Here is a 144,179-nt window from a genome sequence, read left to right as displayed (position 1 = left end):
AGAGAGAGAGAGAGAGGGAATCGACCTATTGGTGCATGCCCCCCATATTTGCTCTCTTTGTTTTCTGCTTTCTCTCTTATCTTTTTTCTTTCCCTTTTTTTTTTTTTTTTTTTTTTACTTTCTTTTATATTTTCTTCGTGATCCTCCCCTGTATTTTGATCCCCTGTTCTGGGCACGGCAATGGTCTTCTTATAGTGCCTGCCATGACCAGATTTTACCACTTTGTCCCTTAACCGCCTTTGTCTGGTCTAGGCATACTTGCCGACCACCAAAGGGTTCGTCTATGTGCCACTCACCCTCGCCAGACAAAGGTAGGTTTGTTTCATTTGTTAGTTTGCTGTGGCACCCTTTCTTGGCACGATGTAAGTGCTTTCTCTCTCTATCCCTCATGGCATGCACCTAACGGTTCCTCCCTCAACCTTACCTCTTTTGTGTGGTCTGTCATACCAACAGGACGTACCCCCCAAAAAAGCTTAGGCAAGAGCCACAGAATAGATCTTTTCCCCTCTCCCCACCACCAAACCATACCCCTTACCTCTGATTCATGACCCCACCACGTCCCATATTGGCTGGGTACAGGCTGGTGGTGCCTAGGTCTTGCGCGTACTTGCCTTTCATGTATGTCCAAAATCTGCCTGCTGCTTATGCATTTGCTACGGTCTGGAGCTTTCTTTGCACAGTCTGCCACTCTTCTCCGTCCTTTTATGTGGGCCGTTTTATAATTTACTATTCCCCTTAGGGGCTGGGCTTCATTTGACATTGGACTTCACATTTCTTCTAGCCTATTTCTTGATTGCCATCATGTCCTGCCATATTACTTTGTCATTCTTGCTTGTATTGACTTGATCTTGTCAGGCCCTTTTTAGGCCTACCGTGTGTTCTTTCCCATGACTATGGGTTTTCTTACTTATGGGCTCCTGTGTCCCTTTTATTTTCTCTTGGACATCCTTGGCCCATTTGCTTGCCATGGGCTTCCTTGGCCCTATTTCCTAACTTTGTGTTCCCATAGGCTTTTACTAACTTCATTGGGCTTCCACGGCCCAATTACCTCATACTCATCTTTGGGGTTTGTGGGCCTGCCATTAATCCCCTACTCTCTTTGTTTACATTGCTTTAGGCCTGCCGTGGCCCATTCTTACTTTTCCACATCGTATACTGCCCATGGGTTTGCTATTCGCTATTTCTCTCTCTTTTCGGGCTCTTTTGAGCCCATTTGCTTTCTCAAGGCCCATTTATTTATTTTATGGACTTATGATCCATTATTCTTGCCACTTGGACTTAATGGTTCTTGTTTTCTATCCTTTTGCCAGTTTCTTTTCGGTCTGTGTTGTTAGACTTCTTTCTTTCTTTATGATTCTTCAAAAATGGCCCTCAACAAAGACTTAAAAGCTTGAGGAAAAGCTATTCCAAGTCAAAGTTCAATTGGAAAAGACTTCAAGTGCAAAGCTTAACAAGATGCTCAGCCTTCAGAAATTTACTTCTGATCGAACCGGTTTAGGGTATGATTTCTCTTTTCCTAGTATTGCTTCTTCTAATACTACTGTTTTTGTTTGACCTGCTAATAATGTTGAATCTAAGAATAATAATGTGAAAACTGCTTTAGCTAATGTGAACATAGACAAGGGTAAATCTATTTTAGGAGCACCCCCTAAGCTTGATAAGAAAGAAACTAAAAGCCCTAGGGCTAAGAAGGGCAATACTCAAAAGTCTAAATAGAAGAGCAACATCTCTGTCATCACTGTGGAATAGCTAGACATTCTCGACCAAATTGCTATAAGTGGTTAGCCACTCAACAGAGCAACAATATGATCTTATCGAGAAATCAAAATCAGTTTCCATCCTCTTTTGCTCCTTTAGGAGATTTACTTAAAGCCCTCATGTTCCTTTCAAACTTGAACGGTTTCAATTCTTCCCCCTTACTGTCGAATCAAAGGTTTACCAAACGGAAAGGTTCTTCCAAGGTGTGGAATGAAAAAGGATCTAAGTGATTTTGTCACTTTTCTTTCTCTCTTTTTTTGAGTATGCATTACTTGTGTATTTTGCTTTCTTGTTTTGAGTCAATCTAATTTTATGCTTTACTTTGTTTAACATGTTTTTGTTTGTTTATTTTCAGTTTCGCTTAATTTTTTTTCATAAAAATAAATATAAAAATTGAAAAATAAAAAAAAAATACAAAAATAATGTGTTTTGTGTACATTGGTACTTGTGTACCTTGGATGACCATTGAAACGAAATTTTTCAAACTTTGTGTCATTTGTAGCTTAGATGAGCATCTCTATACACAACTAAGCAAGTGAGTTTTGTGGCTCATGTTTGTGATGAGTAAAATTAAGTAATCTCTTGTGCTTAACACTCGTATCACTCTTTTTTATGGGAATGACTAGAAAATCCTAAGAGAAAAGCATAAATAACCATCTCACCACTGTTGTCCACTAATTATGAAATGACATCTGTATGTTTCGGCATAGCAAAAGTGCAATGTCAAAAGCTTAACATCATTAGGCACTTCTTTTCTCTCTCCTATATGCCCATGCATGGTTTACTTAAAAGGAAAATATGCAAAGAAAAATAAAAGCAAAAAGAATAAAAAAAATGCTCTGTACATGATTGCAAGCATGTCTTCTAGGAGATGTGGGAGTTATAGGATGTACCTTGAAGTTGATAGTTGTAGGGGCCTTTTCGTTGTGCGTTGGGCTGGGCTGCCTCTCGCGGTAGTGGGCCTAAGTATTCTGAGTAAGGGAGTTGAGACCAGTCCAACTGCAACCCAATTTGGTCTGGCTTGTGTGCAAACGTTGAGTCAAGTCCAAGGGAAGATGCAGCAAAGTGGGCTTATCCTCTGTTTCTGTCGTAGAAGACTTTTCTCCAGTTTCTGCCACTGCCAGTTTTTGCTGTAGGATTGATGTTTTCGCTGTGCGGCAAAACTTTCTGCCGTGGAGTTAAACCGTCTGTCGTGCAGTAAAACTTTCTGCTATGCAGTGAAGCTGTCTACTATGTAATAAAGCTTCCTGCCGCAAAACCTTCTGTTATGCAATAAAGTTGTCTGCTATGCATTAAAGCTTTCTGCTATGCTTTAAAGCTGTCTGCTGTGCTTTAAAGCCTTCTATCCTGTGAATGACTACTCTTTTACTGTAGAAATACTTCCTGCGCATAAATAAATCTAAAACCCAAAGAAAATACCCATCAAACAAATGTTAGTTTAAATGGGTTAGCATATTCTCAAATATGTACACATGTTCGTAAATAAAGATATATGTATATATATACTTATGGCAGGATAATGATTAGTTTGTGTCAACAGTAAAACACGTAATAACAAATAAAGAAGAAAGTTTCGGCGGGAAAGGTTTAGCTTGTATGATAATTAACTCGGTAAATATAATAAAAATGTACTACAGTAGTATAATTAGTACAACAAGAAAAGACACCACAGCAGGACAACTGATGCGGCAGACGTGATAAAAATGTGTTACAGCAAGATCACTAAATACAACAGATATAATTTATAATGAGAGAAATCAAATATATTTGCAATCGAAATCAAGTATTGAATCTGCCCATAAAATAAGTAAACCAGAAAAGAACCCAAACTCCAACTTGAACAACTTTGTCATAGGCTCCTGCCATAAAAGTTGTACTTTTTTGGAGAATAGGCCTAAATGGCTACTAGCTATTACTTTTGGAGACTTCAAAGAGTGGGTTTGCTAAGAGCGAGGGAAAAGATGGTCTATTGATGCATGCCCCTATTCCTGCCACGTTTTCTCTCTTCTTTTTCTTTCTTTCTCCCTATTCTTTTTTCTTTACTCTTAGTTTCTAATTACTATCTTGCCGTAAGTTGTTTTTCTCACTTGAGTCTTTCTTTTTTCTCGGTCTCTCTATCTAGGTGCTTCCCTATTTTGATCCCCCACTTTCATCTATGGCTAGCTCCTCCTTTTATAGTGAATTGATTTAATGGGATTTCTCCCTTTTGCCCCTAGGACTTCACCAATTGTTTTTGGTTTGTTATGGGCATCCATTCAAGACTACCCACCAACCCATTGGTTGCCTCGACCACTACCATTGCTCAGTACATGTTTGCTGCACGACAAAATTCCTTTTTGCTTGTTCTTGCCGTATACCTCTACCTCTAGGTTCAAAGATAAGGATTTGGCTACCTTACTACCTAGCTCTATGGCATGCATCAGATGGTCCCAACCATTTATTACTTCTTTTGAGTAAGAAACCATCCCAGCAGGATATATTTCCAAAAGAAGTCATGACAGAAAACCAAATATAGACCCCTTTTTCCACCCACAACCAAACCATGCCCTCTAAATTCCTTTGACCGTGGGCCCACCTCCCTTTTATTGGTTGGGTACAAGTTGGTGGTGCTCCGGTTCTTCCGTTTTTGTATTCTTTCGTTCCCATGCCATTTCTGCTGTAGCAGACTTATTTTGTTATACTACATGGCTCTGTCTTATTTCTTCACATGTTTCCTACTGTGTTTGTCATTTCCTTTAATTTGGCTTTTCTTTTCTTCACGCGTTTCCTGTTGCTGACACTTCCTGCCATTCCTTGTTTCTTTTCATCGTGCTCTTTCATATCAGCTTTCACGCCTATCTTTTTTTTATAGAAAAGGATTTCGGCATTTGTGGGCCAAATAATATTGACTGGATCAAAAGGGTCTTGGGCCTAATTTATCTTTATCTACCGAAGTCATTCTGCCAAAGAACTATATTTTACAGCAGATCTATATTCTGCGGCAGATTTGTATTCTACTGCAAATTTGCGGGCTGAATAATGTTGACTGGATCAAAAGGGTCTTGGGCCCAATTTATCTTCATCTGCTGAAGCCATTCTGTCAGAGAACTGAATTCTGCAGTAAATTTGTATTCTACGGCAGATTTGTATTCTGCAGCAGATTTGTGTTTTACTGTAGATTGCTTTTACTTGCACTTCTTTCTTTGGACTTTTCTTGCTCTTTGATCTTCTTGGTGGGTCTTTGGACCCAATTTATCTTCATTTGCCAAAGTCATTCTGCCAAAGAACTGTATTCTGCAGTAAGGCTGTATTCTGCGGCAGATTTGCGTTTTGCAACTTACTGGGCTTTCTTACTTATGGGCTTTTGGATATGGATTCACAAAATTGGGCATCAACAATAGTCCCCATCAAGCAGTTATGATTGTGTGAGTTAAAGCGATTTTCTCATATCTCAAATCGTCATAACATGTAGACACTCATACAATCTTGCGATGTTCTTCACAGATAACATGCAATATTCTTTGCTACTCTTGATACATGTGCAGGTACAATGTGATTTGGCCATCATAAGGAATACATGTGTTAATGTATACTCATTAAAATTGGTTAGACTTGTTTTTTGTGTGTGTGTGTGTGTGTTTTGGATCTAAATGCTTGACATTTTTTTGTTGAGAGATGTTTTTGAGAGCTTAAAATGTTGTTTGGATCTTTTGTTGAGTAGCATGAATGATTGCATTCATGTCTGTATTTTTTCTCTTCTTTGAAAAACTGTTTTTGAGCAATCTCGACAGCTTCTCGATACCTCTCGACAGCTAGGCTATCTATCGAGCCTCTTGATCTTTCTTTTCAATAGTTGTTATCGCAATTTTGATTAATCGAAGTTTTTGAGAATTTGTCTCAATAGCTTCTCGACAGCTTCTCAATCCATCGAGGAAGTTTCTGTATGCTCGATAGATGCTCGATAACTTCTCGATCCATCTAGGTCACTTTGTTATGGAAACCTCTCCATAGCTCCATCTAGTGAGATTTAAGGCTAGACACCTCTCAATACCTCTCGATCCATTGAGTTTCATGTTTTTCTATATATAGCATCAATGCAATTTTTTCCCATTTCTCACCGATCTCTCTTGATACTTTCTGGCTCCTCACCTCCCCAAACTCACTTCTCTTACTCCAAACCTCTTCCCCATTTTATTTTTATTTTTTGCCTAGATTGCTTTTCCTTCCCTGGTAAGATCTTTTTTTCCTCCTTTTCATGCATTTCATTTATATAGATCTAGGTTTGTAGTTTTTTTTTTTTTTGAAAATTTTGGGGTTTCTCAAAATTGATGAGGTTTTTGCAAAATTTTTGAGGTGGGTTTTTTTTTTTTTAAATGATCTTAAATGGTCATGCATTGTATCACATTTGTATTTTTAACAATGATCCATGCATTTTAGATGTGTGCTTGCTTTGTTAAAATGATATGTGCTAGTAGGATTGAATTGGGCTGAGCCCATGATGTTTTTACTTTTGCATGTCACATGTTCATGCATTTTTCATGCATACGTATCATTTTTTTTTACCTTTTTTATATTAAATGTGTTGGTACTTTTCTATTTATCCCTCTCTCTCTTTCTCTCTTTTTGGTTAGTTGCTCTATGGCACCTAAACATAAGTCCACTCCATCTCGGAACCCTTTTCATTCCAAGGCTTCTTCTTCTTTTCCCTCTATTGATTCTACACCATCTCACATTAGGTTCCATGATGATAAAGCTCGTAAGGACTTTTCAGAGAACTTTTCCTGACGCAACATTCATTTGGAACGCGAAGTCTTTCTATCAAACTTTTCCAATATTGACCTTCCCAATGTCATCTACAGTAAGGGTTGGGAGTCACTGTGTTGCATCCCAATCACTTGTCCCTCCATGATTATACAGTTGTTTTACTCCAATATGCACAGATTTGATTATTCTGTACCTTATTTTATCACTTGCATTCGAGGTATGCACATTGTAGTCACTCCGGATCTTATATTTGAGGTGCTACATGTATCGAGGGTAGAGTTTGCTGACTACCCCAACTGTGATCGTCTTAGGACTATCTCCAAAGACGAACTTTTGTCTCGCTTCTGTAAGACACCTTTATCTTGGGGTGACCGTCAAAACACCCCTTGCTCGGGCTTTGCAAAAAGTCCGAGGTTCCTTAATATGGTGATGACATTTGTTCTTCATCCTTTATCTCACTATAACTCTATTATTGAGCCTCGTGCTTGATTTTTTTTTTATTCCTTCTTGAGGGACTTACCATTGACTTTTCCTCTCACTTCATACTCTCCCTTACAGATGTCTATAGGGATACGGCGACCCGTGATAAGCTCATTTCCCTTTGACTATCACGCAGATTCTCCGCCATTTTTCTATCTCCTATCCTAAGTCTACATACTTTTCTGCTATATGTGCTATAGACACTGCTACCGTTAGATGGAGCAAGGCCCAACTTCGATCGAAGTGGCCATAGATTGAGATAAAGACTCCTTTAGCTTCTTTCGCTCCATCTACATTTGCTCCTTCTTCATCGGCAAGTAGTGTGACCCTTGAGGCGGTCATGGCGCAGCTTCAATGCATGGATGCTCACCTTGACACACTCATGATGAGTTGTGTCAGGTGAACACCCGTGTCAGCCATATTGCACGACGACAAGCTCACCTTGATGGCTTCATGGCATCTCCCTCTCCTTCTCCAGAGGAATCTGAGGATGAGGACGATGATGGTGACTCCAACGATGATAATGATGATAAGGATGAGGATGCTAGCTCTTTTGGTGATGACAAGATGACTGCTTGAGTTACTTGCCCTTTGTCATTTGTAACAAAAAGGGGAAGTAATAGCAAACCTTGTACTCATTTTTTATGTTTATATATATTGAGGTTATTATTACAATTTTAACTATCTCTTCATGTGTTGTTTCTTTTCTCTCTTTATGCATATGCTTCTTATTTATTGTATGCAATCTTTTATTTCTGGTTCACACTAAGATGCTGTGATGAGTTTTGTTTAAAGTATTTCAGAAATATAGGTTGTCAAAGTCTTTCTTGCCATGAACTCTCTTCTTGCAAAATTTTTTAAAAGTTTTTGTTAAGATAGATTTTATTGTATTCAACAAATGAGTATGAGTTCAGTAATTTATGACTTCTCTCATGTGTTCATTTGTTTATTGTGATTTTGTCACGAATTGCCAAAGGGAGAGATTGTTAAGACATATGTGAATCATGTTAGGAACATATGTCATCTAGAATTGGCTAATTCTTTAACAAAATGCACTTTACTTGTAATTGGGTAGATCTAGAATGTGTTTAATACTTCAAGGAACAAGAGTTCAAGTCCAAGTGTTAAAGCCATGCAAGTTTGTCTAAGAAACAAGTGAAGAAGTGTTGGATTTTAAAGCTCGACAGCTAACTTGACAAACAGCATCTATCAAGGTTTAAAAGGAAGCTTTTGCCCGATGCTCGATAGCTACTCAATAGATAACCTATATATTGAGATTTACAAAAATCAGTTTTTCAGATCTGATTTCACATTAATCCATGTATACATGTTTAGGCTTTCTTTTCTCACAACCCTAAACATATATAAGGATTATTTTAAAGGCCATCACAGCTAATGCAAGTGAGTGTAGCTTGATGCAAAGGTTTTTTACAAGCATATTGTGACCGAAGACATATACCCTAGTTCATCTTCCTCTTCAAGAAGTTGCTATGTTTATACGTCGTAGGGTTTTGTAACTAAGGAGTTTCGTGATCTTCATCATGTTGATGAACTGAAGAACTTTGCAGCTAACATCTTTCTCAAGTTGGTGGTTAGTCACGTACTTAGATCCGTGCATCGATTAGTTAGTCACATACTAGGAGCCGTGCATCGAAATGAGAGATTTTTACTACAAATAAGTCCAATTGGGTATTGGGATAAGAGTTCAATTGTAGGTTGGTATAAGGTACTGAGATTCCTTAACTTGTAACTGCTTGTTATGATAATAGTGGATTCTCAAGAGTGGTGATCTTAAAATCACCTGGTGGAGTTTTGCTTTGAAGGTTTTCCCCATTTGTAAATAAATCACCGTGTCAACTTTATTTTATGTTGTATATTAACTTAGTTGGTAATTTGTTTGTGCTACCACAAGTATTGCATGTTAATCTGATTAATTAATTAACTTGGCTAATTAGTTGATTAATTCATCATAAGGGGTCAATATATTCTTGGTCTATCATACTAGTTGCTGTTTTCATATTCTATATTCTGTTTTAACCTATTTTGAATATATCTATTTTGCTGTTTTCTTCTTTATCATCTATTTTATCATTGTTTATGCTTTCATATTGTAAAATTTTTATTTACAACTATGTATTTTGTTGACTTTTATTTCGTGCCAAATTTGATTATAATTGTTATCAATCGTTTATACCCTGTATCTATTGTGGGATTTGTTGTAAGAGCTGTGTGATAGAGAGAGAGTGTGAAGACTTAAGCATTTGGAGGTTAAAGAATTCTCGTGGGTATGTCGCGACCTAGATTCCTGCGAAGTGAAACATGTGCCATACACATGCTGGAATGCGAAGAGTCAGGCCACGTGGAGACAGCTGTGTCTTGCGGGTGTCTTGCGGGAAGGAGTATCTCGCAGGTAAGGCTTTCCCGCGAGACACCCGTAGGGCAATCTATTCTGCCAGCCTGTACTGAATGACTCACACTTTCTGTGTCTATCTTATATATATCCTAATTACCCACAAATGTAGAGGAATGCTTCAGAGAGAAAAATCCTAGCCAAACACATTGAGAATTAGAGATTGTCATCCCCACCTTTCTCTATACACTTACTTGTGGTATCTCCTCAACCCTTCCCTCTCCATTTTCCATACCTTTGAGAGGTTGATAGTCCAAACACTTACCACACCCTTTGAGAGTATTGAGTGACGTTTTGGTGCTGCTAGGAAGCATTGGAAGAAGCCAATGATGGCAGATGCAACATGGAGTTTGTTACGGGATCCGGAGAGCTAGACAAGACACGGTTCCGAGAAGTCTTGTTGGAGTAGGAGTTTAGAGGGTTTAGGTACATCAGGTAGATTAGGCTTGGAGTGTCTCTTGCTAACCCATGTATCCCAACTGATTGTCTAGTGGATCGATTTTCGCTTAGAGGGCGGCGGAGAGGTTTTTCGCTGAGTTCTTCGGTTTCCTCTTCGAAAACACGTCTCGGTGTTTTCTGTGTTTGCATCCTTCTTCCCTACTCTTTTATATTCCATTATACTGCTATGTTGCATAATTTATGGATTAGAGTAGCTTATTTGTTCATCCGCTTGCATTTACACTATTTCGCACTTAGTATTAAATTAGTGTAAAATCTATCGAGCCGTAATTTTAATTGGGGGTCTAAATTGCTCTTGTGTTTTCAACACATTTTCGAGCTTTCAATTAGTATCAAAGCAGGTACACTCGCTGTGGTTTAAATATCTAAGTGTGATCCTTGACCCTATTTTGAGATAGACCGGTCTCAATCGCTCAATGTTCCACCATTTTTTGATGGGAACAATTATGCTTTCTAGAAAGTCAAAATGAAAGCATTTTTATGCTCTATAGCGTTTGGGATACAGTTGAGTTAGGTTGGACTAAGCTGGAGGATCCTAAGTCCATTTGGGATAAGGTAGCTCTTGCAGCAGCCAATGCTAATAGTAAAGCTTTAAATGCTATTTTTTATGGTGTGTCTCTGATGAATTTCACAGGATCTCTCATATGACAGTAGCCAAAGAAGCTTGGGAGATTTTGGAGACTACCTATGAGGGTACAAAGAAAGTTAAGGACACAAAGCTTCAGATGCTTACCACCAAATTTGAAGAGCTCAAGATGGGTGATGATGAACCATTTGATTCATTCTATGGGAAGCTCAATGAAATTGTAATTGCTAAACTCAATCTTAGGGAGAAGATTGAAGATACTAAGGTGGTGAGAAAAATATTGAGGTCCTTGCCTGAAAGTTTTAGAGCAAAAGTTACAGCCATAGAAGAAAGTAAAGACTTGGGTGAGATCAAAATCCAAGAACTAATTGGGTCTCTCTAAACATATGAGCTAGGACTGCCTTCCCATAAGACAAGTAAATCGCTTGCTCTTAAAACCATCACTGAAAGAATAGATGATTCCTTTGAAGAAGATGGAGTGGAGAAGGAAGTAGCATTTCTTGCGAAAAACTTCTGCAAATTTCTGAAGATGAAGAACAATGGGAAACCTTTCAACAGAGGGAAGTTTTCATCTTCTAGAGGTGATAGGAAAGAGTTTAAGAGGAAAGAAGGAAAGGATTCTCAATCCTCTTCAGGCATTGTGTGCTATGAGTGCAATGGCCATGGACATCTAAAGAAAGACTATCCAAATTTTCTGAGGGGAAAAGGCAAGGCTTATGCCACAACACTCAGTAATTCAAACTCTTCTGATTCTGACTCGGAAGAGAGCTGTGATGGAGAGGGAAACTACTTCGCCTTCATGACCATTGCTCATGTGGATTCCTCGGATGATTTGGGGGCACTTGTGAAAGAGCTTGGTGAGCACTCTGATCTGGAATTAGTTGGAATAGTTGAGGAATCTGAAGATGAGGTAGATGGAGAAGAAATGGGTCTGCAAGAGACTTATAATTCCCTCCTTGAAAAGACCGGTGAATATGCAAAGGTGGCTAACGCAGCCATTAAAAAGATGAAGAGGGTTGAGGAAGATTACAAAAGCCTTATGGTGCGATATAAAGAGGCGAAGTGTGAGATTGAAACACTAAATGACGAGTTGTGGGAAGCCTATACGAAGGTGAGGTTTTTTAGCAAGAGGTAGTACAAGCTCATGCCAAGGTAGAGAGAGTCTCCTCCTAGAAGTTAAATGATGTTATCTCATCTCAAAAACCTTCCTCAGACAAGTCCGGGTTGGGATATACCGGAGGGAGCAACTCATCAACCAAAGTCACCAAAGAAGTGAAATTCGTGAAGACCAAAGATACGGCTGAAGAGCCGACTCTTGAGAAAGTTAAGGCTGAAAAGAAGAAGAATGTAGCTGATCAACGGGTGGTAAATAAGCCCCGAAATCAATCTGTGTTCAAACATGAAACCAAAGAAAGATCTCTCCCAAGATCACAACGGGGTCCTAGAATGGATTATGTGTGTCACTATTGCGGATTGCAAGGACATACCAGACCCAACTGTCAAAAGCGAAGATCAGACAACAATGCAAGCACACCACGGTCACGAGAAAAGAGATATGACATGAGGTCTTGGGGTGATGAGCAACCAAGAAGTCAAAACCATGATCCAAGAATGATGGACGTGATGAAGATGATCGGTGCCTTCACCAATAGCTTAGAAAGTTTCACCAGAAGGTTTGAAAGTCCAAACTCTCGTACCCAATCCGTCAAGGATATCACTCTAAACGCACGTGACGTGTGGGTGAAGAGGGGTACTCATGCATAAGCAGTATAACATGTTCATACATAAATTCTTCCCATGCTTAGGGACATTTGCCGTTGCATCTTATCATGCATTGCCTTCATTTTATAGCATGTTTCTCTTATTTGTTTTGGTTTGTACCAGTTTTTTTCTGTTGATCTTGCTTTTCTAGTTCTGTTTTGGGGGTGTTCAAAAAATTCAAAAACCCATAAAAATTGAAAATCTCAAAAGTTTGATCACTTGTTTTGTGTATGTCACATGTGAGTTTGGCCTAGTACCTTCGTACTAATGGCATAGTGCATTTACGATCTTGGCTTGTTATGTATGCACTCATTTCTTTGTGGAAGAAATCTTGAACACTATGCGTGACTGTTGTAAATAGATCTTCAAGCTTGTCATGAATGATTGGTCAATAGTCTTGTTGGTCTTGATACTTGCATAGACTTGTGTCTATATCTCTTCCCACTTTACTTTTATGTTTTTGCTACAAGAGCTCACCAAATGTAAATCTCCAAATGAAAAGAGATATTGAACTGCAAAAGCCTGTCGCACACACTAGTATTCGACTAGGAAAAAAGGAAAGTGACTCTTTTTAATATGTTTTGTATGGTGCTCAAAAAGCCAAAGGCTAATCATCAATGTTGAAATATCATAAATTTCAAGCACCAATCTCAAAATGAGATGTTTTTGTCCAAACAAAATAAAATGGACCAATTGTTATGCCTTATGCAGAAGCCAAATGAAAAGTTGTTTTTGTTTTTGCTTTGTTGATCTTTCTTTATTTCAATTTGTTTTTGAGTATGTTCAAAAATTCAAAAACCCATAAAAATTGAAAAATCTCAAAAGTTTGATCACTTGTTTTGTGTATGTCACATGTGAGTTTGGCCTAGTACCTTCGTACTAATGGTATAGTGCATTTACGATCTTGGCTTGTTATGTATGCACTCATTTCTTTGTGGAAGAAATCTTGAACACTATGTGTGACTGTTGTAAATAGATCTTCAAGCTTGTCATGAATGATTGGTCAATAGTCTTGTTGGTCTTGATACTTGCATAGACTTGTGTCTATATCTCTTCCCACTTTACTTTTATGTTTTTGCTACAAGAGCTCACCAAATGTAAATCTCCAAATGAAAAGAGATATTGAACTGCAAAAGCCTGTCGCACACACTAGTATTCGACTAGGAAAAAAGGAAAGTGACTCTTTTTAATATGTTTTGTATGGTGCTCAAAAAGCCAAAGGCTAATCATCAATGTTGAAATATCATAAATTTCAAGCACCAATCTCAAAATGAGATGTTTTTGTCCAAACAAAATAAAATGGACCAATTGTTATGCCTTATGCAGAAGCCAAATGAAAAGCTTCTAAGTTATGTATTCATTGTGTGGGAGGTCATATATACTCATTTTTATAATGGAGATAGTCCACTTGATTTCGTATCAGTTGTGTATGACTTAATTGAATTGATCCTTGAAGATTCGCTCTGGTCTAAGGATTATTTCACATTTGATACTTACACACAACACACAAGACTTTGATTCAATCAATGCCTATCTCATTTGTGTGATTGTATATGTTCAAATGTGATGTGTATGCTCAAGAACTTGTTGATCAAACCCAAAAAGATTTTTAAGTGTTTTATTTATTTTTTTAAGTAATTTTATACTTTCATTTCCTTTGTTTTTGTTCAAAATGCATTTTTGTGTTTTTCTTCAAAAAACTGGTTCAGGGGTTGTTTCGCGTGGGTAAGGCCTTTCCGTGAGACACCCGCAAGGCAATCTGTTCTGCCAACCTGTACTGAATGACTCACACTTTCTATGTCTATCCTATATATACCCTCATTACCCACAAATGTTGAGGAATGCTTCAGAGAGAAAAACCCTAGCCTAACACATTGAGAATTAGAGATTGTCATCCCCACATTTCTCCATACACTTGCTTGTGGTATCTCCTCAACCCTTCCCTCTCCATTTTCCATACCTTTGAGTGGTTGATAGCCTAAACACTTACCACACCCTTTCAGAGTGTTAAGTGACGTTTTGGTACTGCTGGGAAGTATTGGAAGAAGCCAAGGATGGCAGATGCAACATGGAGCTTGTTGCGGAATCCGGAGAGTTAGACAAGACATGGTTCCGAGAAGCCTTGTTGGAGTAGGAGCTTGGAGGGCTTAGGTACATCGGGTAGATTAGGCTTGGAAGGTCTCTTGCTAACCCATGTATCCCATCTGATTGTCTAATGGATCGATTTCCACTTGGAGGGTGGCGGAGAGGTTTTTCGCCGAGTTCTTCGGTTTTCTCTTCGAAAACACGTCTCGGTGTTTTCTGTGTTTGCATCCTTCTTCCCTACTCTTTTATATTCCATTATACTGCTGTGTTGCTTAGTTTATGGACTAGAGTAGCTTATTTGTTCATCTGCTCGCATTTACACTATTCCGCACTTAGTATTAAGTCAGTGTAAAATCTATCGAGCCGTAATTTTAATTGAGGGTCTAAATTGCTCTTGTGTTTTCAACACATTTTCGAGCTTTCACATATTACTGTTGTGCTCTCTCCTGAGTAGTTTTATTTATGGTATCAGAACCATGGATGGTAGATGTATGAGTTTTATTTCTTTGCAATTAAGAAGTTTCTAGGAACTTATATTACTGCGTAGCCACTACTTGCTCCTTGATAGTGTTGGTCAGCCTCATGACTTGGTCGTAAACCATAGTTTCGCGTTGGTCAGCCTGTTTTTCGTTAGCTGACAGACAGGCATTGTTTGGGTGGTCCCACAATGGAGTTTCTAGAGGAGTTGGCCCCGATAGCAAGGATACCAGTGGTTAGTAATAGTTTTGTCAGTAATTATTAATTGCTTGGAAATAGAATAAATACGTTTATCAATTCATCATCTGTTTGCTTGCTCACACTTAGGCTAGGCACACACTAAGAAGAAACATAGACTATGATGATATAGATTATGATGAAGGTTATAGCATAAGAGATATAGACAATAACTAATTAAATAGTAATATGGATTATGATGAAACAAATTCTGATTCTGACAATGATATAGATAATTATAACTATAATAATAACACAAATAATTGGAGTACATTCACAGGAGATAAAATCAACTGACAGACTAATAGACACAATAATAGTTTGTTAGACATGATTAATAAAAAATTAGAATCTTTAGAAACTATTAAAAGATCCACTCGATGTACTAAAGTAGAAAGAAAAAATGATAGTTTTTTGGACCTCCTTGAAAGAATGAAAACTTTAAATTCACCTTTAGAAAAGAAAGAGAATTTGGACCCCATTATAGATCACCTTTAGCAAAAACCATGATAGATAATTGGCATAATAAAAGAAATAGTGTAATCGAAAACTGGCATATAAATTGATAAATGTAATTTTTACATGATTTTTATTATCTTTTTATTTATTAAAATTGTTAGTTTTCCTTTGTTTCTTTTGATTTGATTTGATTTTTATTTATACTTATCTATTCATTTGTGCTTTGAAGGAATGAGAAGATTTTAGATTTATCTACATCTTAAACTTTCAAACTAAAAGAAATGGTGCAAGTTTATATCTGAAGAGCCCAATGCCTAGCCGAAGCTCTCAATCTGAAAGAAAACCCAACAGTTGTGAAGACTGAAACAGAGGAGACATTGAAGTTGACTTGAAGAGTGTTTTAAATCAATGGGCCACAATTTGCACTTTAACCTGGGGGATTCCTTGATGTTTGACTCCTTTATTTAGCAGCCCATTTATTTCATAGGTAGCCCAACAATAGACCGGCCTGGCCCACAAAAGCACTTGAAATCAAAAGGGCAAAAAAATAAGGACGCACAAGAGGAGTTTAAGGAGGGCACAAAAATTGGATTTGGAGGTGGTTGGGAAATCTGGAAGGTTCTTATAAATAGAGAGATTAGAAACCTATGAAAGGGTCGCTGCATAAAAGAATTTTTCTGTGAAGGGGGCTGTCGCATAGAATAATTTGCTTTTGGAAGTCTTTCTTAAGAGGAGGATTTGAGGACAGAGGCAAGAGCTTCATGTTGATCAACCAGTTCAAATGAAAGACATAAGTTTTATTTATTTTCTTTTCAATTTTATTATGAACTAAATTTTATTTTCTAGAGCAGTGATGTAGTCTAGCAATGAACACACAATTTATTTTCTGAGTTATTTTATTTTTAATATTTCCATGATTGAGTGTTTAATTCTTATTCTTAATGCTTACTATTTTGTTTTATGAATTCTTGTTTGATAAATTGAATTACAATGAGATCGAGAGGTGATTTGTTATTTTAGTTCTAGAATTAAACACCATTGGTTGAGTGAAAGTAGAGATGCTTTACCACAATTAATGTGATTTTTCAGAAAATTCAAAGTACGTAATGAGTCTCCAGTTAATTAAATTCGCATAGAGATATGAAATTGTTAGCTAAAGATATTTTTGATATTATTCAAAAGAAGATATTGAATAGTTAAGGAATTTTTAATCATCAATGGGAGATTATTAGAATATAATAATTAGGAAGAATAAATTGTATGGGATTTGTTAGGTGAAATCAATTGCTTTAGATCCGTTCTTATCATATTTTTACACTGTTAGAGTTTTATGCTTTGTTAATTCTTTTTATTCATAGATTTATTTTTATTAAATAGTTTAACTTAATTTAGATAGTAAAACGTCCCTTTTTATTTTCAATTTTCCAAATAGTAATTAATTTAGTGAATTTCGGTATTCAATAACATAGATAATCCCTATGGGTTCGACATTCGTTTTCTAAAAACATTTTACTACTTGTTACGATTCTGTGCGCTTGCAGATTATTTTACGCGAACATAAGTAGTAGAAAAGATGATAGAGAACTAAAAGCAACCGACAAACCTATAGCTATAACATATAAAGACAATAAAAAAGACTTTGGAAAAGATGACTTGAAGAAAGAAGGTTTAAAAATAATTCTGACAAAAAAGAAACAAAATAGCTCTATAGAAATAATGCAATATAAAGATGACACAAAAAGAACAACACGTATAGAAGATAAAGGAGTGTTAAAGAAAGGAATCGTAAAAGAAATGATAGAAAGAATGGAAAGACAAAGCAAAAAAGAAACTAGTTCAATACACACTATATGTAAGAAGATAGACATAGGAAAAGATATAGAAAAGGACATGATAGAGAGAGAGAAAGAAAGTAAGAGTTTGGTAAACTTAGTCACCAAAGAAGACAAGAATAATTCCAAGAAAAGTAATAGTTTCAAAGAAGAAATTGATGAAAGACTAAAATCAATTGAAAGGTCTATGACAAATACCCAAGACACTAGTTTGACAGAATTACCTAAAAAGATAGAAATTTTAAATTCACCTTTAGATATGGACAGAGAAAGAGACCATAACAGTTTTAAATATTACTGAGTCATCAAACAATGAGGAAAATGACAGACATATTAGAAATACTATTTGTCATAAATGTAAACAATATGAACATACTAAAAAACAATGTGATAAACATTATAAAATTGTTAAACAAATTAGTAAATTGGAGTTTGAGAAGAATGTAATAAATGAATTAATGGAAATGTTTAAGATTAAGCAGAAAAAGATAGACCAAGTAAAGAAAAAGGAAGAACTAAAATCAACAAACCCACTCAAAGTCAATAAAAGAAAAAGGAAACAAAAAGACATAATAATGAAATTGATAGATAATCTACCTAATCACCTAAAAGATAAAAAAGACTATTTACTAAAATTGAAAGATTCTATAGACATACCTATTACTTGTATTAAGTGTAGAAAATATGGACACCATGTTTCGGAATGTGGAAAGAAAGAAAAAGCTAAGAAAGAAAAGACAAGAAAGAAATAAGATGGAGTAGATATAAAACCAGTAACTCTACAAGACTTAATGATAGAAGTAAAAATGATAACAAGAAATCAAAGAAATTAAAGAGGACAATTTAATAGATATAAATGAACAAAATATTGCAGAAATAATAAATTTGAAAGAAATTTCTAAACCCATGATAGACCCCCTTCATTAGAAAAAAACAATGACAACAATAGACAAAATTTCTTGAGTTTAATTGACAGAGTAATTTTTCAAAAATGGAATACATAAATCACTTTAGTAATTAATAAAGAGTTTTCTTTGACAGAAGTTGCTTTAATAGACTCAGGTGCTGATATGAATTGTATACAAAAAGGATTAATACCTTTAAAGTATTATGAAAAATCATCTGAAAGATTAACTCAAGCTAATAGAGAAAAGCTGATAATTAATTATAAAATACCTAATGTCCACATATGTAATGATGGGATATACTTTGAAACAGTTTTTGTTTTAATTAAAGACCTTTCTACTAAAATTATCCTAGGAAATCCCTTTATGGCTTTACTTTACCACTTTCTAATGACAGAGGAAGGAATACCAATGTGTTAGGAAAAGACATACTTTTTAAATTCATTCTACCACCTATCCCGAAAGAAATCTATTCACTCAATAACATTTCCATAATAAGGGATATTGATAAAGAAAGAATTGACAAGAAAAATAGACACTTGGAATCTTTAAAGTCAGAAATAACATACAAAAGAATTGCTAATCAATTAACAAACCCAATACTAAATCATAAAATAAAATTATTCAAACAACAAATTGAGGCAAAAATTTGTTCTAATCTCCCTACTGCTTTTTGGCACAGGCATTGACACATAGTACAGTTACCTTATGAAAAAGATTTTAATGAAAGACAAATACCTGCTAAAGCTAGATCAATACAAATGAATAATGAATTATTAGATTACTGTAAGAAAGAGATAGAAGATCTTTTAAATAAAGGGTTGATCAGAAAAAGCAAGTCTCCTTGGAGTTGTGCTGCTTTTTATGTTAATAAATAGGCAGAATTGGAACGAGGAGTTCCAAGATTAGTTATAAATTACAAACCTTTAAATACAGCTTTACAACGGTTAAGATATCCCATCCCCAACAAGAAAAACTTACTTGACAGACTTCATGAAGCCACCATATTTTCCAACTTTGATATGAAAAATGGATTTTGGCAGATACAGATAGATGAGAATGACAGATACAAAGCTGCTTTTACAGTTCCTTTTGGCCATTATGAATGGAATGTCATGTCTTTTGGTTTAAAAAATGCACCCAGTGAATTTCAAAATATAATGAATGACATATTTACACATTTCACAGATTTTTCAGTTGTTTATATAGATGATGTCTTAATTTTTTCCAAATCCATCGATGACCATTGGAAACATTTAGATATATTTGTCAAAGTAATCAAACAAAATGGATTAGTTGTCTCAACCACTAAAATAAATTTGTTTCAAGACAAAATCCGATTTTTAGGTCATAATATTTATAAGGGAACCTTAAGCCCCATTGACAGAGCCATTCAATTTGCAGATAAATTCCTAGATGAAATAAAAGATAAAAATCAGTTACAAATATTTCTTGGCAGCCTAAACTATGTTTCAGATTACTTTCAAGGATTAAGAAAAATATGCAAACCCCTATGTAAAAGGCTAGAAAAGAATCCTCCTCCATGGACAGACATACATACTATGATAATTAGACAGATTAAAAAAATATGTTAAGCAACTTCCCTATATTGTTATTCCTTCCCCCGATACTTTTAAAATTATTGAGACAGATGCTTCTAACATAGGTTATGGTGGAATTCTAAAACAAACAGCAAAAAATGATGCCAAAGAATAAATTGTTAGATTCCATTTTGACTCCTTGTCTACTACCCAACAAAATTACAGTACTATTAAGAAAGAAATTTTATCTATTATATTATGTATTTCAAAATTTCAAAATGATCTCTTTAATCAAAAGTTTTTAATCCGAGTTGATTGTAAAAGTGCTAAAGAAGTTTTACAGAAAGGTGTTCAAAATCTTGTTTCCAAATAGAGTTTTGCTGGATTGCAGACTATTTTAAGTGTTTTTGACTTTGATATTGAATATATTAAAGGAGAATTTAATTTAATTATTCCTGATTTCTTAACCCGTGAATTTCTACAGGGAAGATGGGTTCCCCTGTAGATAAGAGCAAATCTCCAAAACCCAGAACCAAACAGTCTTATGCTACTCCTCCAATTCCCCCCTAGCAGATTTCTCCCTTATCCCTCTTTTGCCTCACCTACTTTATCTTCGAACAGATCCCATGATAGATCCCCATTAAAATGTAGCCTAAACCCCTTTGAACCACTCTCCCCAAGCCCCACTCCAACAACCAAACAGACATATGCTTCACCTTCAAACCCCTCAACTCCTCCCTTTAAAAAACCATTTAATATAGTTGCATCCTTTTTTCCCCATTTATCCTCTCCCTTTAACCAACCAAAGTATAGATCCTCTACCTCTCAAGAAGCCCAAGCACCAAAAGAAAACCATAGTATTGAACTCCCAAAAGATTCTTGGAACTTTATTCTATGGCTTGAACTAGAATCCCAACACATAACAAATACCCTTTCACTCGTCAGATAGCTCATAACCCCAAGATAGGAACACCCTAAGATAGAAACTTTAAAGACCCAAAAATTTTATAAGTTTATTTTAGTTGATGTAGACTCAATCCTAGTAACACATATGCCATGTTCCCAAGACCCAAAAAGAGTTGGCTACTCTAAGGTAGTCATAAAACAGATCCTCACCCCCTCCCAATGGAATGTAGCACCCCGAATTACTAGAAACTTTTCTCAACCCTTTGACAATTATTACGAATTTGTAGAAGCCTGGGATAGATTCCTTCTATTCCAAAATAACATTTACAGAATAGAAAGAAAGACATGATGGTTCATTGACTAGTGGAATTCCCATGGTCCTGAAGCTATGATTCTCCCTCCTAATCTCTTAAAAGCTTATGAGACTTTCAAGAAAGAACCAAACATAAAGCATCTTAAGAATTTCCCACATCTTTTGCAGTTTTATTACAGGTTTTCAAATCTCCCCTAGATTATTAGATGGGAATACAAGATAGAAAGACATCCCCAGTATCCTTTTCCCTTGCTCACCAGAAAGTTTAAATTAAAATGGTGGAATAAATTTAATTTTGATTATATTTGCCAGGAATTACAGAAAAAATCTTCTCCCTCCCAGAAAAAAAGTTCTAATTTCCTTCTAGAAAAGAGTCAAGTCTAGTGCCAACTTGCCTCCGTCTCAAACAGAAGGCAGCTTAAGAAGCAACTGCTTGAAGCTGCATCACAAATTTCAAACGATGAAGATGACACAATAATGGAATCTTCCTCCCCAAATTACAGGACTCACACAGAAGCATTTCAAGATTCTCAAGATCCTTATGAAATATGACAATAATTCACAAACATGAATGAATAGCTTTCAGACAGATCTGATACAGAATAGCTTTCAAAAAGATCAAACATGGAATAGTTTTCAGACAAATCCATACAATCTAGGTAGAGACAAACAAATTAAAAGTCACTTTATGACAAACTACTATTCACCAGCACACGACAAATTTTCAGACAGACTATTGTTATGAATAGTAAAAGTTATTTCTACATGGTTCCACAAGTTTCCACTGACAGGCTAACTTGAGTTCACTTTACTTAACTCAAGTTACTTTTGAAAACTTACCATGGTTTCTTTCATCTATAAAAGGGCAAACTTCGAAGACAAAAGACAGGTTCCAATTCTCAAGCTCAAAATTAAGGTCCAAACTCCAAATAGAAGATAGCTCTCTCCCTCTCCTTTAAAAAGACTCTTGTAATCCTTCCTCTCTTGTAATCTTGTAACCCTTCCCTTTAGACAGATATAATCTTGTAACCTTTCAGTTTCAAAGACAGATTTTACTTTGTAATCTTGTAACTCTTCAAACAGTTTTATTTTCAAAGCTTGTATCAAAGACAGACGTTTTCAGTTTTAATCAAAGACAAAAGTTTTTATTCAAGTAAGATTTTACTAGTTTCTGTTTACATATTCTATATTCCGTTTTAACTTATTTTGAATATATCTATTTTGCTATTTTCTTCTTTATCATCTATTTTATCATTGTTTATGCTTTCCTATTACTGCTGTGCTCTCTCCTGAGTAGTTTATGGTGACCTTGTATTCTGAAGGGATGTTGCCTCTATTGAGACGCCTTCATGCTTTATCTGAAATATTCATTGAAGATTTATGTTCTAGCGAAATTTGGTTTGAGATTTTAGCCTTAGGATGGCTATCTTGCTTGCCAGGCAATTGACCATTAATTTTAAAATTGACAAATTAATATAGTGCAAGTACGCCTTAGCTGAAGGACTTCATGCAACTGACAATCAAATTTGGGCAGTGTAGCTTCAAATGCTGTTAAGGGAGTTTATTCAAAGGGTTCTTTATGAAGGCTATCTATTTCTGAGAGAGACTTAAATATTTTAGAGAAGATTTGAGAAGGACTTAAATTGAGCAGAATCTTAACGTAAAATATTTCTGAAAACAAACTTTAAATAAACTTTTTGAAAAGAGATATATAATTATCTTTGAAAATAATATGTATATACTTAAGTGCTATTGGGTAGAGATTATAGTATCAACTACCTTTGGATTTGTAGTAATCTCATCATTGTCTATTATTGGCTCATCATTACTCATGTCCTTAAATATGGAGATTTCTTTCAGCAAATGAGTCATTAAATCTTAAATGTCTGTCATCTCTTAAACAAAGTAAACACTTATGTTTAAAGCTTTTCTTGTTAATGGTTTTATAGCTACTTGAACTAAACCAACATGTAAAAAGGCATATTTTTCTCCATGTCGGTTAATTGAGTCTGCTGAAAATAACTGAATTGTTTCATATTCATTAAATAAAGAGTAAGTTCTTTCAACAGTTCACAAAAAGTTCCTAACTCCTTTTTAGCATATCTTTTTTCTTTCTCTATCTGATTTTTTAGTCTTAGGTCATTACACATCCATAGACCTATTTTATTGATTGAGGATATTATGTCACCATATGTTAAGCTAGAATAGTTTATGGTTCCGTCATTGTTTGCTACATCAAGTCTAACTTTTTAAGCAAAGAAATAAGGTAAACCAGCAATAAATTTTTCTTTCCAGTAGGATTGTTTACAATCATTTTTACTTAAAACTTTTGAAATAAAAACGTCTTTATACCAACTAAAGTTTGAAAGTTGTGGACATCTTAAATTAATTAAAACATCTGAAGCTCTTTCTTTATATTGATTATGATCTCCAACAAAATTTTTAGTTATGGTAAAGATTAAAGTATTAACTGCATCTTGTGAAGCTGTTCATTTGTTATTATAACACTTCCATCTGTTTCTCTTTTAATAGCTATCAATATCTTAATTCTATCATCATTATTTAAATAGTGATCCCACCAACCTTTTAATTGCCCAGTAACTACCCAGGAGAGAAAACAACAGTAATATGAAAGCATAAACAATGATAAAATAGATGATAAAGAAGAAAATAGCAAAATAGATATATTCAAAATAAGTTAAAACGGAATATAGAATATGAAAACAAAAACTAGTAAAATCTTACTTGAATAAAAACTTATGTCTTTGATACAAGCTTTGAAAATAAAACTGTCTGAAGAGTTACAAGATTACAAAGTAAAATCTGTCTTTGAAACTAAAAGGTTAGAAGATTATATATGTCTGAAGGGAAGGGTTACAAGATTACAAGAGAGGAAGGATTACAAGAGTCTTTCTAAGGGAGAGGGAGAGAGCTATCTTCTTTCTGGAGTTTGGACCTTAATTTTGAGCTTGAGAATTGGAACCTGAAATTTGAACCTTAAACTTAAGAACTAGAACCTGTCTTCTGTGTTTGGAGTTTGTCCTATTATAGATGAAATAAATCATGGTATGTCTTCGAAAGTAACATGAGTAGGTAAAGTTAACTCAAGTTAATTTGTCGGTGGAAGCTTGTAGAATTCTCATTTGGAAAAGTGCAGTAAAAGTTTTACTATCATGAACAGTAGTCTGTCCGGGAATCTGTCGAGGAGCGCATGCTAGTGAACAGTAATAAAAATCTGTTTGTATCTTTCTAGACTGTCTAAATCTATTTGGAAGCAATTCACGCGTGCTGGTGAATAGTGGAGAGCATTCTGTCTTGCTTGGCCTATCTGTTTGTCGATCTGTATTCGCGTAGTTATCATAATTTAACGAATCAGAGTCAGAGTTGGCTTCATGCTCATGGAGTGCTCCATAATTTTTACGTAGGGTACAGTATACTATAGGAAGAAAGGTAGGAGCACGATTCTTTGTCATTATTCTGTGGTCTTTAGTGATCTTTCTTTTCCCAATGAGCCTTCTTGTTGAAGGTCTTGGTCCATATACAGCTATCCTGTTGGTGTAGCCATATAAATGGAAGTCATTATCTAACTCTTTCTATACATCATAAATCTTGTTGCTCATAAAATTAGACCATTCTTGTGCCAAATCATGTGGATCATCAAGTGATAGATAAGTCTCCTTAGTGTACTAGTAGAAATTGGGGCAACAACTGAAATCACTTATGAGAACCAAAATGTGTGCTGGCCGGGCTTCCATACAGTAACTAGTGTCCCAAGCTAGGAGAGTACTCTAGATAGTAAGCTTCATACAATTAAGTCCTCCAATCTGTGTAGCTGCTTCTTGGATGACTTTAGGAAATAAACTAATCTGAGTGGCAGAAGTTAGGATTAACTTGTTGATAAACCTTGCTTCTAGCATTTCAGATAACCATGAAGGATCACAAATTACTGGATCCTCTGTCTCAATATTGATAAGCAATCCCAGGTAGGGATGTTGCATAAACTCTTTCTATATCTCCAAAGCTTTCATACCATCTGGCTTTATGAGATAGACATGCATCGTCTGCCATGTCTGTCCTAATAAATGCTATAGAGACTAAAACTTAAAAGAGATACATCCATCTGTCATAAGAACTTGTTAGGGCTCTATGAGTTAGTATATTCTGTTGGATTTTAGGGGGTAAGGTTCAATGGCAAGTCTCATTTTTTGCTGAATCTTAGGATGGAGCTTTGAAAAGCTTGTTCCCATAAGATATCTTTTTAGAGACTGTGATTCTGTCTTTGGGGAGCTTGAATCTCCATCTTCCTTGCCAGGGAGTTGACAACCAAGTGCTTCAATAAATGCACTAGTGCTAACAAGATGTAATTCCAAAGCCTTAAGGGTCTTTTGGAATAAGGGTTTTTGTCTAAGGGTGAAGGCAGCTATAAATTATGAAGAAGTAATTTAATATGAAAATGAAGGTCTATAAATTCTTCGTCCTGAAAAGTGAGATCAGTGCGGAGCACTTCTTGCAAATTTTCACTTTTTCCACCACATGAATACATTGCCTCTGCTAGCAACATATCCTGAAGGGATATTCTCTCTATCAAGACGCCTTCATGCTTATCTGAAGTCTTCACTAAAGCCTTTACTTGAATCTTTTGATCACTGGCAATTTCCCATTTTTGAATGTAGATTGGATCATCTGTTAGCCCTATTGATCCAGATTTTAAAATTATGTCTTCTATTTCCATTCATTAAAGAATCCGTTAGGTTATGAAATGTTCTTTAAAAAATAAAATTATACTATCCATTGGATTTAACAAACTTAAGCTTCAATAAAATGTGAATTGAAATGATGTATTTCTCCTCTTAATACAAAAAAACAAGATGATATGGAATTTTTTCCCATTTCTATGTAGAATTTATTGGGTTTCTTTTGGTGCTAGATTTACTTAATTTTTTATTAACATTGTTTTTGATAAGAGAGCATCTATGTTGGTGGAGCCATAAATTTAGCAATATAAATCCACAAAATGCTACTTTATCTATTTTACTTTCTTACTTTACAATACACTCAACATAAATAAATCTATATTTTTAGTTATTTGATTAAAATAATATAAAAAAATTCATTAAAAAGTAGTGTGAACATAACCAAAAGAGATTTTTTTTTTTTTTTTTTATTAAAAAGCAAGGTGAACACAACAATTTAAAAATATTTTTTTTATACATATGAGCTACCGTGCACAACCAAAAATAGTAGTGCACTGTAGCTATGGAAATAAAAAAAATATGGCTTTTGCTCTATCAATATAGCCATATTTTAATATTCGGTGGTGCTAAAAATAACAATATAATTTTTTAGCACTAAGGTCCAATACTAGCGCTAACATTGAAAGTGAAGCAAAATAAGTAAAGAAAAAAAAAAGTTTGTTTTCCAATGAAATGACAGATATGAAAGCCGTAGGATATTTTGCGGAATAGTGTACCGGCACAACTCTAATTTTTGTAGCAAAATAAAAACCTCAATAAAGACAAAATCAGCATAATTCAATATTCAATTTCAATAAAAAGTTTTAATCAGTCACAATGGGTTGTACTTGTACTGTAGTAATCGAAAAAAGAAAGAAACAAGAAAACATTAATTCAAAATTTTGTAGTTGTGTGTTTGTGGATTAGGATCACGTAAGCCTCGTGATGACTCAAATAAAAGTCCAACGCTTCAGAACAAACAGCACCGTCTAAGCCGAAGCCCAAGTTCATCCCCAAGCTGCAGCTCAACTCCAAGCCTGGTCGGAATCTAAAGTACACTTTTTTCCTTTTTATTTTTTATTTATTTTTATATTGGCTTTATTTTGGCTTTTCATTTGGGTCCTTTATGATTCAACTTTTATAAGGGTTCCATTTGTCCAATTTCGTTAGTAATATGACTAATGTTGAGTGTACCTCTTTATATATCTTTTTATATATATATATATATATATTGTTCAAGAAGTTTGTAACTTAGGGGGTGTTTGGACATGTTGTTTTAGTAACGTTATTTGTATTTTTTGAAAATATGTATGGGTGAAAAAGTGTATGAAAATATATGTAATGTTGTTTAAATACTAAAAATTGTTGTTTGAAATATACTACCAAACAACCCTAGCTTTTGTAAAACATCTAAAGTTTAAATCTTCAATTACAAATTAAGAAAGGGGGGGGGGGGATTCACCATAAAACCAAGTTGAGTAATTGTTTTTTTTTTTAATTCATTATGCGGCAATTTGTAAAATCATTCGCGTGTATTTTTAGTAGCATAACATATTTAAAGAATCATATGTCTTATTTAACTAGTGTCTAAGGACTATTTTATTAATCATTGCATAATGGTGTTGATGCCCACTTTTGACAAAGGGCCCAACAATAGAAGAAACTCAACAATATAGAAAATGTGAGAAAAGGAAAATAGTAAGGGAATAAGCCCAGCAAGCTAAAATGGTAGAATTGATGGCTAGCAAGCTCACGACAATAAAAAAGAGGTAAAGATTATGTAAACAGGCCGAGGAAGCCCAAAGAATGAAGTAGCCCATGGGAATAAAAAAAGTAAAGAAGGGGTAAATGAGCTGAGGAAGTTCAAAAAATAAATTAGTAAACTCAATGGGTCAGCCTAAAGGCCAATAAGCTCAAGAAGTAATAAGAGGTAAGGATATGGTAATTGAGTCGAGGAAGCCCAAAGGATCTAGCAAACAGCCTATGGGAGTAAAAGAGGTAAAGAGAAAGTAACGGGTCAAGGAGGCTTGAGGAATGAAATAATGAAATGGGCTAGCACAGTAAGAATGTTGGCTAACAAAACCCAAAAGAGGTAAAGATGTAAAAAGTAGGCTTAGGAAGCCCTGAACAAAAGATTGACAAAGAAGTAGGTTGGCATGATAGGAACGTCAGTGGACAAGTTCACGGGATAACACAAAGTAAAAAGGAGGGTAAAGCTATAACAGGCATGATGAAGTGATATGGCAAGATCAATAGCCAAGAGGCCCACAGACATAAGAAAGAAAAACATGGGCTCGTTAGGAAGATGAAGACCTTTGCCCAAGCAACGCCTAGTCTAAAGAAGGGATAAAAGGGGAACACGAGCCCAAAAGCCCACACTTCCTTTACACCACAAAAGATAAACACCAACCAGAACGTACAGCAGAATCAAACAAACATAGAGGCATCAGAAATGGTGTGAAGGACAGAAAGAAACAAATTTAGATGGAGTGGAATATACACATAGGACCAAGACACCATCTACTTGTATCCAGCCAATACATGAGAGGTGGGCCACGGGTCAATGTATTCAGAGAGTGTGGTTTGGTGGTGGAGGGAAAGAAGGGGTTTATTTTGAGGTTCCCACTCAAACTTCTTTGGGGAGAGATGTCCTGCTGAGATGACATCTTACCCAAAACAAGCAATTTTGTCTAGGAATGGAGAGTGGTGCAACCAGCACATTTAAAGTAATGGTAGTGGTTGAGCAGCCGGTAGGCCAATGGGCAATTTTGGAAGGATACCCGTAAGGAGGCAAATGCAGTTAATGGGTAAAAATGGTAAATCCCACCATGATAGATAGTATAAAAAGCGGTAGTTGTGAACAATAAAGGGGGACAGAAGGAACAAAAAGAAGAAGAGGTAGAACAAGAAAGAAAAGAGAGAAAAGAAAAGAAAATACAAAAACTAGAGAGACATGAGTGGTAGGAATAGAGGCATGTATTAATATACTACCTTTTTTCTCTTTCTCTTGATAGACCCATTTTCTGAGAGATTGAGGATTGGAACTTAAACCATTTAGGCCATTTTTCCAAAGTGCGTAACTTCTGTGATAGAAGCCTTCTTTGAGGTTACTCACATTGGGGATCGGTTCCCTTCTTGGGCTTCCATTTGCTAAGAAGCTAAGCTTACTTTTCTAGCAGATAAGTTTTTCTTTTATGCTTGTTGGGTGATTAATTTACCATTCAGTTATTAAACTATCTGCTATAGCTTTATGTTTACTGTTGTACTATTCTACCATAACTTTATTAGGCCACTTTCCCTTATTTAGGTGTTAATGTTATTTGTTTAGTATCATAGTTATTTTGCCATATCGTATTCTTGCTATAACATTTATAATAGTTATTTCTATTGTGGGCACGCTGTACACTTAATACCTTTGCCAGGACATGTCCATATTGAGATGGCTTGACTTGTGCACTAAGTTTCATTTAGGCCAGCCCTAACTCTCTTACCTTAGGAGGGACCAAAGCCCAACAGTACAAAAAGGCCCACCACAAATGGATTAAATGAGATTCCTTCAAACTAGCTTAGGGCAAAAAAATTGTTCCACAAAACTAAAAAAACTGTCATTGATATTTAACTATTTTATGAAATATTAGCTCTAAAATGAGATTTCATTGATTTAGGTAGAAAAAAATATTATGGAAAGTCAGTAAAAGAATTTACATCAGTTTATGAAAAGTGCTATCTATTTTAACATAAGAACTTACTCTTTTTATTTTACCCAACTACTTTTCAAAACATTCATATAAAATTATTTATTCTAAACTCTATTTAAAAAAAATAAAAAATAATTAATTTTTAAAATTGTTTCTTTCTCTGCACATAACTATCATCCACTCTCTACATTTATCTCGGGAAATGCAAAGAAAGAAAAAAGAAGAAGAAGAAATTCGCAACAATGATACTTATATATATTTGCACAAATATTGTAGCAAAAATGCATTTTGGGGTTGGATTTGGCCTTGATGCCATTTTACAATACTTGATGCCAATGAGATAAAAATAAACGGGTATGGTCAATATAAAAATAAAACCAAAATATACAGGGTCAAAATAAAAATTTTAAAACTTAAAAGGACGAAAATTAAATTAAAGCAAAAGCCAACTTTTAGTTTTAGATTTTAGATTGAACTGTGTGGAAAGTATAAAAGCTAAGCAAAAGTCTATCCCAGTTTGGTGAGATTTTTTTCTCTACTCTTTCATTCCCTCTCTGCTTCACTTTCACAGTTTCTCTCTCTCTCTCTCTCCCCTCAAACTTTCACTAATTTCACAGCAACCCTCGCAACAAATTCAGTTTTCTCAGAAGAACTATGATATACCTTAGTGCATTTAAGGTTCAATGGAGCCTTTTGTTAAGCACTACTACTTGAACTCTCAGTTAAAACTATATGCTTTGAGTTCCAAGTTGTCCTCCTTTGTAAATTATCGGAGCTTTTATTTTTTGGTTACTTGTTATTCTTTTGAATATTCAGCTGGGTTCCTATAATTTGTCGAAATTAAGGTAATATTTGCAAGATCTTTATTTATTTTTGTTTTACTTTCTTGCCCTTTAGTTTTCAGTTCTGTTTAGGCAGTTTGAGTTTATATATCTGTGGTATTTAATACTCTTAATTAGTTACTTAATTGATTTAATAAGTATGTTTCATTGTTATGCAAGTGTGTGATATGTAAATAGTAAAATTTTCATGGAGATCTGGTTGATTTTTCATTTTTATGATTTTTATTTTCTTGTTTGTGGTTGAGATGTACAAAATTACAGTTTTGATATTTGAACTAAAAACATAATGATGTAGGGACTAAGGAAATTCTTAGGTAACATTTAACTTGATTATAGAAGTAAAATGGGGAAGGCATTTTTCTAGGTGAAGTTTGGATTTATTTTTATTTTTATTCTTCCATTTTCTGTTTGTTGGATTAGAAAAACTAAATTTTCCTGAAGAGACTTATTTGGATGTTCTTTGCTTAACAATTTGCAGAGCATTAATGTTGATTAGAGTTACTGTGTTAGTGAGGGTAGAAATCTACTGGGAACTATGTGCTTGTTAGCGTGACAATAAATTTTAGCATAATGGGGCATTGCCATGAAAGTGGTGCCAATGTTGGTCCAATGGAGATAACTAACCTTTTATTTTTATTTTTAAAATTTTGAGTTAATTTCTGAATATCAGAGCATTGCATGGTTAGCAGAGTTGTTTGAGTTTATTACTAAATTATACGTTTTCTATTTGACCTGATTTATGTGTATGCATGTTTTTGAGTGGCAGAAAAATGTTTTACACCTTTTCAGCTGACCAGATAGTAAATAAAAGACATCATAATTTTCAAGTTTATCATTGTTAATCATACCCATAGAACCTATAATCTAAAATAGGACGACGGCTAAGAGATTGGAGAACTATACGAAATGATTGCACCATGTACAATCTACATGGGTAAAATCATGATAATTTCTATTTTCACTGCGAAGTGTGTTCACCATCACTTGTGATTCTGTAACGAATCTTCTTGTTCCAGGTGAAAACTGCCTTATATCCAAAATTTAAGTATATGTGCCAACATTTTGACCTCAGTATAGTCAAACCTTATCTTCGGTCGGCGAATACCTGAGCTATCTGAGAAGATATGGTCAGCTTGCATTCAGCTGATATGAAGACTATACAGGTTCTGTTGATAGACTACTTCACAATTTTCCTCTTTGGAACTAGCATGCAAATCTCTTTCTTATTTTTTCTTTAGAGTTTCTTCTTTTGTCTAGTTTTGATTTGTCAATTTGCCATGCAATCATATTGCTAAAACCTGAACTTCACCACACAACATTCCAAACCCCAACCTCAAATCATCACCCCCCCCCCCCCCCCTTTCTTTTTGTACTGCATTCCCAAATGTAAGATTCACTACATGTTTGTTCAGATCATGTTTTAAAATTATGTTAGTACCATTTCACTTCTAACAAGTGATGCACACATTTTTAACCACAGATAGACATCCATGAGACTTATTTATGATACATTGTAGCGAAGGATTTGATGTTGCTATAGAATTGATTTTTTTTATTTTTATGTATCGTGTATCATACAATACATGAATGCTCTATCTATCAAATTCATAAAAAATTATAAAGGAAAATAACAACTACCTCCCTTGAGGTTTCAAGAAATGACACTCACCCTCAACCTTTTATAAAAAAGACACCACCCCCCCCCCCCCCCCCCCCCGCGGGCCCCTCCCTTTGCAGTTTGTGATAAACCAAAACCAAAGAGATTAGTCCTGACCTTCTATTGTCAACAAAAAAATTCCTTTTTTTTTACTATAAAGATTATAACCATTGACCACAGAGAGCTTCCAATGATTGAAAGCCTTTGCCACCCTGAATCTTTTCTGCTCCTTTGGAAACTTCACCACATTAGAATTAGCTTCCACCTCTTCCTCTTCAATTGAATTGTAATTCATGTGGATCCTGATGTGACTACCTAAGGCCTTCCCATATTGGTACCTCTTATTGCAGAACTTGCACACATATTGCTTCTTTTGCTCTTTTCATTCGATTAGTTTGACCAGTCAAATAAAAAAGAACTTGATATAAAAAAAAAAAAAAAGAAAACATAAAAAGGAAACTAAGTCTTACCTCAAATCTGCAAGAATGCTACATTCCACGATATTGTTCCACCAAGAACACCAAAATGACGAAGCATAGGAAGTGAGAAGCCCAACCAGATGGGGAAGTTCAGCAACATATCAAACCCACATAAAGGAACTTATAAAAAAAAAAAAAAAAAATCAAACCCACATAAAGGGTCCTTTAAAATCCATTTTCATTCCATGTACTCTCTCCCCCTCTTGAATGTTAATGATTTAATGCATTTGAAAAGATAGTTCAAAATGGGTTGCTAATGATGGTTTGGCCAACTCCCTTCCCTTTTGCTTTGTTCAAAATGACTTTTTATGTGTTTCTGATGAAATATAAATTTAGTTCCACAATAACTCAATCTACACTTCAAATTTCAAAGTCTCTCTTAGAGTTAAAAAAAAAAAGGTATTAATAAGCGAAAGAAAAGGTTCTTTATCCTCTCCCATTCATCCACATCTGAAGAGAAGAAATTGGTGGATTGCCAAGTTCATTTTGCGTTATTGAACATACACAAAGTGATGTAGGACAAGGGGGAACAACAAAATCTGATTTAGAACACCAGGGGCAGATCCGGTATAGCTTGGGTTTTGAAGAATTAGAGTTAGGTTTTGGTGGGGAATAGACTAGAAATAATAGGGAATATAGGTTTTAAAAAGGGGACAAGGATTAGTAGGGTTTGGGAATGAAAACAAAGGCGAAAATCAAGATTTGGGTTGATGTAAACAGTGATGTGAACAGTAATTGTGAATAGTAAAATTAAAGAAAATAGATAAATTCTAGGCACCACACATAGGCTTCCTAAGCATCACACCTAGGGTTCCTTGGCATCACACTTCGGAGAAGGTTGCATCACACAAACCATAAAAGAAAGCTTCATAGGTCTTAAATTTAGAAAACATTAATCATTAACCAACTCAATAGAAAGTACTACAACTCTTTAAATGGAAAACTAATACCTAATCCTAGTTGAACTAAGATTTCTTAAAACCCTAATAAGACTAGGACTTGGACTCCTTAGGCTTCTACTACTAAGCCTGACTTAATAACCAAACTTAAAATAAAACTAAAGTTAGGCCCAGTGGACTATAGCACAACCCATTCCTGAATATTAGGAAATTACAGAATTTCCCTTCATACATAAAATAAAATAAAATATAATAAATCCTTCTCATTGCCTCCTGCATCACAAAGGCTAGAGCCATACCCTGATCTATGACTAGATATTAATATACATTGTTATGAAAACATTATATTCAATTAATAATTTATTTTATAATCATTTATGCAATTATATATAACAAATCTTACTAAATAAGGTAATTGGAAATATATATATATATATATATATATAAAACATCTACATTCAAATTATTTACACTTTAAAAGTAATAATATATAATGTAGAATGATATTCTTTTTCTTTCTCATTAGATTCAACATTGTGTCCAATAATCTTCATCTCCATAATCCAAATCAATGTTAGCATCGTTTTTGTAATATTTAAACATCATCTCCATCATTGATAGCCTATTCTCCTTAGAAACAAATTAAAAGCTATATTATTTAGTTGGTGGGCTCCACAATCTGGTTCAATCTCATAATTTTGCATGCATATTAGAAGATTCATATATTGTGTATTAAAAGCTATATTATTTAGTTGGTGGGCTTCACAATCTGGTTCAATCTCATAATTTTGCATGCATATTAGAAGATTCATATATCGTGTATCATCTAATATTAATTACCATGGGTGCTACCATATTTGTGTTATATTCCAAAATGACTTGCGTTTCTAGGTTGGTTTTGATAACATTTGTTGGCTCTAATACCATTTGTCACTTGGGAAAGTGGCAACTACATTTGTGCCATACCTTAAAAGGGCTAGCCACAATTGAAGCTATCTGTAATTGCGTATATAACCCAAATCAACCTAGTATATGCTTGGAGTAAGACTCATTACATTGCACAATTTATTGCAAATCCACACAATCTGGGTGCTTCAATAACCATGTGGAGCACACGCATGATTTGGTGCTCCTTTTGTTACTAGATGTGGTTGATATAAAATTATTTTCAAACCTTAGTTTGTTGTTTTGCTCTTGTATACTAGGGCTTTCTCCTTTTATGTTCGATAGAACTTTATTACATACAAAAGAAAATATATGGTAAATGGACTACATAATAACTTAGATGAGTTGGATATTAATCATAAGGTTTTATTAATATATTTGCAAAATTCAATTAAGGCGGATGCTTTTTGCGCATACTTATAATGGTTGGTCAGAAATTATGGCAAGCAGTTTTTACTTACTAATTCTGGGAAAGTAAACGCAATAAACTTCATCTTGCAAAAATCAAAATAGAGAACTTTGCTTTTCAACCCCAATAGTGGTGCGTGTCTGTTCCTTAGGTTTTATTAGTAGTAGCACTCGAGATATCTTGTCACTAAAATGAAAAGTACTTCTATGGATCCACAGAGCACGCAAGAAATACAAGCTTCAACGCAAGTCTCTCACGAGTCCCAAGTTGACCAACTGAATCACACAACTGAGGCTCCTGTAACAGATTCAGGTTCAGTATCTGCTTCAAGCAATGATAGCAAAAAAGTTTCTCGCCAAGATATTGAACTTGTAAGACAATTCATTCCCAGTTACATATATCTGTTTTTTTCTTTTCATATTTTTGTCTATTCAAATTATCTTTGAAATGGATCTCAACTAATCTATTTCTCATCTTTGTGTTGATAAATTCTGCAAATGGCCGTTGTAGGTTCAGAATCTAATAGAGCGGTGTCTACAATTATATATGAACAGAGATGAGGTGGTTAAAACCCTTTTGAATCGTGCAAGGATAGATCCTGGATTTACAACTCTGGGTAGGCAGCATGAATCCTCTCTACAAGTCTGTGACTTGTTTTTTATATGTTATATTAATAATTTGTTATTATAGCAGTATTTGGTTATAAAAAATTATCATAATCAAGGATTTTCGATTTGTTATCTTCAGTGGAAGAGCTATAATTTTTTTTTGGGTTGCTCCTACATTTAAAAAATAATAATAATAATAATAATAATAATTATTATTATTATTATTATAAAAATTATTATTATTATTATTATTATAAAAATAAGTGGGGTGTGAGTTAATGAATTGGAAAATTGGTAATATTGTTATGACAAAAAATTAGAAATTTTGTTCTCACTTTATGGCTTTATTTTTTGAAATAAGAATCTGACCTACAAAGTAATTAAAAAGTATTATCATTATTTTTACATCTTAAGCAGCACCATAGTCACTTCAGTACTATGTCAATTCACTTAAGAAACACCTTTATGTCAATTTTTATCGCTTTATGTCAGATTTTTTACCAATTTTATAGGGTGTAACTGTAAATCCAATAAAGCTAACTTTTTGAATTTCACTTGTCACTTCAGTACTATTTTCAGTCATCTTATCAATTCATACAAATTTTTTATTAGGTGGACCCCACAATAAATCATCATCCCTTTAATCATTATCTATTTCATTCAGTATGGCAGAAGTTGGAAGAAGAAAATGCTGATTTCTTCAGGGCCTATTACATACGGCTAAAATTGAAAAAACAAATTCTCCTCTTCAACCATCTGCTTGAGCATCAGTATCACCTGATGAAGTATCCTGTACCTCCAAAGGTTCCTTTGGCCCCTATACAGAATGGGATACATCCCATGCCCGGTAAGTTCTTACCTTACAGTGATATGGTTGTTTAAGAGCACAAATTACCTTGTTATATTAATGCAAGAGTAAACAGTGATTTTTCAGAAGCTATTTCTGCATTTCCACTTACTAATGGAATCTAAGTTGATGACTATCTAATGACATTTCCTTAAATAAGTTTGTTGTAAGATGCTTTTGTTAATTCTTATCCTCTGCATGCTATTTTTGAAAACATAATTCCTGTCAGGAAACATTGTATTGTAGTGTCTGCTTTCCTTTATTTTTTCCCCTTGAATCTCTGGTTGATAAACAGGAATTGCTATTGGGGTTTCTTTTTGCTTCAATAGAGTTTTGGGTAAAAACTTACTTTGCCCTTGAAAATGTGGTTCCTTGACAGTGGTGGCTAAAGGTTCTGATCAAGACCAAGAGTCAACTGTAATATGTTATGTGGTATTCTTGTATTATTGTTGTCATAGTTATTCAACACCACTTGTTTGCAGTGCAGTTAATAACTTGCCTATGGGATACCCCGTACTACAGCAACCTTCATTTCCAGCAGCTGCTCAACCCCATCTGGATCCAATGGGTTGTGGAATATCAAGCTGTCATGTGGTTAATGGAGTCCCTGCACCGAGCAATTTTCATCCCATTCGGATGAATTCTGGGAATGAGTGAGAACTTCGAGCTTCATGACAATTCATCATTGATTACCTATTCAATTAACAGTACTTTTTATCATTGGTCTATGTATTTCAATTTATTTGTGTTCCTTGTCTATGAATATTATTACATCAATTCTATGAAATTTCTAATGGTTTGATTAATAAACTATGAGTTGCATGTTCATGCAATGATGAGTTTGTGTGAGTTTTTTCAGGGAAAATAGACATGTTTGGAGTACATATCCCATTTTGATGTTAAGTTTTTAGCTGAAACAACAACCCAATTAAAAAGGTTTCTCACTTCCGTTTAAAATTACATTGGTCACGAACATATTGTGCTTGGATGATATTGGCCTGTCCATGATCAAATCTTATTAGACAATGAAGACTTAATCTCAATCTTCCTTCTTTCTAGATAAGCATTTTGCATGATATAAGTTCCACTAATGGTAGCTGCTTTTGTCCTTGTTGCAGTATGGTGATGGAGAACAGTGCTGCTGATGTGGCTCCTATTATTCCACCAAACAGCACCATGTCATCCATGTCAGAGATGCCTGTGAGTCCTGGATCAGTGGCATCCAGTGGCCATTTCCCCTTTACTGCATCAGAAATATCAGGAATGGGGGTAGAAACATCGGCACTTGATACAGCATTTACATCAGATGTGGCAACTTCAGTAGGATTGCAACTAGCACCAGATGGCCCTGGAAATTCCAGGTCACTAGATCAGATTCAGTGGAATTTCAGTCTATCAGATCTAACAGCAGATTTGTCGAACTTAGGAGGTAATTTGTAGTTCATCTTTATTAGCTGAGAGATAATATCTTGTGGAAAAATTCCAATGGTTGAATGTATTACTGCTATAGTAGATATTTATATCTTTTAATGGTTGCACACACAAGGTGCAAAGAATATTCATATAAATAAATAAAATTAATAAAAAAGAGGAATGCAATGAAGTTTCTCGATAAAAAAAACAGGTTTACATATTAAAATGTAGAGGTTCTTGAATTAATATGAACTAGTGGTTACTCTCTTCCTTTTCTGAGTAGCATAAAGTCATTTTGCTATTAATTGAGACAAAATTTTGCACGGTTCTTCTGGCTACTTGGTAATTATGTAACTTCTTTCAAATCACATAATGTCATGCAAACTCCAGATTGCACCTATTAATGCTAATTGATTTTGTTAGGCTTGAATGATTGTGATTGATGCTGATTGAAATTGATTGATGCTATTAGTTAGGATAAAGTATCGATTGTCCCAAAAACTTAAACTACTGATTGATGCAATTAGAGAAATTTGATTGCTATTTGATTTTTATTTTAATATGTGATGTAATTTCATTTTGAAAATTTTTTCTTTCCATGATTGGTGTAATTAGGGATCTTGTTTTAAAGGGCCAAACATTTACTGTTGTTGAAAGTTGATTATGGATTTATAAAATTATGGTTAGAAGTTTTCTTCTAGTGCTTGGTGTTGTATCCAAGCTACCCTAGGTGGTGATTTTTTGGTTTTCATCTCATGATGTTGATTCCAAGCAAGCCTTTGGTGATAATTTTTGAGTTTTATCCCTTTATTTTGTTCTCTCTTCACACCCCCCCCCACCCCACCTCTCCCCCACCCAAAAAAAAAAAAAAAAAAAAAAAGTTCCACATGAAAGTTTATTGTCTTGCATCAGTTTTTGTGTCATAGCAAACATTGACCCATCAACAACTGCCTCCCCAACACCAACAGCCAAGACACAATAGCTGACAACAATTGACCCATTTTGTTATGATCCTAGTTGCTTAAGTGTAAACTTAAACATTTGTATATAAACTCTTGGACACTCCTCTTGCAAGTTGGTTTTCAAGGGTGAGTTCTATCCATGAGTTTGTAACATTTGGTATTAGAGCCAACCACCACCCCAAGTAATTGGATGTAGCTTATTGAGTATGAGATCAAATGAGTTGTGGCTTTATGGTTGGATCCTAGAGAGTGAAACCTAGAGGCTAGATTAAAATTACTGATAGGTGAGTAAAACCACCAAAAAAGAGAAAGGGCTACCATTGGGTTAATGTCGAGTGAGCCGTCGTGGACGTTGGTTGCGGAGTATGATGGTATGTTATGATCCTAGTGTCCCACATTGCTTAAGTGTAAACTTAAATATGTGTATATAAGTTCTTGGGCACCCTCCACTTGCAAGCCAGTTTTCAAAGGTGAGTTCTATCCATGGGTTTGTAACACATTTCCACACCTTTGATCAACTCCACAGCCTCTGTGAGGCACCCAAATTAACCCATCATAGCCACCTTGACTTGGCCACCCTCTTACTGAAAACCACAGATTAGAAGTACTTGGGAATACTCTTAATATTCACTCCATACACACCAATTGGGCTAACCTTTTGGGCGATTCCAATTAGGTTTTAGTATGTAGCCTGGAGTGGGAGCAAAAGGAAACAAATAAGATACTAGCTCTAATGGGTTTTGGGCTTTTCTGTCAACTCTTGAAAAGCCTAAAATTACCATTAATTATATTTAATACCACAATATAAATATTATTGCACTCTAGGCCTTATTAATAAATTATATTCGAAAACTTTATTATACATACAGCTCCTTAATAAAATATTTGTAGTAATACCAAGTCGTGAATGTTGATTGCCACTTTGAAGATCATTACATCTTAATCCTTGAGTACCCGGTTTAATTTTTTAAATTATTCATCATATATTTATGAAATCCAATTTTATAAATATATACTTTAGTCACTCCTTACTAAAGTGATTAGGCCTAATATTCTAAATAACCAAACTCATTAAATTTATCTCAAGAGAATATTTTATATCTCCGTTAAGAGATTATGAATTTCATCTTGAGAATATATGTTTCTTCAATACTAAATGTGGCTGTCCAACATACTGAAGTTTTGATCGTAATTTTAGATCTCACTCTTGATATATCAAAGCAACTTACAAATCATGATCAGGTTCATTATTCTCTCAGGATTAAGAGTTGATATAAATAGAAGTTGTGAGATTTATTATTCATTTGACAGTTGTTAGTAGAATAATAAATCTCACTGCGGTCCATTTTAATATGTCTTAACACTTAAAACATATCAACTAAAAGTCTCCACTTCCATGATCAAGACAAATCATTTTAGTTGATATGTTATAGTTTTCGTAGATGAAATGTCTAATTTTATTACCGACTACGAATTAAAATTCTAAGTTTACAAAGAACTTATGACTTATATTTTATGTGACTAAATCACATACTATGCATCTAATGGACTTTATGACAATGTCCAAATATTCATGTTACCATTATTTTAGATAATAATAAAACAACTTTGTTAATCACAACATAATGTCATACATAGCATCATACAATAGGATTTAAAAGGCACATATCCTAACAGTTTTGACCACTCAAAGTGACCCCAATCCATTCATGGATCCAAACCCATTTGCACCAGCTACCATTGAGCCAGACAGCTCCAATTGCTGTTGAGTTTGATCGCTGCTATTGTTACAACCTGCACAGGCTGCTGACCTCACCCTTTTGTCCTCATACATGTTGCCAATGCCTCGCTAGGAAATCTGGCTTCTTGTACTGCTGCAAACACCCTCACTGGAGAGCCACTTTGCTTATCACTACTATATCCTGCCGAAATTTCCTATTACAGGTACATGTCTTGAAGTCACAAACTCAAAGATACTCGGTTTTCTATAGCTAAAGACCTAATCCATTATTTAAAAAAAAAGTCAAGCAGCCCAGTTAGCCCATTGCGTGATCCAATCCATACAAATATCCAAGTCCTTGAATCCACCCTACCTATTTAAAAAAAAAAAAAAAAAAGTACGAGCCCAAGCATGTGCCAGTGGTGTCTTTAAGTCGCACTCAATTAGAGGCCTATGACCCATCTAGTGTTACCATGAGCTACACTTGGCAAGGTCCAGTTTCTCCTAGACAGGAAAATTGGTGCAGGCATTAGATTGGACTGATTAATTTTTTGGATTTCATTAATTCTGATTGATGCTATTAGAGAGATTTGATTGCTATTTTGTTTTTTATTTCCATATACACTGTAATCTCAATGAGTATTTTTTTTCCCCTCATGCTTGATGTAATTTGGGGACTCTATTTAAAGGGCCCAAAATTCACTATTGTATACAATTGATCAGGGATGCATAAGATTTGGGTTGGAAGCTTTCTTCCAGTGCTTGGTGGTGATTATTAGGTTCCTATCCTTCTCCCATGCTTGGTGCTGATTCCAATAAACCCTAGCTGCTGATTCTCATGTTCTATTTTTCTGTTTTCATTGCTCGATACTGATTACAAGAGAACTCTGGGTGCTGATTCTTAAGTTCTATCCCTTTTCTTTATTTTATTTTTCCCCAAACAAATGTTATCCTTTGGCCTTGAGAGTTCATTGTCCTGCATCATATAGATTTTGTTATTATGGCAAGAAACCTTTCAGAACTTTTAACATGTCATAAAGGACTTTGGATGGAGAAATTTTCATATCGATTTCAATACTGCATAGCATTTATGTCAAAACCTGTTCCAGACATGCTCTTGCTAATGTTCAAAATTCTTTTGCAGATTTAGGAGCCTTGGGAAATTACCCTGGTTCCCCCTTTTTGCCCTCGGACTCAGAAATTTTGCTTGATTCTCCTGAGCAAGAGGATATAGGTAATGAAAATTGCAGATATTGTTTTTTATTCTGGTGATTAGTAATGGGAGAGCACGATGCAAAGTATACATTTCAACAACACAGACACCTAATTGATAATCAGCTAGAACTTGAGCATTACATAAAGGTGATTTAATTCATTAAAATATCCATTGGCTGTCCACGCAAGGAAAGGATAGCTCTTTTATCGTAGTATCAAGTGTCAACATGGTTTGACCAGACCTGGCTTGCATTTAGGTCAAGGTTGATGTACTTTTAATTACAAATAAATTCTATATCTGAGTACCTCACATACTCTTTCAAGTTCTGTTTATGAGCAGTACCGCATATCAATTATTTAATGGGATCAAGTGTACCCTGAGTTCCAATAATTTCCATAATTAAAATTTGGATGTGTTTCATGTGTTGCTGGTCATATGCTAATTGCTTTACCTCATTTCAGTGGAGGAGTTCTTTGTTGATTCTGTACCTGGACCACCATGCTCTCAATCAGATGAAGAGAAATCCTAGAGGTGAGGCACAACCCGTTTCAATTGAAATTACTAGGATAGGATAAAGTCAGGTCAATAAATAAACATTTGCCATCCATTTACTTGGCATTTTGGGAGGTTTCTCAAATTTGAACATTTTAGTTGGCTAGTTTATGACGCATTAGCGTGCAATACAAGTTATAACGTTCTTGTACTATCTTATCAAGTAACTTTTATTATCTAAAAGCCGAGGACCGTATTTGTTTGTAATCTTATATTTGGTTACTTTCATGGGAACATTGCTCGTTATACAATGTGACAATTTCCTATGTTCAATTTCTACGTGACAAACCAACTAGACAATGGATGGATTTCTTATAGTCAACATACATATGCTGTGCTGTCTGCTTTTAGTTATTGTTTGCAGTGGAGTTAATATTGACAGACACAGAGAATGATGTAAGCAATTGATTAATTTTATTTCGTACCTGTGCAAAGCTTGGTAAATAGTTTGATCTTTTTGGGAAGAACATAAAAGAAAGGGAGTTGTGGGGTGGCGGAAGGTACGTGCCTTGTTTGGTCCTATGCTAATTACCTAAAATTTCTTGTATTCCTCTCAATCTCAAAAAGAGGTGAGTGCAGTGTGGTTCGGTCTGTCTTGCCCCCCGTTTTTTAGACCGAACTGCAATATGCAACAATCTATATTAAAAAAAGAAAAAAGAAGAAAAAGAAACCATTCACTGAAACTGACCAATCAAGCCGAAAGCCCGAAAGTGAAACCCTGCATCAGATCAGGTAAGTGTGAATCGGTTTTGGACTTGATAAATTTTGTTTGGGGCTTAAATGAACAAGCGAAGAGAATGAAATAACATAGAAAAGATAGGAACTCAGCTTTATGATTTGTGAATATGCATATCATATTCATGACTATGTCATGAGCGTCGCTACCGGTAGATACAATCCCAGTGTATAGAAGTGAGGGAAGACCTTCGTATCTGCTCCATTTTCATACAAACAAGAGAGAGAATTAATAATTTAATAAGAAAATATAAAGCAGAGGAAGAGAATGGAGACTAAACAGAACTATTGCTTCTTCTCGAGCTTGAAGTTAAAGCTCTCGACTGTGCGACCTCTCTGGAACCCAGGAATTCAACACCATTCCATAAACTCATAATAAACTTCAGACATGTGGCTACATATGCAATTGGAGGCGGTGCATGAGGTAAAGTGTACTAGTTAGATTGTTCATTTTAATCTGCACTTTTACTGATTACCACAAAAAAGAAAAAGAAAAGAGAGGAGACAATCCCTAGAGATTACACTACAATTCTAGGGCATCTGATGCTATCTATATAGTGTAGTGTCGAAAAGGTCTCTACAAAGTACTTCCACATAAAGATTGATTGTGAAAATTGGTTTCAGAAAGATCTTACAAATAATTATTCCATTGTTGGAATGAAGAAAACTAAAAACAAACAAAGCCCACATAAAAAAGAACATCAATGATCTATATGTGGTTCAACAATAGTCAATGTTCTTGAGTAGTAAAGGATGAATTCACTATATCAAAGGAGAAATTACAAGATGCTTGCATACTCAAAGAGCAATCACAAATAACAAAATCTTTTTAAGGCTATGTCAATCTAATTAAAAGTATTTCTATATATGGGAGAACCCCTGGACCTAAGTGACAAAATCCTTTGCATTATTATTTATTGAAAGGATTTCAATGCTTAATCTTTGGTGGATATGGAATAATTTTTTTAGTGGGCAAAAAATCCGAAATTACTTCTTTAATTTTTTTATTAAAAAAAAGTAAGAATAGGCCTTCCTTCCATTTCATTAAAAAAATAAAAAATAAAATTAAGATTTTGAGACAATTTCTAACAAATCTCTTACTCAAATTCCACCTAGCAATCTTTCTAATCAAATCTAATTAGGAATTTCATCTAAGGACATTTATATTACATTATACTTGCAGTGTAAATTTACATTGTAGACACAAAAAGTCGCAAATGTTGTAAAAAATTGCAAAAAGTGTACAATATTTACCACTTTTTGCAAACATGTACAACATTTGCAACTTTTTGTGTCTATAATCTAAATTTAAATTACAATTATAATGTAAGATGAGAATTTCCCGTCACCTTAATACAAAACACAAGAGTCACAAATTTCCACCTTGGCAAAATTTGTAGACCACCAAATTTCATCAAATTCCCCTCTATTCCTAGGCATGAATTGAGCCACCAATTACAAGTTCTAAAAAAAATATCCCCCTCAGTGAGACTTATCTCATGTCACAACTGTTGGGTGTAGCTCAATTACCAAACAAAGTGCAAATTACACTAAGCTATCTCCAAATGCACCAATAGGCACAATAGAAGATGGTGCAAAACCCAATTAGAGCACAACAGAACAAAGTGCATATTACTGTGGATGCAAGTGCCTGCAACGAGTGGTTTCCTCATGGAAAGTACGCCTTGGCCTAGGGTGGACCATGGCGAAGGTGTAAATAGAGTCGCTACCTAGATTAGGTCTAAGAACCATAAATATAGCGTCTTTGTGGAAGGACTGATCTTTAACAGAGCCACGTGTCCGGAGTTTAGGTATAGGGATGAGAATCTATAAGGCATCCAACCCCACCCGACTTGTAGGTTGGCCTCCACTCATTGTGTTCCAAATCTTAATCTCATTAAAGGGTCTTTTAATATGTTATTCTAAACTCTCTCTCTCTCTCTCTCACACACACACACACAAGGGCTATACAAGGGCTAAAAAAAAAAAGAAAAGTGAATCTAAGTTTTTGAACATGTGTGCGTGCGCATACATAGGGTATATGTGCGCATTCCAACTATATGCGTACGCACACTTTGAGTACACATACATATGCATAGAGCATGCGTACACATACATGCCCAGAAACTCAAACCTTGCTACACAAAACAGAAAACACAATAAAACAAGAATCTAACAACCTATCGTGAACCTAAACTATCACGAACATATTAAAGAAAATAAAACGTAAAAATAAACCACAAAACAAAGAAAAGTGAAGAGCTAAAGTTTGAACCTATATCTTAACACAAGAACTCTCTAGAGCTTGATTTGACCATTCCCTTTAGTTATTCTAATCAACAACAAAACCAGAAGTTTAGTAAGCTTTAGAACTCAAAGGCCAAGAACAAAATTGGTCCCAAAAAATTAAAACTTGACTTGAGAATGTTTTGTGAAAAACTCCCTCTTTGATTCACTATTTTATATTTAATCTTGTATTATTTCATCCTCGTTTGAAAAAGTGCATTTTATGGCTTTTTATAGTAGTAAAATAGGGGTGTGGGGCGGCTTCCAGATGATGTGGGATTCGCTCTACACAAATTTATGTCCAAAAAAGCTTTCCTTTCATAGTTTCTAGAACCTTAGATGTGTGCTCATACTAAGGGTATGCATGTGCATACCCAAAGTATGTGTATGCATGCTTCAAGTGTGCATATGCATGTGCGCATACGCGTGTTTGCGTATGCACACTTAGGGTATCCTGTAGCCTTTCTTTTCTAAAAGTAGTTTTATTCTTCCATAAATAATTCTTCAAGTCAAGATTTTACAAGATTAAGCCCTAAATCAACCTTGGGCCTCAGAGTAATGTTGTCATTAGAAAACGGGGGCTCAAGTCATAAGGGGTACAAAATGAGGTATTTACAATACCCTAAGTCACCTCCAAATACATCAATATGTACCAAATGTAAAGGTGCTCAATTCAGGTAGTGCAATTCAACTACCCATGTCAATGTCGTTGCTAGTTGGGCCTTTGCTTGTAATGTAATCACCTTCCATCACTTTTATCCCTTCGTCTATGTTGGGTGGCCTGTAAGCCTATAACATATGGATAGTGTTTGTCTTTTTTTTTTTTTTTTTTTTTTTGGGTTAAATAAACATTTGTATTTTCATGGTTTTGTTTTTATATCTATAAACTAGTTGATAACTTATGCATTGCACAAAAAAGTTTAATAAAATATAATTTTTTGTTTTTCATGCTTTGATTAAATCCAAAATTCAATAATTGTGGTAATTATTAATAATTATTTATTTATGATTGTGTTTACATATTGAACTATATACACTACTCTTTATAAAACTTATAATTTGGGAAGAGCTTTTTTTTTTTTTTTATAATTTTTTTTTTTTTTAAAATTTTTTATGTTCGTACACCTTAGACACGTGTCTTGATACTATTAGACATCATCAAGTCTGGGCTTTTTGCTAAGATGGAATTTGGGTCTGATACCTTCGCAAAATGGGCTTTTAGGGTCCTATTCTGCCGCACCAGTACGTGCACCAATCCAGTCCAAAGAGCACTGCTGAGAAATGGGCTTGTTCTCCACTTTCTGTGGATGGGGCATTACTCTACTTTCTGCTGAGATTTACTCCACTTTCTGCTGAAGGAATACTACTTGTTCACTTCATGTAGAATGATGCATTACTCCATTTTCTGCTGAAGGAAGATTACTTATTCACTTTCTAAAGGATGAGGCATTACTCTACTTTCTGCAAAAGGAATGTTACTTCTCCACTTTCTGCAGGATGAGTGTTACTCTACTTTCTCTACTATTACAAGTTTGCACACAAAAACATTAAAGTCCAAAGAAAGTTCTCATCAAGTAGATGTTAGTTCACAACATGTTAGTGCACATTGTGGACACAACGGGGGAGTCGTCACCTAGTTTTTGCAATGGTCTAGGAACCATATATATAGCATCCTCTCGAGTAAGGACCTTTCTGATCTTACTACTAGAGATATGAGTTCGGAGTTTAGGTATGGTTTTGGGAAGGTGTTAGGCACCCAAAACCGCCCAACCCTAGGGTTGGCTTCCTCTCATTGTATCTTATGTCTTAACCCTATTAAAGCTTTTCAAGCGTGATTTTTGACTGTTCCCCTTAGTTAAATTTATTCACAATCAATAAGAAACATGATTAGTAATATTAAACTCAAAGATCAAGGCTAGAAAAGGCCCTAATCAAAAGAAAATTGACTTGAGGATGTTTTTTTTGAAATACTCCCTCTTTGATTTGCTATTTCTAGTGAATCTTTTGTTTTCCCTTTGGATTTCTGTGTTTCATTGAAAGGGTACCATATATGGCTTCTAGGCGATGTGGAATTCATTCCAAACCTTAGCATTAATACAAAAAACTTACATTTTTTATGTCTCTGGAACCCTACATGCATGCGCAAGATCGTGCTTGTGTGTGCATGCATAATTGCTGTGTGCGCAAGTTGATTCTTACGTAGGTATGCTGAGGGCTTCCTTGGGCTTATTTTTCTAAAACTAGATTTATCTACTCATTAAAAGGTTTTTTTTTTTTTTCATTTTAACATTTCTCAAGTCAATTTAACATCTGATTGGGTCCTAAACCAACCTTGGGTCTTAAAATTTCAGCATCATTGGGGTATGGGGGCCTGAATCGTAAGGGGTACAAAATGCGGTGTTTACAAATGCCCCTCTTTTGATTCATGAGCTTCGCTAATGGAATCAAAAGAATAAGAGACAAAACATTTTGTTTCGACATACGGCTTAGGCCCAACCCATGCACACGACACACATCACGCATGCATGAGGCGGGGCGCAACTTTGAAGAGTTGCGTGGGATTCATATGTCCGAATTCCTACCTTTGTTGCTCAGGAAACATGCAACAATAGGTTCACTATCTCAGAACTTGTATTGTCTATTACAAGTAAAAGGCGAGTGACTCACTATCCTAGAGTCACTTAAAAAAGAAAAACAAGTAAGGCCAACAGTCGCATTTAAGGCTCTTGCCTCAAACTTCTTCGGATGGTACTTGTCTTCTCTCTCCATCTCTAGTTGTTCTGGTGAGGCTCTTGCGTTGGGGGTGACCTTGGTTTCTATCTCTGTCTCTACCTCTTCCTCTATGCTTGCATATTCAATTCCTAAAGGATATGTGCACAAGCTCTGTATGATGTACTTGCATGTTCAATTCCTGGAGGATATATGCACGAGTTCTGTATTATGTGCTTGTATGTTCAATTCTCGAAGGATATGTGCACAATTTCTATATTCTAACTTTTCTTAACTAGTGTGTGGCCTGTGCCTACATAGTCAATTCCCATAGGATATATGCAAAAGTTCTATGTTGTATAGGATTTGTGCTTGCATATTCAATCCCTCGGGATATGTGCACAAGTTCTATGTTTTCCTTTTTGATTTGCATAGGGGTTCGTGCTTACATGTTCAATTCCCATAGGATATGTGCATAAATTCTGACTTGCTTGAATATTTTGGATGAAAGATCCACTGCAGATGCTAAAGGATTCACCGGGGAGTATAAGTTTATTGAGAAGTGTTTTGGTGATGATTTTGACCTACCATGAAGTCTTGATGGTGTATGGTCCACTGGGAGGGAGTAGCTTATTAAGGATTTCTTGATGGTGTGTTGCTCACTGGGGAAACTTTCCTTTACTGGGGAAAAATTATCTTCTTCTTTCTTATGACTCACTGGGGATTGATGTTGACTCCACCCTCAAGGGGGTTTTATTAGCTCCTTTGGGGAAGTTTCATTTTTTAACTCTCAAGGGGGCTGCTTCTATGTCTTGGACCTTTGGGGAGTCCTCTTATGATACTGAAATTTTATTGGGGATTTGATTGAAGATCTTGAATCACGGAGGAGTTTTCATGATGATTTTTGATCCACTGAGGGATGTTTTTGATGCTTTTGATCCATTGGAGATACTTTTGATGCTTTGTGTTCTTTGCCTACTGAGGGCATTTCTATAATTTTTGGACGTATTTTTTATTTTTCTTTGCATTTCCAACCTCCTAGGAGCTTCATGTGGATATTTGTATTTTTTTTTTTTTTTTTTGCTAAGCTACACATAGTTTAGTGGGGAGGCCTAAACTACATGTAGTATAGCCATTAGGTATGTTCCCGCCTGTTCATCTTTTTTCTCTAACGGTTACCAACCTTTAAAAAAAAAAATCTCTTCATCTCCCCCATCTCTTCATATTCTCTCTAACTCTCTCTACAAAAACTTTTTGCGTCTCTTTCATTCCCTCACAATCTGACCCTCGGCTTCTTCTTCAATATCCAATTCTCTGTCAAACTCCTCATCTCCTTCAATTGCACCCAAGTCCAAGAAGAATTCTTACATCCTCTCCACTAATGCATTTCATTTCACCCACTGGAATGGTAAGGCTGACTAAGGCTCCTCCCTTGACCTATAGATCATAGCAACATCTTTTTGAAGGCGTAAGGGTGGGATAGGTGAGTAGGATTTTTTTTTTTTTCAAGCTATTCCTTTGATATTCCATTTTGATCTATTTTTAGGCTTGTAAATGCTTGGATTTTTAGCCATGGTCTATGATTAAGAACCACAGACCATGGCTAAACTCGTCCATTCAGCCCAATGCTTCATGAATGTAGAGGATGCGATCATTGCCAAGAAGAGGAAGAGAGCAGAGCAAGTGGAAGCAGACCTCCCACGTCATCTTGAACAAAGCTGACCCTCATCCAAAGAAGGCCCGAATAGGAGAGAAGAAGGATAGAAACAACAGGAAGGAAGGTTCGTCTTCAGGAAGAGTTCAACATTACACGCCCTTGAATGTACTGCTTGATCAAGTGCTTATGCAAATCAAGGATGATCCGTCCTTGAAGTGGCTAGAGAAGATGAAGAGAGATCCTAACAAGTGCAATAAGAATAAGTATTGCCACTTCCATAGAGATCACGGGCATGACACAGACGAGTGCTATGACTTGAAGCAGCAGATTGAAAATCTCATCAAGCAAGGAAAGTTGAGAAATTTTCTTAGACTAGATTATAAGGACAAGAAGTTAAAAGAAAAGGTAGAAGAGCCATCACGGCCCCCACTTGGAGAAATAAGAATTATTGTAGGAGGAACTCCAACAGGACAATCTTCCAAGTTAAGGAAGACCTACTTGAAGGTGGTGCAAAACGTCCAACTCTTTGGACGTGTTCCAAGGATGAAAGGGGCAAACGAGCAGGCTATTACTTTCATGGATGAAGACATTGGAAGGGTCCATCATCCACATGATGATGCAATCATCATAACTTTGCTCATTGTAGACTACATAACTAGAAGGGTGTTAATAGATAATAGGAGTTTAGTAGATATCTTATATTATCCCGCCTTCCAGCAGATAAGGCTTGGACAAGACCAACTTCAACTAGTGAATTCACCCTTAGTTGGATTTGGAGGAATGAAGGTACAACTAGTAGGCACTGTTACTTTACCCGTTGTGGTAGGAGCGTATCCACAGCAGATAGCCAAAGAAGTAAATTTCCTTGTCGTAGATTGTTCATCTTCCTACAACACCATCATTGGAAGACCAACTTTGAATAATTGGAAGGCAATAACATCTACTTACCACCTATCTGTCAAGTTTCCAACAGATTATGGAATAAGGCAAGTATAAGAAGATCAATTAGCTGCTAGAGAATTCTATTTAGCCATGTTGGCTATGGACGAGCATGTGCAGACGATGAATATAGAGGAGAGAAGGGTTGTGACAGAGTCCACTGAAGTACTGGAAGACATTCCTGTGGACGAAGGTAATCCTGAGAAGTTTACCAGAATTGGAACAAGTATGGAGAAGAAGACGAAGCTCATCCAGTTCTTAAGGAAGAGCATTGATGTTTTTGCGTGGAACCATGAAGACATGCTAGGGATTAACCCAAGTGTCATTACTCATCGTTTGAATGTGTATCTATCTTCCAAGCTTGTTTGTTAGACGAAGAGTCTTCGCTCCTGAACGAGATAATGCTATCAAGGAAGAGGTTCAGAAGTTAACCACAGTAGAATTTATTCGGGAAGTCTATTACCCAGATTGGTTAGCTAATGTGGTGATGCTCAAAAAGGCTAATGGCAAATGGAGAATGTGTAGACTTCACTGATTTGAATAAGGCTTATCCCAAGGATTGTTATCCGTTGCCACGCATTGATCAGTTGGTAGACTCAACAGTAGGTCATCAGTTGCTAAGCTTCATGGACGCCTTCTCAGGTTATAACCAAATAAAGATGGACGAGACAGATCAAGACATCCTTTGTTACCAGCCAAGGTTTATTTTGTTACAAAGTGATGCCCTTTGATTTGAAGAATGTGAGGCAACCTATCAGAGGTTGGTCAATCATATGTTTCATCCATAGATAGGACGAAATGTAGAAGTTTATATGGATGACATGTTGGTAAAAAGCTTGGATGAGAAGAAACATCTAGAAAACCTACAAGAGACCTTTGACCACTTAGGCAATACAACATGAAGCTGAATCCAAGCAAGTGTGCCTTCGGGGTTCCATCGGGGAAGTCTATAACACCCCAAACCCATACTAAGGATTTAGATGCATAACCTGTCTTATAAACAATCAACAATAATATAATAGAACAGAGCGTAATTAAATATCCACAAATATACTTTGTAAACCATCAAAATCATTCCTATGAAATCCATAAAACAAAAACTTTAACAATAAAGTCTCCAAATACAATCTCAAAGAGTTCCACAAATGCCAAACTCACTATCTTAAGAAAATTTACTAAAACAGTCCATCAACTAACATAACTCAAAAAGAAGTCTTTAATCTATGTCTCCAATGATCTACCACCAAAAGATATTCCAATGCTCTAATCTGAAAGGGTGGAGAAAGAGGGGAGGGGGGGGGGGGGGGGAAGCTAGAAGCCCAATAAGAGACTACATAACATAAGGATGTCTTTCAAAACAAAACATTAGTATCATTGACAAAATATTGTCTTTACAAAACATTTACAAATAGTTTTAACAGTAATATAATATTTTCTATAAAATTGTCAAGAATAAAACATTTAACTATAATGCAGTAATCATTAAATAAAATAATAACCACTTTAGTTAGCCAAAATACACTAAATAGGTAGAAACAATATATATGACAATAAACAATTTTTCCCACTTATAAAGATCAATAACAATAAAACAGTAGTTCGATATGGAAAACATTAGATATTAGCCAGACAAAGACATAACCTGCTAAACACTCGGTGGGTGATTCCCATTGGGAATAATAACACTAACCTCAAAGAGGCAACACTGGCTCTAAAAAGCGAACGATAACACTGGCTCTGTAGAGCAAACGATAACACTACACCACACCACGATAACACTACATCGGCCGAAGGCCAACACGTAACCCTGTGTTGGCAAAGGTTGCAGATTGTCTAGCTGACTATTTGAAAACATTTTTACTTTATTACAATATTGTCAATATTAATCATATATCATATAACAAATACTTTCTCAAAAATATTGTTTTGAGTCATTCTTTAACATATACAGTTTCAAAATAATATACAAGAAATGATAAAATTCTGGTATGTATAAAGCATGGACAATGGTATAAGTTTTTTTTTTTTTTTTTGGAAACTTTACTTTTGCAATTATGTGTATATATATATATATATAAATATATATTTTTACCAAAAGTATATATAAATATACATGTTTTGAGAGACATCATGTTCTGAAGTCCATTTACCTTTAGTTGCTAATACTTGTAGTCTAGATCCAAAATCAAATGAGATCTTCCTCCACACCTAAAAGTAAAGGAGTAACACAACTATATAATTAATCCACCTTGACGTATACCATAAGGATGTAAGGGACACTTCCTAATAATTTACTAGTCTTTAAACATCTCTACAATCCTTTATAACATATTACTTCTCCTTACTACTATTATGTCTTTGAGGCTAATAGAGGTATCACAACCCGTAAGGATACCATCTAATGAGAATATGCATGCTGGTTGTTCACCAAGATTTTCATCAAGTCCTAACAGGTTAATTCCAGTACAACCATTGTCTAGTTAAGTGTCAGATTTATATTTTCTTTAAGATTTCATATAACACTTCAACACCACCATGAAATACTCTATAAGATCCAAATATATTTATAGCATCCATAAAAATCTCTACCCGTATAGCAATCTATAGCATGTACTGAATGTTAGAATTTTAATCTAACATATATATAATATCCAAGGATTTCCCTACCCTTAAGCCATAGAAAGAACACAATAGATTTACCAATTAAGTCCTACCCGTAGGACTTAGTGACCTGAAGCATGTATTGATAAAAGTTTAGAAACTTGACCATGATATAGATTACAAGATTCAAAAGTCTAGCCCCACTACCATGTGTAAACTCTAGCAACTATCACTCATGAGCTTATCGCCTAATTCAAGAGTTCAAATGGGACCTTAAAACAAATCTATTAAACTACTCTAGCAACGTAGGTTATTTCCATGAGGGTTTGAGAGAGAGGTATACCTGACCACACGACCACACGGATGTAGGATTTGTTTCTTGTAATTTTGTCGTCTCTCTCTCTCTCTATCTTTTTCAACAAGAAACCCTAACTTACTTACACGTTAAAACAAATTCCACTTGGGCTGAAATTTAAAACCCACTAAAACTTATTAAGGTTGTTTAGATGGGCTTGGACTTTAAGAAGTCCAATAACACTTAACCTCCTAATCCAAAAGGTTTTAATCTCTTATCTTTTCTTACTGATAAGGAGATTAAAAGTTAAATATGAATAATTCACAAAAATAACTCTCACGTTACATCTTCTTTTATTTATTTTCTTTGTAGTAACCATAATATAAAATAATATCACCTTCAAAAGTAATTAAATAATTCTTAAATTCCACTCTAGAAGCAATTAAATTCAATTTAAGTGAGGCGGGTGTTACAAAGTCCCTAGGATTTATTGTTTTATAGAGGGGAATCAAAGCGAATCCTAATAAGATCTAAGCAATGCTGAACATGGAACCACCATGAAATGTCAAGGAAGTCCAGTCTCTCACTGGACGAGTTGCAGCCTTAAACAGGTTTGTTTCGAAAGCTACTGACAAATGTTTGCCATTTTTCAAGGTTCTCAAGAAAGCGTTTGAATGGACGGATGAGTGTCAGAAGGCCTTCCAAGATCTTAAGGTCTATCTTACAATGGCTCCCCTACTAAGTTTGTTTATACCAAGTGAGGAATTGTATTTATACTTAGCAGTGTCCCCACATGCAGTAAGTTCAGCACTAATCAAGGAAGAAGGGAAGGTATAGAAGCCTATTTATTATACAAGCTGAGCACTAAAGGGAGTAGAGGGATGATATCCTACGATGGAGAAGTTGGCCTTTGCACTAATAGCAGCTTCTAGGAAATTGAGGCATTACTTCCAGGCTCATGTCATCAATGTCTTGATGGATCATCCACTCAAGAAAGCAATGAACGAGTTGGAACGTGTGAAGCTAAAGAAGAATGGATGAAGAAGTATCTCAACAAGGTGAAGTGTCTTATTAAGAAATTTAAAGAAGCTAGTTTTCTTCAAATTTCAAGGGAGGAAAACATGGGAGTAGATGCCTTAGCAAAGGCAGCGTCAGTAGATGGGTCAGTGGATGAACTTGATGAAGTCCAGTACATGCCTAGCATAGATCTTCTAGAGGTGCAACAGATAGAAGGTGAAGAAAACTGGATGACCCCGATAGTAGCTTACTTAAGGGATGGAAGGCTTCTAGAAGAAAGAGATGAAGCCAGAAAACTAAGGATCAGACCAGCCAAGTATGTCCTTATGGATGAGGTGCTATATAAAAGAGGTTTCTCTCAACCTTACCTAAGGTGTTTAGCTCCAGATGAAGCAAACTATGTATTGAGAGAAGTTCATGAAGGAGCATGCGAAAACCATTTAGGAGCAAGAGCACTCGTCTATAAGGTCATCTGTGCAGGTTACTACTGGCTGACCATTCAGGCAGATGCTACGGCTTATGTAAAGGTGTGTGATCAGTGTCAGTGCTTCAGCAACGTTTATAGACAACCATTGGAGTACCTCACCCTGATGATGGCCCTATGGCCTTTTGCACAATGGGGATTGGATATTTTGGGTTTCTTTCCAATAGGAACTAGGCAGATAAAATTTTTAGTAGTGGGGATCAATTATTTCACTAAATTGGTAGAAGTTGAGCCCTTAGCAAAGATCACACAACAGAAAGTCAAGAACTTCGTCTGGAAGAGTAGTATGCCAATTTGGAGTTCCTAGGGTATTGTTGTCAGATAATGGGCAAAGGGAGTATGGCCAGACGAGCTACCAGGTGTTCTATGGGCCTATATGATGACTGTGAGGACCCCTACAGGAGAAACTCCATTCAAATTAGCCTATGGAAACGATGCAGTCATACCTGTAGAAGTACACATGACTAACCATAAGGTGATTAACTAATAGGATGGGGAAAATGAAGAACAACTTCGTCTTAACCTTGATTTAATATATGAGGTAAGGAGGGATGTAGAACAGAGAAAAGCGAGGTATAAAAATCTCATGACTAGACAATATGATACAATGGTGAAACCCAGGTGCTTCAACATTGAGGACCTCATCCTAAAAAGGGCCTCCTTAGCAACTAGAAACCCAGCCCATGGAAAACTAGGACCTAATTGGGAAGGAACCTATAGGGTTATCAATTACAAAAGGTAAGGATCATACTACTTGGAAGCCCTAGATGGACGAAAGTTAGAGCACCCTTGGAATGTTGAGCATCTAAATAGATATTATTAGTGAAGAATCAACCTGGACGAGTGTTATCCTAGATGAGCATCATCATGGACAAAGTTGAAGTTATGTGTTACTTTCCTCATATTTATTTGTGTTTGTTGCTAGTATTATATGTTTTTTAGTATTTTAATTCCCTAAAAGTGCATTAGTTTCCAACTTGTGCACTGTATATGGACGTATTTGTGGTGGACAAAGTCATGAACTTAGTCCGTTTGTACATAAGTATTTTCAGTTTCCCTTCAGGCACTAGCTTCTTAGCATGTGCCATGCTTATGGACAATATTTATGTTGTGTATATACAGTTTGGATTTTCAATGTATATAATTTTTGTGAATTTCTAATTTTTATGTTGTTGAAGTTCTCACTAAAATTAATCCACAAGAAGGCTAAAGGCCCAAGATGAACAAAATCTCTAGACGCAGGGATGTAACGTCTATAAAATTTCCTTAAATGAGGTAAAAGCAATGTAAAATAAATCTAAGATTCATTCATCTAACTAATGGATGAGGTAAAACATGCACGCAAGAATATTCAAAATCCATGGATGAATATAAACAGCTAAACAATCCAATCTTTGGATGAGTAAATGCTAGAAATGTCCTGCTCAAAGACAAATAAAAATCGTCCAGCCTATGGACGAAGAGTAGAGCAAGCTATAGATCAAATTTATGGAGGAATAAAGCTGGCAAGGGAAATACCATTCATAGACAAGTTATACTTGTGAAATTCAAAGAATGGTAAAAGTGTTGAACATGAACAAATTATTCTAACATGGACGAGCTAAATGCCTTCATAAGTAGACGAACCACAAAAATAAAGGAAATTTGTTCATGCAAAAAAATAACATGTTCAACAGTAAATAAAGAATGAAGATGAAAACAAAAATTCATTAATTTTAAAGAAGGGTAGACGACCACCATCCAAAAACCCTTAAACTATTCAAAGCCAATGAAGGCTATTGTATATGTTGCACATCCATAAACTTGGAAGAAAAGATTATACAAGAATAAGTTTTAAAAATAAAGCCCAAAACAATGGGAATTTCCAATAAACTATGATAGGCCACAAACTGAATGACCCCTTGTGATTATACCAATTAATTAATTAGCCAAGTTATTAATTAATCAATTAATCATGCAATTACGTGGAAGCACAAACAAATCACCAAAAACTAAATATGTAGTGGAAATTAAATAACACAGTGATTTGTTTATGAATGGGGAAAAATCTCGCGGCAAAAACCCCACTGGGTGATTTTTAGGTCATCACTCCTGAAACTCCACTATTATCAAATCAAGCGGTTACAAGTAAAGGAATCCCAAGTACCTTACCAACCTACAGTTGAACCCTTACCCCAATATCCAATTGGACTTGATCTGTAGTGACAATTTCCACCTTTGATGCACGGCTCCCAAGTACGTGACTAACCAATGCGCGGATCCCAGTTCACAACTTCAAAACACCAACTTAAGGAAGAGAGGTTGACTGCAAAGTTCTTCAGTTCATCCTACACGATGAAGATCAGGAAGATGCTTGGTCACAAAACCCTTTAGTGTAAATACACAGCAACTTTTTCAGAGAAGATGAACTAGGTCAAGAACTTCGTCTTTTGATCATAATTTGCTTGAACAGAGATTGCTCAATGCTTTTGCAACTTGTGTCACACTTGACGGCTCTTAAAACAATCCTTTTATATGTTTAGGGTTTGGAGAAAAGAAGGCCCAAAAGCATATTCACGGATCTCAAGAAAATCAGGTCAGAAAATCTGAAATTATAAATCTCGACAGATAGCAGGTGTCAAGGTAGCTATCGAGCAGGTGTCGAGATTTAATGAATTTGCACTTCAGCTTGCTTTTTCTTGGACATACTTGATGACTTCAACACTTGACTTTGAAACCTTGTTTCTTAAAGTATTAAAAACACCTAGAACTACCTAATTACAAGTAGAGTGCGTTTTGTCAAAGGATTTAGCCAATTTGCATAAATAAGTGACATATGTTCTTAATAAGTGAAAACACATATGTCCTAACAATCTGCCCCTTTGGCAATCTGTGACAAAACCACAACAAACAAATGAACATATGAGAGAAGTTAGAAATCACTCAACTCATATTCACTTGTTGAATACAATAAAATCTATCCTAACACAAACTCTTGAAAAACTTTGCAAGAAGAGAGTTTATGGCAAGTTAGACTTTGACAACCTGTATTTCTGAAATACTTTAAACAAAACTCATCAAGGCATCTTGTGTGAAACAGAAATAATAGATTGCATACAAGTATAATGAACATGTATATAAAGATAGAGAAGAAACAACACATGAAGAGAGAGGTGAAAGAAACATACATCCACATATATAAAAAAGTATAAGTACAATGTATGTAAAAATGGTCAAAGGACCTCATATACAAGATCAATGTATCTATAAAGAATAGAAAAGAAAAGATACATCAAAACCTCACTACATCCCTCAAACTATCAACACTCCCCCTATCAAAATGTCCTATCCCTATCAAAATGTACTTTACTAACTCTCCTTCTAAGATGACTATTCTCATAACCTAAAACTACTTCCCCTTTTTGTCACGAGTGACAAAAGGTAGAGTGTTATGTAGATATCTCATCAGTAGAGCTAGCATCTCCATCATCATCATCATCATCCTCATCATCAAAATCTGAAACTGCTGGAGTAGGTGGTGAAGGAGTAGCCTCTGGAGCAAAACCACCCATGGTCGCCTACCGTCGTGCAATACGACCAACACGAACATTCACCTGATACAACTCAGCGGAGAGTGTATCAAGGCGAGTGTCCATGCGCTGCAGCTGCGCCATAATGTTTCCTAGAGATACATCGCCCTTAGAGGAAGAAGGAGCAGATGTAGATGGAGCTGATCTGGATGGAGCTGAACGAGAGGGAGGAGTGGAATTCGTCTGTTGCGACCTAAACTGCGCCTCACTACGTTTTACGGTAGCGGCATCTATGGCACATATGTGTGTGAAGTGGTTGGACACAGGAAAGGGAATAGAAAAATGGCGTAACATCCTCGTGATAGTGGAAGGAAAGATAAGCTTATCACGGGACGCCGAATCAAGATGAACATCTATGATAGAAAGAATAAAGTGAGAAGGAAAATTTATAGTAAGATGCTCTAAAAGAGATAACAAAAATCGAGTACGAGGCTCTGTGATGGAGTTATAGTGAGAGAGAGGATGGAGTACAAATGTCATCACCATGTTTAGGAATCTAGGACCTTTAGCAAAAGGCCTACATGATGTGTACTGATGCTCACCCCAATCAGCAGGGCGTTGACAAAAGGCAGAAATGAGCTCATCTTTGGACACAGTCCTCAGACGCTCACAAGAAGGATAGTTAGGAAATTCTATCCTAGGAACCCTAAGCATATCCGCAACTAGCTGCAGTGTGACAGGGATGCGCGTACCTCGAACACGAGTGAAAAAGAGAGGTACTGAACGATCTATCCTGTGTATGTTGGAGTAAAACTCCTGAATCAGTACGAGAGGACAAGTGACCGGGACGTCACACAGTGACTCCCATCCTCTACTGTGAATGACAGAGGGAAGGTCAGTGTCGGCGAAGTCCGCCAAAATGACTTAGCGTTCCGAATGAACACCTCGTTGAGAAAAGTTCTTTGAAAATGCCTTGTGGGCATCTCCATCACGGAACCAAAGGTTAAGAGGAGCAGAGTCAGAAGAAGAGGAAGCTCCAGAACGCAGAGGGTTCCGAGCAGGAGTGGATTTACGTTTGGGTGCCATAGACATTAACGTAAAAGAATGAGAAAGAGATAGAGAGGGAGACAATCAGAAAAGTCCTAACACAGTTCAAATAGATCAAATATATTGAACAAAAAGAACGTATGCATGGGAATGCATTAGCATGTGACATGCAAATCAAAAGGCATCATGGGCTCAGCCCAATCCAATCTTACCAGCACACAGCATAGAGCACACATCTAAATGCATGTACATATCATTCTAATGCACATGGAATGCAATGTATGACATTTTGAAAGCATTTAAGTGAAAACCCAACCCAAAATTTCAAGAAAAACTTATCAATTTTGAAAAACCCCAAAAATTTTCAAAAATCCCAAAAACTAGGTTTCAAAACATGAAATGCATGAGAAAGGGAGGGAAAAATGAACTTACCAAGTGATTGAAACCAAGGGAAGACCGAAGAAGAAGCGGGTTTGAAGATTTGAGTGAGAGAAAGGTGGTTGGGAGATGAAACGCCTCAGACAGATTGAGAGAATGAGAGAAAAAATCGCGACAGAGCCTAATATAGACACCTCAGTAAATCTCGACAGCTGAGGTGTCGAGAGGTATCGAGGAAGTTGTCGAGGAAGGTGCCGAGGATTTGGCCTTCGATAGCTTCAGGTGTCGAGGTACAAGAACAATTTCAAAGAACAGAAGCTTGATCGATCGACAAGGTGTCGAGGAGGTATCGAGGAGACAGGAACTTTCTCGATCGATCCACCAGGTGTCGAAGAGGTGTCGAGATTGCGATAAGAAAAAGGCTTGAGAAGCTCGACAAATGACCAGGTATCGAGGAGGTGTCGAGCCAGCAGTTAAAATCAGTTTTTCGAGAAGAGAAAAACATAGACATGAATGCAATCCAACATACACCTCAACCATTAATCCAATCAACATATAAGGCTCTCAAAATCATCTCTCAATCAAATATTTAGCACATGGATCCTCAAAGACACACACACACACACACACACACACTAAACAAGTTTAACCAATTTTATTTTTTAAAAACAAGTTAAGACAGTTTAGTGAGTATACATTAGCACATGTAAAACCTTTGTGATGGCCAAATCACATTGTACCTGCACATGTATCAAAAATAACAAAGAATATTGCGTGTTGTGTGTGAAAAACATCGCAAGATTGCATATGTGTATACATGTTATGACGATCTGAGATATGAGAAAATAACTTTAACTCACACACAATCATAACTGTTTGATGGGGACTATCACCTTCGAGGTACATCCTATAACTCCCACATTTCCTAGAATACACGCTTGCAACCATATTTAAAGCATTTTTTATCCTTTTACTTTTTATTTTCTTTGCATATTTTCTTTTATTTTAGCATATCATACATGGGCATATAAAAGAGAGAAAAGAAATATCCAAGATGTTAAGCATTTGACATCGCACTTTTGCTATGCCGAAGCATACGAATATCTTTGACACTGCACTTTTGCTATGGCGAAGCATACAGTTGTCATATTATGATTGGCGGGCAACAGTGGTGAGATGGTTATTTATGTCTTTCTCTTAGGATTTTCTAGTCCTACCCGTCAAAAAGAGTGATATGAGTGTTAAGTTTTAAGAGATAACTTAATCTTACTCATCATAAACAAGAGCCATAAAGCTCACTTGCTTAGTTGTACATAGAGATGCTCATCTAAGGTACAAAAGATACAAAGTTTAAAAACTTTGTTTCAATGGCCATCCAAGGTACACAAGTACCAAAGTACACAAAACACACACTATTTTTGTATTCTTCTGATTTTTCATTTTTCATTTTTTATTTTTATATTAAAAACAAAAGTAAACAAAACTGAAAGTAAACATACAAAAACATGTTAAACAAAACAAAGCATAAAAACTAGATGCAAATGCATGAGGAAGAAGAACAAGAGAAGGAGATCAATCCATGGAGATGACACCAATGTTTTGACGAAGGAATTCAAAACGTTTGCTGTCAAGAGGTTTGGTGAACAAGTCAGCCTTCTGATCATCAGTGTGGATAAACTCAAGAGTGAGAGTACCATTTTCGACAAGCTCCTTAATGAAGTGATGTCGAATCTCCATGTGTTTGGTTCGAGAATGCTGAACCGGGTTTTTAGAGATATTTATGGCACTGGTATTGTCACAGTAAATGGTGAGATGCTCTTGACAAATACCATAATCATGAAGGAGTTTTTGCATCTAGAGGAGTTGGGTGTAGCAGCTACCGGCAGCAATGTATTCAACTTCCACAGTGGATAACGAGATGGAGTTCTCCTTGCTATACCACACACCAAACTCAGCAGTGGTTTTGACATACTTTATAATTCTTTTTAAAGCAGTCATGTGGGATTCCTTGGGATTAGCCTGATATCTAGCACACACTCCAACACTGTAACTAATGTCAGGTCTACTAGCAGTAAGGTAAAGAAGACTTCCCGAAGTACTCTTTCTATCATCAGCATTACCAGCCCAATCAGCATCAGAGTACCCAGCTAAGACACCATTAGTGTCCTTGCTATACCACACACCGAACTCAGCAGTGGTTTTGACATACTTTATAATTCTTTTTAAAACAGTCATGTGGGATTCCTTAGGATTAGCCTAATATCTAGCACACACTCCAACACTATAATTAATGTTACGTCTATTAGCAGTAAGGTAAAGAAGACTACCTAGCATGCTTCTATAAAGAGAGGGGTCAACACACTTATCTAACAAGTTTATAGTGAGTTTAACATTTGGGCTCATAGGGGTTCTAACAGAACTAGCAGATTCCAAACCAAACTTTTTCACAAGATTCTTAGCATATTTAGGTTGAGAAAGGAATATATCTGAATCTTGTTGGGCAAATGCCCCTACTATATATGCTTCTCTGCTGTCAGAGCCCCAACCAGAGGTTTTACATCCTACGCTACGAACTCTGTGTGTGTGTGTGTTTTAACTGATGTGTGGTTTTTCATTTTGCATTACAGCTTCTTTTATTTATTTCAGGTTAGGGGTTCTGCTGTGTTTGCACTTGGTACCTTGCTTGATATGGGGGGTGACTCATGTAGAGATGGTGTTGGTAGAGATGAAGATTGTGATGATGATGAAAAGATTAGGGTTGAGATTAGTATTGTTCAAAGCCTCTTAAGTGTTGTTTCAGATGGAAGCCCGCTTGTCAGGGCTGAGGTTGTTGTGGGTACGTGAGCAGTCATCAAATTTTCCATATTCATGTGGTTGGATTGTTTTCTGCATCTTAAAATTTTTGATTAAATAAATATTTTTGTTCTTATTTGATGAAAATTGTAGACATTGGACACTTTCAAAATAATTTGAAGGCACCACTTTTCACACATTGAAGTTGGACAAGTTATATTTGGTGGAAAATTGAGAAAAGGATGTCATTTCTCTCATTGTGTTTTAGTTGTTTCAAACCGTTATATGGTGATATTCAAATTAGTTGAAGATTTGTTGAATTCTGAAGGCCTTCAATTGATAATGCTTGGCCACATGTCTGACCAGCAATTTATTAGAACTTTCTATGCCTTCTCTCCTTTCACACACACACACACACGCACACCTATATTATGTTATGCTTGTATGTCTCTCCTAACTCAGTTACACCTGTAACCGTTATATATTTTAGTTTGGATATTCTTAATTGTTTGTGTAAGCTCAGTCTGATTCTTTCCTTGTTTCTTGTCAACTCTGGCACACTTCGCCTTTGGCCACAATAAGCATCTCAAGTCAATTGCTTTTGCATATTGGAAACCTCAGTCTAATTCTCTGCTGAATTCCTTACCTTCTTTGGCTCATATAAAAAGTGCAGGCAATAATTATACTAACTCAAACCAGTACAAGCCACATGGAAGTATCGTTTCATCCCAAATTGGTTCTCTGGTGAGAGTTGGCAATGATAATCCATCGCTTGTTCAAGATGGAAGAGTCTCCACCAGCAGCCCTCTGGCTAACGCTGGAATTATGCATGGTTCTTCTTTGTCTGATGATTCATCTCAACATTTTGATTCTGGAGTATTGAATGATGGTGTCAGCAATGGGGTTGTTAACCATTCAAGGTCAAAGCCACTGGACAACGCCATGCATTCACAATGTGTTTTAGCTATGTGTACATTAGCCAAGGATCCATCTCCACGCATTGCTAGTCTTGGCCAGCGGGTACTGTCCATTATAGGGATTGAACAAGTGGTGACAAAACCTTTGAAGCCAACTAGTGGCAATGTTCGGCTTGCTGATCCCACAACAGCACTTCACACTCCTAGTTTTGCTGGACTAGCTCGTTCATCTTCATGGTTTGACATGAATGGAGGTAAATTTTTGTTGGTGAAGAATATGGGATCACTTTTTTGTTTGGAATTACCATATGTATGCACTCTTTTATGTGAATCATGATATACTTATCCTGTTGTGAGCAGGTCGTTTGCCTTTGACCACTTCCCAACTCCTCCTGTTAGCCCTCCCCGACCTAGTTACTTAACTGGAATGCGAAGAGTTTGTTCCTTAGAGTTCAGGCCTCATCTGATAAATTCTCCGGACTCAGGATTAGCTGACCCTCTTTTAGGTTCTGGGGGCCCCTCTGGGGCTTCAGAACGCAGTTTGCTTCCATAATCAACAATCTACAATTGGAGTTGTGGCCACTTCTCCAAGCCACTTCTTACTGCATCAGACGATAGTGACGAAATACTAGCTCGAAGAGAAGAGAGGGAAAAGCTTACGTTGGACAACATAGGAAAATGCCAGCGTTCATGTGGTTGTTTTTTGTTTATTTATCTTCTTTTCCTTTTGTTATGTACTTCTGATAAGCGTAGAAAAAGTTCATTATAGTTTTTGATTATGGAGCCAATGTGATTTTTGTTTCTTGGTAAGCTATTAGCAAGTTTAGTAGTCCAATTGCTAGCTTGGATATGAAGTTTGAGACTGGTACCAAATCAATACTGCTGCAACCTTTCTCTCCTATTGTTATTGCTGCAAATGACAATGAACGGATCAGGTATGCAGCTTTGCATTTATTATAGTTTCTATTCAAGCAATTCTATGAACATGTTTAGTATGTCCTGATTACAATAAATTGCATGTTGGGTTGATGTTGAATTTATAGAGGTTCATATTTGAGTATGAATTGATATAAATGGGAACCTGGCATTCGCTTTCTTCTTTGTCTTTGGTAATGGCTTTTATATTGCTACTTTATGTATCCAGTTATATTATAACTTTCGATATTCCATAAACTTGAATATGGGAAAAAGGGAAAAAAAAACTTGAAAAATGAGGAAAATTATGGAAATTGGTTATTTTGTATCTTTCATTAATTCCATTCGATATGGCTGATGGCTATTATAATCTTTGATTATTTGGTTTAATCAATTAAACTTGAAATTGTTTTTTTTTTTTTTTTTGGTTGCCCTATATGTTTTTATATTGTAGCTTATATTCAATATGATTATTTGGTTTCCAATTATTTTAGATGCTGTCGCTTTATTGAATGAAGTCTTGTGACTCCTTTGTTTATTGCCTTGGCTTATCCACATCTTTATAATTATTGAACATTTGTCTTTGTTTATTTGCAGGATATGGAACTATGAGGAAACCACAACTACCTTGCTCAACAGTTTTGATAATCATGATTTTCCTGAAAAAGGAATTGTTAAGCTCTGCCTTATAAATGAGTTTGATGACAGCTTGCTTCTTGCTGCTTCATGTAATGATCTTTACAGCTACTTTAATTAGTTTAATGTTAGGTACAGAAGCTTATGTGTTGAATTGTCTGAAATTTTGGGTCAATCGAACTACTTATGTGCATGTAGGTGATGGAAATATTCAAATTTGGAAAGATTATAATGTGAGGAATAAACAAAAGCTTGTAATTGCATTCTCTTCAATTCAAGGTCATAAACCTGGTGTGCAAAGTTTGAATGCTGTTGTGGATTGGCAACAACTATCTGGATATCTGGTACTTGATTTGTTTTTAGTTTTTTATTTTTTATTTTTTATTTTTATGTAAATCCATTACTTTAGGACCCACTCTTTGTATTTTGAGCTTATATTTTAAGGCTAATGGTTATTAAAAATTCCAATGTTGTTCATTTGTATGCTTCTGGTGAGATATCCTCCATTATGCTTTGGGATTTGGAAAAAGAGCATCTTGTTAATTCCATTCCTTCATCATCGGATTGCAGCATCTCAGCTTTGGTGAGTTTTATGTGTTCCTCGTACTCATTTAGTTATACTATGCTGTAGTTGGGTCAAAAAAATTTCTTGCCTTATTTTATAAAGTCAACTTGCTGCAAACATGTCTGTTTATATGTAACATGCCCTAGATTCCCTCAAGAAATATTGGATTTCAGAATTCTTTTTTTTATTACATCAAGATCTGTTGTAATTTTTTTTCTTGTTCTGATAGTATATCTGCTATAGCCAATGTGAAGATTCACACTTTGATGGCTTTTTTTTATATGCATGTCATGTCTAGGCTGCTTCTCATGTTCACCGCGATCAATTTGCAGCTGGTTTTGTGGATGGTTCTGTAAGACTCTATGATGTTCGGACGCCCGATATGTAAGCTTTCATGTGGAATATTCTTATGGCGTGATAAAAATGTTTAGTTGTTTATGATCTGTGACATTGTGCAATAGTGCAGTCTTTCCATAGTTATAATGTAAAATTCATATGCAACATGGTAATTTTCCTAGCATTTTAAAATAGAACTCTTTAGTAGTGTTTTCTTTCCTGCAATTTCAGACGATGTTGCAAATTCTGTGGAGAAGAGGTGGCACACATACAGAAAAATTAGCATATTCACATCCAAACTATCAATTTTTGCTTAGTTCAATCTAATATTAAAATCATCCCTTTGACTAGTCAATTATGTGTTATTTTGACATTGCTGTGGTCTTGAGTTTCAGATTATTTTAACATTTTTTTAGACATGATGTAGGACAATAAAGGTCCTGATAAATGCACAGTAGCTATTTGGACATTACTATGACCTTGAGTTTCAGATTATTTCAGCTTTTTGTTAGACGGGTGTAGGACAATAAAGGACCTGATAAATGCCCCATAGCCATTTTGGACCATCTTGTATCCCAACTCTATTGTTCTAGAACATTGTTGCAATTTACACTTCAAAATTAGATGGAACAAGATGTTTAGTTCATTGGTTTGGTTCTAGATATTGTTATAAGCCAATTTATTGTTGTCTTGATGTCTTCATTTTTACCTATACACACACACACACACACACACACATACCCATACATACTTGGTCGTCCTGGGCATGAGCATAAACTACTTAGTCTGTCAGGGTGAATGCCCATTATCTGGCAACTAGTTCTAGCGGGTGGCGTTAGTTGGCCATAGGTTTTACCATCTAAATGACTCTTTTTTAGAAAGGTTCTCTATGTTATATATATATATATATATTTGTTGAGACTTTCTTTTTCTATCTGCATATCTGATGGCTGTGCATGTATCTTAGTACCCGTAATTCAAAATGTTACCATCTAATGCAGATTTTGAAGTGTGGGCTATTGAATTAGAGTTAAGCTTATATGCATGCACATTTCCATTATTTGGCCCATCTAAAAGATCATGATGCTGTATGGAGATTGAAAGATACGATATATGAATTGTTGGTCTGGGAGTCGATTATAGTTGATTGTCTACTTTGCTTCTGGATGTTAAATTTGACAATTAGTTGTCACTGTAACTTTGCTTCAGTCCCCTGTATGTGTTTGATTTTGCCTTCATTGCCTTAACATGTCTTGTTGTAATTCTTAGGCTTGTCTGTGCAACATGGCCACATACACAGAAAGTTGTGGGGATTGGATTTCAACCTAGACTAGATCCAGCAAAGGTATACATGACTCCTTTTCTGTGACGTGCCCATTTAGAGAACACATTGAGCTTCAACAGTTCTTGAGGTTTTTGAGTGCATTGAATATAGAAATCCTTGTTCCTTTTGGCAATTGTGATTCGGTATTTATTTATGGGAAGGTGAAGTGTACCTACTTTTCATATTTTCTTTCAGATTATCAGTGCATCTCAGGCAGGCAACATTCAGTTTCTTGATACCAGAAGTCACAGGGATGCCTACCTCACAATTAATGCTCATAGGGGCTCCCTCACAGCTTTAGCAGTTCATAGACATGCCCCAGTTATTGCCAGTGGTTCAGCCAAACAGCTTATCAAAGTCTTTAGTCTGGAGGGAGAACAACTAGGCACCATTCGATACTACCCTTCATTCATGCCTCAGAAGATTGGTTCTGTAAGCTGCCTCATCTTCCATCCCTACCAAATATTGCTTGCTACTGGTACTGCAGATGCATATGTCTCTATCTACGCTGATGAGAACGGTCAGGCAAGATGAATGCACACTATTTCCTGATTTCTTTTTGATATAGCATTCTGATCAGAGACACATATAAGTACACGAGACTTCCATTGGAGTCACTGATGCCTTTGGATCATGACATGCAATACATTCTGCTGCCCTAATTCATCTTCGGTGTCGATGTATCTCGAAATACTGGTAGGGCGCTTTTGACTGATGGTGTACGCTAGACATTCATTAGCCCCCGGTGTAGAGGGTCACAACTGTTGGGAAGAAAATGCTGCATATTTATTAGGGACTCTGGCAAATAATTTGTTAAATAGGTAAACGCGTGAAAATATTTTTCTTTTCCTTACATATATATAATATATATTTCCTCTTTTTGGTGTGTTCTTTGTTTCTTCTGTCCTATTCAATTTGCAAATGCAGCACACTTTTTTTTATCATAATTTAAGTGTTGCAGCTAGATAATGCTGTGGGTAGATGACTCTCGAAAATGTGGGGGCTTCAACTCACCCATTTGTCCTTAAATTTGTATGATGATCACTTGGTTCTTTTATTAACGATCATCTAACTTGTAATTAATTTATTGAGTTATTTGTGTCCATTTCTTCCCTTCAATTTTTGCGTGTATATTAAGGGAGTCAATATTGAACTGGAAAAGAGTCAATATTGAATTGAAGGATGTTTCAATTTGGCCAAAGGAATGAAACATTTTGATATCAGTGTTGTGTGTACCCAAACCTCCTCCCTTTAACTGGGCTTCCTGTTTGGGCTCATAATTTACTTGTAATGTGGGTATTGGGTTTCCTACTATGGGTGGCTCTGGGGTAAGTATGCTCTCTTCTCCTCTCTCTCTTCTCTCACCCAAAATTATCCAACCCTCTTTTTGTTGTCCTTCCTCCTATTTATAGCTTTAGGATAGTGGAAAGATCATCATTACCCCCTGATCCCACTCGTGTAGGAGGGGCTCAAATCAATTATTCCTTGCAAGGAATATGTGCCATCGAAAATGGAGTTGAAATAGTTGGAATTGGTGTTACCCTCCAAATATTATTCGGCAGCATAATTCCATAAGGCATTCTCGTGTTGTCGACATATTGCCAAACAATGCAGGAATACCCAATGACCACCTTATACCAAGCGGAGGGACAGTGGGCTAGTCACGAGGTTAAGATTGGCAAGGTATTATCTAGGTTTATGTGGGTCTGGGCTAAAGCTCAGTGGGCCTATAGTTGCATACCGTACAATAGCCCCCCCTTGATTCATGTCCGGTAACCGGGAATGAATCAAGGATTTGTATCGTTGCGCCAAAAGTCCTCAGGAAAATTAACCATCAGTCATTAATGATGGATAAGACAGCAGTTAATGTTCTTAAAAGAACGCTATGACAACCTGTCATATCCGGCCTTAATGATAAGTGATGGTTCGTGAACTGAGGCCACGCGCGTAGGAGTTACAAAAAGTCATTTGAAAAGGCTTTCCTTCCTCTTTTCCATTAATTGCTTCCTCCCTATAAATAGTGACCCCCTTCCCATCAGACTATCTTTTCATTCTCTTATTACTCTAAGTTCTCCACTATCGAGCACACTCTTCTTCCTGAGCATAGGTCCCCCAACAGAGAACAAAAACTTCCTAGAGCCCACAGTAAGTTTCCTTCCTTCCTTCCTTTTTTTACTTTCTTTTTTCTATTTCTATTTTGTAGTTAGGAACGGGGTTTGCTCATCTCCTTGATACTAAGGTAGCCTTTGCCAATTTTAGGGCTAGGTTTTCCATCCCCGAAGATGTAGAAATATCCTATTGTCACAAGGACAACATCGCTCTTGAACGGCGTCCTCATGTAGTATTCTTCCCTTTAATGGCCATCTTAGGAGGGGTTAGGTTTCTCGTGGCCCCTCTAATACTTAGAACCCTTAGGTTTTATGGCCTATGTCCTGACCAACTTCCACCCAACTTTTACCGAGTAGTGAGTTGCGTTAGCCGACTAAATCACTTGTACGGGTTACACTTAGATCACCGTGACATAAACTTAATGTATAGTTTGTGCGGTAACATAAGATCAACATAGTGCTTGAAAGTTAGGAACATGCGGGTACGGCTAATATTGTGCCTACCCGACTTTAACAGTAATTCAGCGGGAGAGTTTGTTTGGGTGAGCGGCAATTGGCATGCCAACGAACTCACTTGCCCGACTTTGCCTAAGGACGCTGGTCGGTACTGTGCACCTTTATCCTGCTTTTAATCTATGTCGTGCTTAGTTTTCCAATTATTATTTAAATATGGATTAACCATTTCTATTTGCCTTGATGCAGAGGGTAAAAGGTTCAAACCGAACATTAGGGTCGTGCACGTAAAAGACTTGAATTTCGTGCTCCAGTTAGAGATCTTTGTCAACTTTGATGGACAACTTTAAGCGTCCTATCTCATACTCGGCTGCACTCTAGTTTACACAAGCTATCAACCTTTTGGGCAAGCCTTGTTGGTGGACAGTCCTCTGTTGTCATACATTGACGTAAGGTATCCAAATTTCCTTCCCTCTAACCTAGCAGTAGGAGAAGCTCAAGACCTCCGCCCCCGGTTGGGTAAAGCAGATGCGTTGGTACCTGTGAGGGACACATCAGCTAACTCTGTTTTCCAAGGTCATTCTGTTCACATACTGGTTGACAAGCCTCATGTTGAAGTCCAACCCTCCGACCAAGAAGAGGCTAAGTTAGTGAACTCTTCGAGTGTCGAAATCGAACAAGCAGAAGGTGAGATGGTGGTTCGGCGAAACATGATAGTTGATCGGTTCCTTCTCGGTGGTTGTCTTGTGCAGTAGCAGCAAACCCAAGGTCTAATTGCTCGTGCTCGGAAGACACCCCGCACTACCGACCAGCCCTTAGTAAGGCCAGAAGATACACCCCTAAGGACCTCTCCGGCTTTTGCCCTGGTCACCTGGGAATTGACCAACGGCGCACGCCCAACCGTGCAGGTCGGGTCCAACGTGGCATCCTCTTTTGCTCCCTATACTGTTGGATGGCACACAATTTTCAAGTGGCACATAATTTTCAGGCTCGGGAGCGAGCCTTTTCTCGTGACTTCTAGTCTAAGGAACTGGGCTTCAGGTGAGGGTGGACAGATTGCTTAGAACCTTGGGCAAGGCCTGCAACTGCGTGAAGATGTGCACTACTTCTCCGATGGGAGTGATGAGGTGCTAGCTGTCCGGCTGCAATGGCACTCTATAGCGATAACATCTCTTACTTGTTTCTTCATTTCTTCTTTTGCTACACAAATATATGTTTATATTTTCCCTTCTTTCCCTTTTTATTTTTTATAATCATTGATATTGTTGTAACAGGCAGCTCAGTTGGCTTATATGATGGAGGACAGATTGAATGACACTGTAGAGGAAGTTGACAAGGAAAGGGCCTTAAAGGAGGTTACCGAGGCCACAGTGAAGGATAAGGATAAGGTTGTGGAGAATGCCGAGGAGTGGACGCGGGAGGCTGAGCGGGCCCAAAAACTGGCCGAACAAAAGGTGGGTGAGACAGAGATTAAGCAAGGGGGAACCAAGCTCAAACTGGTCGAAGCTGAAAGCCTAAACTCAGCAAATATTAAGGAGATTACCGAGCTAAAAGTAGCATTAGAAGCCAGTGAGGATAAGTGGTACAATACAGGTTTTGTTGATGCCGAGAACTTTGTTGAGCCAATCATATATCAGTCTCAGTGATACAGGTTCGGCAAAGGGTGGATGGCGGCCCTGCAAGCTATGGGGTGCCCGATGACTCCCCCCTTAGAAATCATGATTAGATACCCTACCCGGTTCCTCCTCCCTCGGTTCAAAACCCTACTAGCACTGAAGAAGAAGAAGATACTCCGAGTATGAGGGAGTTGGTGTAGGAGATTGACTCCCACGCAGGGTTGATCAATCTTGAGATCACCAACGACCCCAATGTTGCGCAAAACTCGGTACAACTTCAGTTTTCAGACTCTACTGCCTAGCTAGCCGTGGACTCGACTCCAATTCAGCTGGATTAGCCTCAAAACCCCGTCCCTTGAAGAAGAAATAAATTTTGCTTTTGTTTTCTTTTCTTCCCCCTCACCTTGTAAATTTATTTTACCTAGTTTGCTTATGGTCACCGCGATGTGGTGAGAAGACATATTTATCTCAGTTTTAAAAACCTTATGAAAAATTGTTGCTATTATTTCTTGTTGGATTTAAATTATTTTTTCATACTTTGGTTTTGTTCACTTGTAAATGTCAAAAAAAAAAAAAAATAAAGTTTTCACCTGGTTGGTGACCGGGATTGAATCGGACCGGGCTCCTATCCTTAATGAACTTTTAAGGCTTTCGCTTGGTCGGTGACTAGGATCTAACCAGACCAAGCTTTTGTTCTTAGAAAAATCAGGTGTAGGATTTCCACTTGGTTGGCAACCGGGATCGAACTGAACCAAGCTTCTGTCCTTAGGAATTTTAGACGTAAGGTTTCCACTTGGTCGGTGACTGGGATCGAACTGAACCAAGCTTCTGTCCTTAGGAATTTTAGATGTAAGGTTTCCACTTGGTTAATGACTTGGATTGAATCGAACCAAGCTTCTGTCCTTAAAAAAATTTTAGATGTAAGGTTTCCATTTGATCGGTGACCGAGATCGAACTGAACCAAGCTTTTGTCCTTAAAAAAATTTAGATGTAAGGTCTCCACTTGGTCAATGATCAGGATCGGACCAAACCAAGCTTTTGTCCTTAGAAATTTTACATGTAAGGTTTCAACTTGGACAGTGACCGGGATCGAACCGAACCAAGCTTTTGTCCTTAGAAATTTTAGATAGCTGAAAGGGGGGGGCAACAACTCTTTACAAACTGTACATATACCTCATTATTTACAATATCTCATAAATAGTTCTATTACACTATCTATAACACAGACTTTATACAGCTAATGATAAAACTTCTTTAAGTTCTAAACATTCCAGGGCCGAGGAAGCGATCTCTCTTCCATGTCTTCAAGGTAGTACGCTCTTATGCCGGCTATGGTGGTGACTTTGTACAGTCCTTTCCAATTTAGTGCAAGCTTCCCAGCATTGCCATCCCAGGCATTTCCTATGGCTTTGTGTAGTACAAGGTCTCCAGCCACAAAATCCCTTACCTTTACGCCCTGATTGTATCGCTGGGCAAGCTTGTGTTGATAGTTGGCTAGGCGAATCACTGCTGCCTCTTGCTTTTCCTCTAACAAGTCTAACTGACCCACCATTAGGCGTGCATTACTGATTGCTGATAAACTATCCACCCACACACTGCACAAGCTTATCTCCACCGGAATTACAGCCTCGGCTCCGTATGTTAGGGAGTAAGGGGTCTCACCCATTGACCTTCTCGGGGTTGTCCGGTAGGCCCATAGAACATTTGGTAACTCTTCAATCCAACATCCCTTGGTCCCTTCCAGCCTTTTCTTTAATTCGTTCATGATCACCTTGTTCGTGGCTTCGGCCTGATTGTCGCTTTGAGGATAAGCCGAGGTGGAGTACCTGTTCTTAATGCCGAGATCACTATAGTACTTATGAAATCCTTGCTATCAAACCGTAAGCCCTTATTTGATAAAAGAGATTTTGGCACTCTAAATCGGGTCAATATGTTATTCCATACGAATTTCTTCACATCCACATCCCTTATATTGGCCAGCACCTCGGTCTCAACCCACTTAGTAAAATAGTCCACTGCTACTAATACAAATCTTCGATTTCCAGTAGCTTAGAAAAATGGATCGATGATATTTAGCCCTCACTATGCAAATGGCCAAGGGTTGCTAATCGGATTCAAGCTTCCCACAAGTTGATGGATCAACGGGGCATGCCTTTGACAATGTTCACACTTTTGTATATACTTAGCAGCATCTTTCTGCATCTGAGGCCACTAAAACCTTTGAGTCATTGCTTGATGAGCCAAGGATCGTCCTCCTACATGACTGCCACACACCTCTTCGTGTAATTCAACAAGTAGTTCCTCAACTTTACTGGGGTGAAGGCACAACAAGTATAGCCTTCCGAAAGATCTCTAATATAGTCTTCAATCTTCAAACAACCAATATTGGGCAGCAGCTCTACATATCCTTTCAGCTTCCTTCTTATTGTCTGGTGCACGGTCCTTGGCCAAAAAGTCAATGATTGGATACATTTAACACGGCTCAGACACTCTCACACTTAAGACGTTCACCTTGGTATCTATGCTGGGTTCCGTTTTAACTTCCACCTTGATTAACCGGGGTACTTCCTCAGTTAACGATGAGGCCAAGGTGGCCAAAGAATCCACATGCCCATTTTGTCCCCGAGCAATTTGAATCACCCTTACCTTCTGAAACGGGCTTATGGTTTGTTTTACCAACTGTAAGTACTCAATCATCCGTGAATCTTTGGCCTCAAAGCTACCATCTACTTTGTTAACAACCAGTCGTGAATTCGAGTATACTTCTACTTCTTGTGCCCCCAGACCAAGAACAACCCTCATACCAACGAGTAGGACTTCATACTCGGCTTCATTGTTAGACGCTTTAAAACCCAATCTAAAAGAATGCTCCATCCATATTCCTTCTGGTGTGATTATAACAATCCCAGCCCCTGCTCCATCGCATTGGACACATCGTCCACAAATACTTTCCAAGGTCGAACATCCACATGGCACACCATTTCCACTTCCCTTCTCGGGAAGAACTCCGCTACGAAATTAGCCAGAACTTGGCCCTTAACCGAACTTCTAGCCTATACCATATATCAAACGAACCAAGCTAGTCCCTTACTTGGCTATCCGGCTCTGAAGTTAGATCTCTTTAAAAATGATTGCAATGGATACTCAGTTAGCACATAAACGATATAGGCTTGAAAATAATAGGACAGCTTTCTTGTGGCATGTACCAATGTTAGGGCCAACTTTTCTAGAGGCAAATACCTTGTCTTTGCATCAACCAAGGTCTTACTGATGTAATAAACCGGCTGCTATGCGCCTTGGTCCCTTAACAATACAGCATTTATGGTGTGCTCGGACACTGACAGATACATAATAAATCCTCACGGGGCTTCGAAGCAGACAATATTGGTGCCCATACTAAATACTTCTTCAAATCCTAAAAAGCTTCTTCACATTCCTAAGTCCATTGAAAACCCTTCCATTTCTTCAACAATTGATAGAATGGACAACACCGATCAGCAAACTTTGAAACAAACCGGTTTAGTGCAGCCAACATACCAGTCAGGATTTGTGCCTCTTATGGGTTACTCGGTGGCTTGAGGCGTTCTATAGTGCTGATTTGGTCAGGATTCACATCTATCCCTCGGTGAGTGATCATGTACCCCAAGAACTTGCCAGCATCCACTCCAAAGACACACTTGTCGGCATTAAGAAGCAACTTATGTCGCCTAAGTACTTAAAAACATCACTATGGTCAGCAACATGCCCATGCTCTTCTTTGCTTTTCACTACCATATCATCAATATATACCTCCATAGTATGACCAATTCTCTCCCTAAACATCCTGGTCATCATCCTTTAATATGTAGCCCCTACATTTTTGAGGCCGAATGGCATCGCCGTGTAGTGATAGTTAGCCTTAGGAGTGATAAACAATGTCTTTTCCTAGTCTTTAGTTGCCATGGCAATCTGATGATAACCCTGAAAAGCGTCCAAAAAACTCATCCTTGGATATCCATACGTTGCATCCACTAACTAATCGATCTTTGGCATTGGAAAGGGATCTTTGAGCATGCTCGGTGAAGTCCACATACACTCTCCATTTACTGTTTTTCTTTATCACGACCACGTATTAGCTAGCCACCAGAAAATAGACTTCTTTTATCGCTCATGCTTCTTTCAACCTCTTTACTTCCTGCCTAACAACCTCTACATGCTCTCTTGCCAACCTCTAGGCTTTTGCTTTTTCGATGGGTAGGACGAGTCCATATTAAGTTGGTGAGTTATGAACTCCGAATCCACTCCGGGCACCTCATACGAAGTCTAGGCAAAAACATCCAAACTTTGCACCAACAGCAACAACAATTTCCTTTATCCTCATGGAGCATACTTACCCCTATTTGGAAACTTCTGTTCTTATTTGGTAATATACTTATTTTGATCAAATCCTTAGCACTACCAACCCCTTGTCCTCTCGGTGCTTCTGTAATTGCTACAAAGGGACCTCCTCAGCGCTTTTTCTGCTTGATTTCTTGTTGACGACTGCGACCAAGCACAGCTAGGCAACTTGTTAACTTCCCTTCATCGTGGCAATACCGTGCTCGGTATGGAACTTGACTTTAACATGCAAAGTGGATGGATTGCTCCCAAAGCATGAATCCATGGCTACCGAAAATAGCCATATACAACGAAAATGAGCTAACCACTATGAAAGTTACCATTACCTCATTCCCTTCCATATTCATGGGAAGTGAGATCTGACCCTCATAGACGACCATCTGACCATCGAATCCTACTAGTGGCGTATTGTACTTAGACAAATCCTCATTCTTCAAACCCAACCCTTAAACAGATCGGGGTACATTACTTCGGCTCCACTTCCTTGATCCACTAACACTCTCTTCACTATGAAACCATTTATCTGAGTGGTGACTACTAGAGCATCATCATGAGGCTGAGATGTTCCCTCCAAGTCCGCATCATTAAACATAATCGGTTCCCGAAGACACCTCATCCTCTTTCTCGGGGGTTGTTCTTTTCGGTGGCTCTCTACTGGCACTACGGTTAGCACCCTTTTTCTTCAAGTCACCGAAGTACCCATCGAAGCAACATGAATGACCTCTATCACACCCAATGGAGGTGGGAGAATATTACCCAAGGTCTTGTATTTTGCCCAATTTCCCCACCCTTGGGCTCTATGACAAACTCCTTCAAATTTCCAAACCTCGCCAACTATTCTAAATGATCCTTCAAAATCCTACACTGCTCGGTGGTATGCCCTTTATCCCGATGATAAGTACAATACCAATTTTGGTTTCTTCTAGACGGATCACCCTTCATCTTGCTTGGCTACCGGAGTATGACTCATTCTTTATCCACTCTAGAATCTTATGTACAAGCTCCTATAAACATCACCTTCACTTCCCCTGCTCAGTCATCGGGCTCTTGAATCCTCAAACCCCCTCTGGATCTCAGCTAAAAACCTCCTTACCGAGACTCCTTCAAATACGGCATTGTGGCTGGTGCCTTCCTCTTACTCTGCTGTTAGTCATCCTTTAAACTTTTATACTCCTCTATACGCCTCATAAGTTGTCTCATATCCTCGAGAGGCCTCCTGGTCAAAGACTCTCGCAACTTAGAATCTTCGGGCAAGCCCAACCTAAAAGTACTTGCAGTGATCTTCTCATTACCCCATCTGATCTCATTGTATAATTCCCAATACCGACTGATGTAGCTCCGAAAGTTTCCCCAACCCCCATCTTCATAGATAATAGTGCATTCACTAGCTGCAGTATTTGGCTACATATCATAAACCGGACCCCGAACTCCTGAATCAACTCTCTGAAATTACGGATCAATCCCTTCCTTAACCCATTAAACCACCTTAAAGCCTAAGACTAGAAGGAAACACTTTGCTCATCAACGCATCATTCTAACTATGCAGAGACATCATTTGAATATAATGGCTTGTTCAATCGGGTCAGTCTTCCCATCATAGGAAATAAAATGGGGTCTTGTAAATCTGCTCGGCATTGGTGCTTGCTCTATCTCTTCCGAGAACGGAGATCGAGTTGCTTTGCGTAAAGCTTGACTCATGGCGTCCATTACAGCATTCCGAGGCCTTTGCCTTTCATGTGATTCTGAATCTCGGTTAGCGTAGCCCCAAGATTGATCCCTAGACTAATGAGAACCAGATTGATGGGATGCTTCCCCATAACTACGCCCCACACTCGCAGATTCCCTGGCCCACTCATCATAGTTTCTTTATCGACGTCTACCTCGTGCTTCTAACTCCAAGTCCCTCACCAATCTATGTAAGCGTTCCAGCTCCTCATCCCTCCTATCACAATATTCATGATTAGAAATATCAAATATTGATCGGTATGTCTGGGATGATCCCTCCACAGAGCTAGAATGTTCCCCATCTTATTCGCGTCTTCGATCCTCATTCCTCTTGTACCTCCTTTCGCGCCAACTTGAACTCTGAGAAGATCCTCTAGACCTACTCACAATGTAACTCCCTGAACGATGGTCAGACATTGTCACTACTTGAACCTCGACAACACTACAGTTGTGTAGGAGATTCCCACAGACGACGCCAATTGTGCGTACCCAAACCTCCTCCCTTTAATTGGGCTTCTTGTTTGGGCTCATAATTTACTTGTAACCTGGGTATTGGGTTTCTTACTATGGGTAGCTCTCAGCGAGTCTCAAGAATAGGCCTCAACCGTGCAACACTACCTACGCTTTACTACTTATCTGTATGCTCTCTTCACCTCTCTCTTCTCTCACCCAAAATTATCCAACCTCTTTCTGTTGCCCTTCCTCTTATTTATAGATTTAGGATAGTGGAAAGATCATCATTACCCCCTGATCCCATTCGTGTGGGAGGGGCCCAAACTGATTATTCCTAACAAGGAATATGCACCATCAAAATGGAGCTAAAATTGTTGGAATTGGTGCTAGCCTCCAAATATTATTCGCAACGTAATTCCCTAAGGCATTCCCGTGCTGCCGACATATTGCCGAACAATACAGGGATACCCATCGACCACCTTATACCAAGCGGAAGGACAGTGGACCAGTCACGAGATTGGAATTAGGCAAGGTATTATCCAGGTTCATGTGGGTTTGGGCTCACTACAACAAAAGTGGGCTATGGTGACGAAACCTTTTGTCACAATATGTCCTTATTTTGTCACCAAATACATATGGTGACGAAACAGCATTCGTCACCTAAGCTCCATCACAGAATGTATTGGTGTCGAAAATGTTTCGTCACCAATAAAAAAATGCCTTAGGGAAACTGATTATTCCTGACAAGGAATATACGGATCGGAAATGGAGCTGAAATCGTTGGAACTGGTGCTAGCCTCCAAATATTATTCGGCAGTGTAATTCCCTAAGGCATTCCCATGTTGCCGACATATTGCCGAACAATGCAGGGATACCCACCGACCACCTTATACCGAGAGGAGGGATAGTGGGCTAGTCACGAGATTGGGATTGGGCAAGGTATTATCCGGGTTTATGTGGGCTTGGGAGAGCCCAGTGGGCCTGTAGCCGCACACCGTACAGGTGTATTGTTTTGGATTACCACTAAAAATAATTAATTAATTAAATATAAAATTGCAATCTACACATTGTATAACCCCAATATATATATATATATATATATAAAATTGTAATAGTTTTACAAAATAAAATTTGTTAGACTTATATTATCTTTTAGTAATTATGGGCCAGTATACATCATTAATTTGAATTATGTCTCTACCATAAGTCCAACTAGGCAATGTTCTTAAGATTTTGTCATGTAATTTTTTTTTTTTTTTTCCTCATGAAATGAAAGTGTATGTTTTAGTTGAGTAGCCACATGACTAAATCTTAAGAAGGGAACCTAAGGAATAGTAGCTAAAATAATGTACCTAAGTTTTGTCATATATATATATATATATAACTCTTTTTTCCCTATTTTCTGTTTCCAAAAATAGTTTTCTATTTTTGAAATAAGAAAATTTGTTTGGCAACCCAAAATAAATAGAAAATTAGAAGTGTTATTTAAAATCAATCTGTGAAGGAAAATGAATAGCAAAATGTTGTTTCTAGTTTCTAGTTTTCAAAAGCCAATGGAGTACCAGAGTCGAATCTTAGTGACAACCAATTAAAAAAAAAAAAACACTCCTGATTTAATGAATTTTTCCCATTTAAGTTTATTTATTTATTTATTTATTTAATGGTAGTTTTGTAAACTTATACATTTTTATAAGGTAGACAAGACAATAAATGACGTTCCCTTAAAAAATTTGACTTTTCAAACAAGACAAACAAATTTGGACGGAAGTAGTATTAATGTTATATGGCAAATATATTTATGTTCATATAATACCAATTAAATGTAGGAAATTATCACGTCATTGTAGTGCGCTTTGAGAAACGAATTGTTCCTTTCTCATCTTAAAATGCATCCATGTTTGAGATTCAACTTTTAATATATATATATATGTAGAGAGAGAGAGAGAGGAGAGAGAGAGAGAGAGAGAGAGTACACAAGAATGTCCACTACATATTTGTGTCCTTACAACTTGACGAGGAGAGTGATTTTAGCCGAGAAAATATCCTCAATTTCACTTGAATGCATCATCTTTCAAATTAGCAAATTTTAAGGATTTTCCTTTTTAAATTCAGCCAGGCATCTGATCTTTGATTATGAGACTTTAACAGTTTGTAGGATTAAAATTTTGAAACTTGGAAAGCTGTGGCTAAAAGAGACTGGAAAATGTATACCTCAAGCTAAACCATGCTTGATGGCGAGAAAAATCAGAAAGTTTTATTAGCCAAGTAACAGTACAAAGACCATCAGGGGCGGTTAAAACACCCCACATAATTATGGGCCATATGTCCAGGACCCAATGCTGCTTTCACCAATTTATTTATGAGAGGAAAAGGGGGAGGATATGGGTAATGACAGTTGCCTCTAATTTATATACAATAGGCAGATACAAATACGCAAAATAGTATTTTGCGATATAAAGGTAATTTGGATCCACCATTCTAATTCAATGATCCATATAAGCTTCTATTGAAACCTTGATTAAGAGGGCCAGGGAAAGCAACAGCAAACAAAATACAACGCATGGGCTGGAAAAGAATGTTACATTTTTTTTTTTTTGTTGGCAATCAGAGTTGCAACCTACACACCAATATTGATTATCAATGACAATCGTAAAACTTAGGATTGTGTGTCTAAAGAACTTTAAATACATTGTGAACTCGAAGGTACTGATTCCGATATACACCATATTCACATGGATGGATCCCTGTTCTGAAAGCTGTACCATAATCATTTCACTTCCTTCCGCCAACCATACTTTGGCCAGAAGCTCCTGACAGGCTTGATGATGTGCTGCCACTCGTGACATTGCCAAAAACATTAAGATCTTCAAACAATCTGTACGAAGGAATAAAGGGCTTTGGTGCAGCTGCTGGGGCAGGGTTCCTAGGTCCTGGACTCACCCGTGGATCTCCATTCATAGCTGACCCATTGCTTCCTCTTACGGGGAATGAGTTATAGTGCTGCAAGCTTGGTCTCGTTCCTTGCATGGGTGTGTACGCTGCAGCTGTATTGGCCCGTGGATTTGAAAGCATATTAGTGGTAGATAAATGATTCTGATTGGAATAGCCAGGGTTTGGAGCCCAGGGTGGAGGAGGATAGCCAGACGAATATTGAGGATATTGGTGTTGCATTTGTGGCTGGGGTTGAGGTTGAACTTGTTGAAAGCTTTGAGGTTGTAACTGAGGTTGAGGTTGAGGTTGAACTTGTTGAAAGTTTTGAGATTGTAACTGAGGTCGAGGTTGAACTTGTTGAAAGCTCTGAGATTGTAACTGAGGTCGAGGTTGAACTTGTTGAAAGCTTTGAGGTTGTAACTGAGGTTGTGGTTGATGTTGAGCTTGTTGAAAGATCTGAGGTTGTAACTGTCGTGGCTGTTGATGTTGAACTTGTTGAAAGCTTTGAGGTTGAAACTGAGACTGCGGTTGTGGTTGTGGTTGTGGTTGTGGTTGTGGTTGTGGCTGGGCCCAAGGAACAACATAACTATTGTTGGTTACCTGCCCTTGATTTCTGGGATCAGTCTGGGTAGCATAGGAATACCCTTGGGCACTGGGGGAAACAGGCACCTGATGCATGTTTGGGTTAGAGGCAGGTGGAGTGTGGGGAGTATGGGGGGAGGCATATGTTGTCGACAAGGTGATACTCAGAAGGTCAATCATGTCCTGCTCTTTTGTAGTCCTAACTGGTGCAGGTGGATCAGGCAAGGCCAATGCATTACCCGGGACAGAGGTTGAGGCTGAAGAGATTGATGAAGTTGTTGATGGACCTTCAGGGGAAGAGGTTCCATTGCTTTGAAAAGGCTTGGGCTGTGTTTTTGAATGCCTGCATTGAAAGAACAAGTCAACCAATTATGAACCAAACTACACCAAATTAAATTTGACCTACAGAAACAAATACAATATGCATGCATGCTAAACACCTGCTTAAAAAGTGACACTCTTATGATCCCTGGGAGGTAAAAAAAAAAAAAAAAAAAAGAGTTAAGAGCAACCTTCGAGCTAGCTGGGCAAATTCATCTTCCTCTTCCTCCTCTTCATAAATCTTCTGGGCCTTTGTAACAGCGAGAACTGGTTGTGTAGTATTAGATGTTGTGCTAGAGTCTCTTGGACTAGAGCTTACTACTTCACTTGGTTTAGGACTGGAGGCACTTACTTCAGTTGGTTGGGGACTGGAATTTGTAAGTAAAGCTGGCAAGGGGGATCCAGAAGCTATAGCATCATGTTTTGCAAGCAAACCTTGTAAAATGTCATTTAATTCAAGACCCCGGCCAAGAAGTTCCTCGTCCCTGCCACGTAAACAAAAGTCAATGTGAGCAATTCTAAAAAAGCCTGAAAATGCTCAGAGCAAAATGCACAGGCATACAGGGACTGCACACATGATAAAACAAACTACAGTGGTTCATGTCTTTGCAAAAACCTAGTTATGCCTTTATGAGGGAAGTCTGGGGGGAACTAACCCAGTCGTGGTAAGCATCTGCATCAATTTTTTCTGGTTGGAACGACAACGGTTGACAAGATCAACTATAATTTCATCTTTTACGGCCTATATACACAAACAGAAAATCAGGTAATAATCCTACAATATTTACTTAATAATTTGCACTAAGGAAATAATTAAACCACCAATTAACATACCTCACGGTCACTGGGGTTTACAGCTTGCAGCATGTCACTTAAAAGCTCCATAACATTCCACATAGAATCCATACTTGACAAACTAATATAATTATGAAAAATCAATCAGATTATCAAGTGGCACATAACAATCTTTGACCAAAACCCAGAAAAGAAGAAAGCAGAAAGCAGCAGCAATAAGGGACAGGGTGTGCACACAAAAAGTTAAACCCTCACCTCAAACTTTCTATTTCTGTTGCCATTGTTTCATCAAGCCTTCTTGAAGAATTGCTAGGCATTCCATATCCTGCTTGAGTGTTTCTCAGGGTTGGATGTGTTACAGGTGGTGTAAATATAGGAGCTGCATCTAAAGAACGCTTGGGAAATTCTACTCCGGATCGCTGCCATTCATAAAACACAAAACTTTATTTAATATTTCCTTTTCGTTTACTGCATGCACAGAACTTTATTTTTCTTTAACAAGCATGTAAACAATTGTTTAACCTAAAAGGAATAAATGGAATAGTAGTAAGTAGGCTCATCAAGGAGCCAGGACACTTTTGAGGTCAATGTCTTAACAGAATAGGTGCAGTTATAGAGATCAATCTTATATGCATTTCTAGATTCGTAAGGTATATATTACTAATGAAAATGCTCATAAATTCAACTCAAGACTTAATCCCAACCTGATATAAATCATAAATTGAAGTAGTTTTTCACATAAAAATCTATGAGATGTGGTTGACCTAATGCGACATCCCCTGAAATTGCTATCTACTAGAAGGCACTATGAGATGTGATAAGAGCTATTAGCCTACGATCAATTGCTGTAATAGCTTGAAAATAAGTCAAATCTAAAGATAAATCCAGCCATGCAGGAAAGGATCATTAAGCAAAATAGTGGAGTCTAGGTAGCTATGGGCTTACCCTTAGTTCCTCATATGCGTGGTAGTACTGAGGATATTTTCCTCCCGGGCCCCCAAAGGCTTCTTGCCAAGAGTCCAGCAATCCCAAAATTTTGTCCCTCACCTGCATATCTGCCTGCAAAATCCATCCACATAAGTACTTATCACCCAAAAAAATAAAACCCGATAATGATGACGACAATAGTATCAACACCAGCAACAACAAGGATCCATCGATGTGTCTTCTACACTAAGACAGAATCAGTATAACAGAAAGAACTATCAAAAGGAGCAAAAAAAACCCATAACAGCCAAGTCTTAATCCTGAAATTTAGAGGTTGGCTACGAATCCTCAACAGACTAGTCAGTGTCTGCCACAAATTATCGCATTACCAAGAGAAAATTTTTAATGACTAAAATTCCTGAATAAAAACTAAAGGGGCCTCAACATATCCTACATACACATTACAAAGATAAAAAAGAAAAAATCTTCTTTTAAAGCACAGGCAGAAGCATATAATCAGATTATACCATGTAATGACAAATGTATTTCACCAAACACAAATTTCAAACGTAAGTTTAGTAAAGTTGAGTTTACCTCAGGTTTCAATAAACATTAATGTTTTATGGGCAATCAAAAACATTCACCAAATGGAAGGTTCTTTCCCATCAAGCCACATGATCATTGGACAGTGATTGCACTAATCAAATGACCTCAGCCTCCTAGTTCAGGTGGCCCAGACTTTAGAGTTACCACCCTTATGTTAACATACTGTAAGTATGTAAATATAATGTCCAAATGTTCTAGATAACAACGATCGCTTCAAATTAACCCCCACAGACACAGTGTAGGAGTTCCAAATCAAGTTCATCGAACTACTCACTTTGATTACTTATAATTTGGCTCGAATTGTTAAGCAAAAAGGACCAACTAATAACCCAACAAACCTATTTAACATATATTTTGCACTCAGGAAAAACCGCAGATGACAATTTTCCAAAAATAAAAATAAATTTCAACAAGTCATATAACTTAAGAATATCCTATCCACCAGAGTCCATGGTTAAACCCTTACACACGCAACACAAGTTACTTACCTATCATGGTTGGCTATTACTTATCTGATCCCATCAGTTTCCCACTATAAGTGCTCTAACATGCACATACACAAATATCCATAACACCATATCTAGGTTCCTTTCAAATGTTTTCTTCCTAGCACAAAATGACCTCTTCAAACCAGTTGCAGCAAGTAACTGATTGCATGAAATCCACAGGCCATCTATTCTGTTAACATGTATTAGACTCACCTTCTTCCTGACAATTTTGATCATCTCCTCCAGTATTTTCTTCTCAGCAATTTGAAAATGGACATAATCACCACAGTTCTTCACCATCGTCTCCAAGAGCTACAAAAGTTTTAGATTTACACAATTAATCCCATTAATAGATTCTCTGCATACCCCCCACCCTCCCAAAAATAAATAGTAGTAGAAATTTACAGTTTTGACTCAGATAACACTTTCGGATGAATCAAAAGTAAAAGATAAAGGTTCCCAAAACAAAATACCGTCAAAGAGAGTAGTTGAACTTGGGAGTTCCTATTCTGCAATCTTTTCTTCACAGCTTTCACAACATCTTTTGCTTGCCTGAGAAATTAAACACATACCCATCATTTCAATATACCAGCATAACTTTTAATTCACTTTAACCAAATAAAAACACCCAGAAATTATCCCCCACAAACTTTACACGACCCGCTTATTTCAAAGAAATTTAATTATGAACACAATTTTGCCAAAACAGAAAAGACGTTCTTTCTTTTTTTTTCCTTCTCTACGCAATTAATCTTGTGCAGAAATTTCTCAGTGAAGTTTGCAACTTTATCATGACCCTTCAACTAACTATAGCTTAAAAAAAAAAAAAAAAAAAAAAAAAAAAAACCTATTTATACCACAAAAAATTCCCACCTACCATAATCCCTTTCTCTGATTAATACAAGTGACTAATTGAAAACCCAAAAACCAATCATAAAATTAATACCTTTCACTTTTCTTGGCTCTGCAATTTCTATCACAAACATAAATTGAAGCCAAAAAAAAAAAAATCTTTTTCAAAATCATAAATTGTAGCAAGTAATCCAAATTAAATTCTAAACAAGAGACTATATCGATATCATATTAACAAAAAGTAATTAAGTAAAAAATCTTTCAAAAATTAAAAAAAAAAAATAAAAACAATAAAAAAAAAAAAAGGAATATGAGAAAATTGCATGTACAAACACAAAGATACATCCAAAGAACCAAACTTTCGATCAAACAGAAACCCTAGACTCCATCAACCGTCAAAGTCAACCCTCCCAAACACCAAAGAGACACACAGAGAGAGAAAATTACCATTGATGTGAGTTGACGGAATCGCATATATCGATGTTCATAGTCCAATCAGGACTCATCAGAAGATCGCTCGTCGCTTTTTCCACTGCCACTGTTGCCGATGACGAAGACGACGCCATCTCTCTCTCTCTCTCTCTCTAAAACACGCGCACACACAGAAAAAAAAAAAAAAAAGCTTTAAGCTTTAAGCTTCTTTTCTTCCTTTCTTCCTTGTTTGTTTCTCGAGAAAATTGAAAATTGAAAATTCAAAAGCCCTTTCTAGGTTTCACTATTATCTTCCTGGAGCTTCATAATTTTGGGAATTTTGTTCCTCCTTTCTGTTCTTTGCTCTCATCGCTAAATTTTTGATTTAATATTTATATTTTTTTTTTGGGTGAAACTTTTTTTTGTCTTTCTATCCCGCGAATTCTGTTTTTTTTTTAGTAATTAAAAAAAAAAAAAAGAGACTTTTTATTGTTCTATATTCCAAAGCTTCGAGAAAGAGCAAAATTTTATTCTGTGTCAGTGTGTCACAGTTTTTTGCATAAAAAATAAAAAAGTTTGTCACAGTCTTTTAGTTTTAGTTTTATTTATTTATTTTATTTTAAGGTTGTGTGGTCACACCTAGGATACTTATGATTTGGGTTTACTATTTTATTAAAAGACTAAAAAAATTTTATTTATTTAAAATAATTGAGTTGAATTACGATAAAATGAAATTTTGTTAAATCAATAAATTTGTGTAGGTGAAAGTTTTTTAATAAAATAATAGAGAAGATGCAACATGAGTCTACGTAGTTGCTTTGAAAAACATAGGTAACACCCATCTAAAAAAAAAAAAAAACATAGGTAACATAACCCACTTGCAGGTCATCAATTTTGATGCTACGTGGCTTAAGGAAAAAAAAGTAGTTTTATTTATGCCTTTATGGTCCTTTGTTGTGCGTAGAGAGTAGGGAGTAGTTGGATTCAAAACTGAGTATAATGTTGTTGGTTTTATTTATTTATTTATTATTTATATTTAAGTTTGGGGAGAGTGGTGAGAATTGGAGGAAAGTATATTTGGCTTAAAAAAAAAAAACTTTTTTGATATTTTATTGTCTAATAAGTATAATTAATCAATGAAATGGAAAAAAATTTATAATCTTTTATAATTTAAAAAAAAACAATGAAAGAGCATAATAGTCTAATAATAAAAAACTGTGAAATCACTTTTTATATTTTAAAAAAAGAAAAATTTTATATGAAGTCTATTAGTGTTGTTTTGAATATATTGATAAATAAATAAATAAATAATATGTTTGAATCTAATTGCTATTTTGTATAAAAATCACATGATTGCAACATATGTACAATTAATTATTGTCAATGAAATATAACAATTTTTGTATTGCATTTGTCGAAATGCATTTAGATCTTGAATCCCATAAAAAGAAGCTTTTTTTTTTTTTTTTTTTCTTTGCTTTTGGTAGCCTGCTGCTGCATAAGCCTAAGCTGGTTGCAGGTCACTTTTTTTTTTTTGGGGGTAAAAAAATCAAGTCCGATTAACTGTTTATGGGTCCCAATCTATGGTTTTGTATAAAATGTTAAATTCTTTTTGCTTATTGTGGGCCCACTCTACTCTTTTATCACATCAAAAAATCAACTAACTTATTTTATTTAGCTTTTATCCAGTAAAGAGTTAGATAAATTGTTCAAAAATAAACACTTCAATAAAAATCACATGATTGAACCTTATCAAGAAATTTAAGAGTTTGGACAACAAAGTAGGCTTCATTCATTCATTGGTCAAAGGAAAATGTAGAAAACCAACCGTTAGTTTAAGATTTTAAATAGAGAAATGATAGGGATACAATATTTTTACAATAATTTAACAACAAAATTTATGTGGCAATTTATTAGTGATAGGTAAAAGGTAATGTCAGTGATGGATTCAAATGTGAACCAAATATAATACTGAAACCTAAGATTTGCTGTAAAAATGCCGTGAATGTAATGCTCATCTTTTAAGGGTCTAGCTTATCTCTAGTAGTTTTTTAACTAAACATCTAATTTTGTTTTAATGAGAAAGTGTCATATCATCCACTAACTAAACTTTTAGTGGAGATTAAAACTCACTACCACATCATTCTATTTCAATAAGAAACTAACTAAATGTTTCATTGAAAAGCTACTAGAGGTAAGCTAAACCTCTCTTTTAAATATAGACTAAAACTAGATTTGCCAACGTATTTATATAAAGAAATGTTATATTTACAACTGAAAACTCGGATTTGTGTGAAAACATAAGAGTTTGTTTAGACTCCCAATAAAAAATTATGGCTTAATTGCTTTTACTCTAATTTATCTAAGTACGAAACAAAAGTAATTAAGCGCAATCACCAGATGTACTTTAGTGCATACACGTGAACAATTAACAATAAAAGTAAAACATAAGAATAAGAGAAGAGAGATGCAAATATAAGATAACACCAAGACGTGTCATCAAAGAGGAAACCAAAGAACTCGGCAAAAAACATTTTCGTAACCTTCCAAATTGAAATTGATTCACTAGAGAATAAAGTTGAAGTACACGAATAACAAAAGACCTTCCAAACCTAGTTTACCCAATGTACTTGAGCTCTCCAACCTCTTGCTACTAATTGAATTCTCGGAGCCTTATCTTTTCTAGCTCTTCGGATCCCGCACTACGCCCAATTGCATCCGCCAAGCCTCACCAGCTTCTTTTGGCAAATCCCCAAAGCTTCCCAAACTCTAAAATACTCTCTACACTCTGAAAAGATGTATGTTGTATTTGGGTACAAATATTCTCTTAAGGTATGACAATGGGAGAGGGAAGGAGAAGAGACTACAATGATTTTTCACTAAGAATGAGTAGCTCTCTTTCTAAATGATAGGTATGTTGTGTTATAAAAAACCTTTCTAGAGTTTTTTTTTTCTCTGAATGACCTTTCATACTTTTGAGATAATGCGGGTATATATAGTATGGGTGAAAGGTAAGAAAGTCACGCTTAAAAATCCTTTAGGCAGAACGTTTTCCGAGTATTTTGCGGGAAGGCCTTACCCTCGAGACACTCGCAAAATCGACAGCCTGGCATGACTCTTCAGTTTCCAGCATGTGCTTCTCACGTGGCTCTTTTGTGCGTAGGCTTCTCGCGAGACACTCGTGAAATCTACTTGTTCATCCAATACATGCTCGATTTTTCACCAATTTAATACTAAATCCAATACAATAAAATCCCACAAAATATAAGGAACAAAATAATGCAAATACAACACTTTTTGTCATGAAATAAAGCCAACATAAAACATAGTTATAAATCACAACTTTACAACAACAGTTTCACAACATTATAGGGAGAAAGCATTTCATTTGAATTTAGAATGACTTTATTTTGTGAGGATAACATTAATGAGGGGAATGTTAACCAATAACATGACCCAATTAATAAATAAAAGATTTTTTTGTTCTATTTTTCCACTCTCCAAACATTGTATCTTGCTCCCACCATAACTCTTTCCTTTCTTCTATTCTTCGTAGTTATTATTGCCACATTTATAAGGTTTTTTTTTTTTTTTTACAAGATAGAATTTTTACTCTAGCCTAATCTAAGTGTATATGTGTGTAAAACTCTTTTCTGAAAACTTGAATCTCGGCCGCTACCCCCCACACCCCACAAGCATTTATAAGGTTTTCAATCACTTAAAAGTTTCTCTCTTTTTGTGGATTAACTTTGCCACTAATAGTGATAGCTTTTCACTTTCTCAAAGTTAAACTATTTTTCTCTATTGTTATTGATTAGTATGTTTTGAATCAAAAATATCTATGCTAATTATTCTTATTAGTGATTTTAAATTTCGTTTGTTTCATCACAATTATTTATTTATTTATTTATTTTACAAAAAACGAAAATTACAAGGAGGCAGATCAGGTCATTGGATGATAGATTGTTAGGCATATTTGAGGTTGCATTTATCTCTGATTAAATTGTGTTTATTTCAAAGTCCAAACTAACCGAATCGAGCACACTGATTGATAGAAAACTCCCCAACATGTAATCAATCCAATATCCACACCAACAACAACACCATTAGTTTTGAATTTATTGGCATCATTTACTTTGTTATAGTGAAAAACTTCAAAATACTCGACTGGCCACGCTGATGAACAATTTACCTAATTGTAAAAAATCTCTTAAATATATCTAACTCTAGAGCTCACTTTATCCATAATTGTATCTTCTTTTTTGCTAGTTAATTTTATAAAATTTTAACAACATCTAAAATTTTAAGTACCAAAGTTTTCAAAATTCTTGTAAGTTCAAATTGTTACGTTTTGTTTTAGAATAGTTATTATTATTATTATTATTATTATTGCTAAAGAGTAGTTATATTTTTTTTAAAGAGCAAGTATGCGTGATGACACATATATGAGGCTAGTAATAATAAATTATAATTTTTGTGAGAGAGATTAGATTAGAATGATAGGGATTAGGGGGGTCTTTTAGCCTTTATGGGGTGGTGATAAAATCATAAAAGTCAATAGTGGGAAATAATGCACTCGGGTGGACAAAAAGAGATTATTGCAAGTCTCTATCAGGGCCGGCTGTGTCTCTCTCGTTTTTTATGTGTCATTTTTGTACTGGTTTGGTCCAAAAGATTTTGAGATTAATGTTTGGATAATGTCAATTTTGTATAGAATTTAGAGCAAAACCCAAAGCAAGGCATAGAAGAGTCTGAATTTTTGTTACTGTTTTTGGTTTGACCTTTCCTTGTTAAGGTTCATCTAAAATATTCTTTGTTTTTTTCATGGGGTAAGTATCTATATAATATAGTTTAACGCCGTTCGTTTATTTTTTATTTTTTATTTTATTATCAACGTTTATTTTTCAAAATTAAAAACACATATTAAATGGGAATTGTTTATCTTCTAGTTGATTCTCATGCACTTCATTTTTTTTTATTAGCTAGTTTAATGTACAATATGTTTTTCTTTTTCCTTAAAATTGGGGAAATTTAAAAAAAAAAAATTGGGGAAAAAAAGCAGGCCTTGTAGGTCTTATGATGTCATGAATCCTCGGGCAAGTTTATCAAATCTTTGTTTCTTATCCAATACTGGAAATAATACTATTTAATTATGAGAAATGCTAATGAATACACTTAGAATATTAGTTAATAATTCATTTAAAAAAAATTTATAGGAAAAGAAAAAAATAATTAATGTTTTAACAATTTTTTTTTTCATTTTCTATAAAAATAGTGTTAAAACTTTTTAAAAATGCATTCTTAATTAATGTCTTAAAAATACTCATTAGCATGACCCTTTAATTTTAATTATAATGATAATTATTGTTAAAAGGGTAGGATAGACATTATGTTTTTTCTATAAATTTTCCACCCTTGAAAATTAGACAGAAAGAGATGGAACCGGCATTATTGGTTGGAACTGTAAACCTTTGACTAAAACAATACAATTTGAAATGATTAATAAATATGATTTACCTGTCAACTTTATTATTTTTAATTATTTTAAAATTATTTTCTTGATGAATAATTTATACCCACTAAATTTATTTTTCTTTGACCTTTGAAGATATTGTGGATTATGCTCTCAGCTCAATTTGGACATGAGAGTCACGCTAAATTGTTGGGCCTTGCATGGGCTTTTAAGTTTCAACGTGGTCTATGATTTCAATTAGTTTAATTAGTAAAATATTTGATTGTTGAATAAGAGATTTGAGATTCAGTCTTTACTTACATAAAAAATTAATTGGTGCATTGGTCCAATGATAAAGAGTTATCATTTGGAGTGGACACTATAGATTTAAACTCTCTGTCAGAGAAAAAAAAAGTTTCAATGCGGCAGTGGGAGAGTGTTATAGTGATATAACACTGAAATATGAATGTGTAAACTTCATGAGTCATGAGGATATTGCCATTTGATTTAACTGCTGCTCACAAGTTGGTGTTGGTGATGGATGGTAATGCTAAGTTGTGAGCCACAAAAAATTGTCAATCTGAACCAGAAAAAAGAAAAAGCCATAGTATGGTTGCAAGAGGGATACCCCCATCATGCCAAATCTCACCGCAGAATACAAACCAGTCCAAAGTGATGGAAAAGAACGGTCAAGATTGAAATTTCAATTCCAAGTTTGAGCAAATATTATATTACTTTTTCCTCTTATAATGTTTCCAAAACAAGAACAGATTTAAAAAAAAAAAAATTTGTTTCTTTGGCATCAACATCAGGTTTTAGAAAAAATTTCCCTACAATTCTTTTGATCTAAGGGGAAGAAAACCCTCATTTGATGGATGTCATCATCACTTTGCTATAGCATCTTTACAAGGTTTGACACTTTCAATGATCCTTAGGAACATTCAAAAAGTCATGAAAGCATATACTAGTCAACAGTTCTTTCTATCAACCATGATCGAACATTTACTGTGATGGAATATGTTCCATGGAAACACAATCACTCCCCATTACTGCAAAAGCAGCAGCCATTTATGATTAGAATTGACTCTTATTTTCTAATGCCAAGGCCCTGTCCCAGCCCAAAATCATCATGGGCTTCTAGTATATACCACAATCGACAGAACTCACTGTATTTGCTTTTCAGGACACAACACTGCCATACCAATACCATTTTCATTTTGGTTTATTTTGAGAGAGAGAAAGAAATAAGATTATTAGAATAATGGTAATATATATATTAAAAATGTTCAAGCTTTTGGGACAACTAAGTATAGTTTGTCATATTCCTTGGGAGTTCTCTATGGATGGAGCTAGCTTAAAGAGGCGAGAGCATTTCTCAGAGATGTTCTTTGCATGCATTTTAGTTGTTTGCCCTTTGTAGAACCTTGATTTATTACAAAATGCAAGACTGCTTGATTTATATTTTTAAATTGAAATTTCAGAAAAAAGTCACAGGAAAACTTTATATTGTGAAAATAAATTAGCTTTTATCCTTTCTCTTTTTTTCAATGTTTTGCATGATGTTTCAAACCAACTTGTGATCTTAAAATCATGCCTAGAAGTAATACACCTCATAAGGCATTGAATTGGTTGATGATGACATTTTGGCACTGAAATCAAATCTTTAGAGTCTAAATCACTAAATTCAAGATCCCCAATGTGCTGTCTGTCAATGAAAACATTGCTCAAACATGTTGATATGCATCATATAATGGTCCATTATAACAAGGATAAGCCACATGAAGTTGATTCGAAAAATCAACATGTATTTAAAATGTGAAGCCCAAAATTCAGTTGGAAGAATTGAAACTTTTTGGTTTTCAGTTATTAAACCAAATATGAAAGCCATGAAGGTCTTAAGAGATTACAATTTTAAGCCAATTCAAGGCGTAGGGTAGTGTCCAATACTTAAATTATTTTCCAGATATTGTAATGTTCCTCCAATGTTCTTATGAGAAATCAATAAAACCAGAAGGACCAAAAAAAGAAAAAAAAGAAAAAAAGAGTACATATCCAATATGCGTTCTAACATGATCGCGGTTCCTTTAACAAGTTAATAAATATATATATATATATATATATTAGAATTACAAAGGCAACAAGCTAAGGACACCAACATATTTATGGCTCTAAGAAAATATTCAGTGGTTATGTTTTTCTTGTACATTACTATTTTCCCCCACTCCGTACCGTACAGCAAGCTTGAAGAGTTTAAACTCTTTATTTAGGCATATAACTGGAATTTCATCATCTCATTCTTCTTTGCTCTCCTGGTTAATCTCGTCTAGAATGACAATAAGTGCGACTATGAATGCGTAATCGATGTTAGGATAAATTGTCACTGAAAAGTTGTCCTGTCCCATCACAATGCTCTGAACGGTTTGCTTCTTGTGCATCTGCATTTGCCAAAATCATCAATTGAATTAGTCTATGATGCTCTCAATTGTAGCCTCCTAAACAAACATCACTTTTCCTATGATACCTTTAATTTTAATTAAATTCATCAACGGATCAAGTTACACATTTTTTTTTACTACCACTAACATGCTTTGTTTTTCTTGTTAGTACATAATGAAAATGATGTTAGTGATGGACTAATATGAAAGTATTATACTTTCAATAAAAATTTGCCACCTAGAAAAAATTTTGTATCACTAGTACTGTTGCCTAAATTCATTAAAGAAGTGATTTATATTGATTGCATGTTACATTAGGAACAATTAATGAGAAATAGGTTCTTACTTGGGCAACAATATTGGAAGATTGTCCATGATAAACGGTACAAGATTTTTCATTCCAACTGCCTTCAACTTTGTAGTCACAAACATCCTCTTGTGTATTATTTGCCAAGAACACATGTAATTTGACCTTGAATTGGAGGAACGAAGATCGCTTAGCAGTAAAGATTAGATTGCTGGCGTTCAGGCTATCACCCCTAAATGCAAGCCATCTATCATGTGCGGTAAGTAGCTACACAAAATTCAAAACAAATTAGTTTTAGCATATACAATTTAATTAAGCTAGCACATATATGTGTGTGCGCGCGTGCATTAAAAATATTAAACCTTAGGTTTAAGAGTCATAATGGGAGTTCCAGTAGCATCAAGTATGAGACGACGTGTTTTGATGCTAAACAATACTCCTTTAACTTTGAATATGACATTGCCACCAGTGTCTGTGACAGCAAAGTTGCCATCGGTTATGGTGAAGACCTTTCTAACAACTAAAAGATCTACAGGGTAAGGTGCACAATACTGAGGACCAATGACTGCTTGGGTTTGAACAAATTGTGTACCACTTGGTTGAGGTTGAGGCATTGGGGGGTAAGCAAATTGTGTAGCATTTGGTTGAGTTTGAGCCATGACTGCGGGGTTAACAAATTGTACATCATTTGGTTGACCCATGATTGGAGGGTTAGCATATTGTGCACCATTTGGTTGAGCCATGATGGGGGGATATTGTGCACCATTTGGTTGAGCCATGATTGGGGGGTTAGCATGTTGTGCGCCATTTGGTTGAGCCATGATTGAGAGAGGGTTATCAAATTGTGCACCATTGGGTTGAGCCATGATGAGCGGGAGCACAAAATTAAGCCTTAATCTACTATAGGTAGCCCTCTTGTTCCAAAATCCAAACCCTCTTCTCTTTCAAATTACTATCATTCTTTTGAAGAGAAAGGTTTAATAAAAGAGCACTTTAGAAATATTTGTTTGAGATCAGGTAATTATTTGTGGTCACAGTGCAAAGACACAATATTTTTAGAAAAAGGAAATTGGCCGTACAACTGTTATGTACGGGAAACTTGTTGAGAAGAACTGATTTTTTTTTTTTTTGAAGAAAAAACTATTATCAATATGTTCAGTGTGCGTTTGAATTAGTTTTTTTTTTTTTTGTTTGTTTGTTTGTTAAAACTGATTTGTTTATTAGTTGAAAACTTGCAAAAATACAATTTTACCTCTAACAAGTGAGGTTTTAAAAAGTGTATGTGAGCCAATAAGAGAAAAACTTATCCAAACGTACCTAAGCCTCGCCTAAAAAAAGACCACAAAGAAAGAAAGAAAGAAAGAAAAAAAAAAAAAAAAAACTAATCCCATAATTCTAAGTAATAATAAAGTCAAAAAAAATTAGAGTAGCAATTTTTTTTTCTTTTTTAGAGCTAAATGTTATAGGTGATCAATGCACTTTATTCAAAAAATATTTAAATTTCCAAATTTTTTGTTCTTTACAGAGTTTTGAATAATACAAAAATGTTTATCAACAAAAATGGTGAGGTATCCCCTTAAAAGAAATAACTCTACGGATACACTCATTTTTGCAATATGTTAAGATGTCAAATTGTAATTAGAGTAACATACTATATCACTTTTACTTAGATTTATCACTGATATTACTTTTATTATAAGGCAAAACTTAAGTACAGTACTTAAGCGTTGTTCCTTAGGTTCTTCTCTTAAGATTCAACTATATAACTTTACTTAACTAAAAATATACTTTCATCCATTGAGAAAAAAAGTCATATAGATGAATTTTAAGAGGAAAACCTAAGAAATAACACCTAAATACTATACTTAAGTTTTGTACTTTATCATATAGGATTAATTATAACTTAACACCTTTAACATGTAAAATTGATTGTGAAATTAGGTTTGTTCTTAAATTTAATGTAAAAGAAAAAGTAAAAGAAAAGAAGGTGAAGTAACAGAACAACAAAGTGGTAACAGTAATACAATCTGGATTAAATGTTTGGGTTGAACGATTCAAAAGCCATGTCTCACGATGTTACTTCAGAATTTGCTTAAAGTGGCTTTACTGATTAGACTCAACTCTGTGGTGGCTTTATTATTCAATGTTCACACAAACTACCATAAGCAAGCACGCCCAACTCATTTCCTTCAACCATACAATACAAGGATAACATGAGATAACAAGAGACCTGGGGGCCCAGACCCTAATACAATACAATACAAGGAGAATATGTTCAACTATAGCTACAAAGCCCATTATTTAAGTAAATCGAGGAAAGTTCACTCGTGGTGAAAATAACAAAAGTGGCACACATTAATTTCCTTCCAATCGTGCTGTTACAAATCATCTCAATCGTCGTTGGCTCCCTCATCGTTAATGTCATCAAGAATCACAATAAGCGCAACTATGAATGCATAATCGATGTTTGGGTAAACTGTTACCGAGAAGTTTTCTTTTCCGAGCAAAACACTTTGTATGTTTTGCTTCTTATGCATCTGCATTTTCCACATTAACCAGTTGAATTTGTCTAACATTTAAGCCTGCTAAATGAAGCATGTAAATCATTAATTTCACTAGAACCAAAAAGGTGCAAACGTCTTGATATTTTGGAAGTACTCAAACACTAATTTATTTAGGCTAAAAAGTCAATTACTTCTACAATATGTTATCACTATTCACATGACATTCATAATAATTGCAAATGTGAGTTTCGATTAGGTTAATTGCTATGAAGCTGCCTCGGGGCAGAAAGTAAATGCTGATAAGTCATCTGTCTTCTTCAGTCACAACACATCCCATGAAAAAAGACGTGAGGTGTTAATCCTTGGCCAATGCAAGACACTAGACAAAGTAAATATTTGGGGCTTCCTTCCATTTCCTTCCATCATTAGAAGATCTAAAACTGAAGTTTTTGCTGAAGTGAAGGAAAAGGTTGGGAGGAAATTAGCGGGGTGGAAGGAAAAATTATTGTTCATAGGAGGAAAGGAGATCTTGATAAAGGCCGTTGTGCAAACGGTTCCCACATATACAATGAGCTGCTTCTTAATCTTGAAAGGGTTGTGTGAGGAGATTGAAGGGATGATAAGAAGGTTTTGGTGGGGGCAGAGACAAGAAGAATCAAAAATTGCTTGGGTGAGCTGGGCTAAGATGTGTAAATCAAAGTCAAATGGTGGTATGGGCTTTTGAAATTTCCAAGCTTTTAATCTAGCAATGCTAGCGAAGCAAGGATGGAGACTCCTGACCAATCCGGGTTCCCTTTGTGCCAAAGTCTATAAAGCTAGGTACTACCCAAATGGGGATGTTTTGAAATCAAAGCTTGGCCACAATCCATCATATGGAGAAGCATCTTTAAAGCACTTGAAGTGATGCAGAGGGATACCCGATGGAGAGTTGGCAATGGCAAGCTAATCCACATATGGGAGGACAAGTAGCCTCCCACCCCAACAACCTATAAGGTAATCTCTCCCCCTCGGCCTTTTGATGATTTTCCTATGGTTTCTACATTAATTGATGAAGACTCTAAAAGATGGAAGGTTGATATACTGAAGGCCTTATTTCTTCCCTTTGAGGTAGAAACAATCCTCAATATACCGCTAAGTAACAATTTACCTGAGGATAAGTTGATTTGGGTCGTAAACAAAAGAGGGGAATTTTCAGTGAAGAGTGCATATTATATTGCCCTCAATGTAATAAACCCAGCTGGATGTGTAGAGTGTTCTCATGGTGAATCTAGAATTCCTTTATGGAAACGGATATGGCAGTTAAAAATCCCTCCAAAAATCAGAATATTCACATGGAAAGCTTGTGTTAATGCCTTGCCAACAATGCTAAATTTAAAGAAGAGAGGGGTAAACACAGACGGAATGTGCCCTTTGTGTGGAAAGGAAGGCGAATCAATCCCCCACTCTCTCTTTAAATGTGATGTTGTGAAGGAAGTATGGAATCAATGGAAGGATTGTCCATTTGTAATTGGGGCTGAAAACTTGGATTTTGCTGACACTGCATTAAGATTGTTACATGCAGGAACTATTAGGGACCTGGAAACTATGCATATTTGGCTTAATAGAAACCAGAGGGTGTTTGAGTCGGTCAGCCAGGAGGCAAGTCAAGTCTGGAATTTGGCAATGAATGTCTGATTATAAAGAAGCGTCAAAACTTTTTCTGGTGGGTCCGTTGTCTTGTGAGGTTAGTTGGAAAAAACCCCCTGCTGGTGTATACAAGATAAATGTTGATGGGGCTACTGCAGATGATGGGAGATGCTCAAGCATTGGGCTGGTCATAAGGGATTTTAGAGGAGAGATTGTTGCTGCCCTTTGCAGAGTACTCCAAGGCAATTTTTCGGTGGATGAGACTGAAGTTCTAGCAGTGGAAGCAGGGATTCTACTTGCAAAGGAAATGTGCCTTCATCATATTACTATTGAATCAGACTCACTCTCTGTAGTGCAAAGAATTTTATCCAAGGAAGTCAAAGGAGAAATGGGCCATATTGTCCAAGGAATTCTTTCTCTTCTTGATTGGTTTAGTAGCTGGCAGGTCAGGCACCTGAAAAGGGAGTACAACAGGATGGCACACGAGCTTGCTTGGTTTGCTAGACGTAATAATATTAGTCAGGTGTGGAGAGGTGTGTCTCCTCCAGTAGTGAGAAATCTGGTCCACATGGATTGCTTGTAACGGTGCTGCTTCCTTCACTTTGTTGTACTTCAATTTCAGCTCTAGTGAAAGTTATTCTCATAAAAAAATAATTGCTAAATTTATTGTGGTCATGAAAAAAAAAAAAAAAAAAAAACAAACGGGGTCTAATCTTGCCTACGTTCAGCAAAAAAAATAATTGCTAAATTTATTGTGGTCATGAAAAAAAAAAAAAAAAAAAAACAAACGGGGTCTAATCTTGCCTACGTTCAGCATCTTGACTGATGAACATGTAATATTTCTTTAAATCCTATTGTATCCAAAAAAAAATTTACAAAAAGAAGAAAGAACAAAAAATAAAATAAAAGAGAGTAATGCTAGGAACAATATATTTTTTACTTTTTTTTTCTTTTTTTTTTTTCTTTTTTCTTTTTTCACAATTGTTGTGATTGGAGTATGATCACTTTCATGTCATCACTGAACCACTTTTTTTTTGGAAAGCATCACTGAACCACTTTAATTACGCACCATTCACAACAGACTATATTAGTAGTTATTAAAAATGTTATGTTCAGAACTTATTGAAACGAATCTCACCTGGGCAATCACCGTGTTAGATTCTCCGGCATAAATGACGCAAGATCGTTCACTCCAGCTCCCTTCGATCCTATAGTCACAAACATCCTCTTTTGTGTTATTTGCCAAGAACACATGTAACTTGGTCTTAAATTGGATCATTGAAGATCTCTTAACGCTAAAAATTAGGTCTTTTGCTTCCACACTTCCACCCCTAAAAATTTGCCATCTATCATGTGCACTCATTATCTGCATAAACAGAAACAAAATATTTTGGTATAATACTATAATTAAGCATTTGCAATTGCATAGGCTGTAAAACTCAAATAACATGACCATTTGCAAATAGCCAAGAACACAAAAAATATAACAAAATCAAAACATAGAACCATGAATTTAAGGATCACTTTATTCTGTCTGGACACCATACTTTTCACAACTTTTCTTCATGTATTACGTTATGATCGGAGAAAAACGTTACTTTCAATTGAATTCATCGTTAACACCACTTTTATTATGCGCCGATCAACACAGAACAAGTCAACAGTTGTATTGCTAGACTCAATAGGAGGAAAACAAAAAACAAAAATCAAACCTTCTCTCGAAGAGTGACAATGGGATTTCCAGCAGCATCAAGAAGAGTACGACGGTCATGAAGGGTTAGTAAGGTACCTTTGACTTTAAAAATGACGTTACCATTGATGTCTGTGACAACAAAGTTGCCATCGGTAATGGTCAAGACCTTTTTGACAATAGCAAGATCAACAGGGTAAGATGCACAGTACTGAGGACCGATGATCGGAATAGGGCTAGTGAATTGTGTACCAGCTGGAGTTGGAGCTGGAATAGGCTGATGAGCCATGATCAAAGAGAGAACTGGGATTGAATTGAAGAGGAATGAGTTAAAAAGTGAAGACTCGCACTATTCTTGCTTTTGGGTCTGAATTTTGGTGTGAGGCTTGTTTTATAATTCAGTGTAAGGGACCGTTAAATGTGGATCGTACTGGTGCCTCTTCTCTTGTCAAATTCAGAATCATTACTTGTTGATTTTTTTTTTTTGGGGAGAACTTGTTGATATTTTGGGTATGTGATAATCTCATACTAGTATGTCACATGTGCACAGTGCACGCGTCATTTCTTTTATTTTTGGTAAATTAAGAATTTTTTTTTTTTTGGTTGTTGTTTGGTAAATCAATAAGAGATATCTTTGCATTTAGGGCATGCTCTCAACACGTCGGCACCGTAAATTCTTAACCATCCAACCCAATCCTATGCATAAAGTTCCTTTTTTAGGTTAATGGTTGGTTTTGTTTTGTTTCTATTTTTTGGGGTTAGATTGGGTTTGGGCTAGAATATGACTAACCCAACCCAATCTAATAGATTAAAAAATATATGCATTTTGAATTTGTTAATTTGATTTATTTTGTATTTTAATTTTTCTCTTCGATTTATTTCAATATTTTGTGACTTAGATTAGATAAAATTGGAATATTAAACAAAATTGTGTAAATTGTAATTATTTATTGAAAAATAAATTTAAATTGTTTAATGAAAACTCAATTTTTAATTAGGCTTAACAATCAACCCCAAGGCCTGTTGGGTCGGTGGTACCGTTGGTGGGCTCCAGCCCACACTTCATAGACTTGCAGCACTTGTTCATTAATGAGCTAGTCTCCCAAAGTCTCACAAGTCAGCCTTAAGCGTGTTAGTGTGTTACACGCTAAAACTGAAAAAGGAGCTGAAGCAAATTAAGTACATTTGATGCCAGAACATTTTGCATAACTTTTCACACATAAATTTGGTAGATTTCTCTTGAGAATTTTTGAGGGCTACAACTATAGAGAGTCAAAGTGAGTTAAAGTGTTTAAAAGAAAGATCTTTGCTATTGATTGATTTTGTGGTGAGATTGTATTTACTGCATGATATTTATTTATAGTATATCCAATTTATTGTAGACTTAAGTTTGACATAATTTTGATAATTGTAATCTATTTCATAGTGGATACTCTCTGGAGTTGTCCTGTTGTTTTTCCCTCGGAGGGGTTTTTCATATAAAATTTGGTATTCTTTTGTAGATGTGTTGTCTATTGATGCTTGCCGAAATTTATTGTTTCCATTATATTGCTATTTGCTTGATAGTCATTTATTTTACTTTAGTTCCACATAGACATTGAGTGGACTCGGGATTTATTCCAAGGCCCCCAACCCAACAACCCAACCTCATCCAATTTTTACGGGTTGGGTTGAGCAATATCGTAAACCCAATCTAACCCAACGGATGTATGTGTTTTGAGTTGCTAGAAAGTGGCTCAAGTTCATTAAAATGCTTTGTTAGGAAGAGGTGTCAAGGTTTGGACTAAAGTTTGTATGCATCTAGCGGTGGCATGATACCATCTAAAGAAGTAGTGTTCAGTGTTCGATTTTTATTATTGGCACAATTTTGTAGTGTGGACATTTCTTTGCCTTGATTATTATTGGTTTCTTTAATATGAATTACTAATGATATGGTCACCTAAATACATATTTGTCAGTATTTGTTCCCAGTTTTATGTTTCAAATGAGTATTGAGCCTTTGTGATAGACTCAATATTCATGTCAGGGGAAGCAAACTTATTCCAGGCAATTTGATGTTAGATACTATCTCTATAACTAGTGTTTTGTTGAATAATATATAATGAGAAATGGCATCAGGATGGTGATATTACTGGACAGCACAACCTTGATTCACCCCTTAGAATGCAAAGTTTAGAAACTGAGCTTCATTGTTTTGACTTTCGCATTTCTATTTGATTTGACTACTTTATGATAGTTGTCAATTCTTCTTCTTTTTCATTAATCTTGTTTTATCACAGTTCAGAGAATTTGTATATTCTAAGAATTTATGTGTCATGCCCCGAACTCAACTATAAAGATAGGCACGTGACAACTACCACATGTTTATAAAGTAAACCCTCTACAAGTGTGTAAGGGCTTGAAATACACACTTCCAACTGAAATACACAACCAACTTCCCTCTTGTTCATCCTTGACCAAGGTACAATTGGAAGCTTCTACAAGAGAACTAAGTCTTTAAGAATAAACTATAGGCTGTCACATCAACTTTTTGTCACCCTTTACTTGATGTGAATAGTGCCCAGAGGTTGTGATATCAGCTGAAGTCTAATGGGTGATGGAACTTTATCATTTTCCTCAAGACTATATCTCCAGTGGAAGGGGAGCTAAAACCAAGTTATCCAAATCTTAACAAATCAATGCCATAAATGTCAACAACGTTCAAAATATGGTTCATGTGCCAAGCCCATGAATTCTAAAGGGGAAAATTTGGGAATATGTAGTTTGGAGGGCATAAAGAGATCTCTAGTAGAATCCTTTGAAGTTGGCTTAAACTTTGACACCTAGCTTGGGGTGTTGAATCTTACTTCCTAGGGTCCAAATCTTAGTTGCAGCACTAAGATTCCTCTTTGATACCTGCCTTAATCCTATTGGTTAAACTCAGCTTCAGAAATCTTGACATATAATGCAAGATTACCCTAAATACTCACCATGTGTCATATTACCCAATGAAGCAAAGTAATCCCAAAAGCAAATCTCCCATTTATGGCCAAATCCTAGGATAATTAAATTTGTTGTTCTGTCCTTGATCAGTCCTACGTTTTTGGACTTTTGTTAATTAATACCTCCCTAAACACCATTATAAAAGGGTAAGCGCACTAGCCCACAAAACACAAACCAGTTCCTCTGAAATTTCTAGTTTTCTTGCCATTTTGTTGGTGGTTTAGTTGTTCCCGAGCTCATAAATCATTCCCCTTAGCCCACACTCACTTAGTCTCAGACATTCCCTTTCCTTTTCTGCATATTCACACCCCATAAATGCTTCCTAATCAGTCACAAACAACCATTTACCCATTAAATCCTTAACCTCAGCATTAACTCCATCACACCACCACAAGCTTAAATACCTACTCACTTAAAATAGCCTACACTACCCCATTCATGCCCTATGTATATATATTCCCTAAAATCTTAGTTCAACATTTGCTGCACTGAGTTGGAATATTTCTCTCCCTTCACACCATGCCAATTAACCTCTTTCTTCTTCCATGGAACCTCTAATTTTTACTTTTTGTTTTACAATTAAAGGATATAATGTATTTGTAACAGTAGAATTCTTCCCTCATATTGATGTAATGATAGTTGAAAATACAGTAAATCCCCCTGACCAAGACACACAAGGAATTCCAAGAGTGATTACTTTCTTAAATCTATTTAATAATTGAATTGCTAGACTTTAAGTGTAATTTTACCCTACTACTGGAGAATTTATTTTTCTTGTATTATCAAAACAGGACCATTGTAATAATTAACTATTGTGAAGTATTTTTATTGAGCTTTTGTTGCTATTTTGTCAAAGTGCAGCCTTTATTTCTTGCTTAGATATGCTTATCACCATACCGATGTTATTGCTGATAAAAGTGATGATGAGTGGCATATTTTGATGACGTGACATGCTGTTGTGGCAATGGTAGAGTACGTGATGATGTGGACAAAGGGTTGGCATGGCAGCTTATGGGAGTGACACATGTTTGCCAACAATATATGGACAATGAAGGCGTGTAAGAAGCTGATTTGGCACGTCGAGGTGTGTGGTAAAGGCTTTAATCAACCTTTGAGTGTCGACGTCTTTGGTTTCAAGTAAATAAAGATCAAATCTTTTGAGTGATATGGTTGAAAACGTTGCTTGAAAGGCTTGGATCTAACAAGGATAGTGCTCAAATGAAAATATAATAAGAGGGAGTAATACTCCAACTGCCTAATAAATTTCCTTTTTCTTTTTTTTTTTTTGATGGAATATAAATTTCCTTTAAATCAAGGTGATAAGAGTTATTTCTTTTCATCTCTTTTTAACTACTTATGCTAAATCCCTTCCCAAAAAAAAAAAAAAAAACTACTTATGCTAAACGGTGTCGTTGCACCCCCTGTCTTAGACTCAATTGCGTCGCTTTAGTTGTTGCCAATAGTAACTTCTTTTCATCGCTCTTTCATCCCTCTCTGAGTCAGAGAGCTATGACCTCGTAATCCCATTCCCCAAACTCATATTTCTATCTCTCAATTTCTACATCCATTTTAATCCCTACTCTCAAAATGGTCAGACTCTCCTCTCTCAAATCCTCCACCAACAACTTCCTCAGAAAACACAGAAAGTGGCCACACTCACCTTACAAAACCAAATGGCACCAAATCTTCAATCAAAACCAAGCCATGCAAACACTAAAACAAACCACAACAACAACAACAATAAAAACAGAACCCCCACATCAAGAACAAATCTCAAACAAACAACCCCACCTCCTCTCAACTCTGATACACACCTTTAACACCTACAACTGTGACCCAACCCCAACTGCCTATAACTACCTCATCAAAACCTTTGCTGAAACCTCTCAACTCCACCACATTCCACACGTGCTCCACCACCTCAAACGTGTCCCAAAATTCCAAACACCCGAATATGTTTTCATTAACCTCATCAAAATTTACGGCAATGCCAATAAACTTGAAGAGGCTGTTTCTTTGTTTTATGAAATACCCAAGTTTAGTTGTGTACCTACAGTGCACTCACTCAATACTTTGCTCTCAGTGCTTTGTAAAAAAAGTGATGGGCTTAAATGGGTTCCTCAGGTTTTGTTAAATAGTCATCAGAAAATGAATATAAGGATTGAAGTGTCAACTTTTAAGATATTGACTAAAGCCCTATGTAGAACTAGGAGGGTTGGATATGCTATTGAGGTTTTGGACTGTATGATAAATGATGGGTATGATTTTGATTCAAAGATTTGCTCTTTGATATTGAGAACTTTGTGTGAACAAGAGGGTTTGAGTGGTTTTGAGGTAACGGGGTTTGTCGAAAGAATGAAAAAGTTTGGTTTTTGTCCTGGGATAATGGATTATTCTAATGTAATAAAGCTTTTGGTGAAGGAAAGGAAGGGTTTTGATGCTATGGAGGTTTTGAATCAGATGAGAATAAATGGGATAAAGCCTGATATTGTTTGTTACACTATGGTTTTGAAGGGGGTTATTGTGGAAGGGGATTTTGGTAAAGCAGATGAGTTGTTTGATGAATTGCTTGTGTTGGGTTTGGTTCCTGATGTTTATACTTACAATGTGCATATATATGGTTTGTGTAAGCAGAATAGTGTGGAAGCTGGGATTAAGATGATTGGTTCAATGGAGGAGTTGGGGTGCAAGCCCAATGTGATTACTTATAATACAATATTGGATGCATTATGTAAGGCTGGGGAGTTGAGTAGGATGAGGGAGCTTGTGAGGGACATGGGAGACAAGGGTGTTGAGTCCAATATTCGGACTTATAGGATTATGCTGAAAGGTTTAATTGGTGAAGGTGAAATTATGGAAGCTTGTGTTTTGTCTGAGAAAATTTTGGACAAATTTTTCTGTCCTCAATGTGAGACATTTGATGAGGTAATATTTGGATTGTGCCAAAAAGGATTGGTTTGTAAAGCAATGGAATTAATGCAGAAAATAATTGGCAAGAATATTGCTCCTGGGGCTATGGCCTGGGAAGCCCTGCTCCTTAGCTCTGGATCTAAACTTTGCTTTTCAGAGACTATTTTGGCTGGTTTGGTGAATGGTGAACCCACTGTAAACTCACCCAGTTAAGTTGCTGGAATGGCAACCTTGAATTGGTGAATGGTGAACCTACTATAAACAAACCAATTTAGGTTGCAGGAACAGTAACCTTAATGTGGTGAATGGCAAACCCGATATGAAGTGACCCCTTTATGTGTTTTTTCTCATTTCCTTCACTTTTTTGGTGGTTCAATTCTATTGTTTTTGGTTCTAAAGGTACCATAATAGCATTAGTAAAACTTCAGTACAAAGGAGTCTGGGGTAAGTCGCACCCCATGCATCAAAAGAGCGAGCTAGAAGGCAGCCTTATTTTGCAAGATGATATGCACAATAATTTCTCTCCTTGTGTGAGTGGCACAAATGATGGGAATCCAGCTTACTAAGGTACCTGCAAGCAGAAAAAAATTGGTTCAAACTAACTCTAGATCAGGCTGCTGTTCCCCTCTACTGAGGGCTGTGTCTTGTATTAGATCATAGGTGATTTGAGAACAATTTTCTTGTTAAGTAGATAATAGAATAACTTTCCTCCTTTTCATATTTATGTATAGCATGTCTTCGCGTTCATCTGTACTTATCATCCACGACCTCATTGAATTAATGGAACTATTTGGTTCTTATAAACTATATGATACACATTGATTGTCTCTCTAGACTTAATTATTTGCTTTTATTTCTATAATGAAAATGTATTCGATAAAGACTTTACCTCTATAGATGTCTGATTGCTTTCTGTTTTGGGTATTTACTTTTTGAAGTCTAATATTTTACTTGTGAAATGTATAGCTTGAGATTCCTCTAACTCTAAGCGCTGGTGTGATGGTCAATGTGTTTCAAGTGCATTTGTCTTCACATGGAGGAATCCAAATACCCTCAAATTTTCTCTGATTGTCCAATCATATGTTGGAGTTGGTTTGTTGCAAAAACAAACTTGCTGCAGATTTTTTTATACGACTAGGTAAGCTGCATTGTAATCCAGGCTGCATAATAGGTGGAATCTAAACCCATATATATGCTAATCCAAGGCTGTTTTGTTTATCGATTTTATTTTGGTGACAATGTCATTTCTTTAGGCATGCAAGAGCTTTACTGAACATAAATTGGATTTTCATCAGTAATATGGAGGATCAGAATCAGATGATTCGGTTCATTTAATCAGAGGCTAGTTTATTATAAATGATCCTTTGAGACACCTGCTAATTTTTAATTTGTCCTGCCTAAATGTATCTCTCTCCCTAGTGCCTACCTCCAATTTATAGTACTTATATCAGTGGGTTCTTGTTGAGCAAGATAGAGGGTAACATCAAATATGAATATATCATGTCTAATCTAGCACCAGGTGCCATATAAAAATCACATATCAAATTAAAATAGAGGATCACTTTTTTGACACCTAAATTTGTTGATAAGAACTAATCAAAGCAAGTTAAAGTGAAATTATTGAAAGCTAGCTTATTATTTCGGAGTCTTCGTTATATTGATTATATTTCTTCCTTTTATCACTTCATAATAAACTTTGTTAACATGTAAAATTTTCTGAATATTAAAAAAAACCTTTATGGCTCTTAATATAATGGTCAACATTCTTATCTTACTGTTCATATATTAAGAATATATAAATTCCTTTTGTCCTTATCACAGCTAAGTAAAATTGTCTTCGTTGGTTTTAGTTAGCTCAATCGGTAAAGTTTCTGATGGTTGAATAAGAGATCTGAGATTCAATTCTCGCCCACACAAAAACCTAATTGGTTTCTTAGTTTGATGATAAAGAGCACAATCATAAAAAACATACGCCTTAACTGTTTATAAAAGATTTAGAATTAGATTATGAGAATTTTTCATAATTTTTTTAGAGAGTTTTAACTAATGGTATCTCCTCCTGATAAGCATTTTATCATCAGACCAAAACACCAATCAGTTTATAGTATAGGCGAGAATTGAATCTCAGATCCCTTATACAACCATCAAAATTTTTACAATTAAACTATGGAGCCCAATTATTCTTTTTCATCTTTTTTTTTTTTTTCTTTTAATATATATTTTTTAACTTCTCTTGTTTAATTATTTGTTGTCCACACATTTCACTTAATCCAACTTTTATCTTCTCTTACCAGCCCTCTCTTGGGGTACTGGGGACATGCAAGAGAGTTCTCTCTATCTCTCTTGTTTCTCTAGAGACGCCACTGGCACGTCCGGCGAGGTATTAGGCGGCAATAACGACGTTTCAGGCCGCAAGGCACGAGGCGGCGACATCTAGATGATTCCGTCGAAGCGTGAGGCGTGGTCGCCGTGGTGAGTCCGGCAAGGAGTTTGGTCACCAGCAACGGTAATATGTGTTCACCCACCGACTCTCTGATCTCATACCAAAAATTGAAACCCATTTCACTCACACAAATTGGACAGCATGAAGCGGCAGATGATAGAAACAGAGGAGAGGGAGAGGAGAGAGAGGCAGAGGATTGAAAGAGCAGAGAGAGCAAAAATGAGAGATCAGGCGTGGCTGATAGATGTGACAAGTACGAGTCAGCGCCTCCTATCATCTGTTCGACAAAATGCCCACACTAACACTGATGATGGCGAAGACATAATTAGCAGCCTACCAGACTCCCTCCTCTGCCACATCCTCTCCTTTCTCCCAATCCGAGACTCTGTTGCAACAAGCATTTTGTCGAGCAGGTGGAGGCCTCTCTGGACTCTCGTCCCTATTCTTCACTTGGACCAGAAACAACTTATAGAGCCATACCCTGATGAAAGGAATAAAAAATTTAAATTTGTGGATATAGTGCTAAGAATCTGGACTATTCGAAACGCCATTTCCAATCCCACCCCCCCACTACACAAACTGTTCATTCATTGGTATCACTATTGTCTTCCCTTCTATGTTGACACATTGGTCCGTGCTGCCAATCTGCGTGATTTGCAAGAGCTTGATCTCCATTTATGTAATTATCATCCTCATCAACCTTTGGAGTTGCCCCATAGTCTCTACTTTTCTACAACATTGGTGGTTCTGAAATTGGGGGGCTGATATTCGTCTCAATCCTCCTTCTGCTTGTGTGTTCCCTTGTCTCAGGATTCTACTACGAAATTGTGTTACATTTGCAAACCGTGACTCTCTCTCCACCATCCTCAATGGCTGCCCGGTCATGTGGTTGGTATTGATTTGAATAATTTAGACGAGTTCAATGTCATTGTACTTGTAGCTACACTGAAAAGATTACATTTACATTGGAATGTTCAGCCTTCGTCGAAGTACATATTCCAGATAAACACCCTAGCTCTCGAGTACTTTCATTTCAGAGGTTATTTGAACAGGGATGATGTGTTGGAAAAACTCCCGAATGTGGTTGAATGTGTCATTCAAATTGAGGACTGTGAGAAGAGTGATGATTATGCAAAGAGAGTATGGGACTTCATGGGAAAACTCTATAATGTTATATCCATGGAATTGAGCATAATTACCGCACTGATCGTCTTCCATGGTTCTAATCATGAAGATATTCCCACATTTCGTAATTTGTCCTCCTTGAATTTTTATGGTGACATTTGGTTTGACTGGAATGCGTGGCATGTGGTACACCTCTTGCTTTGTCAGGCTTCAAAGCTACAAATGCTTACCTTTGAACATTCAATCTTGCTTGGCTTTAATCTTTATAAACCTAACCCTTGCTTGAAAGAGCCACTTAATGTTCCTGAATGTATGTCATCACACCTTACAACGTGTCATTATAAAGGATTAAAAGGGACTACGAAAGACATGGAACCTATTAGAAAAATCCTGGAGGCAGCAAGAGTATTAAAGACAATGAAAATCACCTTACTCAGTTATCTAGGCTCAAGGAGAAAGCTTTGTATTCGCAAGGAATTGAGGAAATTTCAAAGGAGCTCTTAGAATTGTCAAATTGCATTTGATGATGGACAATTCATATGATCTGGCATTTTGGTTCATTCCTCTTGGATATTGCATGTCACATGATTTGCTTTAATATCTTTTGGTATGGCTATATGCATATGTAATTAGGTCCATGTTTGTGTACTTCATTTGCTGTTTTTCCTATGTTGAGGTTATTCCTATGCTGCAGGGCAAAATGCTTGAAGATATAATTTGTATTTGCTCTCTCCTTCAATTATTCTAGTTTTTTGTAAGCATGTTTTTTATTTGGGATTTTTCCCCTTGATATAGAAACCAACCAAAAAAAAGAAAAAATCAATTTCTGGATTAAAAGCCTACATGGTGAACTGCATAGAAAACAATGGCAAGACAACAGCATTAGGAAAAAGCCTGCTTCTTTTGGATAGCTCTTTAGCAGAGGATAAAAAGATACAATGCACACCTTTTCTTCTTTGATGAACACAATGCATACCTTTTTAGCCTTTTAACAACAACGTATTATCAATTATTTCAACCTAGTCTGCAAGTTACATGTCTATAAGTCTCAAATATATTTAGTCATTCTGGAATTAAATTCTCAAGGAAAAGGGGAGGCGATCAGGAAGGAGAAAAAGAAAAATCATGGCTTCTTTGTAGCTGAATGTAAATGAAACTTCAGAAGTTTCTTGCACTAGTGCAACCCATACTTAAGCTTGTTATCGGGTTTTTACTAAATTTAAAGGACTATTGTGTTTACATGTTTGATGAGACAACATATAAGCTTCTTGGGACTGTATCAACCTTATTAGTTAAAATGTCATTTAGGTAATTCTATATTGATTGCATGCTAGCTATGGAACCATTCAACGTTAGAGATATTCTGGACATAAGCCATACACTGAATGGTTAATGAATATAAAGGTTGAAGGGTCAACTTTTAAGATAATGACTAAAGCTCTATGTATAATTAGGAGGGTTGGATACACAATTGAGATTTTGAACTGTATGATAAATGATGGGTTTTTTTTAATTCAAAGATTTGTTCTTTGATATTGAGAACTTTGCATGAACAAGAGGGTTTGTGTTTTTTGGAAAACTTTTGTGGAAAGAATGAAAAAGTTTGGTTTTTGTTCTGGGATAATGGATTATTCTAAAGTTATAAGGTTTTTGGTAAAAGAAAGGAAGGGTTTTGATGCTCTGGTGGTTTTGAATCAGATGAAAGTATATGGGATTAAGCCCGACATTGTTTGTTATACTACGCTTTTGAAAGGGGATTTTGGGAAAGCAGATGGGGTGTTTAATGAATTGCTTGTGTTCGGTTTGGTTCCTGATGTTTGTATTTATACTGTGTGTGTTTATGGCTTGTGTAAGCAAAATAGCGTGGAAGCTGGTATTAAGATTATTGGTTCAATCGAGGAGTTGGGGTGCAAAGTGCAAACCCAATATGAAAACTGCTTGTGTTGGGTTTGACATTGTCTGTTATACAATGTGATTATTTACAATATAATATTGGATGCATTTTCTAAGGCTGGGAAGTTTACTAGGATCTAGGATGAGGGAGCTTGTTAGGGACAGGGAAATAAGGGTGTTAAGTTCAACTTTCAGATGTTTTGGATTCTGCTGAAAGGTTTAACTGGTGAAGGTGAAATTATGGAAGCTTGTGTTTTGTCTGAGAAAACGTTGGACAATTTGAACTGTCCTCGATGTGAGATATTTTATGAGGTAATATTTGGGTTGTGCCAAAAAGGATTGGTTTGTAATGCAATGGAATTGATGCAGAAAAATAATTGGCAAGAATGTTGCTCCTAGGACTGTGACCTGGAATCCTTGCTCCTTAGCTTTGGATCTGTACTGAACTTTACAGAGACTATTTTGGCTGGTTTAACTCACCCCGTTAATTGCTGGAACAGTGGCCTTGAATTGGTGAATGGTGAATCAACTATGAACTAACCCATTTATGTATTTTTTCTCTTTTCTTTTACATTTTTGGTTATTCAATTTTTTTTGTTTTGATGTAAAGGAACCATAATAGCACTAATTAAACATCGGTGCAAATGAGTCTGGGGAAAGTCACACACTCACACCCCATGCTGGCCATGCATCAGCCTCAAGGTGGCTTCTATCAAAATTAGGGGGATCAGAATATACAACAAAAGTGTGAGCTTGATGGCAGCCTTATTTTGTAAGATCTGCACAATAATTTTTTTCCCTATGTGAGTGGCACAAATGATTGGAGTCCAGAGCTGATTAACGTAACTGTAAGCAGTCAAAAATGTGGTTCAAACTAATCAGGCTGTCGTTCACCTCTACTGAGGGATGTATATTGTATTAGATCATATGTGATTTGTGAACAATTTTCATGTTAAATATATAATAAAATCACTTTCCTCCATTTCATGTTTATGTATAGCATGTTTTGGCTTTCTTCTGTTCTTATCATCCATGTCCTCTTTGAACTAAGATAAATGGAGCTTTTCAGTTCTTAGAAACTATATGATGTGTTGATTGTGAAAAGACTTTTACTAGATGTCTAGCTTGAGATTCTTTTAAGCACTGGTGTTGCTTTTGTTGTACTAGTACACCTTACACACATTTTGCATTTTTTTTTTTTTTGGGTGGAAGAGTCAGGACAATCAAGTTGAATTGGGTGCCTAGTAGTGATATCATGACGCTATCATTTGATAAATACAGGTAGTAGAACCCATCGAATTTGCTTTTGAGATCCACTTGACTAAATTTTATACTTAAGTTATTTTTTGTTAAAAAAAAAAAAGGGTTGTTCACATATTATTTAGATAAAGTTCACTTTTATTGGAAGAAGATATCACACGATTAGATACATATGATAAAATGACACTATCTAATGGTAATTTACACATGCCTCAAAATTAGTAATGTCAACTAATTATGCAAAGAGCATTTGAACTATGAAAGAAGCGAAACGTAATATGTAATAAAAAAAATAAAAAAAAATAAAAATTTACAAAGTGAATGCTAAGAATAAAAGAAGCACAAACAAGTCAAACCAAAATTACATAGATATCATAATTGTGTAGATTGTAAACCATAGATGCTTCCAGTAGCAATGCATGCTAGCAACTACAATTCTACAAGGTCCTGCATTGCTATAAGAAATTCATGGATAGTTTCAATTTGAAAAGATTTTATCCCCCTTTACATCAAGTAAAATTTTTACCAGCATCTAAATGTTCCATTTAGATACACAATGGAACTAGGCTATTTTATACGATTGCTGCCCTACATTTGTCCATCCTCACCATATTATTCTCACACCAAAATTATTTTAGTTTTAAATGAACCTTAATAGTCCGTTTGAATTGAGGGGGAGGGAGGGAGGGAGAATAGAGTAAAGTAGAGTAAATTTGGTTCAAAATTAGTCTATTTTTAGCCAATTCTACTCTACTTTCCACCACTCTTCCTTCTTCTCTCCTCTATCCAAATGGGCCCTAAGTGAAAGGCATCACTTGAAGATCTTCCAGTATACATTAAGGCATATTGTAATTACATGTTAACATGTTTGCTAAAGAGATGTCATGACTTTCTTTGCCCTCTGTTGATACCCATTTTCGCGACACATTTCGTACAAGCCCAATTCAACCAAGCTCAACTTTCTTATGGACTCAATTTATGTATTATATTTTATTTATTCTTTTAAGCATGGCCTAAGCCCATGCGACATATCGGGGAAATTGAGAAAGTGTGGTTTGGAGGGTATGGGTCGGTTCCTTTCGGACCTTTTGCATGAGCCCAGCCCATGCGTGCTACCAAGTAGGCAAGGGACACTGGTAGCACCTCAGGCTCATGGAGGAGGTCTTGTATCCGAAATTTTCACCCCAAAACAACTTTTATGCTCTGGGTGACTGTGGCCCAACTTTTCTGCTCTACCATTTTTTGCCTAAAACACATAGCTGACCCTAAGTGGCTGACCTTGTCTGCTGCAACAACCAAATGCAGACTCCAAGGGCTTGCCATGTCTAGGAAACATCAGCCCATGAATTTAGGTCACTCCATTTCCCAAATTATGTACAAAGCAAGCCAACTCTCTTACCCAATTAAAGCAAATCTGACCATAACCTCTTTGGTTGAGACCTTGGGGTTTAAAGCCTCTTCTATTGACCAAAAACCAATCACTAAAAGCACCCCAAACTCAATATAAATTGGACAATCAGATTCAAAAGAAAGGAGGACGTTTTACTCTAAGAGCAACACCCCAAGCTCAATACAAGAGTCTTTCTTCAACTAAAAAAACAACCAACCACGTTCTACCCACAGACCTGAAACTTCAGAGCAAAACCCCAGTCAACCAGTCAATAATCTCACAATTCCGAAGCTTGGGGGTGGAAATATGGGTACAGGGGAACCTTCCCTCTCTTCGTCACGACCTCCCTCAATTTCCTCTTCTGTGTGACTGCGGGTCGAAGTTTCAGACTTGTTATGTTTTTATACTTTTTCTGCACTTTTGTTGTTAGCATTTTGATTCTCTCTTGTCAAAGCACCATTAGCCTTTGTTTTTTATATATTGTGAATTTTGGGCTTGATTCTCCATAAACAAACACTTCTAAAGAACCCAAGGGGAGATTTGGGCTGTTTTCGCATTTTTGGCCCTTGTCGCAAAAACGTCCCCGACACCCTCTATTTAAAATTTCAAAAACAGATGAAATTAGTATTCTGATAAAAGATTAACACCTGGCTATGGATTAAGGCATGTTACCAAATCTTCACTTGAAATAGGAGTATAAAAATAGCTCTATTGGAAGGATAATGTCAAATCTTACCATAGGAAAACCTTGGGCTGCTTTAAGAACGCCTTCTTCTACTGCAATTTACAAAAATGGTAACTTTAGAAACCTAGTAAAAGAGCCTTGGAATCAGATTATACTCTCTATAAGATTTGATACAAGCTACTCGATGGATTGTATTAATTGTTCAATTGTTCGGGACAATTCATCAAAGGCCATCGTGATAAAATTTAAGCACAATGTACTCTTTTTTTTTTTTTTTTAATGAACAAATAATAATTAAAACAAAGTTTAAAAACCCTACTCAAATGCTAATAACCTTAACGGCTTAACCGAATCCGCTAAGAAAACGGAATCATCAATCAACGAATGACACCACTTAAACAAAACGCTGTGGCGTTTTGTGATAGCTGTCTCTGGTAAAATGAACGCTGCGTTTGGTAGCACTGTTACAGATTAGCAATGAGATCTGCCTTTGTTGCTTGAGCCTTGAGAGCCACTTCTGTGAAATACGATCTCTCTGTGTGAGTAGAAACCCACCTACTTGACTCAGTGTTACTCAAATTGGATAGCATGAAGCGGCAGAGGATAGAAACAGAGGAGAGGGAGAGGCAGAGAATTGAAAGAGCAGAGAGAGCACAAAGGAGAAATGTGAGTAGTGAGACTTGCCTATCAGCTGTTCGACAAAATGCCCAAACTAATACTGATGACTACAAAGACATAATTAGCAATCTACCGGACTCCCTACTCTGCCACATCCTCTCCTTTCTCCCAATCCGAGACTCTGTCTCAACAAGCATTTTGTCGAGCAGGTGGAGGCCTCTCTGGACTCTTGTCCCTGTTCTTTACTTGGACCAGAGAGAACTTGGAGAAGAATTGTTTGATGAAAGCAATGGGAAATTTAAGTTTGTGGATATAGCGTCTAGAATCATGACTCTTCGAAAGAATCGAAACACCATTTTCAACCCCATCCCCCCACTACACAAATTGTGCATTCATTGGTATTATAGGTGTCTTCCCTTCTATGTCGACAAATGGGTCCGTGCCACCAATATGTGTGATTTGCGAGAGCTTGATCTCCACCTACGTACTTCTCCGCGTCAACCTATGGAGTTGCCTCGTAGTCTCTACTTTTCTTCTACATTAGTGGTTCTGAAATTGGAGTTTGCAATTCATCTCAATCCTCCTTCTGCTTTTGTTCTCCCTTGTCTCAGGGTTCTACAACTAAAATGTGTTACATTTGCAAACCGTGACTCTCTCTCCGCCATCCTCAATGCCTGCCCGGTTCTTCTAGATTTGACCCTCCATGTAGATGATAAATGCTTGAAAAATTTGAATGATTTCAATGTCATTGTACTTGTAGGTACGCTGAAAAGATTACATTTAAGTTGGAATGTTCTGCCTTTGTCGAAGTACAGATTCCAGATAAACACCCCAGCTCTCGAGTACTTTCATTTCCACGGTTATTTGAGCGGGGATGATGTGTTGGAAAACCTCCCAAACGTGGTTGAATCTGTCATTCAAATTGAGGATTGTGATTCAGTTAATGATTATGCAAAGAGAGTATGGGATTTCATGGGAAAAATCTGTAATGTTATATCCATGGAATTGACCACAATTACTGGACAGATCCTCTGCCATGGTTTTAATCATGAAAATAGTCCCACATTTCATAATTTGTCCTCCTTGAAGTTTTGTGGTGACCTTTGGTATGAGTGGTATGTGTGGCATGTAGTATGGCTCTTGCTTCGTTGGGCTCCAGGGCTACAAACACTTGTCATTGAACATTCATCTTGGCTTGGCTATCTTAATAAACGTAACCCTTTCTTGGAGGAGCCACTCGATGTTCCTGAATGTATGTTATCGCACCTTACAACTTGTGTTTATAAAGGATTTGGGGGGTATGAGAACGAGATGGAACTTGTTAGACAAATCCTGAAGGCAGCAAAAGTACTAAAGATAATGAAAATCAGTGTTTCCAGTTATCCAATCTTAGAGAATAAGCCTCATTTTCGCAGGGAATTGAGCAAGTTTTACAGGGGCTCTCAGAATTGTCAATTTGTTTTTGACGAAGGACATTTCATATGATATGGCATGTTGGTTCGTCCCTCTTGGATATTGTATGTCACGTGATTTGCTATAATATATTGTGGTATGGCTATATGCCTATATGCATTTGTAATTAGGTCCATGTTTGTTTAATTCATTTGCTGTTTTTGCCATGTCGAGTTTATTCTTATGGTAACAGGAAGAATGCTTGAAGATTTAATTTGCATTTGGTATCTCCTTCAATTATGCTAGTTTTTAGTAAGCATGTTTTTAATTTGGGAATTTTCCCCTTGATACAGCAACCAAAAAAAAAAAAGATTTCTAGGTTGAAGGCCTACATGGTAAATTGCACAAAAAACAACTGCAAGACGATATAAGGAAAAAGGCTGATGCTTTTGGACAGCACTTTGGCAGAGGATAAAAAGATACAATGCACACCTTCTCTTCTTTGATGAATACAATGGATACCTTTTCAGCCTTTTAACAACTATGTTATCAATGTTTTTCAACCTAGTCTGCAAGTTACATGACTAAATTCTCAAGGAAAAGTGGAGGGGATTAGGAAGGAGAAAAAGAAAATTCATGGCGTCTTTGTGGCTGAATGTTAATGAAACTTCAGAAGTTTCTTGAACTAGTGCAACCCATACTTAAAGCTTGTTATTGGGTCTTTACTAAATTCAAATGACTATTGTGCTTACATGTTTGATGAGAAGATAAGATATATAAGCTCCTTGTTTCAGTCTCAACCTTATTAGTTTAGTTAGTGTCATTTAGGAAATTCTACATAGATTGCAAGCTAGCTATGAAACCATTCAATGTTAAAGGTATTTTGGACATAAGCCACAGAGTGAATGGAAAATGAATGTAAGGATTGAAGGGTAGGATATGTTATTGGGATTTTGAAATGTATGATTTTGATTTAAAGATTTGTTCTTTGATATTGAGAACTTTGTGTGAACAGGAGTGTTTGTGTGGTTTTGAGGTAATGGGGTTTGTGAAAAGAATGAAAATTTTTGGTTTTTGTCCTGGGATAATGGGTCATTCTAATGTGATAAGGGTTTTGGTGAAAGAAGGGTAGGAGGTTTTGAATCAGATGAAAGTAGATGGGATTAAGCCTGACATTGTTTGTTATACTATTGCTTTGAAAGGGGTTATTGTGGAAGGTGATTTTGGGAAAGAAGATGAGGTGTTTGATGAATCGCTTGGTCTGGGTTTGGTTCCTGATGTTTATACTTATAATGTGTATATTTATGGTTTGTATGAGCAGAATAGTGTGGAAGCTAGGATTAAGATGATTGGTTCAATGGAGGAGTGACACAAATAATTTCTCTCCCTGTGGGAGTGACACAAATAATTGGAGTCCAGAGCTGAATAAGGTAACCGCATGCGGACAAAAATGTGGTTCAAACTAATCAGCCTATCGTTCACCTTTACTGAGGGATGTGTCTTGTATTAGATCATATGTGATTTGAGAACAATTTTCATGTTAAATATATCATAAAATCACTTTCATCCATTTCATATTTATGTATAGCCTGTCTTCGCTTTTGTCTGTTCTTATCTTTCATGTCCTCTTTGAATTAAGATAAATGGAACCGTTTGGTTCTTATAAACTATATGGAATGTGTTGATTTTGAAAAGACTTTACCTCTATAGATGTCTAGCTTGAGATTCTTTTAAGCACCGGTGTAACGGTTGATGTGTTTCCCAATCCACATACCCTCAAATTTACTTGTAATTGCTTTTGTTGTAGTACACCTTACACACATTTTGCTTTTTTTTTTTTTTTTGGGAAGACTCGGGACAATCAAATTGAGTTGGATGCCTGGTAGTGATATCATGACACTATCATTTGATAAATACAGGGTAGTAGAACCCATTGAATTTGCTTTTGTGATCCACTTGACTAATTTTTTTTATACTTCTTCTATTTTTTTGTTTTAAAAAAGAGCTGTTCACATATTATTTAGATAGTTAACTTTTATTGAAGTAAGATATCACATGATTAAATACATGTAATACAATGATACTATCTAATAGTGATTTACACGTGCCTCAAAACGGGTAATATAAAATAATTATGCAAAGAGCATTTGAACTATGAAATAAGCAAAATAAGATATGTAAAAAAATTTACAAAGAGGATGCTAAGAATAAAAGAAGCACAAATAAGCCAAACTAAATTTACATAAATATCATAATCATGTGGACGGTAGACCATAGATCACTACAAAAAAAAGGTTCTGTGGCCACGTTTATAAAACGCGGCCATAGGTCCAAAAAACGTGGCCATAGGCCGATTTGGCCTATAGCCGCGTTTTTTCTGGCCGCGTTTTCAAATGTGGCCCAAACCCCGTGACTATAGGCCAGAGGAGGTCTATGGCCACACTTTTCAAACGCGGCCTAAGACCAGGTCCTATGGCCGCGTTTAAAACACGGCCTAAGGTTATAGACTATGGTCGCGTTTCAAACGCAGCCTAAGGTGAGAGGCTATGGCCGCGTTTTAAACGCGGCCATAGTCTATCACCTTAGGCTGCGTTTTAAACGCGGCCATAGCCTCTCACCTTAGGCTGCGTTTGAAACGTGGCCATAGGTGAAAGCTATGGCTGCATTTTTTAAGTGTGGCTATAGGACATATTTTTAGCCGCGTTTTAAAAACGCGGCTATAGCCCTTTTTTTTTTTTTCTTTCCTAGGCCAGATGGCTTAAGAAGGACCTCCACACCTGAGTTTAATCTTGCAGAGTAAATGTACTATAGAACTCAAAAAAGATGCATAGAGTTCATGTACTTGCAAAACAAGTAAAATAAACGAAATCCTATTTATAAACTTAGTGTAGATCAAATTTGACTCGGATACCAACCACAATTTTAAGTTCTAACAGTTAATTAATATGAATTTTTAATTATATGAACTGTTCTCTTACTCAAAACACTCTACCTGAATTTCTCCTGACTTCATCTTTTTATAGGCACCTACATCAATAAATCAGATGCTTGCCATACTGAACCTTCATATAGAAAGGACCCTCGGTAGGTCTTCTTATCCCATACTTGGTCAGGTCCCCATAAAGAAAAGAAAGGGAAAAAAAAAAGGACATGTATTCCTAGTCATAAAAGTAGTTTTAAAGATTCTAAAAAGAAAGAATCTTACCATCCATGAACCATCCACCATCAGAGGATATGTAAGCTTTAGTTATGATAAGGTTAAGGTCAATAAGGACTTGCACAACTTCGAGAAGTATTCCATGTTTGTTTGCACTGTCAACCTGCATCATACAATGGAATAAGTACCAAAAGATTCTAAAAATAAAAAAATAAAAAGGCCAATAAAGTACAACAAAGAGAAACAAATTTAAAGCTATACAAATTTAAAGCATCGATGCTTCCATTAGCAATGCATGCTAGCAAATACAATTCTACATGGTCCTGCATTGCTCTAAGAAATTCATGGATCGTTTCAATTTCAAAAGATTTTTATCTTTTTTTCCCTTTACATCAATTAAAATTTTTACCAACATCTAAATGTTCCATTTAAATACACAATGGAACTAAGCTATCTTATATGATTGTTTCCCTACATTTGTCCATCCTTGTCATAATATTCTCACACCAAAACTATTTTAGTTTGGCGAAAAGCACATTTTCGTCCCTACATTTTTACAAGATTTCCATTTTGGTCCCTAACTTTTTTTTTTACCGCTTTTAGTCCTTATCCTGGAAAACGCCTATTGTTTTAGTCCCTGCCGTTACATCAGAGACGGAAAATGCTAACGTGGCAAACGGATGGCACTGTTGGCTGACGTGGCCATTAAAATAATAATAAAAAAATATTATTTGGTATTAAAAAAATTTACCCAAACAATTACCCAAAAAACCCAGATACCCAACAAGCAAAACAACTACAAAAACTCAAAAAAATAAAAAAAATAAAAAAATAAAAACATAGAGACAGCCATAATAAAAACCTGAGCTTGGTGGGCTTGGGTTTGCGCTTGTTAACGAGTGGCTTCTTCACATCGTCAGCTGGGTAGAACTTGGGAGCTTTGGCAGCCGGAGCAGGAGCCTTGGGCTGAGCATCGTGGCGAGGGAAAACGCCGCCGTTTTTGGCCTTGATAGCCCAGAGGACTCGCTTGTGGTACATCTTGGACCTGGAGTACTTGCCGACCCTGCGAACCAGATCTGGGTTCCGGCTAACCTTTGGGGTCCTCTGCTTTGGTGCCATTGGAATTGAGTTGGGTGGCTGTGGGTTAATGTTTAGGTGGCTGGGTTGGTGTTTGGGTTGGCCGAATCTGTGTTTGGGTGGCCGGAAATGGTGGTTTGGTGGATGTGGGTTAGTGTTTAGGTGGCTGGGTTGGTGTTTGGGTTGGCCGGATCTGTGTTTGGATGGCCGGAAATGGTGGTTTGGTGTTTGGGTGGTTGTGGGTTGGTGTTTATGGGGCTAGGTTGCTGTGGGTTGGTGTTTAGGTGGCTGGGTTGGTGTTTGGCCGGAAATGGTGGTTTGGTGTTGGTGTTCTTAGTGTTCTTCTTCAAGATACTTTTTGATCTTAATTCATATAAATTTTTATTTTTATTTTTGTTTTGATTTTTTTTACTTAGTTAAAATTAATAAATTAATTTTTAAATTTTTTTAATACCAAATAATATTTTTTATTATTATTTTAATGGCCACGTCAGCCAACAGTGCCATCTGTTTGCCACGTCAGCATTTTCCGTCTCTGATGTAACGGCAGGGACTAAAACTTTCCAGGATAGGGACTAAAAGCAGTAAAAAAAAAGTTAGGGACCAAAATGGAAATCGTGTAAAAATGTAGAGACGAAAATGTGCTTTTCGCCTTTTAGTTTTAAATGAACGTTAACTGAATGACATCACTATCTATATCTATATATATCTAAAAGCCGAAATGTAGCATTTATTGTAGCTACGCTCCAGTTAAGCCATATCAGCGTCCACCTCATTATCATTTTTCTTTCCAATTTTCCTATAATTATTTTTAACATTTACTTTTTTTAATATTTACACTTTTTCCAACCTTCTCCATCACTTACCTTTTCATCTTCCCACTACCCTCTACTTTAAGGTCCGTTTGGATACAGTTTATTTTGTTGAAAACTGAAAACTAAATAGAAAACACTGTAGCAAAATAATTTTTAAATGTGTAAATAGTACCATATGACTCATTTTTAATGGAAAAGTTGCTGAAAAGTGAGGTTGGTGGGTCTCATGAATAGTGCATGGGGCCCACTGGTGTTGCTGAAAAGTCAAATATTACGGCTAAAAAAAAAAAAAAAAAACAAAAACAAAAGCAAAAAGGGAAATGCAAACGTTGGACGCACAAACGCGCAATCCAAACTCTGCTTTAATATCATTCTTCCTCTTTCGCTTTATCTTCCTTTATTTTTTCTCTTCTTATTCACACAATTTTACTATAAATTTGTAACTATCCCTTCCATTCTATGCATAGTTCTTTCTCTCTCTCTCTCTCTCTCTCTCTCTCTCTCAATTTTTGGGTGGATTTTTTTTTTTTTTTCTTGCATCTCTACTTTAGGTTGATAAATTTTGGTATTCTTTAAAACTCTACTTTGAGTTAATGTGATTTAGTTTTGTTTTTTAAATTGTTGTTGTTGTTCTTTTTTCTCTCTTTAATTGTTAAATGTTATCCTATTGTTGTTCATTCTTATAACTCTAATTAACGTTGATGGTTTTTTTTTTTTTTTTGGTTAATTAAGGTTGATGGTTTTTTCTTACAAAGAAAAGAAAAGATCGAAAACAATTGAATTCTGTATAGACCTGCGCCTAAAGGAGATAGGAGCCTTTGTTTATTGGATTAGAGACAAGATATTAAAGGCGCATATCATTTGGCCATTGCATTGCATTTCTTAGAGGATAAAGGATAAAAGATAAAACATGTCGTTATAAGAAAACATTTTGGGTGGGGATAAGGGTGGCATTATAGGAAAACATTGCATTGCATTTTTACACGTTTTTTTTTAATCTTTTTATCTCTACAAATATATCATTTTCTTCTAATTCTATTGCAGTGTGTTGCATTTGACTAATATACAACTCTTCTCTTAAGGAATAAGGAAATTATCATAATAACAAAAATTCATCACAAAATTACAATATTATCTTAACTAAAATTAAAATGAAAATAAATAAATAAAATAGATTTTATAATAATTTATTAGTCAAACAATTGGTAGGCATGCATATACAAATTCCTATTTCCAAAAACAACTAAGTCTTAATCCAAACCAAAATTCAATCAAAGTTATAAAAGGGAAAGAGCATACTTTATGATGGGAAATTTAAAAAAAAAAAAAAAAAAGGGGGGGACATCAACCTTAGTTAGAGTTATAAGAAAGAAAAAAAAAATCTTTTATGTGCAATTGTTCTCTTTGTTGGTATTTATTGTTATATCTTTTTTTTTTATACTTTTTTTTCTTCTTAGCTTACGTTATTCAATTTTAAATTCAAATAAATAAAATTTTCCTAAAAAAATTGTGCTCATTGTTTTTTATTTATTTATTTATTTTATATTTACACTTTGTCCAACCTTTGTCCTTCCCTTTATCTTTTCATCTCCCCACTACCCTCTACCTTAATATCACTCTTCATCTCCCCACATCTTCCATATCATTAAATTATTTATATTTTCTCTCCCTTTTATTTAAAAAAAAATTAATATTTTAATATTTTACTTAAATTCAATAAATTAAAGTGTCCTTATAAAGTGTAATAATGCTAGGGACACACTCATTCTCAAACGCAATACATCGAAGGAAAAATGTAATACAAAACAAATGCCAATTGGAAAACACTAAATAAATAAAAATAATAATAATGAGGATATCAAACCAAATATAACATAAAGAAACTAATAATTATGGATATACTAACTTAAGGGTAGCAAAATTAAATGAAAAATAAATAAATAAATAACTACAATGCATATTTAATGCAATAAAATCATCATCAAATTTTGGAAAACAATAGGTTGCCAATGGAGAGAAAGAGAGAGAGAAATACAAAGTAATAAAGAGCAAATAATGAAAAAAAAAAAAATTCAAATGTCAATTAGTATCTCTTAAGAAATAAAGTTAGAAAATTTTAAAATCTATTTTTTACATTTCTTTTAAACTTATATATATATATATATATAATCTTCATACACAATTACTTTTAAAAATCTAATGAATGATATTACATCTCATTTAATACCTCTGTTATGCAAACATTAGCCAGTAAATATATGATAATAGTAAGAAACATTACAAATGAGATTATGAAAAAAAAAAATGATAAAACCAAGTAACTACTATCATTATGAAATAGTAGTCTATGATTTTACACATCTAAAGAAGTGGAATATATAGAGTTTACTTAAGGTATATGTAAAGATTCACATTAATAAAAGTATATGTAAAGGTTTTAAAAAATGTATATTCTATTATATAAAATAAAAAAAGGTATATGTAAGGTTTTTAATTTTTTATTAACTTAAAAGAAAATGAAAAATCAATTATTTATAACTAAAACAACAACAACATCAACAACAATAATAATATAATATAGGGGTAATTACATTTCACCCCAAACTTGAGATTTGGAGAAATGACACTCCACCTCAAACTTGAAGGGAAAAAATATTTTTCCCCTTTACATTTGTTTGACCAAACTTTATTAAATTAATATTAAAATATTGTCTACTAACTTGCCTATGCTTAAAGGTAGGTTTCCAAAATTATCCTCAATTTTAGAATTAAAATCTCTTATTTTAAAATTTTAAATTAAAGTGTATTTCAAGATATTAAGTAATGACTTTTCTTTTTTCCCCTTTTCTTTTCTCAATGAGTTATGGAGAGATTTGTTGTTTCAAATGTTTTGGTACTTTACAAATTTTGTTTTTTCATTCTAAATTTATGAGTAATTTTTTTACTAACCATGGTTAAACATTTATAAATAGATTCTTAAAGAAATTTAAAATATTTTATAATTCATATAAATATAAAAGGGAGAGTATTAATTTCTTCAAATCCCAAGAGAGGGAAGTGTTTTTTCCCTTTAGATTTGGGGTGGAGGGTCATTTCTCCAAATCTCAAGGGAGGAGAGTGTTATTACCTCAAATATATTTAATGAGATCACCCTTAAAAAAAAAAAAAAAAAATTTATCTCATGCAACACGCGGGTCTATGACTAGTTTTTAATAAGAATTAAAGATCTTTTAGTACAAGGCATGTTGCAATTAATTGTTAACAACTTAACATGTTTGCAAAAGAGATGTCATAACTTTCTTTTTCCTCTATTTAAAAATTCAGCAATTGATGAAACTAATATTCTAATCAAAGATTAACCCCTGGCTATGGACTATGGCATGTTACCAAAATCTTCACTTGTGAAAGGAGCATAAAAATAGCTTTATTGGAAGTATAATGTCAAATCTTACCATAGGAAAACCTTGGGCTGCTTCAAGAACACCTTCTTCAACTACAATTTACCAAAAAATAATAACAATAAAATAAATAAATGGTGATTTTAGAAACTTGATAAAAAGAGTCATGGAATCACATTATACTCTTTGTAAGAGAGAAATGGGGAGAGAGAAGATCGATACAACCTACCCGATAGATTGTTTAACCTCATTCTTTTAGGGCAATTCATCAAAGCCCATAGTGATAAAAATTAAGCACATTCTCTCCTTTATTTAATGAACAAATAATAATTAAAACAAGGTTTAAAACCTATTCAAATGTTACAAGAAATTAATTAAAATACGAACAGAGAGCACTTAAACAAAATGCTGTCATATTATGCTTCTCCACTTAATGAAACGCTATGGCGCTTTGCCGTTTGTTTTAGTGCCCGTTTGTTTGCACTTTCCTCAGGTAAAAAGTACTTTTTGAAACCAAATAAATAGTATATGCGATTGGTAAGATTTTAAAAGCTGCTTTTACACAAAAGCTACATTTTTGAATTGTGAAGGAACTCCACATTTACACAAGGCAACTCTGAGCTGCTTTTGCAAAAGCCAAAGGGCTTTTAACCATTACTGTTAGAAAGCTACCAGCTATTTCCCAAATTTTCCACTGTGTTTTCTTAAAAACTCAATTTTACCCTTTGATAAATCAAGACAAATCGTCATTTGCAGCCCCAAAACCCTTTGATAAATTAATTGCTACAAAGACCACAAAAAAATAGCCTCTAGCCCAAGTTCAATTCAATAACAAATTCCAAATCCAAACACAAAAAAAAAAAATTATAACAAATTCCCAAATCAGCAAATGAAAAAAAAAAAAAAAAAAATCAATCCCTAGCAAATTAGGATTCCTCAATCCCATTACTTTATTTTGTAAAAAAAAAAGAACCGATCTCACCCATTTGTACTGCATGTCGTTGGCAATGGGAAGAGATTAAGTAGCAGTGGGGAGGAAGACATGTGGCAGTGAGGAAGACAGGTAGCGGTGAAGGCAAAGCAGATTAGCAGACGATGAAGGCGTGTTGAGGAAGACAGGCAGCGGTGAAGGCAGAGATCAAGCACCGATCTAACCCATTCCTCCCTTGGCGATTTCCCCCTTCTCTATCTTCGTTTGATGAGAATCAATGGTGTGGTTGTGTGTGACCTTTAAGTTTGTGTGTTTTGATGGGATAGAGGGAAAGAAACCTGCAGACGAAGTGCTAAGAGAAAAGGGAGAAAGGAAAAAAAATAAAAAAAGAAAGAGGAAGAAAGAGAGCTCTCAAGAACATTCTGGAGTTTGGAGGAAGTGGTAGGGAAAAAAAGGAAAGAATGAGAAAAAGAAAAGAGTAAGGGTATGAGCGTGGAGGAAAAAAAAAAAGAGGGGAAAAAAAGGAAAAAAGAAGGAAATATGGTACGTGTGGATAAGAAAAAAAGGTGGAAAAAAAATGCTATCACAATATTTTCACAGTATTTTCACAATAAATCTTAAGTGGTAGGTTATTATTAGCTAATATTGGTGAGAAAAAAATAATTTTTTTAGAAAGAGAAAAAAATAATTTTAATAGTACGTTCAAATTAAAATCAGTATAGTTTCAAAAAAAAAAAATTAAAATCAGTATCAATTATCACAATATTTTCACAATAAATCTTAAGTGGTAGATTATTATTAGCTAATATTGGTGAGAAAAAAATAATTTTTTTAGAAAGAGAAAATTGATTTAATTATTATAAAGTAGTTGATTTAAGTATGAAATAAACTCTTTTATATATATATATATATATTGTCCTTTTGGTAATTTATCACTTAAACCACCACTTTTATAAGTGCCAGTCAAACACTCAACTTTTTCAAAAAGCACTCTTTAACAACTTTTACCAAACACTCAGCTTTTACAAAAATCCCAGTTTCATATCGCACTTTTTGAAAACCCCACTTTTTCAAAAGCCCAATTTCAAAAGGTTGAATCAAACCATTTGTCCTAGTTCAGTCCTTATTTTCTACATCCTGAAATGATCCAAACTACAAAGTTAAAGAACTTTGACCAACTTTTCTAAGCAATCAAATATAAGTTACACAACGTTTGGTACACTGTAATGATTATTATATGGAAATAAGAATAAGTATTACAAGAAATAAATTAAGTTGGAATGTAATAAGTATTACTATTCATTAGTGATCATTTAGGAATAGAATTTTTAATATGCAACCACAATTTAATAGAGTATAAAAAGAAGGTCTAATTAAATCATTTTTAAGTCAAATTCTTAAAATATACTTATTTTAGGGTGTTCAAAATAGAGCTAATAATTAACAACAAGGAAATTTTTTTTTTTTTTTTCCTTTTGAAGATGTGGCAACTAATAGCTTTTTAGAAATTAAAAAAAAAAAAAAATTATTACATAAGGTGAATGAATAAATATTCAGTACTTTTGATAAGGAATAGATATTCCTCGTTTTAAAGAATAGCTATTCATAAGGAATAACTATTCATTGCAATAAAAACATAACCAAACAACCAAATAGTTATACCATAGGAATATCTATTACATTACAGCGTCTATTACAGTCTACCAAATGTGCCCTTAGGGATTTAATTGTGTGTTTTGATCACATAAGGAATATGTGAGTGTTTCTAGCAGAAGCATATACTGGCAAAGAAACACTTATCAATTAGTTTTAACCAAAAGATTAAAATGGCGAAAAACATTCCTTATTACCCAAAAGTACAAAAACTATGGTACATAAAATCAACATTCAATAACAAAGTAAAGCCATCTTGACACTAGTCTTCAAATGAAACAAGCAAAAGAAATTGTGGAACCAAACTACACTTGCCCACACCAAAACAACCAAAGTTTTCTTTATTTAGAAAAATTGTATATAAGACTAATTATTAATTATTCTCCATCAGCAACAACATACACGGATGAATAGGCCTCAATTGCTTAAACAACCTATGAATCCGGATAAATATTTTACTTTGAGAACTACTTTTTGAGGAATCGTTGTAAAATTCACAATAATGTCTCTAATTACAATTTGCCAAAAATAAAGATATAGATAATATACCCCAAACTGTCCAGGGCTACAATTTTATTCTCTCAAAAAAAAAAAAAAAAAAAAAACAAAGCCAAATATCATACAATAATTAAATCAATGACATATATTTCCTTCTAAAATCAAATAAAATATAAGAGAATGAATATGTAGTAGAGCATGCACACATATCTTTTATAATTTCTCTAATTTAGCTCTTAAAAAGTTTTTTTTTTCCTTTCAAATTTATAGATCCACTTTTACAATCTAATCCACATCTCACTCTCTATTCTACAATTCATTCTATTAAAATATTATAACAAACCCATAGAGACTTTTCTCCTAAAAAATACCAGACCAAACCCAAAATATTCTAAAAACGCCCAGTGAGACCAAAATGAGCTGAAAATCATATATAGTACAACGTAGAGTTGAGAAAAAGAAAGCATTTTTTTTTTCTCACAAAAATGAAATAAATTTCACATATAACACAGATTACCAAGATCAAGACCACAGATAAATTTCTGATGACAAATAAACCCAAAAATCTGTAGGGCAGAAATTAAAGATGTATACACCCAAGAAAACTACACCATATTTATCAAAATCAGCCAAGTTCCAAAATAACAATAAGATCTGCATAAATCATAAGTATATTTGTATCAAGCTGATTCCCAAACAGGTAGAAAGATAGAAAAACAACCAAGAACTCAGGAAGCGAATCTCTGCGTTTTCTAAACTTGCTGGTTCCATTTTACAGACAGACCGATAGAGCATAAGAAGTTTGTTGTACAAATGTTTTTTCAGTAATAATTTGGAGAGAGAAGAAACTAGTGCAAGTGCGCACGCTCTCTTTACTCCTTTAAACAGTCTATTGTAAAATTCACAGTAACAACAGCAGGTTGTCTTGCAGTCCAAATAGATCAAATCCTTCTGCATATGCGTATCAGTAGTAGGAGTAGATCAACAAAGTTGACAAGGGACCCAACAACTTTATGAATGAGTTCTAGGACTGACACAACTAGCTGGAATCTGAAACAAAATGGAATTGTTAGAATAACAGTAAAATTGACAGAGCGTTAATGATGGGTCCTGGGGAGAAAGAAGTTGAAATGCTTTCTCACCCTTCATCTGCCATTGAGATTATTTGGTGAAGATCTCTTATTAACCGTAGGAGTAGAACAACAATGCGGTCAAGAGTCCCAAGTACTTCAGAAATGAGTTCTATGACCGACTCAACTTGCTGAAATCTGAAACAAAAACAGATTGTTAGAAAAAATTTAAAGAGTGTCAATAATGGGTTGTGGGGAGGAAGAAGTTGAAACTCTCTTATCCATCATGATTCATGTGCCATTGAGATTTTCTAATCCATTTTTTCAAAATTATTCTTGATGTGTTCTAAAAAGAGTTATTTACAAAAACTGAGCATGAAGCAGTGCACACTCTGTTTCAACTTATTTATATTGGAAGCTCCAAGTTATGTAAAAGTATAACCCACATAGTAGATACTAACATAGCAGTGTTGTTAGTTAAAAACCTGAGAAGCGCAAGAAAGAGTGTGATTATGAGAACGAATAGGCCAAGAACTATTAGAGCAGCAAGTAAAACCTCTGGATTAAGCTCGTTCGCTGTAGTAACCAAGAGAAAATTAATTGTATGAAATACTGAAATCAACAGAAGTGGATTAAGGTCGTTCGCTATAGTAACCAAGAGAAAATTAATTGTATGAAATACTGAAATCAACAGAAGTAAAAATTAAATTGTTAAAATGATATATTCATTCTCACCCAGTAAGAGTGTGATTATGAGAACGAATAGGCCAAGAACTATTAGAGCAGCAAGAAAAGGAAGCTGCATTTTGAGTTTGTAGGTGGAGTTATTAGAGAATATGCATTTTGAGCTTTTTTCATTCTGAGAATATGAGTTTGTAGGTGGAGTTATTAGATTGTCTCTCAAGAGTATATGGGAAAGAGTTTGTATTTGGTGTATGTTGGGTACTTTCTCATTCTGAGAATATGTATGTGGTGTATGTTGGGAGAATATGCATGGGAAAGAGTTTGTATGTGGTGTATGTTGGGTAGTGTATGTTGGGAGAATATGCATGGGAAAGAGTTTGTACGTGGTGTATGTTGGGTACTTTCTCATTCTGAGAATATGTATGTGGTGTATGTTGGGAGAATATGCATGGGAAAGAGTTTGTATGTGGTGTATGTTGGGTACTTTCTCATTCTGAGAATATGTATGTGGTGTATGTTGGGAGAATATGCATGTATGTGGTGTATGTTGGGAGAATATGCATGGGAAAGAGTTTGTATGTGGTGTATGTTGGGTACTTTCTCATTCTGAGAATATGTATGTGGTGTATGTTGGGAGAATATGCATGTATGTGGTGTATGTTGGGAGAATATGCATGGGAAAGAGTTTGTATGTGGTGTATGTTGGGTACTTTCTCATTCTGAGAATATGTATGTGGTGTATGTTGGGAGAATATGCATAGAGAATATGCATTTTGAGCTTTTTTCATTCTGAGAATATGAGTTTGTAGGTGGAGTTATTAGATTGTCTCTCAAGAGTATATGGGAAAGAGTTTGTATTTGGTGTATGTTGGGTACTTTCTCATTCTGAGAATATGTATGTGGTGTATGTTGGGAGAATATGCATGGGAAAGAGTTTGTATGTGGTGTATGTTGGGTAGTGTATGTTGGGAGAATATGCATGGGAAAGAGTTTGTACGTGGTGTATGTTGGGTACTTTCTCATTCTGAGAATATGTATGTGGTGTATGTTGGGAGAATATGCATGGGAAAGAGTTTGTATGTGGTGTATGTTGGGTACTTTCTCATTCTGAGAATATGTATGTGGTGTATGTTGGGAGAATATGCATGTATGTGGTGTATGTTGGGAGAATATGCATGGGAAAGAGTTTGTATGTGGTGTATGTTGGGTACTTTCTCATTCTGAGAATATGTATGTGGTGTATGTTGGGAGAATATGCATTTTGAGTTTGTAGGTGGAGTTATTATATGGGAAAGAGTTTGTATGTGGTGTATGTTGGGTACTTTCTCATTCTGAGAATATGCATTTTGAGTTTGTAGGTGGAGAGTTTGTATGTGGTGTATGTTGGTATGAGTTTTGAGAATATATGGGAAAGAGTTTGTATGTGGTGTATGTTGGTATGAGTTCTGAGAATATGGTTGGGTACTTTTTTCATTCTGATATGGGAACTGGTATGAGTTGGGTAGATAAGTATATGGTATGAGTTTGCTAAACACCCTCCAGCTCAGCTCATGGGCTTCTAGTTGATTGTAGATTGTCTCATCAGAGCAGTGGAATAGCCTTTATTGTAGATTGTCTATACCGTTAATGTTCGGAAATTACCGACCATATATTAACCATTCATATTTACTATTTCTATCCTATGTGGGACTTTGTCATTTAATTAACTAGGTAATTTGTAGCAATAATTCTGAACCATTTAGCTTGCTTCTAATTTATCTTCCTCAACAACAAAAGAAAAAACGCAAATAATTATAATTGGTTTAATTCTCAAAATTATTCTTAATTTGTTTTTAAGAGATTTATGTTCAACAAATTATAAGAATTCATAATAAATATTATATATATATATATTATTAGTATACAACTCAGTTAATATTAGACTAAAACATTAACTTTTATCATTTTCTCTTCGCCTGACGATAGGAACAAAAGGATGATCACTAACGCATTATTAACAATTAGAAGATTTAATTCATCAACGATACAATTCTATGGCCCTAGCTAACTTCACCTCCCCATATATTGGTCTTGTGCCATGCTTAAATGCTATATTGAATTGATCCCTAAAACTGCATAATAATTTTACTGTAACAAAATCTTGTTGTGTGTAACACCTACACTAGTATTTAATGATAATAAAATCTTTTAAGAACACATTGTAGAGGGACTATACGTTTTATGTCCATATAACTTAGCTGCCTATATATTTGTCTGGTCATGTGTCGTGTTTAAATTGTATACTTAATAGATCCGGGTAATTTTATAGTATTTATGTATATATTTCAAATAAGAGATGAAGATTTAAACACTGGATGTTTGAAACACTCAAAAATGCTAGGCCAAGCGACCTAAAGGTCATTGGTAATTTGGTGCAACTTTTTCACTTCAACATAGATTTTGTTGTTACACAATAAAATGTTTTGAAATACTTTAACACATGCCAAATGTCTTTAGCTGAATTGTTACTTCCAGATGTTGAAACCCCCCCCCCCCATTTTTTTTTTTTAGCACTATGGCCCAAGGATCCTGGGCCGTGTGAGGGGTTCTTGGTGGACTGGGATCAATTCTTCGCAGCTAACAGGCTGATTTAAGAATAGATTTGTGCACAGAAACAAGCTTCCTACAATTACAAACAACTAAAAAAGTATTTGTATTGAATAACATTTAACAGTAAAGGAAATGCATAATAAATGAAATAAAATGCGAAGAACATGTTAGGGATCCTCCGATTGATGAGGTATGTTTCATTAGTTTTTCTTTTAAAACTGTGATTACAAAGCTCACTAAAAAACATGGTGCAAGGTTCAAGTGAGTTCAAAAATTACAGACTTTGATAGCCATTCAAGCTTCAAAGACTTGCAAAGTTTGAATCCGTTGAATCCGAGCGTGTAATGTAGTGGCTGTTTCGGGATCCCGGGAAAAAAGTTCCTCTGTTTTCCCTTTGGTTTAACAGAGTATCTCTTATATCTTTTGAGACTTTTAGAAAAATAGCTCTTAGTGTCCTAACCAATGATCTATGCCTCTTCCCCCAAAAAATTGAATCCCTATCTCTTCCTTTCCCCCCTTTTTATAGCACAGTGGCGGGCTCCTGGGGGTACTACCAATTTTCTTTTTTTGCCCTTTGGAGTTGGTTCAGCGCCTGGTTGTTCCAGGGACATGTCGTTTCCTTTTTCTTCTCATAGTTCTTCTCTTTTTGCTGCGACCGGATGAAAGTTTCCCAGCTTGCTTCCCATTTCCAGATTTCCCGTTGGTTGACTTGAGGGGCTTTGGCTTTTCTTGCTCCAGCCTTCCCAGTTCTTCTCAGTTGTACTTTCTTTGTCTTTTTTCTTCAAATGGTTGGGACCAAATCCCCTGCATCTTTATCTTCTGTCTTTTTTTTCAAATGAGAGTCTCCCAGCGTGCCTTTTTGTCTTTTCTTTCTTATCAAATCTGCTTTAATTTCTCCTCATGCGTCCGGGGATCCTCTGGCTCTGGTATTGCTTCTGGGCATCCCGACCCAAGTCTTCCTTCTGGGCTTGCTTTGGCTTGCTGTTTGCTTTATCTGTTTTTCTTTTCTTGGGCCCTTTTCTTCGTGGACCTCCAAGTCTTCTGGGCTCCTCTTTTTTTTTTTTCTTCTCTCTTTTTTTTTTTCTGTGAAATGGGCCTAAGGTCTTTTTTCATCTCTTTTCTTTTTGGGCCTATTTGTGGCTATATTAATTATATTATTTTTTTTTGCACCTCAACAGACACTAATTCTAACACATGTACACATATATGTACAAATATATAATTACACACATTTTTATATAAAGATAGACCAAAACCCAGGTAGATACCATTGGTGAGGTTTATGCCAACCCTGTAGAAAGCATGTTATCTTGCCTATGAGTTAAACATTTGAGACAATTTCTTAGGTTCTATACAATATGTTTCTCATTTAAATTCAAAAAATATATTACATTAAATGTAATTGTTTTAGGGAAAGTAACATAATTTGTATTGTATTGGCCATACAATAATTTGTTTAATTTTAATTAAGAAACCTAAAGTACAACAAATAAAAAATTGTGCCTAAGTTCGTTGTTATATATAAACAGATTCTAAAAAAAGCACCAAATTAAATAAATATATAGTTACTAGAAAAAATACTCAATTAAATCAACATTGCAATAGAAATGATTAATTTTGATCATTTTCTAAAATAATCCTTGTTGGCTTACGTGAAAAGATTTGAAAGTAGTCAAGCTCATCCTATTAAGTGTAGTTCTTAGCCAAGAGTCTAGCTTTATATCTTTCTACAAACCCATTATACCTATACTTTATATTATAGACCAACTAAGAACACTAGCATCAGGTTAGCATTGCACACCAAACACCAAAAACTTCACACATCAAATTTTCAAAAATGCTAAAAATTTTAGCATGAATGAACAATACAATTCTATTAGTAGAACTATACAGCAAAAACGGTAAATTTTTTTTCTTATTTTTTTTATTCTCTTTTTCTCTCTCCTCTAACACATGTTTCTCTCTCTCTCTCTCTCTCTCTCCCCGGTATGCAGGGCTAGCTCAACAACTTTTGGGGCCCAAGGCGAAACTTTAAGTGGGGCATTTTCTTATATGTAAATATTAATTAAATAAAATTTATTTTCATTATTATCTTTTTGTTGTATAATTTCATTATCTTCTAATTATTTTTATGAATTTTTTTTTTCATTTGTTATATATTTATCTTAATTTTCTGTTCTGTATTGTTTAATACTAGTAACAAATTTATCCAAAGATCATTTATGTGATTCAATTTATTTTTCAAGTTTTCTCTTTATTTTTAAAGTTTTTGTATCAATTTTTTAATAGATATTTATCATTAAGAAATACTTCTAAATACATAAAAAAACTATTTATAATAAAAAAAATTACAATTTAATTAAAATAAAATTTAAAGAATAGAACAATAGAACTTGATATATCAAAAACAAGATTTCAACTTTACTAAACCATGTAATCACTTTGTACTCTAAATATGCACAAATAAACATGTATTTATCACATAACTTAATAAATTAGTACTAATATAAAGTAAATTATTCTAAAAGAATAACTAATAAAATATTCCTAAACAATCCAGATTAAATAAACTATTGGAAATTTAAATAATAATAAAAAGTTAACGAAACACGTGATAATGCCATCATGGTAGTAGTCTAGTATTAGAAAAATAAAAGGTTCTGACTAGGTGTGTAAATGTGTCAATGGGGCCTTTTTAAACTTAATTTTGTCTCTTCACCTTCATTTTCTGTGTTTTGTGAGTATTCGAAGGATCTTTTTAATACACAATGCATTTTATTAGCCAACAAAATGGGCCTTATTATTATTATTTTTTCCTAAATATAGGCCTAAAGATTAAAGAAGCCTTAATTAAAATGTACACATAAATATATTATATTATAGAATTAGGGGCGACTCCATGTTATGGTTAAAGTGTTTAAATGAACACTCTAACTTGGAAAAAAATTATAATATATATATATATTATATATATATATTAATTTAATATATATATATATATATATATATATATATATATATTGTCTACCATAAATAAAAAATGAACACCCTAAAATGCAGTTACAAAGACCAATAATGGTAAACACAGTTACAAAAACCAATAAGTTTAGTAACAACAAAAATTCTTAGTGCAAAAATTATTCAAAAATTCTTATCTATTTTAACATAAAAAGCTAAATTTTCTATTTTACATAACCCCTTTTCAGAATGAAAAAATATCTACATCAAATTATATATTTGACACTACATTTTATTAAAGTATCATTTCTTTATTAATTTTTTACTACTCTCCCAAATAATTTCTCTCTCTGTATATGAGTAAAGAAAGTATTAGAAAACAAATTTGCATATAAACAATAACCGTATATATTTGCACGGTCATTGTAACTACAAATGCATTTTGCACAATAATACATAAGTTGATGTGGATGATTTTTGTGGTTGGTTGTGCAAAATTTGGCCCTTATGCCATTTTATACGGACTAATATGAATGCTCTTAATGACCACCCTAGAAAAAATTTCTAGAGCCGTCACTGTATAGAATTAGTTAAAAATAGGACATTCTTTATTTGGGGGTATTAGATCATTAGCTATATATTCTCCAGCCGACCCTACCGGTATGCTTCTCTCTAACTCTCTGCCTACCTCATTCTCACCACACTGCTGATCTCGCCATTCTGTCCAGATCTCCTTCTTGTGGGGGGGTTTTATTATTATTTTTTTGTTGTGGGTAGATGGGTGGTTTTGATGGTGGGATCAGCGGGTGGGTGGGACAATTTTGGGTTGGGTTGCTCCAGTTTTGGGTAGGTTCCAATTTTTTGGGTGGCTTTTTGCGGTAGTTGGTTGGTTGCTGCTTGTAGGAGAGGTGGTGGTGGTGGTTTTTTTTTTTTCTTTAAGTTATTTTAATAGGTGATGTGATAAAGTAAGAGATGTGATGTAAAGTGTATTGTAGAGTGGTGTATTAAAATAGATAAATTAATTTTTTGTTGTGTGAAAATAAAATTTTTTTTTTAGCACAGTTGATGATACTCTTACAACTAATTGGTTGTTTCCTAGAAGGTCAAGTCTGGTGCCTTAATTAAACTTATTGCGCATTACTTTTCTCATCTAAAATTTTAGCAATACTATGCATTTTGGTCTTTCTTATTCCTTATGCTTTATTAAGTTGGTGGAATACTCACCTCATTGATCTTTGCTTCTTTCCGCCTAAAGCTGCACTTATAAAATCCCAGCCTCTGTGTATCGTTCCTCAACTTGACATCCTCATCTGGCCTAAAGAAAAATCTGGTACTTATTCCGTGAAATTAGGGTACAAAAGACTCATGGAAATAGCTACCCTTGATACTGTCAGACCAACAGTTTCTACTGCACAAAAATCCTTTTGGAAGAACATTGGGAAATTGAATGTACCGAGGAAAATCAAGCATTTCTTATGGAAATCATGTACAAATTCTCTTCATTCAAAAGAAAATTTGAAAAAAAAAAAGCCATTCCTATCGATCATATTTGCCATCTTTGCTCAAGGGATAATGAATCTGTTCTCCACGCTTTGTGGGGCTGTGAGAAGGTGCAAATGGTTTGGGCAATTGATTTTAGCTGGGTAGACAAACATAAAGCTGCCTCGAGTTCTTTCTCTGATTTAGTGCAGCTAATCCAAGAAAAACCCCACACAAGTTCCATTGTTCAGCATCATAGCATGGTCTATCTAACACCACAGAAATAAATCTCGCCTCCGAGAACCTTCTTTGCCGCTAGATAGAATTGTAGGTTTCGCACGAGACTATCTTCGAAGCTTCAAGACTCAGGCAACTTAAGCATATCACTCCACGTGCAGTAGATATCCTTCTCAAAAGCATTGGTGTCCTCCACCTCAGGATTGCTTCAAGACCAATTATGACGAAGCAATGTTCAATGAATCAGATGAAGTCGGCCTCGGTGTAGTCATCCGAAATTCTGAAGGCCAAGTTATGGTCGCTCTGTCCAAAAAAATCAAGAAACCACCTTTAGTTGTGACTTTGGAACTACTGGCAGCAAGAAGAGCAACAATCTTGGTTTTTGAAACAAGTTTCCAGCAATCTTGTTTTGAAGGTGATTCGGAGATGGTAGTAAAGTCCTTACGTGGTAGTGGTATGGAAAAATCTACGGTTGGTCATATTATAAAAGACAATTTGTCTTATGTTAGCTTGTTACAAAGCTATTCTTTCTTTCATGTCAATAGGCAAGGCAATGTAGTCGCACACGCCTTAGCTCAAAGAGCAAGAATTTCCTTCCCTTTACAAGTTTGGATAGAGTATGTTCCACCAGATTTAGATGCTGTTATTTTGGCTGATTTAAAGCCCCTTGTTTAAAAGGTGTTGGGGTACTTTTCTTTACACCTAATGTTATTTAAATAAAACCTATTTATTTTCCCTTCAAATGTATTATTGGACATGCTTAAATATTTTTTTTTTCCAACTATCACTATGCTAGCCCACAACATTTCTCCTATCTACCACAAAACTGGGCTACGCTATAGGGCCCAATACTTTCTCATAAAAGACCGAATTATTTAGTAAAGCGAGATAAAATCTAATCTTTTCTAAAGACCAAGAATACTTATGCTTGGCAAGGTTTGAAAAGTCCACGATTCAAATCCATGGTAAAACAAACTTTATCAATGGAATTCAAGTCCATAATCAAAACCCATGGTTTAAACCCATGGTAATCTATTTATCCAAATAATTTGGTGACCTATAATCTTTTTTTCCATGCTCATGTGTTTCATGGGTTATAATGTTTTCACATTATAACCTATGAAACACATGGTCATCACTTGCATCACAACGTCCATAATATATACCTTCAACGCTCATGGAAAATACTCGATCCCACAAGCTTATCATTTAAATTATGGTGCAACTATTAAAAGCCATGAACGTTATTTATGATATGGAATCCATCATAGTAAAGGTTATTTTCAAAGGTATTTTGAAAAACTTATATTGTTTCAAACATTACAATTAATTGCCCAAAAGACCCATTGCAAGTATCTATAAAAACTCAAAGAATATTTACTAATAAAAGTACATGAAGAAGGAAAGCCCATGGCAACATGTGTTGTTGATTTTGTAGGATGCACCCAACCCGACCTAAAGGAACCAACCCAGGTGAACAGGCCTAATCTAAGAGATCCTAGCAAGGAGCAAAGGACTGAAAGTAGGCAAAATAGCCCTTGTTCATCCATGACCAAAGTACAACAAGATAACCAAGTCCTTAAGTATGAACTAGAGGCTGTCCCATCAGCTTTTGGTCACTCTCTACTTGACGTGAACAGTACCCGAGGCTTGTAACATCAGCTGAAGTCTAAAGGGTGATGAAACTCCATCATCTTTTTCAAGACTGAACGTCCAGCGGAAGGGGAGATGAAACCAAATTATTCAAACTTTAGCAAATTGATACTATAAATGTTAAAAACGTTCAAGATGTGATTCATGTACCAAGCCCATGAATCCTAAAGGGGAAAAATTGGGAACATGTGGTTTGGAGGATATAAGGGGATCTCCAGCGGAACCCGCTTAAGTAGGCTTAGAACTTGACACCTGGCTTGGGGTGTTGAAATCTTACTTCTTGGGCGTCCAAATCTCAGTTGCAGCTTTAGGATTTGCTCTTGATACACGCCCCAATCACGTTGATTAAGCTCAGCCCTAGAAATCTTGGCATTTAATGCAAAATCCCATCATTACTCAAAGAAGCAAAGTAGTCCATAAAGCAAACCTTCTACTTCTGACCAAAAATCCCAGGAAGATTAACCCTGGTTCTCCACCTATGATTAACCCTACGTTTTTTGGACTCGTGTTAATTAATGCTTCCCAAAACTCCATTATAAAAATATAAGCATCTCAGCCCATAGGGACAAGCTACTCCCTCTGAAACCCTTGGTCTATTTGCCATTTTGCTAGTAGTTTAGCTCTCTTTAAGCTCACTACTCATCCCTTTTAGCCCACATTCATCTAACCTCAAACATTCTTCCCCCTCTTTTACACAATCACAGCTCATAAACGCCTCCCACTACTCACAAGTAGCCCATTACTCACAAAAAACCTTAACCTCAAAGTTAATTTCATCCCACTCACTCAAAACAGCCCATATTGTCTCATTCATGCCTTATGAACACACACCCACCAAAATCTTAGTTTAATACTTGATGCACTGAGCTGGGATCCCTCTCTCCCTTCACACCATGCCAATTAATCATTTCTCTCTTCCTATGAAACCTTCAATTTTTACTTTTTATTTTACGGTTGAAAGATATAATGTATATGTAACAATCGAATTTTTCCCTCACATTGATGTAATGATGGCTGAAAGTACAATGAACCCCCCTAACCAAGACATACAAGGACCCCCAGGAGTTAACACATTCTTAAATTTATTTAATCACTGACCATTGGACTATTTAAATCTGTTTTTTTTTAGACTAAGTGTAATTTTACCCTTGCCGCTGGAGATTTTATTTCATTTGAACCATCAAACTAGGACCACTAATGTACTAATTAAGTATTGTAACGTGTTTTTCATTGGGTTTTTGTTGCTATTTTGTCAAGTGCAACATTTGTTTCTTGTTCAGATAGGCTAGCTTTGTCCTCACACCGAAAATCTTTGGGTACCATCTCAAGAGCTCATAGTTGAGTTTCGGCTTGACTTCTCAATATCTTTGACAGAGGCATCAATTTTCCCCTCGACAAAAGTCTGAAAGTATTTTCTTCTCCCAAAAAAAAAAAAAAAAAAAAAGTTGCAAGAGTGAAAAGTTTGTCTAGGGTCAAAAAATGGTAATAAATTACAGGGATTAGCTCCTTCCTTTTGAGCAGATGCTTTAAATGTTTTGTTGACTTGGCTTAGGTGGGTGCATGAATAGTGCATGGTATTCATGCACTATGCCAAGCTTTTATAGTATAGACAATTAGCTAACTTGTTCCTCAAAAAAAAAAAAAAAAAAAAAGGCTAACTTTAGATTTTTTTTTTCTAAAAAAAAAAAATGAAAGCTAACTTTGGATTTATTTTGATATAATAATTGCAAGTATAATTGTCAAAATGTGAATCATGTCGTAAATCTCAATTTTTTATTTTTTTGAATTATATATAATAAGAATCACAAACTTTTAATAAAAACTAGCATCATCATACGTGCTCTCCATGTTTGATAAGTCTTTTTTTTTTTTTTTTTTTGAGTTTAAAGTAATTTTTCAATTTAAATTTATCTATTGTTAGTGAACTTACACATGAAGAAATTTTTAATCTGTGCTCCTCCTTTGCTCACAATCTATCACCCAAAAGATCCAAATCTTAATAATAAAATAAAATAATTTCATGCTTCAAAAAACCATAAAAACATCCAAAATAAAGAGTATTAACAAGTTGTTACTTTGCTGGCTTACTTGTTTTGTTTGTTTTAAGATCTATCTCTTTTTGAAGATGTAAACTTGTAATTATATGCATTTTGACAGTGAACTATTAACATTGAAGATTTTTTCCATCATGAATTTATAACTATAAATAATTTTTGTCATGCTCAAAACTATCAAAATTGGAAGGATATTAATAAGTGGCATTAAGTGCAATTTATTTGCTTAATTGATTATATTTATTCTCTCTAAACAGGTTGTTATTGATTTGTTTTTGTAATTAAAAAAAAAAAATTGTTTGAAAAATACGGGTCAACCCGACCCGCAACCCGATTGACCAGTTTAAAAATAACTTATTTTGACCTGCGACCTGTTTGACCCGCCAACCTAATTGACCCGATCCGACCGTTTTGCCACGTCTAATTTTTTGTTGGTTTAGTTTGATTACTAAAATAAACCGTCTGTGTTATGAGATTTGCAGTAAAAGTGAGGAGTAAGAACTATCAAGTGTGAGTGTAGCTGTTAAAGCTCAGGCCAAGAAGCAGAATTGCAAGAAGAAGGAGCAGAGTTCACGCGACATCGTTTTGACTAAAGGAATAAAAGTTGAGACAAAGGAAAACGGCACCATTCAGATTATTGAAGACGCGTACACCTTAATGAAGACATGGACCGTGCACATGCCAGACCTAAAATTTCCAAAAGATATATATATATATATATATATATATTTTAACCTCTCAAAATATATATATATATATATATTTTTTTTTTTTCGATAAGTTCCAAAGGATATTCTGTTGTGTCACAGGTCCAAGATGCTTGGTCTTACATTAAAATTTCCAAATGGCGGTGTGGCTAAAATTTCCAATCATGTTTGCCAACATTACATATTAGAGTTCTAAATACATAAAATCATAAATCTTTAGAACCTAACAAATATTGCACATTCTTCTAACCATGCTCAGGGATCCAATGAAATTGTGGGGGAAAATAGCTAGTAGTAAGCCTAAAGGGGTCAGTGATGGAAGCCCTATTTGGCTCTATGGAAAACAAGTTTTGAACAAATTGTTTTTTAACATACTGTGAAGCATTAGGAGCTTTGGAATAAAATGTTTTAATAAGCTGGGAAACATTGGTTAAAGTATAAGGATCATAAGGAGAAGCTAAAACAGAGGAGTGATTAGGCTTAGGGATGGTACCTAAAGGGGTGAATCGGTTGACAATTTCTAGGGAAGAAACAGGTTCTTTTTTAACAGGTGGGTTATCAGTGGTTGGGCTTTTGTCTTTTGTTTGTCCCTTCTTCCCCCTTGTTGGTATCAAAGCCATCTCTTTTCTGGCCGATGATAGTGTTGTTGTGTCTTTATTTCTTGTCCATGTCTACCCGAAACTTTGATACTCTATTGTCGTGTTCCCTTCTATCGAGAGGAAAATTGATGCCTCTATCTAAAATGTTGGGAAGCCAAGCCGAAACTCGACTATGGCTCTTTAGATGGTACCCAAAGACTTTTGGTGTGATGACAAAGTCTATCCAAACAAGAAACAAAGGTTGCACTTGACAAAACAGCAACAAAAGCCCAATGAAAAACACATTACAATACTTAATTAGTACATTAGTGGTCTTGGTCTGATAGTTCAAGTGAAATAAAATCTCCAGTGGTAAGGGTAAAATTACACTTAGTATAGAAAAACATATTTAAACAGTCCAATGATCAATGATTAAATAAGTTTAGGAATGTGTTAACTCCTGGGGGTCCTTGCATGTCTTGATTAGGGGAGTTCATTGTACTTTCAGCCATCATTACATCAATGTGAGGGAAAAGCTCCACTGTTACATATACATTATATCTTTCAACTGTAAAATAAAAAGTGAAAATTAAAGGTTTCATGGGAAGAGGGAAAGGATTAATTGGCATGGTGTGAAGGGAGAGAGGGATCCCAGCTCAGTGCAACAAGTATCAAACTAAGATTTTGGTAAGTGTGTGTTCATAAGGCATGAATGAGACAATATGGGCTGTTTTGAGTGGGTGGGATGAGATTAACTCTGAGGTTAGGCTATTTGTGAGTAGTGGGAGACGTTTGTGAGCTATGATTGTATAAAGGAGAGGGAAGAATGTTCTGAGATTAGATAAGTGTGGGTTGAAAGGGATGTGTAGTGAGCTGAAAGAGAGCTAAACTACTAGCAAAATGGCAAATAGACCAGAGGTTTTAGAGGGAGTTGTTGTGTTTGTGGATTGAGATACTTATGCTTTTATAATGGAGTTTAGAGGAGCATTAATTAACAAGAATCCAAAAAACGTAGGTCTGATTCAGGGGTGGAGAACCAGGGTTAATCTTCTTGGGATTTTTTGGTCAAAAGTAGAAGGTTTGATTTATGGGCTGCTTTGCTTCTTTGGGTAATGATGGGATTTTGCATTAAATGCCAAGATTTCTAGGGTTGAGCTTAATCAATGTGATTGGGGCATGTATCAAGAGAAAATCCTAAGGCTGCAACTGAGATTTAGACCCCCAAGAAGTAAGATTCAACACCCCAAGCCAGGTTTAAAGTTCTAAGCCTACTTCAGGGGGTTCCGTTGGAGATCCCCTTATGCCCTCCAAACCACATGTTCCCAATTTTTGCCCTTTAGGATTCATGGGCTTGGCATATAAATCATGTCTTGAACGTTTTTAACATTTATAGCATCAATTTGCTGAAATTTGAATAATTTGGTTTCAGCTTCCCTTCCGCTAAAGGTGTAGTCTTGAAAAAGATGATGGAGTCCCATCACCCTTTAGACTTCAATTGATGTTATAAGCCTCGGGTAATGTTCACATCAGGTAGAGAGTGACCAAAAGCTGATGGGACAGCCTCTAGTTCATTCTTAAGGACTTGGTTCTCTTGTTGTACTTCGGTCAGGGATGAACAAGGGCTGTTTTGCCTACTTTCAGTCATCTACTTCTTGCTAGGATCTCTTAGATTGGGCCTGCTCACCTGGGTTGGTTCCCTTGGGTCGGGTTGTGTGCATCCTCCAAAATCAACAACACATGTTGCCATGGGCTTTCCTTCCTCATGGGCTTTTATTAGTAAATATTCTTTGGGTTTTTATAGATACTTGCAATGGGTCTTTTGGGCAATTAATTGTAATGTTTGAAACAATATGACAAGTTTTTCAAAGTACCTTTGAAAATAACCTTTACTATGATGGATTCCATATCATAAATAACATTCATGGCTTCTAATAGTCGCACCATAATTTGAATGATAAGCTTGTGGGATCAAGTATTTTCCATGAGCGTTGAAGGTATATATTATGGATGTTATGACCATGTGTTTCATGGGTTATATGTGAGAACATATTCTTCAAGATAACTCCAAATGAGTTTTTTTATAAGACGATTGTCATCGCAATATTTAGGCAACGATTATATTTTTTTTTTCTTGCCAAGCGTTTAATAATCTTGGATTTCTTTGATAAAATAGTGCCAATGAAAATTGGGCTTTGATGTTGCCAATGGG

The 144,179-nt window shown here is 35.7% G+C and overlaps 8 protein-coding genes across 10 annotated transcripts; 5 read left to right on the top strand and 3 right to left on the bottom strand.

Annotated features, from left to right (window-relative positions):
* Positions 1–29,889: 29,889 nt before the first annotated feature.
* Positions 29,890–42,254, top strand: LOC112010418 (uncharacterized). 2 transcript variants are annotated; one of them, XM_024042758.2, is made up of 9 exons: positions 29,892–30,228; positions 31,242–31,388; positions 34,833–34,985; positions 35,125–35,230; positions 35,887–36,069; positions 36,557–36,722; positions 37,188–37,498; positions 41,309–41,398; positions 41,842–42,254. In XM_024042758.2, the coding sequence occupies exons 2-9, from the start codon at positions 31,350–31,352 to the stop codon at positions 41,907–41,909; spliced, it is 1,116 nt and encodes a 371-aa protein (XP_023898526.1). In that variant the 5' UTR covers positions 29,892–30,228; positions 31,242–31,349; the 3' UTR covers positions 41,910–42,254. The 2 variants fall into 2 exon arrangements, with proteins under 2 accessions (XP_065634181.1, XP_023898526.1); XM_065778109.1 differs by lacking the exons at positions 41,309–41,398; positions 41,842–42,254 and adding an exon at positions 40,888–41,115 and having other exon boundaries at positions 29,890–30,228.
* Positions 42,255–61,311: 19,057 nt separating this feature from the next.
* On the top strand, positions 61,312–63,636 carry LOC112023438 (regulatory-associated protein of TOR 1-like). Its single transcript, XM_065778119.1, has 3 exons — positions 61,312–61,479; positions 62,236–62,425; positions 62,927–63,636. Exons 1-3 carry the CDS (start codon positions 61,312–61,314, stop codon positions 63,634–63,636), a joined length of 1,068 nt encoding a protein of 355 aa, XP_065634191.1.
* Positions 63,637–80,011: 16,375 nt separating this feature from the next.
* Positions 80,012–86,145, bottom strand: LOC112023401 (TOM1-like protein 6). 2 transcript variants are annotated; one of them, XM_065778108.1, is made up of 10 exons: positions 85,757–86,145; positions 84,931–85,009; positions 84,671–84,769; positions 83,382–83,495; positions 82,692–82,855; positions 82,476–82,557; positions 82,298–82,383; positions 81,833–82,126; positions 81,086–81,663; positions 80,012–81,043 (listed from the first exon to the last, which is right to left on the bottom strand). In XM_065778108.1, the coding sequence occupies exons 1-10, from the start codon at positions 85,873–85,875 to the stop codon at positions 80,580–80,582; spliced, it is 2,079 nt and encodes a 692-aa protein (XP_065634180.1). In that variant the 5' UTR covers positions 85,876–86,145; the 3' UTR covers positions 80,012–80,579. The 2 variants fall into 2 exon arrangements, with proteins under 2 accessions (XP_065634180.1, XP_023911775.2); XM_024056007.2 differs by having other exon boundaries at positions 80,012–81,663; positions 85,757–86,143.
* Positions 86,146–93,300: 7,155 nt separating this feature from the next.
* On the bottom strand, positions 93,301–94,854 carry LOC112023439 (protein LURP-one-related 10). Its single transcript, XM_024056045.2, has 3 exons — positions 94,277–94,854; positions 93,954–94,181; positions 93,301–93,607 (listed from the first exon to the last, which is right to left on the bottom strand). The coding sequence occupies exons 1-3, from the start codon at positions 94,778–94,780 to the stop codon at positions 93,464–93,466; spliced, it is 876 nt and encodes a 291-aa protein (XP_023911813.1). The 5' UTR covers positions 94,781–94,854; the 3' UTR covers positions 93,301–93,463.
* Positions 94,855–96,034: 1,180 nt separating this feature from the next.
* Positions 96,035–100,303, bottom strand: LOC112023421 (protein LURP-one-related 15). The gene is made up of 3 exons (XM_024056029.2): positions 99,757–100,303; positions 99,183–99,410; positions 96,035–96,451 (listed from the first exon to the last, which is right to left on the bottom strand). The coding sequence occupies exons 1-3, from the start codon at positions 100,021–100,023 to the stop codon at positions 96,305–96,307; spliced, it is 642 nt and encodes a 213-aa protein (XP_023911797.1). The 5' UTR covers positions 100,024–100,303; the 3' UTR covers positions 96,035–96,304.
* Positions 100,304–104,133: 3,830 nt separating this feature from the next.
* LOC112023423 (pentatricopeptide repeat-containing protein At2g38420, mitochondrial) lies at positions 104,134–106,457 on the top strand. The gene has a single exon (XM_024056031.2). It carries the CDS (start codon positions 104,304–104,306, stop codon positions 105,837–105,839), a length of 1,536 nt encoding a protein of 511 aa, XP_023911799.1. The 5' UTR covers positions 104,134–104,303; the 3' UTR covers positions 105,840–106,457.
* Positions 106,458–108,938: 2,481 nt separating this feature from the next.
* On the top strand, positions 108,939–109,698 carry LOC136069497 (putative F-box/FBD/LRR-repeat protein At5g56810). The gene is made up of 2 exons (XM_065778117.1): positions 108,939–108,957; positions 109,010–109,698. The coding sequence occupies exons 1-2, from the start codon at positions 108,939–108,941 to the stop codon at positions 109,696–109,698; spliced, it is 708 nt and encodes a 235-aa protein (XP_065634189.1).
* Positions 109,699–114,775: 5,077 nt separating this feature from the next.
* LOC112023445 (putative FBD-associated F-box protein At3g50710) lies at positions 114,776–116,659 on the top strand. The gene has a single exon (XM_024056049.2). The coding sequence runs from the start codon at positions 115,011–115,013 to the stop codon at positions 116,523–116,525; it is 1,515 nt and encodes a 504-aa protein (XP_023911817.1). The 5' UTR covers positions 114,776–115,010; the 3' UTR covers positions 116,526–116,659.
* Positions 116,660–144,179: the final 27,520 nt, after the last annotated feature.

The sequence above is a fragment of the Quercus suber genome, unplaced genomic scaffold, assembly GCF_002906115.3.
Source record: "Quercus suber isolate HL8 unplaced genomic scaffold, Cork oak 2.0 scaffold_173, whole genome shotgun sequence".
In the NCBI taxonomy this organism is placed as follows: domain Eukaryota; kingdom Viridiplantae; phylum Streptophyta; class Magnoliopsida; order Fagales; family Fagaceae; genus Quercus; species Quercus suber.
Note: the sequence above shows the minus strand (reverse complement) of the source record. Positions and strands in the feature narration are given on the sequence as shown.

Bases quoted from the DNA above. Each gene is read 5' to 3' on its own strand.
- LOC112023401 (XM_024056007.2), bottom strand. From the start codon at position 85,875: ATGGCGTCGTCTTCGTCATCGGCAACAGTGGCAGTGGAAAAAGCGACG. The intron at 82,384-82,475 runs GTATGTTAATTG...TTGTGTATATAG, and splicing joins TAAACCCCAGTGACCGTGAG to GCCGTAAAAGATGAAATTAT. The intron at 81,664-81,832 runs GTTGCTCTTAAC...CTTTCAATGCAG, and splicing joins TTTGCCCAGCTAGCTCGAAG to GCATTCAAAAACACAGCCCA.
- LOC112010418 (XM_024042758.2), top strand. From the start codon at position 31,350: ATGGTCAGCTTGCATTCAGCTGATATGAAGACTATACAG. The intron at 31,389-34,832 runs GTTCTGTTGATA...ATGGATCCACAG, and splicing joins CTGATATGAAGACTATACAG to AGCACGCAAGAAATACAAGC. The intron at 37,499-41,308 runs GTAATTTGTAGT...ATTCTTTTGCAG, and splicing joins AGATTTGTCGAACTTAGGAG to ATTTAGGAGCCTTGGGAAAT.
- LOC112023445 (XM_024056049.2), top strand. From the start codon at position 115,011: ATGAAGCGGCAGAGGATAGAAACAGAGGAGAGGGAGAGGCAGAGAATT.
- LOC112023439 (XM_024056045.2), bottom strand. From the start codon at position 94,780: ATGGCTCAACCCAATGGTGCACAATTTGATAACCCTCTCTCAATCATG. The intron at 94,182-94,276 runs GTTTAATATTTT...AATTTTGTGTAG, and splicing joins TTATGACTCTTAAACCTAAG to CTACTTACCGCACATGATAG. The intron at 93,608-93,953 runs GTAAGAACCTAT...TGGCAAATGCAG, and splicing joins CTTCCAATATTGTTGCCCAA to ATGCACAAGAAGCAAACCGT.
- LOC112023423 (XM_024056031.2), top strand. From the start codon at position 104,304: ATGGTCAGACTCTCCTCTCTCAAATCCTCCACCAACAACTTCCTCAGA.
- LOC112023438 (XM_065778119.1), top strand. From the start codon at position 61,312: ATGTCGAATCTCCATGTGTTTGGTTCGAGAATGCTGAACCGGGTTTTT. The intron at 61,480-62,235 runs GTATTCAACTTC...TATTTATTTCAG, and splicing joins TAGCAGCTACCGGCAGCAAT to GTTAGGGGTTCTGCTGTGTT. The intron at 62,426-62,926 runs GTACGTGAGCAG...TTCCTTGTTTCT, and splicing joins CAGGGCTGAGGTTGTTGTGG to TGTCAACTCTGGCACACTTC.
- LOC112023421 (XM_024056029.2), bottom strand. From the start codon at position 100,023: ATGGCTCATCAGCCTATTCCAGCTCCAACTCCAGCTGGTACACAATTC. The intron at 99,411-99,756 runs GTTTGATTTTTG...CTGTTTATGCAG, and splicing joins TTGTCACTCTTCGAGAGAAG to ATAATGAGTGCACATGATAG. The intron at 96,452-99,182 runs GTGAGATTCGTT...TGGAAAATGCAG, and splicing joins CTAACACGGTGATTGCCCAG to ATGCATAAGAAGCAAAACAT.